At 37.6% G+C, this 121,147-nt stretch overlaps 5 protein-coding genes, 2 long non-coding RNA genes and 1 pseudogene across 15 annotated transcripts; 6 read left to right on the plus strand and 2 right to left on the minus strand.

Annotated features, from left to right (window-relative positions):
- Positions 1-6,189: 6,189 nt before the first annotated feature.
- Positions 6,190-21,652, plus strand: slc22a17 (solute carrier family 22 member 17). Its single transcript, XM_058766103.1, has 10 exons — positions 6,190-6,644; positions 8,397-9,007; positions 13,058-13,161; positions 13,235-13,389; positions 13,875-14,040; positions 15,452-15,567; positions 15,716-15,824; positions 16,593-16,816; positions 17,633-17,744; positions 19,571-21,652. Exons 2-10 carry the CDS (start codon positions 8,555-8,557, stop codon positions 19,845-19,847), a joined length of 1,716 nt encoding a protein of 571 aa, XP_058622086.1. The 5' UTR covers positions 6,190-6,644; positions 8,397-8,554; the 3' UTR covers positions 19,848-21,652.
- On the minus strand, positions 14,037-24,291 carry LOC131533697 (uncharacterized). The gene is made up of 4 exons (XR_009269196.1): positions 21,754-24,291; positions 21,219-21,338; positions 14,995-15,050; positions 14,037-14,118 (listed from the first exon to the last, which is right to left on the minus strand). It is a non-coding gene; the product is annotated as an uncharacterized LOC131533697 (long non-coding RNA).
- A 275-nt stretch (positions 24,292-24,566) lies between these two features.
- On the plus strand, positions 24,567-41,016 carry LOC131532810 (myosin-7-like). Its single transcript, XM_058764600.1, has 37 exons — positions 24,567-24,671; positions 24,765-24,908; positions 24,988-25,144; positions 25,344-25,371; positions 25,472-25,574; positions 25,674-25,766; positions 25,845-25,908; positions 25,994-26,092; positions 26,180-26,283; positions 26,403-26,541; positions 26,634-26,752; positions 26,845-26,994; positions 27,081-27,251; positions 30,535-30,844; positions 30,934-31,019; positions 31,151-31,356; positions 31,513-31,636; positions 33,821-33,957; positions 34,044-34,299; positions 34,404-34,646; positions 35,256-35,432; positions 35,523-35,668; positions 35,766-35,856; positions 35,938-36,327; positions 36,440-36,566; positions 36,646-36,764; positions 36,954-37,150; positions 37,227-37,410; positions 38,434-38,599; positions 38,709-38,833; positions 38,966-39,274; positions 39,374-39,577; positions 39,685-39,981; positions 40,118-40,222; positions 40,299-40,394; positions 40,479-40,613; positions 40,905-41,016. The coding sequence occupies exons 1-37, from the start codon at positions 24,567-24,569 to the stop codon at positions 40,923-40,925; spliced, it is 5,727 nt and encodes a 1,908-aa protein (XP_058620583.1). The 3' UTR covers positions 40,926-41,016.
- Positions 41,017-45,967: 4,951 nt separating this feature from the next.
- On the plus strand, positions 45,968-61,002 carry LOC131533694 (myosin-7). The gene is made up of 37 exons (XM_058766104.1): positions 45,968-46,468; positions 47,577-47,720; positions 47,800-47,956; positions 48,084-48,111; positions 48,214-48,316; positions 49,010-49,102; positions 51,035-51,098; positions 51,193-51,291; positions 51,371-51,474; positions 51,596-51,734; positions 52,039-52,157; positions 52,268-52,417; positions 52,517-52,687; positions 52,773-53,082; positions 53,188-53,267; positions 53,398-53,603; positions 53,759-53,882; positions 53,997-54,133; positions 54,211-54,466; positions 54,553-54,795; positions 54,877-55,053; positions 55,134-55,279; positions 55,461-55,551; positions 55,633-56,022; positions 56,135-56,261; positions 56,358-56,476; positions 56,564-56,760; positions 57,931-58,114; positions 58,210-58,375; positions 58,480-58,604; positions 58,739-59,047; positions 59,135-59,338; positions 59,446-59,742; positions 59,835-59,939; positions 60,030-60,125; positions 60,244-60,378; positions 60,899-61,002. The coding sequence occupies exons 1-37, from the start codon at positions 46,268-46,270 to the stop codon at positions 60,917-60,919; spliced, it is 5,817 nt and encodes a 1,938-aa protein (XP_058622087.1). The 5' UTR covers positions 45,968-46,267; the 3' UTR covers positions 60,920-61,002.
- LOC131533696 (uncharacterized) lies at positions 53,497-119,950 on the minus strand. Of its 3 annotated transcripts, XR_009269193.1 has the most exons (9): positions 119,751-119,950; positions 119,379-119,490; positions 110,208-110,348; positions 103,857-104,166; positions 103,385-103,446; positions 92,021-92,161; positions 81,981-82,126; positions 81,501-81,593; positions 74,175-74,306 (listed from the first exon to the last, which is right to left on the minus strand). It is a non-coding gene; the product is annotated as an uncharacterized LOC131533696 (long non-coding RNA). The 3 variants fall into 3 exon arrangements; XR_009269195.1 differs by lacking the exons at positions 74,175-74,306; positions 81,501-81,593 and adding an exon at positions 53,497-53,580; XR_009269194.1 differs by lacking the exon at positions 81,501-81,593 and having other exon boundaries at positions 74,170-74,306.
- LOC131533691 (myosin-7-like) lies at positions 64,570-81,625 on the plus strand. 6 transcript variants are annotated; one of them, XM_058766099.1, is made up of 37 exons: positions 64,570-65,163; positions 68,106-68,249; positions 68,329-68,485; positions 68,603-68,630; positions 68,727-68,829; positions 68,929-69,021; positions 69,099-69,162; positions 70,308-70,406; positions 70,508-70,611; positions 70,741-70,879; positions 70,974-71,092; positions 71,187-71,336; positions 73,267-73,437; positions 73,522-73,831; positions 73,921-74,006; positions 74,124-74,329; positions 74,519-74,642; positions 74,792-74,928; positions 75,015-75,270; positions 75,377-75,619; positions 75,701-75,877; positions 75,958-76,103; positions 76,434-76,524; positions 76,606-76,995; positions 77,112-77,238; positions 77,318-77,436; positions 77,523-77,719; positions 77,808-77,991; positions 78,087-78,252; positions 79,301-79,425; positions 79,565-79,873; positions 79,961-80,164; positions 80,272-80,568; positions 80,705-80,809; positions 80,886-80,981; positions 81,066-81,200; positions 81,524-81,625. In XM_058766099.1, exons 1-37 carry the CDS (start codon positions 64,963-64,965, stop codon positions 81,542-81,544), a joined length of 5,823 nt encoding a protein of 1,940 aa, XP_058622082.1. In that variant the 5' UTR covers positions 64,570-64,962; the 3' UTR covers positions 81,545-81,625. The 6 variants fall into 6 exon arrangements, with proteins under 6 accessions (XP_058622082.1, XP_058622081.1, XP_058622077.1 ...); XM_058766098.1 differs by lacking the exon at positions 81,524-81,625 and having other exon boundaries at positions 73,522-73,840; positions 73,945-74,006; positions 81,066-81,494; XM_058766094.1 differs by lacking the exon at positions 81,524-81,625 and having other exon boundaries at positions 81,066-81,494.
- On the plus strand, positions 86,688-97,597 carry LOC131533692 (myosin-7-like). 2 transcript variants are annotated; one of them, XM_058766102.1, is made up of 27 exons: positions 86,688-87,178; positions 87,284-87,427; positions 87,507-87,663; positions 87,755-87,782; positions 87,888-87,996; positions 88,160-88,252; positions 88,334-88,397; positions 88,489-88,587; positions 88,668-88,771; positions 90,078-90,216; positions 90,330-90,448; positions 90,902-91,051; positions 91,142-91,312; positions 91,418-91,727; positions 91,819-91,889; positions 91,979-92,184; positions 94,630-94,753; positions 94,836-94,972; positions 95,061-95,316; positions 95,394-95,636; positions 95,713-95,889; positions 96,003-96,148; positions 96,238-96,328; positions 96,409-96,798; positions 96,879-97,005; positions 97,075-97,193; positions 97,290-97,597. In XM_058766102.1, exons 1-27 carry the CDS (start codon positions 86,978-86,980, stop codon positions 97,488-97,490), a joined length of 4,176 nt encoding a protein of 1,391 aa, XP_058622085.1. In that variant the 5' UTR covers positions 86,688-86,977; the 3' UTR covers positions 97,491-97,597. The 2 variants fall into 2 exon arrangements, with proteins under 2 accessions (XP_058622085.1, XP_058622084.1); XM_058766101.1 differs by having other exon boundaries at positions 88,160-88,397.
- Positions 106,711-117,247, plus strand: LOC131533695 (myosin-7-like; annotated as a pseudogene).
- Positions 119,951-121,147: the final 1,197 nt, after the last annotated feature.

Here is a 121,147-nt window from a genome sequence, read left to right on the forward strand (position 1 = left end):
TCCTCAAAATTCCAAGTTTATATCTTGCAATTCTGACTCTTTTCTCAGAATTGTGAGGGGAAAACAGTCTGAATTGTGAGAGAAAGTTGCAATTACTTTTTTTTTTTTTTTTTCTTGGTGGCAGAAATAATGTTGTGTAGATGACTAGTTGGAGCCATATAAATCCTGTAATTTGAGATGATAAACTACTCAAGAAAAAGCACAACAAACTCTTTAGGCATTGTGGTTTGAGGTTTTCTGTTTTGATTTAAATAAACAGTTAAATTTTTTTAACTCGTGGTAATTTTTGTGCTTTTCAGTCATTTTTTGGAAGTCAATTTTAATAGACAAACTAAAGAATAAATGTCTGTATATCTATATTTAAAACGTATACTGCATGACTTCTCAGGAGAATGCATCTGATTATCTGAAGCAACAAACATGAATGAATTACACACACATACTGTATATCAAAAATATAATTAATTTGCCAAAAGAAATTGTAATGAATTATATAAAATTACAGCAACACACAAAACACATTGCCCCCAAAAATGTTTATGTATTTGTAATTTTATATAACTTAATTACAGTTTCTTTGAGCAAATTATATTTATATTTTATACACAGTATTTTGTTGCTTCAGATATTCATTTTTGTTGTTTTACTTTTAACATTTTGCTGAGAAGCCATACAGTATGATATAATAATTTTAGTCAAATATTACATTTTAGTTAAAATTAGTTTTTCTAACATTTGTTAAACAAATTTCTTGTCTAGCTGAACAGCTTCACTTAAAATCTACCTTCAGTTTATAGTTTACTCTATTTGACGGTGTGGTTTTATTGTGTTCAAAAATACATTTTAATTTTACTTTAAAGCACATCGTTCAGAAACAATGACTGCTTGGATCTGGTCTTTTAAACCAACATACAAAACCACTGCTAGATAAAACAGATTTGTGCAATTGAACTTTTGAACCTTTGACCCAAGATCTTACAGTTACTGAAATAAAAACCCTGTGACAACTAGCCCCGAGTGATAACTAGCCCTTAAATGATTTCAAAACTAAAACACAGTGTGATTTTTCTGTTTATACAAACTATCCAAGGAAATATCTATCAGAATGCGAATGAATGACTTTGTGCAGTTTTCAAATCATACTAAATCAAACAGTCGAGGTGATTTACCTCCACTGGAATAGTTAATGTGATTATTGGGGTTAACTCGGGTGATCTGCATTGATTGTGAATTGCACAACACCATAGCAGAATGTCATCTTTCCTCTCTTCAAACGGACGAGATGACTCGGGCGTTTGCGTGGAAGAGCTCAGGCCGAGCGGCAGTGGGACGGGTGAGATTTCAACACCATTGTGGGACAGTGATAGTGATAGCATCATTGCACAGGGCCGCTCGGTCTTCCTGTGGCTTCCACTGCAGGCAGCGGACATGGCTTTATCTCGCCTGCTGGCTTGGCACTGAGGTATCTAGTTAGAGCTGCAGATGACTGCGGCTGATAACGCTGAACCTGTGCTGCATGACCACTAGAGCAAACCCTGCCGTTCATTAATTCACACAACTGTTGATGTTTGTGTGTTGTAACTGGATTCCGTGTGGCGGTGGGGCAATCTGCGGTCCCAGACCTGAAATCTGGCCACAGGGTTAGGAAAGAGTGTGTTTCAACTGAGGCTCTGTTACTCAACACAGCGCAAGAGAACCGGCAGAGATCCACACTCACAACACCTGATCGCCCTGAACCATAGTCAGATGTAATATCAAAAAGAGTTGTGTTTGAGATTAAAATATAGCATTTAGTGATGTTAAACAAAAATTAATATTTAACTGTAAGCCTAAAATTTTATTTTAAATTAATGTATAACTTTAAGAAGCTTGGTTTTGTGCTCAGTGACCTATTTTTGAGGTTTGTGTTTGGATTATTGTACGGTTGGAAGATCCAAACATGGCCCATTATCAGATTTCTAACAGAGTCAGTCACTTATTGATTTTTTATCTGTTGGTATTTGATAGAATCCATGATGCCATGCGTCTAAACAAGATGTTCAGGACCTCCAGCAGAAATATAGGCCCACAACATTAGAAATACAGCAGTATATTTCATTGTACACATGGGGTACTTTTTATCCCCGTGTTCAGCAAACCCATCTCGAGTGTTTGCTGCTAAAAAGCTCATGTTTTAGTTTCATCTGACCATAGAAGCCGACCATTTGAAGTTCCAGTCGTGTCTGATAACTGAATATGCTGGAGTTTGTTTTTGGATGAGCGAGGATAATTCTTCTTGAAACATGTGATGATGAAGGTGCTGTTTGACATTATTATTTTTTTTTTTAAGGTTTTCTGACCCGGGCTTTGTTTTCCTCATATTTATATTTCTGTGAAACAGGAAGCCATGGCTGGATAATTTCATGTTCATAATCACCCTGGAGTGCTCAAAATTGTGAATATGAATAAACTTCAGAGATATTTTACTCATAAGAATTTCTAGGGGTGCCAATAATTGTGTCCAACATGTATTTGAGAAAAACATTTATTTCATAATTATATTTCCCCCAATTTTAAATTCTTATTATCCAATGAAAGGTTAGATTTTTGTGAATTTTTAAAATAAAAGATCAAAAGGATTAACAATGCAGATTAATTTTCACAGCCGCCTTTGATCATATTTACCAAGGGTGCCGATGTTTTTGGCCATGACTGTATAATATATACAGTTTACACACACACATCAAATTTCCAAATTCTTAATATATTGTAAAGTTTACCTTTACAACATAATAGTTTGGCATCAGATGGTAGAACCATGGTACCTCATAGAATAGCATGGTACATGTAAGTAAATAAATAAATAAATTGTAGGCTCATTTAAAAAAAAAAAAAACATATCACTTTTTATAATGTAGTATATAACATTTTTTATACATAGGGACATTCAAGACATACAGTTGCAAAGGTTACACTTACAAAATATAATGGCATCAGATGGTAGTGCCAGAATAGCATGACATTACCATGATATAAAACGGTGACATGCTATACTTCATCTAAGAGTATTTAACATCATTTTGCATAATTCATGTACATGCCGTTTTATGTGTTTGTATTAATTGAGACATTGAATATTTGTGCTGCATAAAATAAAATAATTTATGCATTCTTCTCTGTACAGTATTTTAATATATATATATTTATACAATACCCAGATGACCCATTATGATTCAGCATACTGTGTGAGATACTGTATCCCACAATGCAATGCCCTTGACTTGACTTTACACTGAGATGAACAAATTTTTACACAAAACTGGATTTGTACAGGAGTTCCTTGTTGTATACTTCACTTTTTTGACACACGTTGTAGGTCATCCATTTCATCATGCATACAGAAAATTCACATACTATGCAGATTTCATACTCAGGATGGCTTTGATTAAGAGAGAGCTCAAACTCATTTTATTGTTTTTTAGTTTATCGGCCACCTGGACCACCGGCCTCTTTTTTGAGAGAAATTAATGACTTCTTATCGTCCATTATTAAATTGAACAGAGTGATTATTGTTGGTGATTTTAATGTTCATGTGGATGATGTTGCTTGTAACGCAGCTTCTGAATTTTTAAATATTATGGACTCTTTTAATTTTATTCAACATGTCTCTGGTTCTACGCATAATAAGGTTCATACGCTTGATTTAGTTTTCTCTCACGGTCTAAAAATTGGCACTATTTGCATTGAAGATGTATTTGTTAGTGATCACAAATGCATTTTATTTGATCTTGCTTTTAATGAGGATCCTCTGCCTGTTAAGCAAGCATCTTGTTCTCGCATGATTAGCCAGCTTGCTGTTGAGAATTTCTCGGCCGCTTTTGATTCAAGCTCAGTTCTTATGTCAAATGACATTGACACTACTGTACAGTCGTTTAATGAACATTGCACCCTGCTACTGGACAGAGTGGCTCCTTTTAAAACTCGACAAACCCCTATTGTTAATATCGCTTTTTAGGCGCAGTTTTAGGCGTGTTTGTAGGAAGACTGAGCGTCTATGGAAAGCGACTCAGCTCCAAGTCCATCGCCTGCATCTTAAAGAGCTTTTGTCAGATCTAAATGAGATGATCAAGGATGCTAGAGCATCTTATTTTATGAAACTGATATGTGCCTGCAAAAGGAATCCTAAAACTTTGTTTGAAACTGTTAACAATATTGTTTCTCCTACTACATCTCTTGTCCCTGTGTTTTCTAATAATGACTGCAATCATTTTTTGTCTCATTTTGTTGACAAGGTTATGGCTGTTAGGGCAAATACTGCATCATCAGCAAATCCTTTTACAGTTACCCGACAAAGACTGTCAATTCTGGACTCCTTTAGTCCTATTTCCTTAAATGACATCATTAAGTTAGTGGGTATGATGAAGCCTTCTCAAAGCTCTGTGGATATTTTACCTACATCTCTGTTTACGAAATCTATTACGTCTATTGGCCCGTGTTTGGTTTCAATTATAAACCTATCTCTTAGGCTGGGCAAGTTTCCTAGGTGTTTTAAACATGCTGTTCAGCCTCTCTTGAAAAAGAGTAGCCTTGATGCAACATCATTTAATAATTACAGGCCTATTTCTAAATTGCCTTTCATCTCTAAAATTTTAGAAAAAGTAGTGGCAATGCAGTTAAATACGGTTTTGGAGGCTCATAATATCTGTGATAAATTTCAATCTGGCTTTCGTAAAAATCATTCTACTGAAACAACCCTCCTTAGGGTCTCAAATGACATTTTGATGGCTGCTGATGCTGGTGAATGCTCTGTGCTGGTTTTGTTAGACCTTAGCGCAGCGTTTGATACTGTTGATCACTGCATTTTGATTAATAGATTGCATTCTCTAGTGGGCATTTCTGGAAGAGCTCTGGATTGGTTATCCTCCTATCTTTTGATAGGAGTTTTCTGTGTCCGTAGGAACTCACATGTCAGACTCTGTTCCTCTGTCCTGTGGTGTGCCACAAGGCTCTGTGCTTGGCCCTCTGCTGTTTAGTTTGTATATGCTTCCTCTTGGCAAGATTATTAGTAGTTTTAAAATATCTTATCACTGTTATGCCGATGACATCCAATTATATATTTCTTTTAGTCCTGATAGACTAGATAAACTGTCTCTTCTGCAGAATTGTTTGGCATCCATTAATAAGTGGATGTCGGACAATTTTCTGCAATTAAATAATGATAAAACTGAGGTGATGATTTTTGCTCCTGACAACATTACTCCTAAGATTAGGCAGGTTGTTGGGGGTTTATCATCATCTGATAGCAGTGACATAAGAAATCTGGGTGTCATTTTTGACAGGTCCATGTGTTTGAACAGTCATGTAAAATCTGTAGTTCGTTCATGTTTTTTCCATCTTAGGAACATTGCGAAGATGAGATCTTTGGTTTCAAAAAAAGAGATGGAGATGCTTGTTCATGCATTTATCTCTACACGGTTGGACTATTGCAATGTTCTGTACACTTGTTTGAACAAATCTTCTATGGATCGATTACAAGTTGTACAGAACGCAGCTGCAAGGCTTCTGACTGGGACCACAAGGAGGTCGCACATTACCCCTGTGCTTAAGGCCCTTCATTGGCTTCCCATTGGTTTTAGAGTGCATTTTAAAATTTTGGTTATTACTTATAGAGCCCTGCATGGTCAGGCACCCTCTTATATCCATGATCTATTACATGCACACTCTCCTGGCCGGTCTTTGAGGTCTTCTGACCTAGACCTTTTGACTATTCCCAGAACACGTCTTAAGACAAGGGGTGACCGTGCTTTCTGTGTTGTGGCCCCAAGGCTTTGGAACTCTCTCCCCTTGTCATTGAGAACTATGTGTTCTGCTGAATCTTTTAAAAGACACCTAAAGACATATCTTTTTGGACAAGCCTTTAATTAGCAATATGGTCTGGAAGCAAATTTTTGTGATATTTGGTGGTATTTGTATAGCTGGTATTTTAACTTTTTTTTTTTTTAATTTAAATTTTTTTTATTGTAAAGCACTTTGTGACTCTCTGTCTGTGAAAGGTGCTATATAAATAAATTTTACTTACATCGACTCTACTCTCATAATGTACTATTTTTAATAGTAAGCAATATATAGTGTATAGTCTGTACTGTATACAATATATAGTGATACTACTGTATAGTGCATAGTATGCAGTACAGTAAATCATTTTTATGTGATAAAAGGCTCCCTCGTGTGGCCGTGTGGCTGTACTGCAGCTGCGTCTTTGTGTAAGGTTTCCGATGCTGTCCGAAAGGTCCCGACGGTTTCCGAAGCTCGCCGCCAGTCGTGCCAGTTTTTCCGCCCTGTCCGCGTCTCGGAGCCGGGGATCTGCTTCCGTCCATGGCCTTCATCTCTGGAGCAGCGGCGTCCAGGCTTTATTTACCATCATTTAAGGCGTTTGTTTGGTGTCCCGCGCGGTGAATAAAACGCGTCAGATCAGCTGCAGTGAAGCGACGAGCTTTTGTTTCTGCGGAGAGACGTTCACTGCGCTGGACCGAACGAGTCCAGAACACACCAGAACCACATCAGTCCAGCGCAAACCACCACCACCATCTTCATCGTCAGTGTGGATGTGCCGGAGTCCAGCTGGAGTCCAGCTGATGTGATCAGCGGCTCATCTGCAGCAGCAGGTAAAGATCCAGATTCAGGTTTTAGAAATAAATTCATTTTAATATCAGGACTTATGAATGATGTTCAGAAGACCCGCTCATTTACATAATCATATTCGTGTTTATATTCTTTGGTTTCTTTAATGCATATATGGTTTCCATAATTCTTTTCTTCTCTCTGTAATTCCACTTACGTAACACTCGCATTCTTCCATTCTATTCATTCCTTCATTTCACTCCTCCTTTTTACTCTTTCATCTTTTTCTCACTTTTGATCTTTATTCTTTAATTTCATTCTTTCGTGTGATGCTTTCATCTGAAGTTGTATGCTGAAGTTGAAATCTCTCGCTATATATACCAATTATATACTGTATATCTATTTGTCTGTCTATCAATCTTATCTATCATTATATACTATTTATCTCTATCATTTATATATACCTGTCATGTCTGTCTTATCTATATACTATCTATCTATCTATCTATCTATCTATCTATCTATCTATCTATCTATCTATCATTATATGCTATATATTTATCTCTATCCGTCATATATAGTCATATATGTCTATTTATCTGTATATTGTTTATCTATCGAAAGCTATCATATCTATCTATCGTTTGTTATACATCATATCTATGTCTGCCTATCTATCTATCTATCTATCTATCTATCTATCTATCTATCTATCTATCTATCGAAATCTATCATATCTATCTATTGTTTATATATATCTATGTCTGCCTGTCTATATATCTGTTATATAGCTATCATATCTATCGTTTGTTATACATCATATCTATGTCTGCCTATCTATCTATCTATCTATCTATCTATCTATCTATCTATCTATCTATCATTATATGCTATCTATTTATCTCTATCATTTGTTATATATATCTGTCATATATATGTCTATCTATCTGTATATTGTTTATCTATCTATCGAAAGCTATCATATCTATCTATTGTTTGTTAGATATCTCTGTCTGTCTATCTGCTATATATAGCTATCATATCTATTTATCATTTGTTACACAGCATATCTATCTATCTATCTATCTATCTATCTATCTATCTATCGAAAGCTATCATATCTATCTATTGTTTATATATCTGTCTGCCCGTCTATCTATATATTGTCTATCTATCTGTTATATAGCTATCATATCATTTGTTTGTTATACATCATATCTATGTCTGCCTGCCTATCTATCTATCTACGTATCTATCTATCGAAAGCTATCATATCTATCTATTGTTTATATATCTGTCTGCCCGTCTATCTATATATTGTCTATCTATCTATCTGTTATATAGCTATCATATCTTTTGTTTGTTATACATCATATCTATGCCTGCCTGCCTATCTATCTATCTATCTATCTATCATTATATGCTATCTATTTATCTCTATCATTTGTTATATATATCTGTCATATATGTCTATCTATCTGTATATTGTTTATCTATCTATCTATCTATCTATCTATCTATCGAAAGTTATCATATCTATCTATTGTTTGTTATATATCTCTGTCTATCTATCTGTTATATATAGCTATCATATCTATCTATCGTTTGTTATACATCATATCTGTCTGTCTGTCTATCTATATGTTATATATAGCTATCATATCTATCGTTTGTTATACATCATATCTATATCTATCTATCTGTTATATATAGCTATCATATCTATCTATCGTTTGTTATATATCATATCTATGTCTGCCTATCTATCTGACTTGATGTACGCTTGTCTTCTGCAGGTTATTTCTGCTCGTCTGTCTCAGGGTGAGCAGAGGAAGAGAGAGAGGGAGAGACACAGACAGTGGTCTATCTTTCTCTCTCTCTCTCTTCACCTGCGTCCTCAGCAGCAGCGTCTCTGTAAGGCTCTGGTCTGTGTGGCGCAGCTTCTGTCCAAACCATGACGTCACCCCCGTCCCCGCTGGCCTCCCCGTCCCCGTGTCCTCCTCCTCCTCCCTCGCTCCCGTCCTCCCCCACGCTCTCGTCTCCCGCCCCATCATCGCTCCCGCTGCCGCCCGCTCTGCCGCCCACCGGAGAGGTCATGATTCTGGCTCTGGGCCGTAAGAAGCAGCGGCTCCTCATCGCTCTCTCCATTCTGCCCAACCTCTTCCTGGCATTCCTGCTGTCCTCTGACCCGCTCCTGACCCTGGCCCCGCCCTTCTGCTGTCGTCTCCCGCGACTCTCGCCTGCTCCTCAGGTGACCAACGCCTCCGTGAGGACCGGGAAAGGAGACGGAGATCTGGCCCAGTGCAAGCACATGTTCGTCAATGGCACGCAGTCGTGTGTAAAGGACTGTGATGCTGGATACGACTACAACGTCACCGAAGGCCTGACCAATAATATCGTCACAGAGGTGGGCCGACACTTTTGAACTAATAAGTACACTATATCGCCAAAAGTATTGGGTCACCCCCTTCTAGTGCACAGGTTTGACTACTTGAGTAATTTCCATGAGTACAAATCTTAGTGTTAAATCATATGAGGCTATCTTCAGCCTGAACAATTAAAACTTCCATAACTGTACATTGTCCATCATAATTGATATTTATATGTGACCCTGGACCACAAAACCAGTCATAAGGGTCAATTTTTTGAAATTGAGATATGTACAAGTCATTGGTGTTTGGTGATGAGTTTTTGGCTCAAGGTCTGCTTTTAAAGTCGCACCAGAGCTGTTCAGCTGCTTTCTGCAGACCAGTCAGGTTCTTCCACACTGACTCAATCAATCATTTCTTTTTGAACCTTGCCTTATACACAGAGGCTAGAATAGAAAAGAGTTCTGTCCAAACTGTTGCTATAAAATTAGAAGCACACAATTCCCTAGAATATCATTATATGCTTTAACATTAAGATTTGTACTCATGGAAATTACTAAAGTAGTCAAACCTGTGCACTAGAAGGGGGTGACCCAATGCATTTGGCAATATACAGGTGCATCTCAATAAATTAGAATGTTGTGGAAAAGTTCATTTATTTCAGTAATTCAACTCAAATTGTGAAACTCGTGTATTAAATAAATTCAGTGCACACAGACTGAAGTAGTTTAAGTCTTTGGTTCTTTTAATTGTGATGATTTAGGTAAGCCTTACTTTATTTAACAAAAACCCACCAATTCACTATCTCAACAAATTAGAATATGGTGACATGCCAATCAGCTAATCAACTCAAAACACCTGCAAAGGTTTACTGAGCCTTCAAAATGGTCTCTCAGTTTGGTTCACTAGGCTACACAATCATGGGGAAGACTGCTGATCTGACAGTTGTCCAGAAGACAATCATTGACACCCTTCACAAGGAGGGTAAGCCACAAACATTCATTGCCAAAGAAGCTGGCTGTTCACAGAGTGCTGTATCCAAGCATGTTAACAGAAAGTTGAGTGGAAGGAAAAAGTGTGGAAGAAAAAGATGCACAACCAACCGAGAGAACCGCAGCCTTATGAGGATTGTCAAGCAAAATCCATTCAAGAATTTGGGTGAACTTCACAAGGAATGGACTGAGGCTGGGGTCAAGAGCCACCACACACAGACGTGTCGAGGAATTTGGCTACAGTTGTCGTATTCCTCTTGTTAAGCCACTCCTGAACCACAGACAACGTCAGAGGCGTCTTACCTGGGCTAAGGAGAAGAAGAGCTGGACTGTTGCCCAGTGGTCCAAAGTCCTGTTTTCAGATGAGAGCAAGTTTTGTATTTCATTTGGAAACCAAGGTCCTAGAGTCTGGAGGAAGGGTGAAGAAGCTCATAGCCCAAGTTGCTTGAAGTCCAGTGTTAAGTTTCCACAGTCTGTGATGATTTGGGGTGCAATGTCATCTGCTGGTGTTGGTCCATTGTGTTTTTTGAAAACCAAAGTCACTGCACCCGTTTACCAAGACATTTTGGAGCACTTCATGCTTCCTTCTGCTGACCAGCTTTTTAAAGATGCTGATTTCATGCACCTGCCCACACTGCCAAAGGTACCAAAAGCTGGTTCAATGACCATAGTGTTACTGTGCTTGACTGGCCAGCAAACTCGCCTGACCTGAACACAGAGAATCTATGAGGTATTGTCCAGAGGAAAATGAGAAACAAGAGACCAAAAAAATGCAGATGAGCTGAAGGCCACTGTCAAAGAAACCTGGGCTTCCATACCACCTCAGCAGTGCCACAAACTGATCACCTCCATGCCACGCCGAATTGAGGCAGTAATTAAAGCAAAAGGAGCCCCTACCAAGTATTGAATACATATACAGTAAATGAACATACTTAACAGAAAGCCAACAATTCACTAAAAATGTTTTTTTTATTGGTCTTATGAAGTATTCTAATTTGTTGAGATTGAATTGATGGGTTTTTGTTAAATGTGAGCCAAAATCATCACAATTAAAAGAACCAAAGACTTAAACTACTTCAGTCTGTGTGCATTGAATTTATTTAATACACGAGTTTCACAATTTGAGTTGAATTACTGAAATAAATGAACTTTTCCACGACATTCTAATTTATTGAGATGCACCTGTAGTGTATGTTAATAGACAGAATATTTTGCAGATATTTTTGATGTTTAAATGCTTCCTGTTCGGAGTGAAGATATTTAGCAGAATGTTCATGCTGTTCTCTTACTATTATAATTTTAATTTAATTACATCTAATTTAGCCTAATTGAATTTGTTCTTAGAATTTTAACTTAATTTTATTGGTGTTTAATTAAAATTTTGGATTATTTTATTTTTATGTTTCAGCTTTAGTAAATAAATGTAACACACAAATTTGAAAATGTTGTCTTCACAACATTAATTTAAATTTAATTTTAGTTGATAACGCTATGGATTTGACTTTTTTGTGTGAGCTAAATCTATAATAAGATGTCTTAAACCAGAAAAGATTGGGTTATTCAGGGAAAATGCAATAATCATATAATATTTGTCCTTTATTATATCAGAATGAGTCCATGGACATATATGAATTATTATGAATGTCACAGCATATTTCATTTGCTCCTGCTGTCACCGTATTTTAAGCAGCATCAAGTAATTTGCCAAAAAAGCTCAATGATATAACATAATAACAGCCAATCAGAAGCTTTTTGATGTTAAATATATAGTTACTTGTATGTGGAGTGTGATTTTGCACCAGTTTCAGTGCAATGCTGAATGTCTTATTGCTCATCATGGGGAGCCAAGCTCAGATTCGTTTGAAATAGATGCATGGCTTGTTGCTTTATCGTGTTCGTGTGAGCGTGACACGTGTCAGTTCATGTCTGTCAAGCTCCGTGTCCGGTCTGCATTCATCAGATTCCTCACTAAACACGTCTGAAGTTGTACTCTGAACTCACAAATTCTAAGAAATGTTTAACTAATGTGTTGTTGATTATTAATTACATACATTTGTATCTGAAGAAAGAAGCAAAACTGGGACGGATCTAAAGTTAGTCGATGCTCTCATTTGTTGATGCTGTTGTGGTTAGTGTGCGCTGACGTTCTCCACCCTGTGTACATTACAACCGGTTTGGTCACATTTCAGCTGACTAACTCTTTTGTGCTCCATGTGCTTGTCATGATGTAGCTGTTTGGTCACATGACATCTGACTCATTCATATTGAATTTTGGAATGATGTGATATTAAGTGTTATTTTAGTATTTAAAAAAAAAAATACTATAATTTTGAATGAATAAAAAAATAATTTTAATTTTAGATTAAGTCTTAGTATTTTTTGTGACTGTCATTTTTAGTAGTTTTTTAGTAATATTTCTACACATCTGTCTATGTATAGTTATTTGTTTTAGTATTTGTAGTACTTCAACTAAGCAACATTTGTAAATTTCTAAGTGTTTAAACTAATATTTATATTTAATTTAATTTTAGATTTATTTGAGTTTTAAAGTAACTTGTATATTTCTATAGCTTTAATATTTCAGTTTTAGATTTAGTAATTTTAGTGCTTAAACTGATTTCATTTAGTTGCCAAAGCAAAGTTTTTAATGTAGTATTTATATTTTAGTTTATACATTTATTTGAATTAACTTTTATTATGTAATCAGTTTTAGTAATTTTTTAACGTGCTTCAGACTTTTTTTGTACAAATCAAATATGAATATTTTTAATATTTTTTTTATTTTAGTTTTAGTCATTTTAACACTTCAGTAAGATTAATATTTATATTTTATTTCAGATTTATTTCAATACACAAGAAAACATTTTAATAGTTTTAATTAACGGTAACAATGGCGGATATTAAAGCTCTGACGGATACATTTTTTTAATCTGAAACCTTTGGAAGAAAACAGGAACTCATGAGTCTTCAGAGTTCACCGCGTTCTTTCTTTTGAACAGGAAGTCTTTTAAAATCACCAATTGTGTTTGCATGCCACTGCTACCAAACAACAACTGACTTCCTGTCTGTTGTGTCCTGACTTCCTGTTGTCCCCAGTGGGATCTGGTGTGTTCGCAGTACTGGCTGGTTCCAGTCGAGGAGGTGTGCTTCATCCTGGGGACGCTGACGGGCTGTCTGGGTTTGGGCTACACGGCTGACCGGTGAGAAACCGTCTCTCGTGTTTGTTGTTTGTTCGGTCGCTGCAGTGTTTATTGGTTTGTTGTGTGTGTTCAGACTGGGCAGGCGGAAGTCTCTGCTGGTGTCTCTGATGCTGGCGGTGGTGTTTGGGGTGCTGGTGTGTGTGTCGCCCTCACCGCCCGTCTTCATCACCATGCGCTTCTGTCTGGCCGCGGCGAGCGCCGGCGTCTTCCTCACGCTGTACGTCACACGTAAGTCAAACGCACACAAACACAAGTGATAAACATCAGAGCTGGTTTGTTACTAACAAAATCAAAGAAGAATTATGAAACTGACTTTGAAATCTATGCAAAATAGTGTATTTACTTTATATAAGCATATTTAAACAACGTTTCAGAAAATTGCTTGCATTTCTTAATGTAATCATGCAATCAATAATGTAAGTGCATCTATTAGTTACAGTTTTTTACCCTAAACATCTGGGTGTCTTGCATTAATTTTGATAACTTTTTACAAAATTTCTTATGTCGTTTTGTTTCTTAAGTTTATGCACTGGAATACAGCCCCAAAATACTGAGGAAGAACTTCATATATTGCAGTGTAGTTGATATTTTAAGCATCCGTGTATCTAGAACTATAGAAGTACACACATCACTGTCCTTAAGCAGAATAAGAAACGCTCAAATGCATTCTGTTAGTGACCTTTGAAGCTGTTTGTCTTCATGTTTGGCTGTAGGTCTGGAACTGTGTGACCCGTCTCTGCGGCTGCTGGCGACGATGATGTCCGGTTTGACCGTGTTTGCGGGCGAGCTCCTGCTGCTGGCTGTGGCCCTCGGCTGCGGCTCCTGGAGGGGCCTGTTAGGAACCGGAGCAGCTCCTCTGTCCTTGTTCCTGTGTTACGGGTTAGTCCGTGATGAATGGCAGCTATTGATCGTGTGGTTTTGGTTTGTGTACTTGATATGTCACTATTAGTGGTGCACCTGTTAGAAAGTTGAAAAAAAAAAAGTTGACCCTTTTAAACCAATGCTTATTTAAATAAAACAAAGAATATTTGATGGCTACATGCATGTTTCAGTGTAGGCATTTATTATTAATTACATTAATTATTTATGCTAACAAAATTATATATATATATATATATATACAGTATATATATACATATATATATATATATATATATATATATATATATATATAAAATTTTGTTAGCATAAATAACAAAATAACTAATAACCGTGATATATATATATATATATATATATATATATATATATATATATATATATATATCAGGTTTATTAGCGTTAACTAAAACTGAAACTAAAATTAAAACCATTAAAAATTGTTAAAAAATAAAAATAAAAAGCTGTAGCTGTAGCATCCAAGGCACAATTTCTCATTTGAAATGAACTAAAATTGAACTAAAATTTATAAAAATAATATATTAATAGAACAGAAAATATAATAAAATTTCAGTTACATATTAAAAATTAAAACAATTCATACAATTAAAATTAAAACAATTCTCAGTGATACTAAAATAATAATATATCAGTATAAAATATATAAAGTGTGTACATATGTATCGAAAATAATTTTTCAAATAATCAAAAACAAGTGTTTTTGCCATGGTACCAAAATTGGTACTGAAAAGCGTGAAAATTTATATTTATACATTTATGCATTTGGCTGATGTTTTTATGCAAAGTAAATTGCATTCTGAGTCTACTGTTTGAGGTACATGAATTCACAAAACAATATTCAGATCATCACAGAAATCCAAACAAAATGTTTGCAAGTGATAAAAACACTTGATGTTAGCGAGTTATAATGTATGAATGTAAGAAAGCACTGACCTGATAATGGAAGTGACCTATCTATGATCCCTGAAACCAGTTCTACGAGCTGCTTTCTGAAAAACACATTTGCAGGTGATTCATTTGATGCATAATGTTACGTAAACACAGTTTCCTGCAGGCCAGGCCCTCAGTGCTGTGGATAATATCTCGTGTTATTAAACACTGTAGCAGCTGGGAACAGGAGGCTTTTCAACACTTCATCAGCCTAAATGCAAAACGACTGCTCCTTCAGCATCATTCAGAAATATTGATCTGAAATCCCTGTGAAGCTTCAGAGCTTTGAGTGCAGACAGCAAGCATTAGTGCTCGTTAGTAATGATGAATCATCTTCGTTTCTGTGACTACCAGACGGTGTGGCTTCTCCCAGTTGTGCTGTTTGTTGAGCAGATTATCCTATTAATGCATGAAGCTGCTCTTTTAGCTGGCATTTAACGATGTGTTTGTTTGTCTTCAGGATCCCGGGAGTGTTTCCCGAATCGCCGCGCTGGCTTCTGCTCTCCGAGAGGACGGGAGACATGAATTCCTTCAGTGACCGGAGCGAGCGACAGAGAGATGACGACAGCTTCTCGGGTCAGTTTAAAAATATCTTGCTCTTGTTGACGCTGGAAAATGTTTGCAGATTCGTTCTGGAAGGCAAACACAGTTTCTGCTGGAGGTTTTCGTCTAATATTAGTTCGGTTCTCAAGGAACAAACTGTGCATTCTTGTGTCTGATGCAGAGTTGGACACGGAGACGTCTTCATCTCCTGGACGTCCTCATCTGTCTTTCCCAGAGCTGCTGCACAGCAGAAACATCTGGAAAAACCTGTGTGTGCTGGGATTCACTTCGTAAGTCAAGTGTTGGATGTTGCTCTTGCAAAATAACATCAAAATTTTTTATTTTTAATTGAATGTCATATTTGACAATGGAGAAACATGGAGGATCCAACCTGCAGAAATTAAAAATAAATAAAATAATAATACTACATGTCATAAGAAAATAAAGGAATAAATGACTTACTAAAACTAAAATTATTTTTTAAATATAATTTAGTCCTGAATTTTTATTTTCCCCCTTCACTGATTGTTTTCTTTATATATGCATTAATTTAGCAATGTATGCATATATTTATTCCCACAAGCATGTATTACTTTATTTAAATATTGCCAGATTTATTTATTTCAACATTTACATTTATTTTTGCATTTATTCTAGTGCTGTCAAATGATTAATTGCATCCAAATAAGTTTTTGTTTACATAATGTGTACTGTGTATATTATATATCTATATACACACACATGCATGTATATATTTTATAAAAAATGTTACGTTTATATATTAAATATATTTATACATGATATAATTTATGTGAATATAAATATATGCATGTAAATATTTTCAAAATATATGCTCTGTATGTGTGTCTTTATACTGTATATACATAATAAATATACACAGTACACATTATGTAAACAAAAACTTTTAGTTGGTATGCGATTCATTGACAGCACTAATTTATTCCTAGTTTTGTTTGATAATTAGGTGGCTGGTCTTGCATAGCACTGGTTTATTGTATCTTGAGGTGTATTCTCGATGACTCTTGTCTTGTGTTCAGGTTCATCTCTCATGGCATCAGTCACTGCTACAGCTCCTTCAGAGGTGACGTCAGAGGATTCACCCCCAGCTTCTACTGGACGTACCTGCTGTCTGTCTGTGCAGGGGGCGGGGCCTGGCTGTTGCTCTGGGCAACGGTGGACAGGTTTGGTCGTCGTGGAATTCTTCTTCTAGCCATGACCTTGACCGGACTGGCCTCCCTAATCCTGCTCGGACTCATGGACTGTAAGTGTTTTTTTGCTCAGGATTATTTGGTGATATTTTACCCTAAATTCAAAAAGAATCAAGGTGTTTTTAGTTTTTTAAATCATTTTTCATATATAAAAATGTTATAAATGTATAAAATACTAAGTTATAATTTTAAATTCTCTTTCATAATAAATAAAATAATTTTGGGAATTCTAAGATTGCAGCGCGATCACTTTTCACCTCAAATTCTCATTACAGTAATGGATCAAATAAACATAAATCCCATTCATCACAGTAATACATTTATAAAAATCATCCAGGACACAATGATTAAAAAAAAATAAAATAATAATAATAAACTGCATACATTTAAAACAAATACTATTATCCCATTCTATTTAAGTTATTTATTTATTTTTTTACATTTCCATCAGTATTTGCTTAGATGTTGTGAAAAATGTTCTTTATTGTTAATTATATATGCATTTAATTGTTGAAAATAATTTCACAATGCAAAGTCTAAAAAATAGACTCTCTTTTCTGCACTATATATATATATATATATATATATATATATATAAAATTGTAATATTATTATTTATTTATTTTTTTTGAAAGAGGAATATGATCTGGACATATTCTTGGCAGGTTTTGCAAATTTGTGCATTCTTTTAGCAAATGCTTAAAGTGAGGAATACAATAATAAGATAGCAATTATCATTTAGCATAGCATAAGGATGCAATAACATGAGAAGTGCCAGTTTCAAATACAAGTTTCAAACATTGTCCAGTTAATTCTTTCAGGCATTTTGCTTTATAAAGTCTAACACTGAGGTGAATGTGTCCCTGCAGATCTGAGCGAGTCAGCCATGACTGTGTTCTCTATAATGGGCCTGTTCTCGTCCCAAGCGGCCGCATCCCTCTCCATTCTGTTCACCGCTGAAGTCATGCCCACCATCATCAGGTAAACACTCGCTCCCGCGGGGCTGGTTACTAGCGCACCGTCATAACCTCACGGTTATTTTAGCTCCTGAAGCAGCAGAATGCATGTAATGTATGGACAATGAGAGAGTCAAGAAAACAGCCCGATCCCTACTGGACTCCAGAGAGCCGGTTAGGGATGTAATTTATGCATCTCTTCTGTGTTGTGCTGGCTTCCCGTCAAGAGTGTTTCTCCTGGGAGGAAACGGAGGGAAGAGTTTGCACCAGTTGTTCACTTATTAAGAGTTTTTCAGATACTGTAGCCAACAGAGCATGACGCCAAACAAACAGCAAGGTCATGGGTTTGATTCCTAGGGAATGTATGAAGTAATAAAATGTAAATCCTGAATGCACTGGATAAAAGCATTTGCCAAATACATAAATATAATGCCTGCAATGTTGTTGTCAATGTTATAATATTTAATTGGTAACACTTTAGGGACCAATTCTCACTATTATGTAGTTGCTTATTAGCATGCATATTGGCTGTTTATTAGTAAAGCCTTATTCTTTCATATTTTAGATAACTTAAGGACTCCATACCCAAATTTAACAACTACTTTACTATTAATAAGCAGCAAATTAGGAGTTTATTTTGGCAGACGTTGTAGTGAATAGTTAATAGTGAGAATTGGTCCCCAAACTAAAGTGTGACCGTGTAATTATAATGCTTATTTGTAATGTTGGGAGATGCCGCTCATGCTGCCTTCACTTGTTATTGGAAATGTCCTACTTATGAAGTTGTAATTATGAGTTTGTCAAGTTGAAGTGCTTTGTTGTTGGAACAAAATAGAAATCATGGAGGAAACCAGGTGCATTTTTGCCTGTTTCTTGGAGAAATCTTATTAAAGTAAAAATGCATTGAAGATACTCAATGGATTTTGCATCCCATCTGTTGACAACCATGTAAATATTGGAATTTCAGTCTAATAAATGTTGTTTTCAGTGTAAAATAAATACAATATTCGGTAACACTTTACTTAAAGCCTTTATGTATAATGCATTATAAAAGTAGTTTTAATGCATTAATTATGCCATGTAATGCTCATTATATGCACTGTACAATCTCATGAATAATTGTAACCACAGTTAATACATTATAACATTTATCAATTTATTGTTACACTATGCATTTTAAATTTGGTTATCATTTTTTACGACAAGATATAATGTATTACAATGAACATTATGAATACTTACAATGCATTATACCTTTTAATACACTTTTATGTGTAATACATAATAAAGGGTTAAGTAAAGTGTTACCCAATATTCTTCAAATGGTTGTTTATGAACATATATATGGGTAGTTGACAAATAAAAATTGGACTGTGTCCTATGGTGTGACAGCAAAAATGTAGAAAACAAAAACTTAACATACAAATAACATGAGAAAAATGTATCGTCATTCTTAGAGTTACAGATAGCATTAGAGAGGTTTATCTTCAATGTTTTTTTAAATTTTTCTGTCACACCATAGGACACATTGATACATCAACTACCCATATACTGTAAGGGAACAAGAAAGCAATGTAGACATGGGAAAAAAGGAATAAAACTTAATCAGCACTTATCAGGTATCAAGATTATCTGAGTTTTCCCAACTTGAGGCCATTTAATGTCCAATTTCCAACTTGGAAATTAATATTTACAATAACTCAAATATCACATGAAGGCAACTTCAAAAGTACCATCATGCTTCCACTCTTCTTCAACCAGTAGTTGGGTATTATTTCCATTTAGACAGTAGATTTCACAGAAACACACCATGAAAGCGGTGGTTTTAATGTTCCATTCTTGTGTCCGCAGAGGAAGTGGTGTGGGAGCGGTCATGGCTTTGGGTTGCGTGGGCCGCCTCAGTTCTCCTCTCATGAATCTGCGTAATCACTACGGCTACTTTCTGCACCATGTGGTCTACTCGTCTCTGGCCCTGCTGGCGGTTCTCTCCATCCTGCTTCTCCCGGAGAGCAAACGCAAACCCCTTCCACAGACGCTGGCGGATGGAGAACAGTACCGCCGCCCTCCGCTGGTCCGAAGACGTAGGGATAACGTTCCTCTTCTGGCTACACCCAACCCAGAGACCTAGCCTTCACTCTTCAACTGCAAATACTGAGGGACTGACCTCGGAGGCCTGTCCTAATAATCCTGTATTTGTAGTCATTCCTAACACGTGTCAGTGGAGTCGTGGCACATGGACTCCGTCATGAAGTGTGAGGGGTGAAGGGTACCGAAGCGCGTCCGCTGAGTACGCAACTCAGAGCACAGTGGCATAAACAAGGGCATACACTTTTAATTAAACATTGTCTGACCCATGTAGCATTTGGTGACTTGTTAGTAATATATTAGACCAATATGAGATAAGGGCTCAAAATGACAGAGGTCGTTTTGATATATATTTATCCCTTAAGAAAACAGGCTTAAGTTCTCACTCCAGATGGAAGAAGGATGGAAATGGTTCTCTTAGTACTTTATCTCATTGCTGCTAAGAATGGCGCGCCAAGAGGATCACTGCAGGACTGATCTAGGCATCGGCGAAGCGCTGAGGATTATTTATGTGCACTCTGATCGGACTGAGGCATGATACTAGAAACACTTATTATTGTATGTTACATGTCACTCTTTGTTAAAGGAATATTATAGGAATGCAACTTGAGTTGTATGTGCAGAAGCTGGGACGTCCAGATTTTATGTCGACTATTGCACAACCAGGTATTAACTTTTGTTGCATATGGATTAGTCAAAAACCTATAACAGAATTTGTGCTGTAAAAAAATACATCCTTCATATCTCTGCTTTTAAACCCTCTAGTGCATCATCCATTGTTAGTGCTTTACTGTGCACACTTACCCTGTTTTGTACAAACTTAGGGACAATTTTGTGAAGTAATTTGACCGCTTAAGTTGCAATAAACCTGTGATATTCCTTTAATGAGGCTGATTGAAATCGCACTGCTCATAGCGTCCCTTATTCCTCTGTTACTTACCTTGAAGATCGAGGCTGAAGAGTACGACAGCAGAGGGAAGGAACACACAGGTTCATTTGAATGTTGACACTGTCAGGATTTATTTTGTGTCTGATGTCTTTCTATTTTGTCTTTGCCTATTGCATTTTCAGTCTGATTATTGAAATAAGAAACATTGGAAACACGAGTTATGTAGCTTTCTCTTGTAAACGCCTGTGTTAGATTCTTTAAAATGCACTTAATAGTTCTGAATTGTTAGTAATAATTTTAATTATTATTACTACTACTACTACTACTTGAATAATAAAGGATAATAGTAATAAATCTGATGATTGCGCAACACTTACTAAACAATGCTGTAATTATTAATAAATCTTTGACCAAGTCTAATTACAAATAAAATCTGGTAAAATCACAGTGATTAGAGGTGAATATGTTCTTTGAAAGTCTAAAGCTGAATGCATTTAGACATTGGTGTTGAATGCTCTGTTGTACCTCTGGTCCATCAGTATCTTGCAGGTTTGTGTATTTTTAGCTCTTCAGTTTTTGTAGGCGAGCTCACGAGACGAGGGCAGTGATTCACTGTAAAAACTCTCTGGACAGCAGCTCCTGATTCTGTAATGGTCAAAAAGGTCAGTCTATGTTTGTCCTGCAGAGCTTCACTATAGCGCCCCCAAAATGTTTATACAAGTAATAATCAAAAGCATATCAAATTTTGTCAAATAACTTTTTCCCCCCATATACAACAAAAAAGCTATACACTGGGTTCCCATGGTCATTTCAAACCTGCAAATATATTAACAAAATCCTTGTTAGCTGGATTCTTGGCAATGTGATATGAATTGCTAGTGATTTTCTTGTTATGAGCAGAAATCGCCCTCTGTGAGATTTCTCTAAAATGTTATCTTGGAAAAAAGTCCTAAATCATTGGTTGAAATGCATGGGAACCCTAAATACGAATGTATTTTAGTATATATAGTCTCTTCGAGACAGCAGTGACTAATTTAGCATCGTAGCTGTATTGAATTACCATTATGACGTCCTCTCTCGTACTGTAAATCCTGTAGATCAATCGACCAATCGTCCTGATGAGATTCTTTCCTGGAGATTTCAACAGTCCCTGAGGGTTTGGTTGTAGATGTGATGAATGTATGCGCAATGAAAACGATCTCACTTGTTGAACACTTGCACCTTATCAACGTCTGACATTTGCTGCCTAGTTGTCTTCACTTGGCAGAGCATCTAATTATAGTTCCTCTTTGTCATCACACTGGTTGAAACCATACTTGTCTGTTGGCAAACATTGAGTTACAATAATAGTCTTTATACAAACACTTCTTCCCTAATTAGTGATTTCAAATGTTTCTATAATCATCAAAATGACAATAGTAAAAGGTCAACAAGAGAACTAGACCAGAATAAGAAAGCCAACTGTTTTATTAGTTTAACCTCGAAGATAATTTACACCATGACAGGGGCACATATGCAGCAGGACTGGGCAGGCAACCAAACGTTTGACCCGACAGAAAGACGATACCTCATATGTCTCGCTTGTCTTGTGATGGTGGACACATGCACAGGATACCACAGCAAGGCCATCACTGCTTTAGTTTCACCACAGCAGTAAAACCTGGTCCATCACTCTTCCTTTGTTTATATATGTCTTTCAGTGAAACGTTCCACAGCGTTACATAAATGGAAGTGCTACTGTCTGCGGCCCAACCTGTGATTCTCAATCAATGGGCGTCACTTTCCAGGAATTTCACTGGGTTATCTTTGTACCCCTGGACAAATGAGGAGATGATCCTGTGCCAATGAGGCAAAGAATTGTTTCATCTGTCGCTCATTGACCTTCAACTCATCTGAACCCATTGTAGGACAGATAGTTGTGACATTTCAAACTTCTGTTGTTCTTAGTAGTTGCATGTGCCTGGAAAAATTATTCCATAAATAGCCAAATTTGGAGGTGATTTTTACATTCCCCCGCTTTTTGTAGCATACATGTCAAAAGTTATATGAATGAAATCTGAATGTCTTTTTGACATGGCAAATAGTGCTTTGTTGATGTTGATACATTAAGAGAAAATAAACTCAAACACAATTGTTGAATCTCAACTGTTACTTTATTAGGATTACTTACCTGTCGGATTATTCCGTTAGACTTCTATTAGCCAGTTACAAAGCTACTTTAAGGTAAAAAAACAAAGGTATATATTTAAAATAAATAAATAAATATATATATATATATATATTTATGATGCAACACAAGCTAATAATTCTGTGAGATTCAGTTTGCCTGTGAGGGGAAAAAAATCATGCTTAAAAATGATTTTAGCATATTTTGAATACAAACAGGGCTTAATGGTGAAAGCATTGTCTTTGGTGATTTTAATTTTCTCCCTGTAATTATTTTCCATTATGGGATGTTGTTGGCAGTGGTGGAATGACTGGTGTGTATGAAAAACTATGCTTATCCCTCCCTACCTCAGCTGAACCAAACACAATAGCAGTTTGGCATAGCAGTGTGCCAACTCCCTTATTTAGATGGATAGTGGCTTTATAAAAGAGAGGAAGGACACACTGTCGAGAGGATCTTCAGCTTTGGCCATTCAACTTTCCCTCAAGCCTACAACTTGTGAAAAGGTAACATGCAAATATTTAAGTGTCACCAAGCAAGCTGAAATCTTTCTTTAATCAATATTTTTTAATTATTTTAAATCATAACGAGACTCTAATAACTTTGTAATTCATGGTGATGGATTTTGAACCATTATCTCTGATCTTATTGGTTGTAGGGGATCGTTTGCAGTAATATTTTCTGGTTTGGCAGCTGTCAGAGGTAATGCACCTCATATTAGTGTTTCATAGTCGTAATGCATGAGTTTGATAATGAAATTTGTACATTTGGTTTACAGCAATACAGCTTCATTATCAAGGGTGAAATAACTAATTGTGGCTTGAAGCATCATTTAAAAAGCTATAAATATGCATGCAACTTTCTTTTTTTTTTTTTGCCTGGCAACAGTAAGAAAAAAAAGACCTAAACAGTCTATTTGTATGTAAAATTTTAATTTTTACTATTTCATTAAATATTTTTACTTTTTAAGCTTTCGAAGTTTGTTGGGTTTAGTGAAATATGGGAGAGTCGGGAGACGCTGTTTTTTGGTTTTGTTTCTTTACAATGTTAATTTTATCTTACCTTTATGCATCTTAAAGGGATACGCCACCCCAAAATTAAAATTTTGTCATTAATCACTTACCCCCATGTCGTTCCAAACCCGTAAAAGCTTTGTTCGTCCTCGTAACACAATTTAAGATATTTGGGATGAAAACCGGGAGGTTTGTGACTGTCCCATTGACTGCCAAGAAAATTACACGGTCAAGGCACAGAAATGTATAAAAAAACACAGCCAAAATAGTCCATCTGCCATCAGTGGTTCAATCTGAATTTTATGAAGCAACGAGAATACTTTTTGTACGCAAAGAACGACATTTATTCAACAATTCGTCTCCTCTCTGTAGGTATTCTCCAAAATGGCGCTAGGCTGACACAGAGAGACAGAGAGGAGACGAATTGTTGAATAAATGTCGTTCTTTGCGTACAAAAAGTATTCTCGTCGCAGGGGGTAAGTGATTAATGACAGAATTTTAATTTTGGGGTGGAGGATCCCTTTAAGCATCCAAACAGGCTTCAGTATATAATATCTCAAAGTAAGCTGTGTGTGTGCACTTGTGAGCAGGCTGAAAGATGGGGGATGCCCAGATGGCGGAGTTTGGAGCTGCTGCTCCGTTCCTCAGGAAGTCAGACATAGGCGTCTGGAGGCCCAAACTCGCCCCTTTGACATGAAGAAAGAATGTTTCGTTCCTGATCCTGATGAGGAGTATGTGAAAGGAACCATTGTGAGTCGGGACGGTGATAAAGTCACCTGTGAAACTGAAAGAGGCAAAGTAAGTTAAAGTTGAACTCTTGTTTATTACTTCACTACATTAGATGAACTTATCGTTTTGGGAAGTAACTGTTGAAATGTTTGCTTTTCACAGACAGTCACTGTGAAGGAGGCTGATATTCACCCTCAGAACCCGCCAAAGTTCGATAAAATTGAGGACATGGCGATGTTCACCTTCCTGCACGAGCCCGCTGTGCTGTTTAACCTCAAAGAGCGTTACGCAGCCTGGATGATCTACGTGAGTGGAGTCTTAAAACACTCACACATTCACTTTATCACGTACGAGCAGATCTGAACCTGCTGTGAATCTCTTACAGACCTACTCTGGGCTCTTCTGTGTCACTGTGAACCCCTACAAGTGGCTGCCGGTGTACAACCAGGAAGTCGTCATTGCCTACAGAGGAAAGAAGAGAAGTGAAGCTCCTCCTCACATCTTCTCCATCTCTGACAACGCCTACCAGTACATGCTGTCAGGTGCTGTCAGGCTGGTTCTATATATTTCACTATTTTAACAATGTACAATTATATAGTTCAGTTGCTTTTTTATTAAATACATTCAGCATTTTTCCATTATTATCTGTTTTTTTACAACCCCATCAGAACAGGCCACCGTGCTACACTTTTTGGTTAAAACGTAACTGATGTTGTTTTATATTTTTATTGCCCTTTTCAGACAGAGAAAACCAGTCTATTCTTATCACGTAAGTCTGCTTCTGTTTATCACTTTCTATAATAGTTGTGTAATAAAATAGTTTCTATAATAAAAGTGTAGTTCTTAACGTGTGATTTTTCAACCTTAAGTGGAGAATCCGGTGCTGGAAAGACTGTGAACACCAAGAGAGTCATTCAGTACTTTGCCAGCATTGCTGCTAGTCCTACAAAGAAGGAGACCTGTGATAAGAAGGTAAACTGAGGAGATCTCAATTTAAAATAAAACTGACTGGACTGCCATTTGTTTAATTTCCATTAATTATACACACATTTCAAATGTTGTGTTTTCTAGGGTACTCTGGAGGATCAAATCATCCAGTGTAATCCTGCTCTTGAGGCCTTTGGTAATGCCAAGACCATCAGAAATGACAACTCTTCCAGATTTGTAAGTGAATTAAATAGTGGTGAAAACTGAAGAATGGCTTTTACAAAAAGAATACATCGTGATTTTCTTTTCCTACAGGGCAAGTTTATCCGCATCCACTTTGCTGCAAATGGCAAACTGGCTTCTGCTGATATAGAGACTTGTAAGAAAACTCATGCTTAGTTCCATATAAAAAATATTTAAAAGCATTGTATTAATGATTTTAAAGTAAATGTTCTTCTTGATAGATCTGCTGGAGAAGTCTCGTGTGACTTTCCAGCTCAAGGCTGAGAGAGACTACCACATCTTCTACCAGATCCTGTCTCAGAAGAAACCAGAACTATTAGGTGGGCAAAAAAATGAGTAGCAGCAAGACCTGTCTTATGACATATTACAACATGATGTCAACATGTGCCTTGTGTTCTTTCTCTCAGAGATGCTGCTGATCACAGCAAATCCTTACGATTACGCCTTCATTTCTCAAGGAGAGACCCAAGTGGCCTCTATTGATGATGCTGACGAGCTGATGGCTACAGATGTGCGTTATTCAAAACATCCATAAATGTGCTGTTATTGACCTCTCAAGCTTTAGAACTGAAGTCCATATAACATGCAGTGTAACGCAATGAATTATTAGACACTGTTCATTTATTGTAGGAAGCGTTTGATGTGTTGGGCTTCACCCAAGAGGAGAAGAACAGCATCTACAAGCTGGTTGGTGCCATCATGCACTACGGCAACATGAAGTTCAAGCAGAAGCAACGAGAGGAACAGGCAGAGGCTGATGGGACTGAGGGTGAGTATAAGGAGAAAATGCTGACATGATGCATACAGTTATCGGTTGATAGTGATTCATTTCCGTTAACTATCTTCTATTATTGACGACAGATGCTGATAAGTCAGCTTATCTGATGGGCCTGAACTCTGCTGATCTCATTAAGGCTCTGTGCCACCCGAGAGTTAAAGTAGGAAATGAGTGGGTCACCAAGGGACAGAATGTCCAGCAGGTGGAGACTACTTTGTAAATCACATCAGCTCATCATTAACATACTGTTAACCTAAACATATTTTTTGTAACATTTTAACGTCTATTGGGCAGGTGTACTATGCCACTGGAGCTCTTTCCAAATCCGTGTATGAGAAGATGTTCCTCTGGATGGTTGTGAGAATCAACCAATCTCTGGACACCAAACAGCCTCGCCAGTACTTCATTGGTGTGCTGGACATTGCTGGATTTGAGATCTTTGATGTAAGCTGACATCAACGGATTAATGTGAACACCTTCAGTTCTTTGTTACTTTGTCATTGTGATTATACAATATATCCCACCTGCAGTTCAACACCTTTGAGCAGCTGTGCATCAACTTCACTAATGAGAAGCTGCAGCAGTTCTTCAACCACCACATGTTTGTGTTGGAGCAAGAGGAATACAAGAAGGAGGGTATTGAGTGGGAGTTCATTGACTTTGGCATGGACTTGCAGGCTTGTATTGATCTCATTGAAAAGGTGAGTGTTAAAGCCTTTTCTCTGAACAACTCATCTCTATGCTTTATTTCAGTGGTTCCCAACCTGGGGGCACACTCTTGGTTACAAATAGGGATGAAACTGTTACAGTTTGAAAATAAACCAAGGTGAAATCCCCGACAGTTACTGTCGCTGTTTAATATTTAGACGTCCACAAAACTGAAAGTCTTGTCGCTTTCTGACTCAAGATTCCAATCAAGCCGCGAGTTCATCCGTCAAATCTTTATTATTCCATGGTCTGTCTGAATACTGGATTCTGATTGGCTGGCATGCATGCAGTAAAACTGTTTAATGCACAGGTAGTTCCAAGTCAGTTTAATCACCGTTCCGTATTAATGCGCTGCTTTAATCTATGCACACAAACCCACACACATTACTCGCATACACACACACACTTGAATTTGTGGTTTACGGGGACTCTCCACAGGCGTATGGTATTTATACTGTACAAACCGTATTTTCTGTTTCTATACACCAACCCTACACCCAAACCTACCCCTTACAGGAAACTACTGGCAATTTTTGAATTTCATAAAACACTGTTTAGTATGTTTTTTAAGCCTTTTGTTTTACAGGGACACAGGAAGTGTCCTCATAAACCATTTTTACATTGTTGTACCCATGTCATTATACACATTTGTGTCCTCGTAAACCATATATACCAGTACACACACACAGAGATAGAGAGAGAGGTCAGAGATCACGCTGCGCACACATAAACTTGTTGTCAACGCTTCCCCGCGATTTGTATTACCACACTATTTCATCTCTGTGTCTGATTTGAAGTGGGCAGAATGCAAGAGCTAACGTGTCGTAAATGACAAAAATAACCATCATTTTTACCCATTCGGTCAAATATTGCGTTGCAAAGAGCAATACTAGTTTTAACTTGTCTATAACTTGGCAAATGAGCGTTGATAATCAACGGTTTGCCGCTTCGAGTCGGGAGGTTCTTTGCCTCCACGTCGTGCATTTAAAATCCTTTAATGCACGGCAACCCGTTGATTATCCCTTACTTAACCAACAGCAGCTTTTAGATTTTAGAGAGCGGAGCATTTGAATCGCACGCAGGAAAACTGACGGGATCTAAAAATTCCAGATGACACGCAGCTCATTTCTCCGTCACTGTAAGTTACCGAAAACATGTAACACATGGTAGACGCGCGTTTGTGCAGCAGAGCAGCTCTCTATCACGCTGTATGTGGACTAGTTGACCAGTCCTGTTCCGTTCACACAGCGCGTGTTTTCTGAGAATGCGGTTGCGAGTCCTGAAAATTTACAGGTGTGAGTTCGGTTACAGAATGCGGTTGTCACACCTGTAAATAACCGAACTGTGTGTGAACGTAACCGTATTAAGGACTCAAATACAGGACTGACAACCGTATTCTGCTGCTGTGTGAACATGGCCTCTATCATTTCTATCAGCACCTCTGTCGCTCTCTCTCTCTCTCTCTCTGAAACGCATGAATGCGCTGGCCACTCATACATTTTTTTTGTCAAAACTTTATTTTAATATGTAATACATACTGTATTAGTAGGGTTGGGAATCGAAAATCAATTCCACTTCCAGATTTGGATGCTTAAGGTCAGGAATCGGATACTTGTAAAATTTAAATTTAAATTCAAACACCAATGTGATTCTATTCCTAAAATAAGTTATAATGATTGATCTGTTTCATTCCTCAACCCTTGACGTGTGCGATCACAATGTTGTGATCACTCTTGGTTCGTCGGTGTAGCTTATGATCACATCAGTTTGATTTGAACATTTAAATCTGCGTTCGTGCTGCCACTGACCTAAAGAGAGCAGCTGTCATGTATATGAATGAAACAGCTCAGTATCATTATTTCTGTTAGAAACATTCAAATAATCACACAAGTACGGGAATAAAAGTTTGGCAGCGGCTGCCATATATTCTATTTACACTGTTAAAATAGCAGGATTTCTGCTATTTAGACTACTTGTTGCAAATAGTGGCAATTATCTGCACTTCAGTATTGTATTACATTATAAAACAGTATGCAATAATAACGTATTGAGTGTAAATTATACGTTTAATTAAAATTATTAAATGGATGCCACCTTATTGGTACAATAAAGCCCTCCCTACACCTACCCAATACTTTATTTTCAACTTTTTGGTTATTTCCTTAATTGTTATTGAAAATAAATGCCTTTACGATGTGAAATGAGATTTGAAAAGGGAGAAAAAAAAGTTTGGCAAAAGGCGGGTTCGAACCCGGGTCGATCGCGTCAAAAAGACCACAGCAAACACTTTACCGTCAGCGCCACTAGAGCTGATGTTTCATAGCCATTTTTTATAATGTTGACTATCCTAATCACACGTTGGTGGGCAGAGTTAGTGTAAATAGCCTCTGCCAATAGGGTGGGCTATTTCCACTAAGTGTAAATAGACACTCTGTAAAAGTTTATAGCTCGGATATAAACTCTGATGTGTACGGTATAGCGATAAGAATAGAGAAAATCTCCCTTTGAAAGTAATTTGACACTTCAAATAAAGATTTATCGATTACATTGTTACGCCAATAGGTGGCGAAAAGGGGACTGTTAAAATTTATTTTTCTTTGAATCATTCTAGAGATTCTTTCAAAAAAACGCTAGTAAACGAAGTAAATCTAGAGAGAGATACTGAATCATTCATTCATAAATTACATGTGATTTTTAGTTGTCTGTTTTTTCTTCAGAATTGTGAGAGAGCCACAATCTCCATAAAAAAACAAAACAAAAAAAGCTCAATTTATCCAGAATTATGCAGCTCTACTTCGCACACAGCTATTAAACAGCTATTAAATGAGTCCAGTTTTTATGTAGCATGCTGATTTTTGATCATGGTTTTCAACTGCAACTAAATGCAAAAAGAGGCACAGAATAAATATGTTTGATATCATCACATTGGAATCGAAACTGGAAATCGATAAGCATACTCGGAATTGATCAAATTAAAACGATACCCAACCTTACATATCAGTAGATAACATGTCATGTTGTGGTCATCCAACCAAGATTTTTTGTTCATTTACAATCCATCGTTTAATGTCATCATTTTAATGTTTCTGCTGTTGTTGAATTATTACAAACTGACCATTTTTTTATTTTTTTTTTTATAAATGGGGGTCATTAAAAAATGTTAATATTAAGGGTTCCCCTGAAAAAAAGGTTGGGAACCACTGCTTTTTTTAATATCAATTTTTGCTTTAAGTTGCATAAGATTTTTTTTAATATATAACCCTGTCTTCTCTATAGCCCATGGGTATCATGTCCATCCTTGAAGAGGAGTGCATGTTCCCCAAAGCCAGTGATTCAACATTCAAAGCTAAGCTTTATGACAACCATTTGGGAAAATCAAACAACTTCCAGAAGCCCAGGATTGTCAAGGGTAAACCAGAGGCCCATTTTGCCCTGGTTCACTATGCTGGCACGGTGGACTACAACATCAATAACTGGCTGGTGAAGAACAAGGATCCTCTTAATGAGACTGTTGTTGGCCTCTATCAGAAATCCACCATGAAACTGTTGGCTCACCTGTTTGCAAATTACGCTGGAGCTGACTCAGGTGTGTTTTGTTGATTTTAAAGAGCCAATAAGGATTTCATTCAAGGTTCATTTTAAGAAAAACAAACAAACATTTGTTTCTTGCAACAGCCATGGCAGAAGGAGGTGGAGCAGGTGGCAAAAAAGAGAAGAAGAAAAAGGGCTCTTCTTTCCAGACGGTGTCTGCTCTTCACAGGGTAACAAATAGAGTGTTTTACACACTAAAATGATTAACTTGATATAGTATGATTTGGTTTCTTAATCTCTTTAAAGAGCATGACGACCTAAAATATATATGGGATGAGTGATGGATAATATATGTCAACAGGAGAACTTGAACAAGCTGATGACCAACTTGAGGTCAACTCACCCTCACTTTGTGCGCTGCATCATCCCCAATGAGACTAAGACTCCCGGGGCGATGGAGAATCCTCTGGTCATGCACCAGCTGCGCTGTAACGGTGTGCTGGAGGGCATCAGAATCTGCAGAAAGGGCTTCCCCAACAGGATCCTGTATGGAGATTTCAAACAGAGGTGCTTATGAACACAAAACATTTAGGTCACTTAGATCAAAAAGAGGCATAAATTAAGTAACAAGAACTGTCATTTTCAAATATTTAACATTCAGTGATTCCAATACAGTTTTTTTTTTAATTTACTGTATTTTTATTTATTTATATGCAATAACAGATATCGTATCCTGAACCCTGCTGCCATCCCAGAGGGTCAATTCATAGACAGCAGGAAAGGAGCTGAAAAGTTATTGGGATCCTTGGATATTGACCATAACCAGTACAAGTTTGGACATACTAAGGTATTTATGATTAGTAGTAATTGCTTTCTAGATTTTGTATAGTTCTTTGTGTAGTTTTTTTCAGTTTTGAAATATGTTCTCCTATCCAGGGGCGGATTTAGTGATTTGGCGGATTTAGGCGAAATATAGGAATGGTGCCTTTTCAGGGTCAGAAATGAACTTTTCCATTAAGGGGTAATATTTACTCCCTGGAATTGATTTCCAGGGGCTTTTTTTTTCCATTCACGAGGGCAATTTTAATAATCATCTTTTTATTATAATCCCATACTATGTTGTCTTTAATGTCAAATACTCAAATTTATCCAATTACTTTAATCAATATTTTAAACTGTTGTCAATAACAATAGCTGTTTCAAATTGTAGCCTATTTAAATTATACATGTAATAATAATAATAATAAAAAAAAAAGAGCTCATAGGGTTCTCATTATTGTTCTTTATATTGTAATAATGATCATTAATCGATTTAGAAAACAATATAAAAATGTTTTTGTTTTGTGTCTGCATTTTGGGCATGTCACATTCATTACACATTATGCAAAAACTCCCGTTATAATCACTGAATTTACTAAATTAATCTTTAAGCTATTTACATATCTCATATCTGCACTGTGTTGTTTATGATGAGGGTTGTTATGAGCTCGGGCGTATCCAGCGCTGACTCTTCTAAGCGCCTCTGATTGGCCAATGCATTCCTAAGTTCAACAGAAACACGTTTGATTGGTTATAAGGCTCAACGTTGCACAAAGCAGTGCATAAAACCAATCTGATGCAGTGTGAGCAGATATAAATGTAATTCCGCAAATTGACACTTTTTATTCATTTTCATCGCAGGAGCCATAATACATTGCGTAATAGTGCAGGGGCATTTTTTGCCCCTTTGTCTTGAATTTATAGGGCATTTTTGTTCATTTTGGTGGCATTTTTGCTACAAGCTCTGATTAAATTCCAACCCAGGGCCCTATATATTTGCACACATTTACCTGAATCAACCTTGAGGTTCCTTTCTCTGTTGTGATGCTTGCTACTGCACAACGGTACCCAATAGTTGTATCCAGTATTTCAAGATTTTTAATGTACATTTTTACCCCACCTAGTGCGGTTACAATATTAATGTTTACAGATTACAACAGTATTTTAGAGCGGGTTGGACACTAGGTGGTGCTTTGGGGGTAATTTTCACTGCATTGTTGCCTACACTCTTCAAAGGTTGTCTAATTCTAAACTTTAAAATACATTTAATTTTAGTTATTTAACCACAAATTTAAATTAATCTGAAAAAATAAAAATAATGACAAGAAAATTATACATTTACACACCTAAGAATTATATCAACCAAAAATGATGAACATATGTACAGCGCAATTCAGTGGTGTGTCAGAGTTGATTGTCTGTGTGGAAGTAATTCCACATGCGTCCTCTACTTGAGTTCTTGTCATAACTGAGAAAAATGATGGAATACACTACATGATTTTTAAAATCTGAACAGATTTTTTAAAACACTATCATACACTTACCGACTTTGTAAATACTGACAAAGGAAAACTGGTCATCATACACTACACGACTGGGGATCATTCACGACTTTCAAGCTGTTCCGATCACAACAAACTCGAGCAGAAACATGCGCCTTGTTGCTTGGAGATGCAACATGCAGAATGGCTCTGACTTTCGGAAACTAACGTCAACTTCTCCAGACTGTAAATCAGAGGAAAATTGGGGCAAAAATTGTGTAGTGTATTCCAGACTTAAGCGCCATTTAAAACAATAAACATATAATACGCACTGTTGCTTAATATTTAATTATAGCTAATTATAGCCTGATATTTTAATTTGCTACAAGGATACACAAGAAGCATGTTCAATGCGGACACGCAGACAGTTGTGGTAACGAACACCACAGCATCCGTTCGCGTTTCCGCGCTTCATGCACATCTCCTATATGAAAAGCATTTTAGGGGGCCCTTGGATTTTGGGGGCCCAAGGCGGTTGCCTACCTTTACCTAACAGGTAAGTCCGCCTCTGCTCCCATCCTGGTTTAACGTGCCGAGACAACTACTGTACAAGTAAGCTACTAAAATACTGACATCCCTGAAAAGTGTACCATGGCTCTAGGGCACTTTCTGCATTGCCTATTCTATAATAGTGATCGTAGGTCACTGAAATAACATCTTTATGTTTTAAGGTGTTCTTCAAGGCTGGTCTGCTGGGTACCCTTGAAGAGATGAGAGACGATCGTCTTGCTCTCATCATCACCAATCTTCAAGCTAGATCACGTGGCCTTCTCTCAAGAATTGAGTTCCAGAAGATTGTTGACCGCAGGTACAGCTTTAGGCTATTCATTTACAGAAGAAAGCCACTTGTACACTTAATGTGAAATATATGAAAATGTTTGTGTCACATTGCAGAGATGCCTTGCTTGTTATCCAGTGGAACGTACGTGCCTTCATGGGTGTCAAGAATTGGCCCTGGATGAAGCTCTACTTCAAGATCAAACCGCTTCTGAGATCTGCTGAAGCAGAGAAAGAAATGGCCAACATGAAGGAAGAATTCTTGAAGTTGAAGGAGGCTTACGCCAAATCTGAAGCCCGTAGAAAAGAGCTTGAAGAAAAGATGGTTACTCTTCTCCAAGAGAAGAATGACCTGCAACTCCAAGTCCAAGCTGTGAGTTTATGATTTCATGATTCAATGAATAAAATGCATAATTAAAATATATAGTTGCAAAGACATTAATATGAATACAAATAATTTTCTGTATCTGTAATCAGGAGCAAGATAATCTTTGCGATGCTGAGGAGAGATGTGAGGGCCTGATCAAGAACAAGATCCAGCTTGAAGCCAAAGCCAAAGAGCTGACTGAGAGACTGGAGGATGAAGAAGAAATGAACGCTGAGCTGACTGCAAAGAAACGAAAGCTGGAGGATGAATGTTCTGAGCTCAAGAAGGACATTGATGATCTTGAACTCACTCTGGCCAAAGTGGAGAAAGAGAAACACGCCACTGAGAACAAGGTCAGTTTTCAACACTAAACATGTTATGGTGCTTTTCCATTGCATGGTACGACTTGGCTCGGTTTGCGTTTCCACTGCAGTTTAGTACCACTTTAGAGTGGGCGGGATTATACACCTTGCCCCATCAAGCTCTCGCGGATCCGCTCCTCGGCTATCAACGAGAGGAACATCTGTACTTCCTCAACAGACCACGAAACAGCCATTTATTAGTTGTTAAAAAAAGGTACGCTCGTTCAAAACAGTTGCGTTCGTTCAAAAAAAAAAAAAAAAATGTTGCGTTTGATCGTTTGCTGGCTGTGCTTATTTAAATCTAGCAGGTCTGTTGTGTCTCATGTCACAAGTTCAATGGTGCAGGTATTAACGATTCTCTCCGGCCAATCAGTGATCAGCAGGGTTTACACGTCACATTTTGGTAACGGTACAGCTTGGAAGCTCAGCTGAGGTGGTACTGAAAAAAGTACCAGGTACTGTACCCAGTGGAAAACCCCCCAAAAGTGAGCCATACTGAACTGTACCGTGCCGTACCATGCGGTGGAAAAGCGCCATAAGAGATGCAAGAGATTGTTCGGTAGGAGCCCACCGATGACACACAATGACACGTTTCTACAGGTTAAAAACCTGACAGAAGAGATGGCAGCTTTGGATGAGATCATTGCTAAGCTGACAAAGGAGAAGAAAGCTCTGCAGGAGGCCCATCAGCAAACACTAGATGACCTCCAGAGTGAGGAAGACAAAGTTAACACTCTCACTAAAGCCAAAGCCAAGCTGGAGCAACAAGTGGATGATGTAAGTGGTTTGTTGACAATTCCATTGTATATGAAAAAGGTATGACAGTTACCATGAAACAAAATGCTGAACAAAATATTGTCATTCCAGCTTGAGGGTTCCCTGGAACAGGAAAAGAAGCTTCGTATGGATCTGGAGAGAGCAAAGAGGAAGCTCGAGGGAGACTTAAAGTTGACCCAAGAGAGTCTGATGGACCTGGAAAATGACAAACAGCAACTGGAAGAGAGGATTAAAAAGTGTGTTTTCTGTAACGGGTGAAATAATAATTTAAGAATACAGCTCACATCCTGAATCCTTTTTAACAGTGATAATCAAATATATTCTGCAACACAGGAAAGATTTTGAGATCAGCCAGCTCAGTAGCAGGATTGAAGATGAGCAGGCAATGGCAGCCCAACTCCAGAAGAAACTGAAAGAGTTACAGGTAAACTTGATGAATTCTTAAAAAGATGGATAGTTGGACAGTAAGGAATATTAACTTTAACTTTGGTTTTCCTCACATCAGGCCCGTATTGAAGAGCTTGAGGAAGAGCTGGAGGCTGAGAGAGCTGCTCATGCTAAAGTTGAGAAACAGAGAGCTGATCTGTCCAGAGAACTGGAGGAGATCAGTGAGAGGTTGGAGGAGGCTGGTGGAGCCACTAGTGCCCAGATTGAGATGAACAAGAAACGTGAAGCTGAGTTACAGAAGCTGCGCAGAGACCTTGAAGAGTCCACTCTGCAACACGAGGCCACCGCTGCTACACTGAGGAAGAAACATGCTGACAGTGTAGCTGATCTGGGAGAGCAGATCGACAACCTTCAGAGAGTGAAGCAGAAGCTGGAGAAAGAGAAGAGTGAACTCAGACTGGAACTGGATGATGTGGTCTCCAACATGGAGCAGCTTGTGAAGGCAAAGGTGATAAATTCTATTCCTATGTTAACTTCAGGTGTTCCTTAACTTTTTGCAGTAACTTTTTATTCATCTACTTTGTCACTTCAGTTTGATTCATTACATTCAATCTATCCAGGCAAACCTGGAGAAAATGTGCAGGACCCTTGAGGACCAGATGTCAGAATACAGAACAAAATATGAAGAAGGACAACGCAGCATCAATGACTTTACCATGCAAAAAGCTCGGTTGCAAACCGAAAATGGTATTACTTTTTTTTTTCCAACATATTCCCAAGATCAAAATACTACTTTCTGTAATGTTATGGTTATACTTCTATCTAGGGGAGCTTTCTAGACAGCTGGAAGAAAAGGATTCCTTGGTGTCTCAGCTAACAAGAGGCAAGCAGTCATACACCCAGCAGATTGAGGACCTCAAAAGACAACTAGAGGAGGAAGTCAAGGTATTGCAACTGCTACTACCCACAAGGTTAGCGTAGCAAAGTGTAGCAGTCATTCACCTTAATTACTGCACTACCTTGCCACCCAATAAGCTCTTCTAGGACCAGCGGAATCAAACCCACATCCCTCAAAGAGACTAGAGCCTTATGCTACAGCTATAACAGAAAACATTCATTTTAAATATCTTATAGGCTAAGAATGCCCTGGCTCATGCAGTTCAGTCTGCTCGTCACGACTCTGATCTGCTGAGGGAACAGTATGAGGAGGAGCAGGAAGCCAAGGCTGAGCTGCAGCGTAGTCTGTCCAAGGCAAACTCTGAGGTGGCTCAGTGGAGAACCAAATATGAAACTGATGCCATCCAGAGGACTGAGGAGCTGGAAGACGCCAAGTATGAACAGGAAATATTTGGGTTTTCCATGTAGCATGCCATGCAAACATCTGACTGATTCTGTTTATTCATAAAGGAAGAAGCTGGCTCAGCGTTTGCAAGATGCAGAAGAAGCTGTGGAAGCTGTTAATGCTAAATGCTCCTCACTGGAGAAGACTAAGCACAGACTGCAGAATGAGATTGAAGACCTCATGGTGGATGTGGAGAGATCCAATGCTGCTGCTGCTGCTCTGGACAAGAAGCAAAGAAACTTTGACAAGGTGAATAAAACATATGGTTAAAGAAATAAAATTTCATTGTTTTATGCTGGGCTCCAACAGCAGTTACTCATATCCAGTGATGGGAATAACGGCGTTATAAATAAACGGCGTTATTTTTTTCAGTAACGAGTAATCAAACGAATTACTGTTTCCCCCGTTACGGCTCGCCATCGCTTTGTCTCACATACACGCACGCAAAGAAAGATGCAGAGCAAGAGAGTCTTTCATAACATGCAGAATTGACGCGCTACATGTAAACAATATTCTTTGTTGTATTTTCCTGTCAAAATAACGGCGTTCCTTTGGAATTCTTCAGCTTTTAAGAACTGCTGGTTTCTCTGGTAGTGGGCGGAACTAATGCACAAACGACAATCTCATTTCTCTGGCGCTCACCTATTATCCTCCCTGTTTTTATTTCAGCAAATCAATTCCAGCGAACGCAGACAACGTGATTAATATTCATGAAGCCAGCAGCTCATTAATCCTTAGTGCGTTTTATGTTGTTATTAGTAGTAGAATTCGTAGTAGTTTTATCTTATCAATTTCCCCCCCTTTTTTTGTTTTATAGAAACACTAAATGACAAACAATATCTTAAGCACCACCACCAGTTCAGTCAACATGACAAATATGCATTCATACTTGGTTATTCTAATTACTAAAGTTCTATCATCATATAATATTAAATTATCATAATATCATATTATAATGCTTGACTGACTGATGCTAAGTGTCAGTAGATAAATAGTGCAGATGAATGTACAATAGTTTTATAATAATAATTTATACTATTTAGTGTCCATTTCATTAATTTAACATATTTAATATTGGGGGCATCCAAGTTATTTGACATTTTAATTTTTTTTTTAAAAAAGTAACGCAATAGTTACTTTCCCTGGTAATTAGTTACTTTTATAATGATGTAACTCAGTTACTGTTTGTGAGAAGTAACTAGTAACTATAACTAATTACTTTTTTAAAGTAACATGCCCAATACTTCTCATATCTCTGAAACGATCAAACAGGTCCTAGCTGAATGGAAGCAGAAATACGAGGAGTCTCAGAGTGAGCTGGAAAGCTCCCAGAAGGAGGCCAGATCTCTGAGCACTGAACTGTTCAAACTGAAGAACTCTTATGAGGAGTCTCTGGATCATCTGGAGACCATGAAGAGAGAAAACAAGAACCTCCAAGGTGCCCTTAGATTATTAGTCACCTGAGCATTCACATAAATATCACTAAAAATAAAATATTTATCTTGACTTTATGTAAAAACCAGTATAAATTTTTTCTGATTAAACAGAGGAGATTGCTGATCTCACTGAACAAATTGGTGAGAGTGGAAAGAACATTCATGAACTAGAGAAAATTCGTAAGCAGCTGGAGCAGGAAAAATCTGAAATTCAAGCAGCTCTGGAGGAAGCGGAGGTAAAATATGTTATGCATAGATGTAGCAGATGTATTTATCAGTTATACACTAGTACTTCCTGAAAAAAATCAATGTGCTAACAAATCAAACTTATTAGTACTTTTTAATGGCTAAGTTCTTTGATCTGTCAGGGTTCCCTGGAGCATGAAGAAGGAAAGATTCTTAGAGCTCAGCTGGAGTTCAGTCAGATCAAAGCAGAAATTGAACGTAAGCTGGCTGAGAAAGATGAAGAGATGGAGCAAGCCAAGAGGAACCAGCAGAGGATGATTGATACCCTTCAGAGCTCACTTGAATCAGAGACTCGCAGCAGGAATGAAGCTCTCAGACTGAAGAAGAAGATGGAGGGAGACCTCAATGAGATGGAGATTCAGCTCAGCCAGGCTAACAGACAGGCATCAGAAGCCCAGAAGCAACTCAAGGGTCTTCATGGACATATCAAAGTATGCTAGATTGTTTTAAACCAAAATGTTTGTGTTTAAAAAAGTAAAAAATTTGACAAACTTCTACAGTATTTTCATTTTGTAAAACTTGTTTTACAGGATCTCCAACTGCAGCTAGATGATGCTCTGCGTAGTAATGATGATCTCAAAGAGAACATCGCCATCGTGGATAGACGCAACAATCTGCTGCAGGCTGAACTGGACGAGCTGAGATCCCTGGTGGAACAGACTGAGAGAGGAAGGAAACTGGCTGAGCAGGAACTGCTGGACGTCAGTGAGAGAGTTCAGCTCCTGCATTCTCAGGTAGGACACATCTGACCACATATTCACACTGACAAAAACTTCAAACCCTCTCTTAGTACATAATATCATCTAAAGACTATATGAATGTCAATATTGTCTATGTTCAGAACACCAGTCTGCTGAATCAGAAGAAGAAGCTGGAGGGAGATAATACTCAGCTCCAGACTGAGGTTGAGGAGGCAGTGCAGGAGTGCAGGAATGCTGAGGAAAAAGCCAAGAAGGCCATCACTGATGCTGCCATGATGGCAGAAGAGCTGAAGAAGGAGCAGGACACCAGTGCTCATCTGGAGCGCATGAAGAAGAACATGGAGCAGACCATCAAAGACCTGCAGCACCGTCTGGATGAAGCTGAGCAGATCGCCATGAAGGGAGGCAAGAAGCAGGTCCAGAAACTGGAAGCCAGGGTTAGTTTATCAAACTTAGTTCTTAATAATGTTTTCTATTCACTTTCATGAAGATAACTATTATTTATGAGTATTTGGATTCAGTGATCAATAGCTAAAGAATTGATACATTTGTAATCATTTTCGGTTTGGTTAGGTGAGAGAGCTGGAAAACGAGGTGGAGCTGGAACAGAGAAAGGCGAGCGAGTCTGTGAAAGGAGTCCGTAAATATGAGAGACGCATCAAGGAGCTCACCTACCAGGTCACTTTCTCTATTCAATACGATATCCCTATCCTCAAACCACCCAGACCAAAAATAATCAAAAGTTTATTAACAGACTGAGGAAGACCGCAAGAATCTGGCTCGCCTTCAAGACCTCGTGGACAAACTCCAGCTGAAGGTCAAGTCCTACAAGAGAGCTGCTGAGGAGGCGGTAAGTTCATTTCTGGGTCATCCCTTTACAGAACATATACTGTTCTATATATTGTTTTTGCCAGCAACCTTTTGTTTTAATCAGGAGGAACAGGCCAATTCTAATCTGGGCAAGTTCCGTAAGCTGCAGCATGAGCTGGATGAGGCAGAGGAGAGGGCTGATATTGCTGAATCTCAGGTCAACAAGCTGAGAGCCAAGAGCAGAGACACTGGCTCTAAGGTAAGTTATCTTAGTTTTACACAGTATTTGGTGTACTTACTTATCTTAGAGTGTAAGAATGCTCAGTGGAGCAATGGACAATGGGTAACTCTTTCACCATTCAATAAAACAGACTGTTCTGTAAAAGTTTCTTTTTGTGTTTACCTTTTAGACCTAAAACATTTTGGTCTTTTATGTCTCCTTGAGTGTAGATTCAAAGTGAGTCTAAGATTTGATTTATTGCAAAAACTAAAACAAATGACAAATATACCTTCCAAACATTTTTCTTTCTCTTCTCTTTTCCTCTCACAGAAAGGGCACGATGAAGAGTGAACTCTCACTTGCTTCTTTCTGAAAGGCTTGTTTGGTTTGACTCTGTGCTGCTTGACTTCATTACCTGTAGTTTTTCAGAATAAAGTGTGCAAATGAAACTTTTCTTGTTGTCTGTCATTTTTGAAAACAATGATTTAAAAGCACTTTCCTATTCATGTGAACATACAGGAATGTACAGGCTTCCAAGAGTAAACCACATACATGTGTATATATTTACATTTATTGATTAGTCATTCATTTGCTAAATTATTCACATTAATTTTGATTTATATTAGTTTATATTTACAAATTTACCCACTGACCAGATGCATTTTCAATGGGAATATGCAATCTGATGCAACATGATTACCAGAGATTATTGTTGGTCAACTCTATTTAAGTGATTATCAATGAGAATACAGACAGATCAATTCACATGCTCCACCTCCTAGCATGTTAAACACTGCAGTAGTGTAGAAATGCTAGCAACCAACAGTACAGTAACTTGGGGAGCTTCAGTGTTTAAATCAGTTTAAATGTGCAGAGAGATCCACAGAATCACAGTAAATCTCAGTAATTGCTCATTGCTAAAATCTAAGTAACATTATATAAATATAATTTTATATACACTTTTTTGATATTCTTTTTCCCGAAATTCAAATGAAAGAATGTACCAATTAAGAAACTGAATGTCTGCAGTGCATGAAATTTGCACTACTTTACCAATTCAATGCATCTGATGAATTTACACAAGGTGTTAAAACTTGCAAACTTTTATAAGTAAAATGGGTAACACTTTACAATAAGGTGCCATTTGTTAACATTAATGCATTAACTAACATGAACAAACAATGAACAATGCATTTATTACACTATTTATTCATCTTTGTTAATGTTAGTTAATGAAAATACAGTTGATCATTGTTTATTCATGTTAGTTCAGTGCATTAACTAATGTTAACAAACACAACTTGTGATTTTAATAATGCATTAGTAAATGCTGAAATTAACATTAACTAAGATTAATATATGCTGTAGAAATATTGTTCATTCTTAGTTCCTGTTTACTAATGTTGTTAACCAATGAACCAATGTAAAGTGTTACCGTAAAATGTCATGCATTTCATTTTCATTAGAAAAGTTACTTGCAAAATTTGACCAATGCTATTTTACCCAACTGACATAGTGTATATTGCCTTACAGAATACAGTTTAACTTTTGCTATATTTTCTTTTAGAAGGAAAATCACCCACCACATTATTTATTGAAGCATGAATGAAACCAAGATTTTTTTTGGTAGATGGTTGCATAAATATCTTCCCGTTTGCACTCTCTACAACACGAAGGGTGCTTCTCTGACAGACCTGTGTCCTTTAAATGTCCTCCACACTGAAAGAGCAGGAAAAAACCATGGTTAGATAAGACTCAAAACATCTACAGTAAATATTCATGATAAATGAACTTAAAACCTTGATAATGATAATACAACAGAATTTCTTTATTTCATCTCTCACCTGCATCAATGTCCGCTTTTCTTTCGAGTGCACAAGACTTGAGACCTGCAAAACAAATTAAACAATATATTTAACAATTCCAAATTAAAAACGTTTTAATTAAACGAGCAATAAACAATGGATCCTTTATGAAGAGCCGCTGCTGGCCAGGCTGAATGCTGAATGCCTAAACAGAACAGTGCATGCGATTAAACTTCAGTGTTGAAGGTGAGGAACGGTGCTGGAGGTGGAGTCTGAATATAGGGAGGAGCTCCTCAAAGGTTCACAGAGGAACCAACCATCCCACAACCATAAACCACAGCAGAATGTGCTTGAGATATATTGCCATAAGTCAGGAGATAATAACTGATGGCTTGACCTCTCGTAAGACTGTGAGAAGACCCTTCTGAATTGAAAGAAATCTAGCAGCATCTTAAACTTTAACCTTTCATCCTTTTGGTTAACAAATGGTCTTAACAGCCAGCTGACCCCTTCATGCATCCAGTAACAGGTGCACAATGAGAATAACAGATGAACATCGTATTTTATTTGAATTGATCTTTGTTCATTTGCTTAATGAACTCATTTTTCGGTTGTACGTGCACTGACCTGTACATGCACATTGTACTTACCTAAGAAAGTACTGGAAAATATAAGGTAACTATGTAGGTTGTCAATGTTAGGCTTAGGTGGGGTAGGTTCAGGGTAAGTACCTAGTTATTTATAAGTTATTGTAATTTAATACAAGTACATAATATGTAAATGAGGAACAGGACTGTAAAATAAAGTGCTACCAAGTTTTCATATTATGCCAAGATAACAATGACAATTTCTTCCGTTTCAGTCTTTCAGCTTTAACTTATTACAATGCTGCATGTCGGTTAATAATAAACGCTTGTCTTGTGACCGGCATCGTTTTGCCTCAGTTGGCCATGTAACTTAAGTAGTATGTATATGGCTTGCAAGGGTGCCAACATGTACCTCATGTTTATTTATGCGTTTGGAGACCTTTGCAAACGGGGCATCTGCTTTATGTGTTCTCGATGACCCTCATCAGTTGCTCCAATTTCGTCAGAGGCTCAGTAGGAATTTCACAGGGTTATCTTTGTACTCAAGGACAATGGGAAGGAAACAATGTGGAACAAACAAGACAGTGGTAAGAGGATGACTGACAGTCTGCCACAGACCTCCATATGTTTCAGTGCAGACAATGCAAGTTGATGTAGTGCTGTGCATGTAGCTGTTGCATACATATCATTAAAGAGCCGATGACAGAGTTCAGTAGTTTTAGGGGGGGGAAATTTACATAAAAAGTAACACCGTTAAAAAATGAAAGTGACGTTGACACCGTGGGCAGCGAGCTCACGTGTAGTGCCGTTGCGCTTCGGGTGTCCCGAGTTCGAGTCCCGGCTTGCGGACTTTACTGTCCTATCTAAATAAAAGGCAGAAAACGCCAAAAAGAAAATAAAGTAACAGCATTAGAATACTAGTACCTCAAATTGAGTATCTTGTTCATCCAAGAATGATAATTATTCAAGCATTAACTCACCCTCATACATTGTAAACTTGAATGATTTTCTTTTTAAACATATTTTTTTTTTTTAAATCTCAGTGTTTTTGTCCACACAGTGAAAGTCAATGGGATCCAATGTTGTTCTTCTAAATATGTTCTTTCGTTTTACACAGAAGGACGAGATGCATACAGGTTGAAACGACATGAGGGTAAGTGATAACAGAGTTTTTATTTTTGGTTGAACTATCCAGCAATTAAAGTGTTCAGTGTTGGACACTGTATAGTGAAATTTAACTGAAATGCACTTTATGCAGAGTCTATCATAGTGGACAACATAATACAACTGAACGCCTAAAAGGCTTTGAGTGACCTATGTTCTCTGATGTAACTCTGATATCAAAAAAGCTCAGAATTGTCTGCCAAATTAGACAAGGTTCCTGTCAAAGGATATGATGAATAGTAAGTTCACATTGAGGAGATGATGTGCATACATTAATTTAATTAGGCAGCGACATCGAGCTGCTGTTGAAGTACATAAATGGATGCCGGTAGCAGAGATCACGCAAGCTGTTCTTCTCAATCATTTAGAAGCACCCAGCAAGAATTTCACAGGTTATCTTTGTCGTCAAGTGTGAAGGCAAAGGAACAATGGCGTGTCAGCGATGAGGCCTGAGTGAAGCGATCACACCAGCTGGAAACTGACCTTGCCCTTACAGATTCAGCTGCTCGAGGTCGAGCGGATAAAAAGCATCTATGATGGACAGTGTAGAATGACACTTACGTTTGTCCTTGAGCAAGGTGCAAATCAGTTGATACAATGAGATGCATTCTTTTTTGAGCAAACACCTGCTAACTGATGTAAAAGCCATTCTCTTTTTTCAGTTTAGCAGATATTTTAATTCAAAGAAGTCACATTAGCAGTTTGTTCGTAGGCGCAATGGTAAAAGACAACAAAAATTATTTTCTTACTTAGTATTTTTGTCTGGTTTTCCAGTGCAAGTATTTAATTGAGAAGCAAAATGTTTTCTGAAAAATGTATCAAAATTTTGTTGGTTTTTCCTTAAAACAAGAAAAAAATGTCTGCAAATGGGGTAAGAAAAATCATCTTACTTTAACGGGAAAACAAGATTTATTTTCTCTTGCCCCATTGGCAGATATTTTTTGTCCTCATTTTAAGCAAAAACTCACTTAATTTTGATGCATTCAGAAATCTCATTTTATTATGCGTCTCAAGTAAACGTATCTTGATTTCAGAATCTTTAGATATTTGTACTGGAAAACAAGACAAAAATAATAAGTAAGCAAATTATATTTTTTGCAGTGAGTGGAATTTTTTTTTTTTTTTTTTTACACCATTTGTGCTGAACTTGCCTTAAAAAACTTGCTGAACAGATAAAACATTGCATTTTAGACTAATTTAAAGGATAAATGAGTCAAATGATAATGACAAAGTACATTGTTCCTTACTGGCATGAATGACACCCTAGACTAAATAAATGTGCCCCTGCCTCCAGCAGACACTCAGCCCATCCATATCCTAACCAAACTGAGACACTAACATGCTTCAGAAAATACCTGCAACCATATTTGGAGGACCTCTAACATTATAAAAAGGGGTGGAGAGTCAATGGCCTCAGACAGGTTTTCTATTGTATCATCAAACGGTAAGCCATCAGAGATTACTTTATGAAAGCCTGATCTTATTAACGATTCCTTTGGTGTTTATTACCTTTAAGGCAGAGAGATGTTTTTTCAGGTTGCACTTTTGTTTATTAGTTATTTATATATATATATATATATATATATATTTATTTTAATTTTTTGTGTGTGTGTGTGTGTATGTGTCCCCAGGACGGTAATCCATCAGTGTCTGGAGAGGTGAAGTACAAAGGTAAGTGACAACAATGCAACATCACTAACTGCTCATATGAGATATTACCTTTTAGAAGTCCTACTACCACACATTATCATATACAGTGGTCCCACATTATTAGGACACTTATAAATGTCTGAGAGTATTGCATGTCTGCATCTGGCATATAACTAATGCTGCAGGATATTTTATCTTCACCCATTTTTGCTCAGTGTGCTTGAATCAGATCTCTCTTCACACAGGTGTACACAATCACATTAACTATCAACATGTTCCTTAAACTACAAACAAACAAACAAACAAACTGTCTTTTACACTAGATCTGATTTTAGCATTTCAAACAGAACAACTTTATTTTTACTTGTTTTATGTTTCTTTAAAATTTGTTAATTTGTTACCTTATTTTTTGTGTTTTAAGTGTCCAAATATATTATAATATATCATAAAGTAAGCTGTGTGTGTGCACTTGTGAGCAGGCTGAAAGATGGGGGATGCCCAGATGGCAGAGTTTGGAGCTGCTGCTCCGTTCCTCAGGAAGTCAGACATAGAGCGTCTGGAGGCCCAAACTCGCCCCTTTGACATGAAGAAAGAATGTTTCGTTCCTGATCCTGATGAGGAGTATATTAAAGCATCTATTATCAGTCGAGATGGTGATAAAGTCACCTGTGAGACTTCAAAGGGAGCGGTAAGTTCAAGATTTCAAATAAAGACACAAAGCATCATTTCTCAAAGACATTTCTCTTCTTTATATATATATATATATATATATATACATACACACTATATTACACAAAAGTATTGGGTCACCCCCTTCTAATGAATATGTTTGACTACTTTAGTAATTTCCATGAGTACGAATCATAATGTTTAAGCATATAATGATATTCTAGGGAATTGTGTGCTTCTAATTTTAAAGCAACAGTTTGGACAGGACCCTTTTCTATTCTAACATGTCAATGTCTCTGTGTATAAGGCAAGGTTCAAAAAGAAATGATTGATTGAGTCAGTGTGGAAGAACTCGACTGGTCTGCAGAAAGCAGCTGAACACCTCTGGTGTGACTTTAAATGCAGACCTTGAGCCAAAAACTCATCACCAAACACCAATGACTTGTACATATGGGTTCAGTCATTTTAGACAAAACTGTTGCAACAGAGATGGAAATACAATTTTTTAAATACATGAATTATGTTTCTATCTTTGTTGCCACAGTTTTGGAAGTGACTTCCAAAAAGAAGGGGGTGTGCCAATACTTTTGTCCATATACATGGCAAATTTGGTGTTTGGTGATGAGTTTTTGGCTCAAGGTCTGCATTTAAAGTCGCACCAGAGGTGTTCAGCTGCTTTCTGCAGAGCAGTCGAGTTCTTCCACACTGACTCAATCAATCTTCTTTCTTTTTGAACCTTGTCTTATACACATAGACATTGACATGTTAGAATAGAAAAGGGTCCTGTCCAAACTGTTGCTTTAAAATTAGAAGCACACAATTCCCTAGAATATCATTATATGCTTAAACATTAAGATTCGTACTAATGGAAATTACTAAAGTAGTCAAACCTATTCATTAGAAGGGGGTGACCCAATACTTTTGGCAATATAGTGTATATATATATATATATATATATATATATATATATACACACACACACATACATATATATACTGTACATAATTTAACTATTCAAAATGCTAACCTGAGCCTCTCTATAAAATGAACAAATTAGCAGATTAATTTTATTTACATGGACAAAATAATATGCATAGACACTGTTTTTACTGTCAATGTTCCCACAGACAGTAACTGTGAAGGAGGTTGATGTTCACCCTCAGAACCCGCCAAAGTTCGATAAAATTGAGGACATGGCGATGTTCACCTTCCTGCACGAGCCCGCTGTGCTGTTTAACCTCAAAGAGCGTTACGCAGCCTGGATGATCTACGTGAGTGGAGTCTTCAAACACTCACACATTCACTTTATCACGTACGAGCAGATCTGAACCTGCTGTGAATCTCTTACAGACCTACTCTGGGCTCTTCTGTGTCACTGTGAACCCCTACAAGTGGCTGCCGGTGTACAACCAGGAAGTCGTCATTGCCTACAGAGGAAAGAAGAGGAGTGAAGCTCCTCCTCACATCTTCTCCATCTCTGACAACGCCTACCAGTACATGCTGTCAGGTGCGTCTACGTGACAGTTCTTTCAATATATTATATACAACCAAAAACAGCACAAGCTGTATGTGAAAATCATTTAATGTTCATGCATACAACATTAATCATTATTATTTACATTTTTGCTTTACAGACAGAGAAAACCAGTCCATTCTTATCACGTAAGACTTTGTGTTTTAGTTAGATGATCTTTTTTGAGTTTGTTTGCTACATTTTTATGAATGAATTCTTAATAGATTTCTAAGAATGGTTTGTGTTGACAGTGGAGAATCCGGTGCTGGAAAGACTGTGAACACCAAGAGAGTCATTCAGTACTTCGCCAGCATCGCTGCTAGTCCTTCAAAGAAGGAGACCACTGAAAAGAAGGTAAATTGCAACCCACCCAGGAAGATAAAATTCGAATTCCACTTTTTGAATTTCTGCTCTTTCTGACCTGATTTGGATGACCTGTGTAAATTCCGTAACTCTCATGAGCACGTCGTCGACTTGTCATGCAACGCTACAAACTGGATCAACCAGTGTTTCCTAATACATTGATTTATTTGTGGCAGCCTCACACAATATTCACATTGACTGCCAAAATACTCAGACACAAGCAGCGGGCTGCAATTGACAAAAAATGTAATTAGCCAAAACCACCGCATATAGTCGCTCTTTATTTTATCAGGATTTAAGGAGTAAAGTGAGAGTGATTCCTGGTTAACATGTATTAATAATGGGTCGTGTTTCACTATTTATACGTTTTATATATGCAAACAGAAAATATGTAAATGTTAACAGTTTTATTGGGCATTCAGTTGTATTAAAGTATGTGACAGTTTAAAGAGTAGAACAGATCACTGCCAAAACTTGTCTGAACGCAAACCCGACGCAACGACGTCATAAATATGCAAATTAATGTGACGTCACCTGCCACCACAAGTCTCACAAAATCTTGGGAAACACTGAAAATATTTAGTCATTTGTCCGAAAACAAAATAAACACAAATTTTACTACAACATAATCAGCTAAAATACAACATTCCCTGTTCTTTTCTTTCATATCTGCCTGTTTTTTAGGGTACTCTGGAGGATCAAATCATCCAGTGTAATCCTGCTCTGGAGGCTTTTGGAAATGCCAAGACCATCAGAAATGACAACTCATCTCGCTTTGTGAGTTTTATCTGCCTCCAGTTTAAAAAAAAATACGGCTCAACGTGCTACAACTTAAAAAACACATTCGAATAGAAAAAGTGACGTGACGTGTGGCCAAGTATGTTGTCCCATACTCTGAATTTGTGCTCTGTGTTTAACCCATCCAAATGCAAACACACACACACAGCAGTGAGTAGTGAACACACACACACGTTTGTTTTTGTGAAAAGTGGGGACATCTCATAGGCGTAATGGTTTTTATACTGTACAAACTGTATGTGATATCGCCCTACACCTAAACCTACCCCTTACAGGAAACTTTCTGCATTTTTACTTTCTCAAAAAAACTCACTCTGTATGATTTATAAGTGTTTTTAAAAATGGGTACATGGGGTAATGTCCTCATAAGTCACCTTCTCCTTGTAATACCTGTCATACCCATGTCAATATACAAATGTATGTCCTCATTTGTCACAAACACAAACAAACAAACCTTTACATCAGTTTGACAACACGTGTGCTGCAAATACACACAACACAACCAAATACAGAAAAGTGTTGCAAGTAGCACAGACCACAATGGAAATGTTTCAAGGGGTGTGAAACATTATGTAAGTTGGCTAACTTACTCCTTAACTCCTCTTTATGAAAATTAACCATGGTTTTATTATAGTAAAAGTATAGTAACCATGTTTTTTTTGGCAATTTACCATTTGTATAACCACAGTTGTAAAAATACCATGGTTAAACTATGGTTAGTGTAGCACAACCATGGTCAATTTGTGGTTACCATGGTTTAACAATAATAACCATGTTTTTTGTTTTTTTTTAAAGTCCCCCTGTAGTCAAATATTTGATCCCTTAAAACTCATCTTTGATCATCAAAATTACCTTTAAATTTTTTTTTTCTTGTGAAAATAATTTTCTCATGCCTTAAAATAGCTTGAATGTAACTCTACAGCCTTGCCTCATTTACTATACATGGATCTATGAATATGCAAATTAGCCCCGCCTCCACTCAGTCACACCAGCCAGCGCCTCCTGATCCACTGAACTGTTGTAAATGTGAAACAATGGCATACACGGATAATGACTGATAAAACTGTTTTTACTAGCGGACAACTACAGTGAATACTGTAACATTCGTTAAAGTTACTTGACGATGTTGTGTCCTAAAATGCCATTAAGACTGAATGCAGCTGTTTGTGATTCCAATTCGCGCCCGTAAGCAATTCGTGTGAAGTGCAGACGCCGATGCGGGAGAGGTGGGTCTGACTCCAGGCTACTTTTCCAGTACTGCTGCGGGTTATAATGCAAGTTAGCGGTTCTAAATTCACATTAAACCACGGATTCATGGGTTTTTTGCTCTAATTTATTTTTGGTTTTGTGCTGGTATTGGTATATTTTGCATGCTAGTGATAGGAATCTATCCCTTGATGTGACTGGTTTTTGAATTTTGTGACGTAGCTAACCGAGTTTCTGGGTCAAACTTAGGGAAACTAGTTTTAAGGAGAAAATACTCAGCAATGGTGTTGATTAATTGATTGGCACATGATTTGTCTAAAAGCATATTAAAAACACCACAGACAAATAAACAACATGATTTTCACTACAGGGGGACTTTAAATAGTAAAACCATATGATCAGGATGATAAAATAATCTAAAATCTCACCTTTCAGAGAAGACATTAATAAGCATGTCCCAGCCAGGATTGTCATTTGCTGTGGTTCACTTAAACATTTCCGATGTAGGCTGTGCGTATTTACAGCACGTGTCTGTATTTGGTCGTGTTGTGAGTATTTGCAGCACATGTGTTGTTAAACTGATGAAGCTGTTTTCTTAATTTACTGGTGCTTTTTCTATTTGCAGCACGTTGAGACCTCTGAACCACTGTAAAATATGCTGATTTGATTGAAATGAAATGACATTGAGCTGTTGTTCTTAAACAGGGCAAATTCATTCGCATTCACTTTGCTGCCAGTGGAAAGCTTGCTTCTGCTGATATTGAGACTTGTAAGAAAAACATTTTCCTTTGTAACTTTTTAATTTTAAAGATAATGGTAAGATGCCGATGGTAAGAGCTTAACTTCTACATTTCTACAAACAGATCTGTTAGAGAAATCTCGTGTGACTTTCCAGCTCAAGGCTGAGAGAGACTATCACATCTTCTACCAGATCCTGTCTCAGAAGAAACCAGAACTTCTGGGTGAGCAAAATCACAACTTTGGTAACAAAACTGCAAGTGGTGAGATGTAAAGTTGTAACATATTTTTTTATCCTCTCAGAGATGCTGCTGATCACAGCAAACCCTTATGATTACGCCTTCATTTCTCAAGGAGAGACGCAAGTGGCCTCTATTGATGATTCAGATGAGTTGATGGCTACAGATGTGCGTTATTCAAAACATGCATACATCTCTTGATACTGACTTCTCAAGCCTTGGAACTGAAGTCTGCAAAACATGCAATGAAATGCAGTTAATTATTAGAGACACTTTTCATTTACTGTAGGAAGCGTTTGATGTGTTGGGCTTCACCCAAGAGGAGAAGAACAGCATCTACAAGCTGATTGGTGCCATCATGCACTACGGCAACATGAAGTTCAAGCAGAAGCAACGAGAGGAACAGGCAGAGGCTGATGGGACTGAGGGTCAGTATTAGGAGAAAACGCTGACATGATACTTATATAATAAATACACAATTGTACTTGTTCTAAATCAGACACAGAGATGTGCATGTGTGAATTAACTGTGTCTCTGCAGCATCTCTCTACTAAGAGTTAAGCTGTGATATGCTGAACAAGAATAGTGACATTACCACCTCATTTTTTAAATATAATGTAGCATTTCAGTACCAAAGCTATTTCATTGATAAAATTTTATAGGCAAGCATTGACAATGGGTTTCTATACTCTTGAATTGCCATCAACCATTCTATTCTATTATTGATGACAGATGCTGATAAGTCAGCTTATCTGATGGGCCTGAACTCTGCTGATCTCATTAAGGCTCTGTGCCACCCGAGAGTTAAAGTAGGAAATGAGTGGGTCACCAAGGGACAGAATGTCCAGCAGGTGGAGACTACTTTATCCCCTCATCATGAACATAACCATAAAAAAAAAAACTAAAAAAACTAACAAAAAACACATTTTCCTATATCAATTTAATGTACTATCTTGGATAGGTGTACTATGCTATTGGAGCTCTTTCCAAATCCGTGTATGAGAAGATGTTCCTCTGGATGGTTGTGAGAATCAACCAATCCCTGGACACCAAACAGCCTCGCCAGTACTTCATTGGTGTGCTGGACATTGCTGGATTTGAGATCTTTGATGTAAGATGACATCAATGGATTTTTGTTATTCTAAAACAAATAAAACAAGCAGTGCATCCTGTTTCACCATTGTGATTATACAATATATTCCACCTGCAGTTCAACACCTTTGAGCAGCTGTGCATCAACTTCACTAATGAGAAGCTGCAGCAGTTCTTCAACCACCACATGTTTGTGTTGGAGCAAGAGGAATACAAGAAGGAGGGTATTGAATGGGAGTTCATTGACTTTGGCATGGATTTGCAAGCTTGTATTGATCTCATTGAAAAGGTGAGTTTTTAAATTTGAGAAATCTCAGGTGTTGGACCAATAAAGTGGTTCAGTAAATTTCATTATTTCATTCTGTTCATTTTAGCCCATGGGTATCATGTCCATCCTTGAAGAGGAGTGCATGTTCCCCAAAGCCAGTGATGCAACATTCAAAGCTAAGCTTTATGACAACCATTTGGGAAAATCAAACAACTTCCAGAAGCCCAGGATTGTCAAGGGTAAACCAGAGGCCCATTTCTCCCTGGTTCACTATGCTGGCACGGTGGACTACAACATCAATAACTGGCTGGTGAAGAACAAGGATCCTCTTAATGAGACTGTTGTTGGCCTCTATCAGAAATCCACCATGAAACTGCTGTCTAACCTGTTTGCTAATTACGCTGGTGCTGACTCAGGTGTGCTGCAGAAAAATTAGAAAAGAATCTGAGAAACAAACGTTTTTATTTGTGAGATATTTCACACATAATACACTGGAACATGATATATATTTTTTGTAACAGCCGCAGAGGGAGGAGGAGGCAAAGGAAAGGAGAAGAAGAAAAAGGGCTCTTCTTTCCAGACGGTGTCTGCTCTTCACAGGGTAACATATAGAGTGTTTTCACACTAAAATGAATAACACATTGTGTATATTTGGCTTCTTAATCTTTTTTTAAACAGAATGTCACCCTAATATATTTATGGGATGAGTGATGGATAATATAAATCAACAGGAGAACCTGAACAAGCTGATGACCAACTTGAGGTCAACTCACCCTCACTTTGTGCGCTGCATCATCCCCAATGAGACTAAGACTCCCGGGGCGATGGAGAATCCTCTGGTCATGCACCAGCTGCGCTGTAACGGTGTGCTGGAGGGCATCAGAATCTGCAGAAAGGGATTCCCCAACAGGATCCTGTATGGAGATTTCAAGCAGAGGTATATTTGATTTTGATGGCATATTCTGTTAAATATAAAAAAAAAAATAAAATAAATAATAATAAAAAAAGAAAAGATAATTGAATTAAAAAAAAAAAAATTTTTTTTTTTTTTTTACTTCTGTTCATACTAAATTCATACTGTTACTGTGACAGATACCGCATCCTAAACCCTGCTGCTATCCCTGAGGGACAGTTTATTGACAGCAGAAAAGGAGCAGAAAAACTACTGGGCTCTCTAGACATTGATCACAATCAGTACAAGTTTGGCCATACAAAGGTTTGAATGAACATGTTTAAAAATGTGCTGGAAAAACACTGATTTTAACACTATTTCTCTCTCTTTTTCATTTTATTGGTTGTCTAAAACTAGAATTTTCATATTTCCTTGAAGGTGTTCTTCAAGGCTGGTCTTCTGGGTACTCTTGAAGAGATGCGAGATGACCGTCTTGCTCTCATCATTACTGGTATTCAAGCGAGAGCTCGTGGTATTCTCTCAAGAATTGAGTTTCAGAAGATTGTTGAGCGCAGGTTAGAAATCAGGCTTTAACAAAAATTTGAGTTCTATTTGAGGCTTTAAGATATTAATGTGTAACATTACATTGCAGAGATGCCTTGCTTGTTATCCAGTGGAACGTACGTGCCTTCATGGGTGTCAAGAATTGGCCCTGGATGAAGCTCTACTTCAAGATCAAACCGCTTCTGAGATCTGCTGAAGCAGAGAAAGAAATGGCCAACATGAAGGAAGAATTCCTGAAGTTGAAGGAGGCTTACGCCAAATCTGAAGCCCGTAGAAAAGAGCTTGAAGAAAAAATGGTTTCTCTTCTCCAAGAGAAGAACGACCTACAACTACAAGTGCAAACTGTAAGTTTGTGATTTTAAGAATTTATGAACGAAATGTTGAAACTCTAAATTGGATTTAATTATACAAAGACATTATCTGTAAACAGGAGCAAGATAATCTTTGCGATGCTGAGGAGAGATGTGAGGGTCTGATCAAGAACAAGATCCAGCTTGAGGCTAAATCCAAAGAGCTGACTGAGAGACTGGAGGATGAAGAAGAAATGAACGCTGAGCTGACTGCAAAGAAACGAAAGCTGGAGGATGAATGTTCTGAGCTCAAGAAGGACATTGATGATCTTGAGCTCACTCTGGCCAAAGTGGAGAAAGAGAAACACGCCACTGAGAACAAGGTCAGTTTTCAACACTGAACATGTTAGAGGTGCAAGAATGGTGCGTTAAGAGTTCCTTGATACATTGATACAATTCAACAGGTTAAAAACCTGACAGAAGAGATGGCAGCTTTGGATGAGATCATTGCTAAGCTGACCAAGGAGAAGAAAGCTCTGCAGGAGGCCCATCAGCAAACACTAGATGACCTCCAGAGTGAGGAAGACAAAGTCAACACTCTCACTAAAGCCAAAGCCAAGCTGGAGCAACAAGTGGATGATGTAAGTGGTTTGTTGACACTTCTGATAAAAATTAACTATGAAAAAATGCTAAATTAAACGCTCTGTTATTGCTCTTCCAGCTTGAGGGTTCCCTGGAACAGGAAAAGAAGCTTCGTATGGATCTGGAGAGAGCAAAGAGGAAGCTTGAGGGAGACTTAAAGTTGACCCAAGAGAGTGTGATGGACCTGGAAAATGACAAACAACAACTGGAAGAGAGGATTAAAAAGTGTGTTTTACTTTATCAGTACTATTGTTGTTACTTGTATGTTTTTGTATAGTGATTGCTTCTTGAGAAAATTCTATATTATTGTAAATGATGAATTGAAATGATATTGTTAATGTTGCCATGAATATAGCCACTGTTGCTGATATGACGTTAAAACAAATAAATATATTCTGAAACACAGGAAAGATTTTGAGATCAGCCAGCTCAGTAGCAGGATTGAAGATGAGCAGGCAATGGCAGCCCAACTCCAGAAGAAACTGAAAGAGTTGCAGGTAAAATTTATGAATTCTTAAAAAGATGAATAGTTGGACAGTTAGGAATACTAGGTGTAATGTTGGTTTTCCTCACATCAGGCCCGTATTGAAGAGCTTGAGGAAGAGCTGGAGGCTGAGAGAGCTGCTCGTGCTAAAGTTGAGAAACAGAGAGCTGATCTGTCCAGAGAACTGGAGGAGATCAGTGAGAGGTTGGAGGAGGCTGGTGGAGCCACTGCTGCCCAGATTGAGATGAACAAGAAACGTGAAGCTGAGTTCCAGAAGCTGCGCAGAGACCTTGAAGAGTCCACTCTGCAACACGAGGCCACCGCTGCTACACTGAGGAAAAAACATGCTGACAGTGTAGCTGATCTGGGAGAGCAGATCGACAACCTTCAGAGAGTGAAGCAGAAGCTGGAGAAAGAGAAGAGTGAACTCAGACTGGAACTGGATGATGTGGTGTCCAACATGGAGCAGCTTGCCAAGGCCAAGGTGATAAATTCTATTCCTATGTTAACTTCAGGTGTTCCTTAACTTTTTGCAGTAACTTTTTATTCATCCACTTTGTCACTTCAGTTTGATTCATTACATTCAATCTATCCAGGCAAACCTGGAGAAAATGTGCAGGACCCTTGAGGACCAGATGTCAGAATACAGAACAAAATATGAAGAAGGACAACGCAGCATCAATGACTTTACCATGCAAAAAGCTAAGCTACAAACTGAGAACGGTACGTCTTCTAAGATATTATTTTATCATGTATTGTTAGATAAATGCCCAACATCACACATGCTTTCTGTAATGTAATGGTTATACTTCTGTGTAGGGGAGCTTTCTAGACAGCTTGAAGAGAAGGATTCCTTGGTCTCTCAGCTAACAAGAGGCAAGCAGTCGTACACCCAGCAGATTGAGGACCTCAAGAGACAACTAGAGGAGGAAGTCAAGGTATATTTTACTTTATTTTTAATATTTATTACTAACTGTCCATTGCATTTTTATATATAGTTGACAGGATATTTTCAATCCGCATAGGCTAAGAATGCCCTGGCTCATGCAGTTCAGTCTGCTCGTCATGATGCTGATCTGCTGAGGGAACAGTTTGAGGAGGAGCAGGAGGCCAAGGCTGAGCTGCAGCGTAGTCTGTCCAAGGCAAACTCTGAGGTGGCTCAGTGGAGAACCAAGTATGAAACTGATGCCATCCAGAGGACTGAGGAGCTGGAGGATGCTAAGTAAGAAACAGAAAACACCTACAAACCTATAAATAATTATGTAAACATAAAAACTCACTGTAAAGTAGTGTTAATTTCGTTAACGAAGACTATGACGAAAAATGTTCGTTGACAGAGCTTTTTTCCCATGACTAAGACAAGACAAAGACGAGACAATAATAAGGTTAATAAACGATAACTATGACTATATCAACATGCAATTTCGTTGGCGAAATAAGACGACTAAAAAAAATTAAACCTTTACCAAAAACGTCTTTTTATTTTCATCAAAAAAAGGAAACAAAATGTTACTGCAGACTGCTCTACACGCCTCTACTACGCGAGCTTTCATGTGTGCGGTTGCCAGATATCAAGAGTTCAAATCCCTGAATCAGAGCTTCGCTGTTTCATGAATACACTTTCTGCTCATTGGTTTGCTTATTTTAAGCAATCTGGCAACCATGCGCACGCGCTCGCTCCTCACTGCGGAAGCGCCTCCGCCGCCGATTTACCAGTTTTCATAACTTAGGCAGAGAGATTGCATAACTCTTTGGTATTAATTGATATAATAAAAAGCCTATAATAAATCAGTATACTAGATGAGGTAAAATACATGTCCACATTCTATTGATTTGTGCTTACTGGTGAAACTGCAATACCTGAAATGCAGAGGTAAATTTCTCAAATGACAACAATCATTATGATTATAATATTGAGCAAAAATAATTTTTTATCAGTTTAACCATTATACAGAATGATGAAAATGTGACTAAAATTTCATTGACTAAAACCTGACTAAAATGCTCATACATTTCCTTGACTTAAACAAAAACAGGACAAGATTGTCTAAATATGATAACTAAAATGTACATTTGAGTAAGACTAAGACTAAATTATAAATGGTTTCCAAAATTAATACTGCTGTACGGTTAATTAATAATAATCTTATTGCTAAAATGTCAAGTTTTAATTGACTAAAACTACTTTAAAATACTTTAGATTTTCTTGGACTAAAACTAGACTAAAATGTTGAGACTTTTAATTGACTAAAACTAGGATAAAAATAGAATAAGGTTGACTAAATATGATAAAAACTAACAAGGACATTCTACCACGGGACTAAGACTAAAATTGAAATAGCTGACAAAATTAACACTACTGTAAAGTAATGATTCTCTGTAATAATTTTAGGAAGAAGCTGGCTCAGCGTTTGCAAGATGCAGAAGAAGCTGTGGAAGCTGTTAATGCTAAATGCTCCTCACTGGAGAAGACCAAACACAGACTGCAGAATGAGATTGAAGACCTCATGGTGGATGTGGAGAGATCCAATGCTGCTGCTGCAGCTCTGGACAAGAAGCAAAGAAACTTTGACAAGGTGAATAAAACATACTTACTGTATAGATAAATAATCTTTCTGTGTTCATCAAGCTCCAGTGGTAGCTAATCAAAGTCTCTGAAACTATCAAACAGGTCCTAGCTGAATGGAAGCAGAAATACGAGGAGTCTCAGAGTGAGCTGGAAAGCTCCCAGAAGGAGGCCAGATCTCTGAGCACTGAACTGTTCAAACTGAAGAACTCTTATGAGGAGTCTCTGGATCATCTGGAGACCATGAAGAGAGAGAACAAAAACCTCCAAGGTGAAATTGATTTATTAATCATCTAAGCTTTCACATGTCACATAAATGGAATATTTGTCTAGACTTTTTGTGTATTAACCATTATTACCTTGCCTATTAAACAGAGGAGATTGCTGATCTCACTGAACAAATTGGTGAGAGTGGAAAGAGCATTCATGAACTAGAGAAAATTCGTAAGCAGCTGGAGCAGGAAAAGTCTGAAATTCAAGCAGCTCTGGAAGAGGCTGAGGTACATTGATTGTGTAATGTGCAATTTCTGTTGCTATTAAGATACTTGTTATTTAAGATGTTGTACATGTAATAGTTGGCCATAAATGGTAAAAGAGAAGTCGTCTTGATTGAACATTTCTCATCAACTGGTAGGGTTCTCTTGAACATGAAGAAGGTAAGATCCTGAGGGCCCAACTGGAGTTTAATCAGATCAAAGCAGAAATTGAACGTAAGCTGGCTGAGAAAGATGAAGAGATGGAGCAGTCCAAGAGGAACCAGCAGAGAGTGGTTGATACCCTTCAGAGCTCACTTGAATCAGAGACTCGCAGCAGGAATGAAGCTCTGAGACTGAAGAAGAAGATGGAGGGAGACCTCAATGAGATGGAGATTCAGCTCAGCCAGGCTAACAGACAGGCATCAGAAGCCCAGAAGCAACTCAAGGGTCTTCATGGACATCTCAAAGTATGCTTTACCAACAATTTGTAAAACAAAATTGAAATCTTATGACATTCTGTATGTCTTTTTATTTGTAAAATTTGTCCTTCACAGGATGCCCAACTGCAGCTAGATGACGCTCTGCGCAGTAATGATGATCTCAAAGAGAACATCGCCATCGTGGATAGACGCAACAATCTGCTGCAGGCTGAACTGGACGAGCTGAGATCCCTGGTGGAACAGACTGAGAGAGGAAGGAAACTGGCTGAGCAGGAACTGCTGGACGTCAGTGAGAGAGTTCAGCTCCTGCATTCTCAGGTAGGACACATCTGACCACATATTCACACTGACAAAAACTTCAAACCCTCTCTTAGTACATAATATCATCTAAAGACTATATGAATGTCAATATTATCTATGTTCAGAACACCAGTCTGCTGAACCAGAAGAAGAAGCTGGAGGGAGATAATACTCAGCTCCAGACTGAGGTTGAGGAGGCAGTGCAGGAGTGCAGGAATGCTGAGGAAAAAGCCAAGAAGGCCATCACTGATGCTGCCATGATGGCAGAAGAGCTGAAGAAGGAGCAGGACACCAGTGCTCATCTGGAGCGCATGAAGAAGAACATGGAGCAGACCATCAAAGACCTGCAGCACCGTCTGGATGAAGCTGAGCAGATCGCCATGAAGGGAGGCAAGAAGCAGGTCCAGAAACTGGAAGCCAGGGTAAGCTGCTGATGTTTTTGGAAAGTGTATTTTTTTCCTGTAATTAAAATGCTTATTTTGTTCTATTAGTAACCATCTCACACATCTCTTAGGTGAGAGAGCTTGAAAACGAGGTGGAGCTGGAACAGAGAAAGGCGAGCGAGTCTGTGAAAGGAGTCCGTAAATATGAGAGACGCATCAAGGAGCTCACCTACCAGGTGACATTCTCTCACATATAAATAAATGTCTTTGTATTTATACCATTCATATCATTTTCACACAATGCTGTCACTGTGTACTCTTTGCAGACTGAGGAGGATCGTAAGAATTTGAGTCGTCTGCAGGATCTGGTGGACAAACTGCAGCTGAAAGTCAAGTCCTACAAGAGAGCAGCTGAGGAGGCGGTATGCCCCGAAAATATTTTCTAATAATTCTGCTAAATTTACAAAATATTGGATTATCTGCTTTCGGGACTTCAAACCATGCAAAATCTTTTATCGACCATGATATATTGTTGTATAGGAGGAACAGGCCAATTCTAATCTGGGCAAGTTCCGTAAGCTGCAGCATGAGCTGGATGAGGCAGAGGAGAGGGCTGATATTGCTGAATCTCAGGTCAACAAGCTGAGAGCCAAGAGCAGAGACACTGGCTCTAAGGTAACTCAATATACCACCATCATCAGTGACCTCGATTACAATTGGTCTTACTTTGATATTGAAATTATTGTGATCAATCAGAAAAACAGTTTGCCTGATCAAAGAGTTAAAATCAATTTGAAACAATTTACTACTCAAAACCAACACTATTGTTTAATGCATACCCAGTGTATCAGGTGGTGCACGTCCAAGTTTTTTGGGGGGAGAAAGGTAACTCTTAACACTTGCCTCACCAAAGTTACAGATATACTATGGCATAAACAGAATTAGCTTTTTAGAGCTGATGCTTAACTAAACAGTCTAATGAACAATAAATTATTTTATTATCTGTGTTTTGTCCTGTCGCTATCATTCTGTTGCACCGCGGAAGCTTCTGTCACAAAAACAAATTCCTCGTATGTGTAAACATACCTGGCAATAAAGCGCATTCTGATTCTGAAATAACTTGTTTTCAGTTGAGAAAAGAAAGCAACAAATACCTTCTACTACCCAATATCCTTTTCATGTCTTTTCCTCACAGAAAGGCCACGATGAAGAGTGAAGCTCTCACATGGATCTTTCTGAAACGCTTGTTCAGTGTGATTTCATTATCTGTAGTTCTGTAGAATAAAATGAATGTGCAAGCAAGTCCCTGCTTCATGGTGTTTTTTTAAAATAATTTTAACGTCGTTGCATTCACCTTCGATACATTGGGTGAAATCATGACACTTTAGGTGAGCCTTTTACTCAAGACTTAAGACTTTTAGAGTTATTATCTATTGAAGAAAATGCTTCTACATCTATTCAAGAAAATCAAGCACACAAAATAATAAGCCAAGTATATTAAACAGCTTATGCGAGGGGTAGGCAACGTCAGTCCTGGAGAGCTGATGTCCTGCAGAGTTTAGCTCCAACCCTGAAAAAACCTCACCTGCCTGTAGCCCTAGTAATTCTGAAGACCTTGATTAGCTTGTCAGGTGTGTTTGATTAGGGTTGGAGCTAAACTCTACAGGACAGCGGCCCTCCAGGACCGACGTTGCCTATCCCTGACTTATGCAAAAGTAGAAGCTTTACATGATCATAAAATAGAAAATGGGCTATTTGCTATTTTTGAAAACAAAATGTTAACATTTTTTCCTGTGAATTTTTGTGGTTTCTGAAAAAAAAATAAAAAAAAAGATTTTATAAAGTATGACACAAGGTACAAGAGGATGTTCTTCCATTTAGATATATTGTTAATTTATGGTTCTGTTCTATTCATATTTGTGACCCTGGACCACAAGACCAGTCTTAAGTCGCTGGGGTATATTTGTAGCAATAGCCAAAAATACATTGTATGGGTCAAAATGATCATTTTTTCTTTTATGCCAAAAATCATTAGGATATTAAGTGAAGATCATGTTCCATGAAGATATTTTGTAAATTTCTTACAATAAATATCAAAACTTCATTTTTGATTAGTAATACGCATTGCTAAGAATTTCATTAAGAAAACTTTAAAGGTGATTTTCTCAATATTTAGATTTTTTTTGCACCCTCAGATTCCAGATATTCAAATAGTTGTATCTCAGCCAAATATTGTCAGATCCTAACAAACCATACATCAATGGACAGCTTATTTGACTTATTTATGATTTATAAATCTCAATTTAAAAAAATTGACACTTAAGACTGGTTTTGTGGTCCAGGGTCACATTTATTGATTGAATGTAAAGCACCGAATAAAAGATAAATTGAAGATTACAAAAAATTGAAAGGAAAACATACCTTTCAATTGGAAGAGCACAACATTCCTCATTTGGAGTGTCTCAGGTTAGATTCCTTGCTCAGTATGTGTGTCTGGTAACATTTTAATGTGTTTAACAGGCTCTGATGGACAGTTAATGACCCTAGTCTAAAGCCTTTTTTAATTTATTGACGAAAATGCATAAAGTTTTAACAAGACGTGTTAACATGAATAAAATTGCTTGGTGATTTGCAGCTGATTTCTTACCTTAAACAAACGAGCTCTGAGGTTCCTTGCATCTCAGAAAGGAAAACCCCATGACTTACTTTTAATTATCAAATTAATCCTTACTTTTATAGGTAATATAGGGCCAAATAACTGTGAGTGAGTGAGTTAGTGTGTGTGTGTGTGTGTGTGTGTGCGCACACTGGGAATGGTAATTCAAGGTGATGATCAGGTCAATGATAAGCAGATGATTAAAGGTTGAGTCAACCCTGAACAGCTGAGAATGGAGAAGTGAAGGGGAGGAAACCAACTATTCTGTCCCTTGAAATGATACCATATAGGATATATGTTATTTTAAGGCTTCAACAGCTGAATCGCTTATGGACAGGTTTTACTGCAGTGGTGGAAACAAAATGAACCTGTTATCTTTACATAATGAGGCAAAATTTAATTGGATTTGAGGACAAATGGTTTGTGAATATGTGAACAATTCAAAGTATATTTTATTACCAAAAAAGGAGAAATAATATTTCAATCGGTGCAAAAGAAATCTAATAATAAGATCCACCTTGTGATCGGCAGCACATTGTTCTCCCTCTGTTGGACATGTAACTTCAGTAAAGTCAAATGTAGCCAACAAGTGTGCCAACATCTATAACTAGATTCTCTTATTTATGTGCATGGAGCCCTTTACAAATACAGCACCTGCTTCACCCCAGATCTCAACATGTGGGGCGAGCTGTCCTCAATCGGCCAGACGCACTCAGGAAGAATTTCACACTGTTATCTTTATACTCAAGGGCAAATGGAAAGAAAAATAAGTGTCACAGAATCAGAGGCAAAGGTATATCTTGTTGTTGTTTGATTGGTGCCAACAGGTTTAGTTAATTGTCCAAAGGTCAAATTCACTTTATGAACATAAACCAAATGACTTTATATACTTTCTTAATGATTTCTCCTGAGTATTTGTGCTTTGAATATTGAAACACAACACAATTTTAGATAATATCCAAAAATAGAACTCTTTTCAGCTTCTGCATTTCCTAAGCGTCATAATTACACTCAAGTGTGAACGTTTGTAAATCCTTAAAGAATCTCACAGGGAGATCTTAGGAAGTGCCTTCAGTGGGGTTTCATAATTAACACCCTTCAGACTATTAGACACTATTATAGCAGGTGTGAGGTGGCGAGTTCTTAACACTCATCGCACATTTCTTGTTCCTCCTTGTTAGTCTGAGTGTCCTGACCCCGACTTATCAGCTTGTAGGTTACAATAGCGCTTGCCTGTCTGTCTGCTATTTGATCCTGCTTATCCGTATCAAGTGTTCAGTTGTATAAGATAATATTACAGGTCTCAAACTTGAATACATATTTGTACCTGAAATGAAATTTATTGAGTTGAGTGTATATAAAAAAGCATTGAATGCTTTTAGTTATGAACAGAATCTCTACACAAAGGTCACTTGCTTATCTGTCAATGGATGTAGTCGGGTAGATCATGCAAGCTGTGCCTCTCAATCACGGAGAGGCACTCAACAGGAATGTCACAGGGATTTCTGTATGCTCAAGTGTACAGGGAAGAACACAAATGCTCCATCTCTGGTACAGCACAAATATTGAAATATTCACACCAGCTAGACACTGACCTTAACCAGGCCCATTCAATAACTGTTAAACAGGTGAGGCCTCTAGTGGAAAACAAAGGAATAGTCGGTGCCTATAGAATTAATCTAATCTCTCTAAAGAAGACATTTGGAGAGAGATATCTTTTGGATTTCCCTATAAATATTTTTTTATTTTACAGAATCATTTGCATCGTTATACTTAAACTCCAAAGATGCAGTGTTTACTGCTTAAAACAGTACATAAAACAGTGTTTTATGTTTTGTTTTAGTAGATTTATTCCACTAATTTTCTTAATCTTAATAAACTCTTTAGTGTGCTTCTATTTAACAGGTACACAGAGGGTGAGTAAAATAATTTCTGGTTTATATGATGATTCATATGAATGCTTCTAACATCCACTTTTTGAAACTCAATAACCGTTATTAACCCTGAGCCTGACATGAATGACACACAATACCACATTAAATCGCCCCCTCCTCCACTTTTCCTCATCATACCCAACCCATCCTTCCTGACCAAACTGAGCGAGCAGGCCGCTTTGTGTGATGCCAACAACCATATTTAGAGTAACAATTGCTTTATAAAAGGAGACATGCAACGTTTTCATGTGTCATCATTATCTTTCTTTTTGTGCGGTAAGTTGAGGGGAGCTGTGATTCCTACAAGAAATAAACTTTAAAGTTGTAGTCAATGGTCATAGTATTACTGACTTTACAACAGAAAGGAGGAATTGCATTTTCTGGTACTATTGTTTCTTGTAGTCATTTGGGTTTGAGTATTTGGTGGTCAGTAGTAGAATAGAGACGATGTTGACATTTTCTTTCTTTTGTGTGGAACTAGATCTTTGGATCATCTGTCTCTGAAGAACAGAACAGTGTAAGTAAGTCATTTTTAGCCCTACTGAACAAGATAATGTTTATGTACTTAATTTGAAATCATTTACATAATTTGAAAACTGGTCATGTCACTTTATAAAATTATGATCATGTCAAATAAAGTTTAGTTGTAATCCAACAGATCAGTGAAAGATGGGGGATGCCCAGATGGCAGAGTTTGGAGCTGCTGCTCCGTTCCTCAGGAAGTCAGACATAGAGCGTCTGGAGGCCCAAACTCGCCCCTTTGACATGAAGAAAGAATGTTTCGTTCCTAATGCTGAAGAGGAGTTTGTTAAAGCATCTATTATCAGTCGAGATGGTGATAAAGTCACCTGCGAGACTTCAAAGGGAGCGGTAAGTTTTAATAAGCTTCAGCAGTCATATTGTGAATAATCAAATGGATTTTAATTAATATTGTACATTTTATATATATATATATATATATATATGTACACACACACTGCCGCTCAAAAGTTTGGGATCAGTAAGATTTTAATGTTTTTTAAAGAAGTTTCTTTGCTCATCAAGGCTGCATCTATTTGATCAAAAATACAGAAAAAAAACAGTTATTTTGTGAAATATTATTGCAATTTAAAATAACAGTTTTCTTTTTTAATATACTTTAGAATATAATTTATTTTTGTGATCAAACCTGAATTTTCAGCATCATTACTCCAGTCTTCAGTTTCGCATGATCCTTCAGAAATCATTCTAATATGCTGATTTATAATCAATGTTGGAAACTGTTGTGCTGCTTCATATTCTTTTGGGGACCTCTGTAATTTTTTTTAGGATTCTCTGATTAATAAAAAGTTTAAAAGAACAGCATTTATTTAAAAAAAGAAATTTGTGTTACAATATACAATGCTCTTCAAAAGTTTGGGGTCAAGACATTTTTTCCTTCTTTCTTTTTTTTTAAACAAATTAATACTTTTATTCAGGAGAGATGTGTTAAATGATAAAAGTCATAGTGAAGACTTGTTTAGATTGTTAGAAATATTTCTATTTCTTGTGTTCCTCTGGCTCAGTGGTAGAGTATTGCATTAGCAGTGCAAAAGGTCATGGATTCAAATCCCAGGGAACACATATACTGATAAAAATAAACATATAACCTAAATTCACTGTAAATGACTTTGGATAAAAGCATCTGCTAAATGTCAAGTTTTGAACAAATGCTGCTCTTTTTAACTTTGTATTCAAAGAAAAAAGTATCACATATTCCAAAAAAACAATATTAAGCAGTTATTCATTACAGCGAGGTGGTCTTTCTGCTGGACCTTAGGCCTGTCGCACCTCCTACCTATGGTGGACTATGCATGGCAGGGGCGTCCTCTTCCCTGAGGCAGGCCTAAACCTGACCGAAAACACTGATTATAAATCAGCATATTAGAATGATTTCTGAAGGATCATGTGACACTGAAGACTGGATTAATGATGATGAAAATTCAGCGCTGCATCACAGAAATAAATTCTATTTTAAAGTATATTAAAATAGGAAACAATATTAGAATATTACTGTTTTTTTCCCCCTGTATATTTGATCGAATAAATACAGCCTTGATTAGCAGAAGAGACTCCCTTAAAAAACATTAAAAATTTTACTGATCCCAAACTTTTGAGCGGCAGTGTATATATACAGTATGAGGTTAGAGAACACCTGACAAGAGATCAGAGACCATTCCTTCATCTAGAATCACTCCAGACCCTTTAGATTCACAGCTTCTTCTCTTCAGGTCACTCATTTTCTACAGGGTTCAGGTCAGAGGACTGGAATGGCCAGCAGAAGCTTGGTTTTGTGCTCAGTGACCCGTTTTTGTGTTGTTTTTGAAGTTTGTGTTTGGATTATTGTACGGTTGGAAGATCCAAACATGGCCCATTATAAGATTTCTAACGGAGTCAGTCACTTGTTGATTTTTTTAATCTGTTGGTATTTGATAGAATCCATGATGCCATGCGTCTAAACAAGATGTCCAGGACCTCCAGTATAGGCCCACAACATTAGAAATACAGCAGTATATTTCATTGTACACATGGGGTACTTTTTATCCCTGCGTTCACCAAACCCATCTTGAGTGGTTGTTGCTAAAAAGCTAATTTTTTAGTTTCATCTGACCATAGAAGCCAGTCCCATTTGAAGTTCCAGTCGTGTCTGATAACTGAATATGCTGGAGTTTGTTTTTGGATGAGCGAGGAGAATTTTTCTTGAAACCCTCCCAAACAACATGTGGTGATGTAGCTGCTGTTTGACAATTTTTTTTAAGGTTTTCTGACCCCGAGACTCAACTATTTTCTGCAATTCTCCAGCTGTGGTCCTTGAAGAGTCTTTAGCCGCTCAAACTCTCCTTCTCACCGTGCATTAGGACGATATAGACATGTCGTCTTCCAGGCAGATTCATAACATTTTCTGTTCATTGGAAATTCTTAATTATTGCACTGATGGTGGAAATGGGGATTTTCACTGCTCTAGCTCTTTTTTTAAAGCCACTTCACTAATTTGTGAAGCTCAATTATCAATTATCTTTTGCTGCACATCAGAAATATATTCTTTGGTTTTTCTCATTGTGATGGATAATTAAGGGAATTTGGACTTTGTTTTTCCTCCTATTTATATTTCTGTGAAAGAGGAAGTCATGGCTGGATAATTTCATGTTCACAATCAACCTGAAATGCTCAAAATTGTAAATATGAATGGGAATATATGTCAGAGATATTTTACTCATAAGAAATTCTAGGGGTACCAATAATTGTGTCCAACGTGTATTTGAGAAAAACATTTATTTCATAATGTTATTTTCTTCCATTTTCAATTGTTTTAGTTCAATGAAAGGTTAGATTTTTATGATTTAAAAAAAAAAAAAGATCAAAAGGATTAATAATGCAGGTTTATTTTCAGAGCCTTCTTTGTTCATATTTACCAAGGGTACCAAAAATTCTGACCATGTCTGTATATAAGGGTTGATTTAGTTCGGAATAAGTAGTTGGATAACTACAGTTGGGAAAATAATAATAATAATAAATACAATAACTTATAACAATAGATAATTTATAAAATACTGTGAAAAATACAAAAATAATGTCACATCTCCTAAATCATCTTTGTCTTGAGTTTGTATTTTATTAAAATTGCCCCACTATCTAATGGATTCTAATTATGTAACTATTATTCTTGTAAGTTACTATGGTTAAATCTATCTGCTAAATAAAACATAAATGAAAGCAATCTTGATGGTACCCCCCAAAAAAGTACAGACACTGTGACACTAGTTTGACTGTCAAAAAAACTGATGTTCCCACAGACAGTAACTGTGAAGGAGATTGATGTTCACCCTCAGAACCCGCCAAAGTTCGATAAAATTGAGGACATGGCGATGTTCACCTTCCTGCACGAGCCCGCTGTGCTGTTTAACCTCAAAGAGCGTTACGCAGCCTGGATGATCTACGTGAGTGGAGTCTTAAAACACTCACACATTCACTTTATCACGTACGAGCAGATCTGAACCTGCTGTGAATCTCTTACAGACCTACTCTGGGCTCTTCTGTGTCACTGTGAACCCCTACAAGTGGCTGCCGGTGTACAACCAGGAAGTCGTCACTGCCTACAGAGGAAAGAAGAGGAGTGAAGCTCCTCCTCACATCTTCTCCATCTCTGACAACGCCTATCAGTACATGCTGTCAGGTGTGTCTACTTTCAACATTTTATATACAACCAAAAACACAAGCTTTGTCAGTAAAAATCAATTAAAGTTCATGCATATTACATTAATAATTATAATTTAAATGTTTGCTTTTACAGACAGAGAAAACCAGTCCATTCTTATCACGTAAGACTTTGTGTTTTAGATGATTTTTAGAGTTTATTTGTTACATTTTTATGAATACATTCTTAATAGATTTCTAAGACTGGTTTGTGTTGACAGTGGAGAATCCGGTGCTGGAAAGACTGTGAACACAAAGAGAGTCATTCAGTACTTTGCCAGCATCGCTGCTAGTCCTACAAAGAAGGAGACCACTGAAAAGAAGGTAAATTGTGGGGATCTGAATTCAAAATTAAATTATTGTACTGCCATTTTGTATGATTGCCATTCATCATACACACATTTCAAATATTGTGTTTTCTAGGGTACTCTGGAGGATCAAATTATCCAGTGTAATCCTGCTCTTGAGGCCTTTGGCAATGCCAAGACCATCAGAAATGACAACTCATCTCGCTTTGTGAGTGGACAACATTTTAAGTTACAAATCATTTTCATTTTTCCACTGTATTAAAAGACAATTTTAATTTCGAACAGGGCAAGTTTATCCGGATCCACTTTGCTGCCAGTGGCAAGCTAGCCTCTGCTGATATTGAGACTTGTAAGAAAGATCTTTGATTATTTATTGGTTTACCTTTTATGACTCTTACTCTGTGATATGTGTGTGTACCCACTTTAGGAACAAAGCATATTTTAGGGACAAATTTGTGCCCAGAAATTAACTATATAGGGCATCTGGGAATGTCTTCATTTGACTGTCTAAATATATAAATAAAGTTGTTGTTTTATTAATTCTACAAATGCAGAAAGTTTTCTGTTAGAGTTAGTTGAAAGATGATTATTAATAATAACAATAATTATATTATTTATTTATTTTATTTATCCTTTATTTTACCAGGATAGTCCCATAGAAATGCAAAATCTCTTCTTCCAGGGAGTCCTGGCCAAAATGGCAGCACAAAAAGTTTCACAGTAAAACAAGTTACAAACACATAAAGCTAACAACATTTAGCCCTGCACTCATGTGATAACAAATCAAAAATTACTTAAAGCAAGTACATGCATTTATTAGGTCTGTCAAGCGATTAAGATTTTTAAGGTTACCAACAATCTTCAAAATGTCTTCTTTTATGTTCCGCAAAAGAAAGAAAGTCATACAGGTTTGAAATGACTTGACGGTGAGGAAATAATGACAGAATTTAAATTTTTAGATGAACTATCCCTTTATTTATTTATTTTTATTAATATGGGAATATGAAATTATTTTTAAATGAAATCATACTCTAAGTAAAACACTAAAACTGCCAGTAGGTAGAGGTAAATGTCTCAATGAGTCTTTGAGTCATTCATTCATTCGATTATATATTTTATAGGTAATATTGTCATTGGTAAAACTGAGCAAAAACAGACAATATTCCGTCTAAAATAAAACACAATATAAGCTTAATTATTGAACTGTTGTATAAAATCAGTATTGCATTTGCACTTGTGCTATTTGGGAAAAACAGCACTCGTGTTATTGCACTTGTTGCTCATGTTATATTGCTTAACTATATCATATGAAATAAATATGAGACAAAAACTTTTTGGGACAATTTTGCCCCAATATTTTTAGGGGTATTCTAACTGCACTGTATTGGCTACATCAGTTGTTGCTCTACTTAATGTTCATCACAAACAACTGACATGTAAGATGACCAATGTCAGTACAATGCTTATTTTGTGAAATCTAAATTCTATGAACAGATCTTCTGGAGAAGTCTCGTGTGACTTTCCAGCTCAAGGCTGAGAGAGACTACCACATCTTCTACCAGATCCTGTCTCAGAAGAAACCAGAACTATTAGGTGGGCAAAAATGTGTTAAAACCAAACAGCTATAATTTTGTTAATTAAAGTTTTACAAAAAATTTATTAAAACATGATGTCCATCGTGTCTTTTCTCTCAGAGATGCTGCTGATCACAGCAAACCCTTATGATTATGCCTTCATCTCTCAAGGAGAGACACAAGTGACTTCTATTGATGATTCTGATGAGCTGATGGCCACAGATGTGCGTTATTTCAAAAATAGCAATGAATTCCATTTAATAAATCTTGACATTATCTTTTTAAGATCAATTTTACTGAAAATACAAACTAGAATATGAGGCATCAATCATGTTATGATAAATCTGCAATAGGAAGCATTTGATGTGTTGGGCTTCACCCAAGAGGAGAAGAACAGCATCTACAAGCTGATTGGTGCCATCATGCACTACGGCAACATGAAGTTCAAGCAGAAGCAACGAGAGGAACAGGCAGAGGCTGATGGGACTGAGGGTCAGTATAAGGAGAAAATGCTGACATATGATGCATTGGTTGGATATTGGTAGATAAAAGATTCCTTAACGTCAACCATTTTTATTATTGACAGATGCTGATAAGTCAGCTTATCTGATGGGCCTGAACTCTGCTGATCTCATCAAGGCTCTGTGCCACCCGAGAGTCAAAGTAGGAAATGAATGGGTCACCAAGGGACAGAGTGTCCAACAGGTGGAGACTACTTCTTGGTTAACACCGCTTCATCATTAACATAACCATAAAAAAATTATTTTTCTATATCATTTTAATGTATTGTCTTGGATAGGTGTACTATGCTATGGGAGCTCTTTCCAAATCAGTGTACGAGAAAATGTTCCTCTGGATGGTTGTGAGAATCAACCAATCCCTGGACACTAAACAGCCTCGCCAGTACTTCATTGGTGTGCTGGACATTGCTGGATTTGAGATCTTTGATGTGAGTATTTGATTTTGTTTCCTATTAGTCTCTCTTCTGAATCTAGACCAATGGCGTAGTTTTGGTTTGAACACTGGGGGGAGGGGATATATAATGTATCTTATATTATTTGTTTGTTTGTTTTTTGGTTTATTTTATTTATAGAGCACAATTAAAATAACGCAAGGTTGACAAATGTGCTGTATAATCAACTAAGGGTAAAATAACAAACTTACAACAGCAAATAAAAATGAGACCAACATCTCAGAAAGGAAAAAGACTGATAAATAAGTAAGCAAATAAAACAAACATCACAGGAAAAAGAGGGGAGCCACTTTGTTAGATCAATCTATTGAGCCAAAAGCTAACTCTAATAAATATAGTCTCAAATTTCTTTTAAAAGAGCCCAAATGAAGGTGAAAGTCTAAGATATAAAGGCAAAGTATTCCAATGCTTTGGGGTCACCACTGAAAATGCCCGGCCACCACGCAACACGGAAAAATTATCGGCATGGATTTTTGCCAATAGTTCCAGCAATCCACTATTGGTGCCGATTAATCAGAAAAAAATAACGTGCATCAGGTTCTTAGGCCTGGTTTCATAGACAGGGCTTAGACTAAACCAGGATTAGACCATAGTTCAATTAGGACATTTAAGTAATTTTTATAAACGTGCCTTAAAGGGTTCACCCAAAAATGAAAATTAGCCTGTGATTTACTCACTCTCGAGGCATCCTAGGTGTATATGACTTTCTTCTTTTAGAGAAATCCAATCGGAGTTTCATAAAAAAATTGCCCAGGCACTTCTAAGCTCTATCATTGCAGTGGGCAGGTATTTCTGTTCAACAGTCCAAAAGACGTCAAATAAAGTGCATCCATCCATAATAAAATGTGCCTCACATGGCTCCGGGGGGTGAATAAAGGCCTCCTGTAGCGAATCCATGCGTTTTTTTAAAGAAAAATATCCATATTTCAAACGTTATAAACACTTTTCTCTCACTTCCACTATCTGTCATATGAGGAAGCCGTCACGGGCAGATGACGATATGACGGATGATGATGATAGAGCTTAGAAGAGCCAGGACAATTTTTAATATAACTTCGATTGGATTTGTCTGAATGAAGAAAGTCATGAACACCAAGGATACCTTGAGGATGAGCAAATCACAGGCTAATTTTAATTTTTGGGTGAACTAACCCTTTAAAAAACATTACTGGTGTCCATCTTGAGACAAAACAAAGGCACTGATATATTTTAAGATCATTCAGTGCAAGTTTCTTTCAGTTGAAACAGCTCAGGCTTAAGCTTTGTCTGTGAAACCGGGGGTTAATGATTTAATTTATGCCATCTCTTGGAATATTTGAAAGCCAGGTTTTTCCATCACTCATCAGGAGAACCTCTCTTACATTTGGCTCTCGATTCTGACTTAAACTTGCTCTTATGAAAAGTAGCATTTGTTATAAAAAGGTTATTAATCCTTACCAGGCCAATAATGACTTAAAAAATAAAAATAAAAAATACTTTTTTCTATGTAGCATTTGTTATGAAAAACAACAGCCTGCACATTTAGAAACAATAGCTACAACGTGCCACAGTTGTAATATAATTAATAGCCTGACTCTAGGTTTCCATTAACCGTGGTGTAAATATTGGAGGGTTGTACTTGCTAGTTTTGGTTATTGGGGGGTAATGTATATACTTGCCTAAATAAAACGTGCCAAGAATGTTTTTGATCCATTATTCTAGAACTGTTCATTTTAAATTGTGTATGTTTGATGAACATTTTTCATTTTTTAGGTCGACATTGGCAATTGGATAGTATTGAAATACATTATATACAGATAAATTCGCATAAACTGACTTCTCAACATTACATAAAAAAAATAACAATGTGTCACTCTGTGGCTATATGTTTTCTACCCATGTTGAAAACACTGCTAATCTGTTCTAGTTCAACACCTTTGAGCAGCTGTGCATCAACTTCACTAATGAGAAGTTGCAGCAGTTCTTCAACCACCACATGTTTGTGTTGGAGCAAGAGGAATACAAGAAGGAGGGTATTGAGTGGGAGTTCATTGACTTTGGCATGGACTTGCAGGCTTGTATTGATCTCATTGAAAAGGTGAGTTTTAAAATTTTGGAGATCTCAGGTGTTGGATCAACACTGCTCAGCTAATTTGAAACTCCTCGCTCTATTGTTTGCTAGCCCATGGGTATCATGTCCATCCTTGAAGAGGAGTGCATGTTCCCCAAAGCCAGTGATGCAACATTCAAAGCTAAGCTTTATGACAACCATTTGGGAAAATCAAACAACTTCCAGAAGCCCAGGATTGTCAAGGGTAAACCAGAGGCCCATTTCTCCCTGGTTCACTATGCTGGCACGGTGGACTACAACATCAATAACTGGCTGGTGAAGAACAAGGATCCTCTTAATGAGACTGTTGTTGGCCTCTATCAGAAATCCACCATGAAACTGTTGTCTCACCTGTTTGCAAATTACGCTGGTGCTGACTCAGGTGTGTTTTGTTGATTTTAAAGAGCCAATAAGGATTTCATTCAAGGTTCATTTAAGGAAAAAAACAACAACATTTGTTTCTTGCAACAGCCATGGCAGAAGGAGGTGGAGGAGGTGGCAAAAAAGAGAAGAAGAAAAAGGGCTCTTCTTTCCAGACGGTGTCTGCCCTTCACAGGGTAACATACACAGCGCCTTTTATACAGTCATAATGAAACTAATCTTTTAGTATGACTTGGTTTCTTAATATCTTAAAACAACCTAAATATATGTTGATGGATAATATCTATCCACAGGAGAACCTGAACAAGCTGATGACCAACTTGAGGCAAACTCACCCTCACTTTGTGCGCTGCATCATCCCCAATGAGACTAAGACTCCCGGGGCGATGGAGAATCCTCTGGTCATGCACCAGCTGCGCTGTAACGGTGTGCTGGAGGGCATCAGAATCTGCAGAAAGGGCTTCCCCAACAGGATCCTGTATGGAGATTTCAAGCAGAGGTACATTCATTTATGAATACAAGACATCTAAGTTGCATCTGGGTCAAAAATTTACTGACTTACAATACAGTTGCAAATTATGCAACCAGGGTGGACACATTTCTACACAATCAACAGATAATATTTTGAATTTCTCATTCAATATTTACCAAAAATACAAATTATTATCCAACTATTATACAATAACAGATATCGTATCCTGAACCCTGCTGCCATCCCAGAGGGTCAATTCATAGACAGCAGGAAAGGAGCAGAGAAGTTGTTAGGATCTTTGGATATTGACCATAACCAGTACAAGTTTGGACATACTAAGGTACCCTATTAAAATGTCTTATTCAGTTTATGTGAAAACGTAAATTACAAAAACATAGGAGAATGAAGCAATTTGACATTGCCATACATACAATAATTACTTTGCATAATGTAAGACTAAAAAATTTGACACCCTTTTTATTCCCAAAGGTGTTCTTCAAGGCTGGTCTGTTAGGTGCTCTTGAAGAGATGCGAGATGACCGCCTTGCTCTCATCATCACAAATATTCAGGCTAGAGCTCGTGGTCTTCTCTCAAGAATTGAGTTCCAGAAGATTGTCGACCGCAGGTACAGCTTTAGGCTATTCATTTACAGAAGAAACCCACTTGTACACTTAATGTGAAATATATGAAAATGTTTGTGTCACATTGCAGAGATGCCTTGCTTGTTATCCAGTGGAACGTACGTGCCTTCATGGGTGTCAAGAATTGGCCCTGGATGAAGCTCTACTTCAAGATCAAACCGCTTCTGAGATCTGCTGAAGCAGAGAAAGAAATGGCCAACATGAAGGACGAATTCTTGAAGTTGAAGGAGGCTTACGCCAAATCTGAAGCCCGTAGAAAAGAGCTTGAAGAAAAAATGGTTTCTCTTCTCCAAGAGAAGAATGACCTGCAACTCCAAGTTCAAACTGTGAGTTTTCAAGCTTTTGATGAGTTTGTGATTGTGTTAATATTAATGACTAATGGTTTTTAAAGATATGCAGATAAAATTACATTTTATTTCTCTAAATTAACAGGAGCAAGATAATCTTTGCGATGCTGAGGAGAGATGCGAGGGTCTGATCAAGAACAAGATCCAGCTTGAGGCTAAATCCAAAGAGCTGACTGAGAGACTGGAGGATGAAGAAGAAATGAACGCTGAGCTGACTGCAAAGAAACGAAAGCTGGAGGATGAATGTTCTGAGCTCAAGAAGGACATTGATGATCTTGAGCTCACTCTGGCCAAAGTGGAGAAAGAGAAACACGCCACTGAGAACAAGGTCAGTTTTCAACACTGAACATGTTAGAGGTGCAAGAATGGTGCGTTAAGAGTTCCTTGATGCATTGATACAATTCTACAGGTTAAAAACCTGACAGAAGAGATGGCAGCTTTGGATGAGATCATTGCTAAGCTGACCAAGGAGAAGAAAGCTCTGCAGGAGGCCCATCAGCAAACGCTGGATGACCTCCAGAGTGAGGAAGACAAAGTCAACACTCTCACTAAAGCCAAAGCCAAGCTGGAGCAACAAGTGGATGATGTAAGTGGTTTGTTGACACTTCTGATAAAAATTAACTATGAAAAAATGCTAAATTAAACGCTCTGTTATTGCTCTTCCAGCTTGAGGGTTCCCTGGAACAGGAAAAGAAGCTTCGTATGGATCTGGAGAGAGCAAAGAGGAAGCTCGAGGGAGACTTAAAGTTGACCCAAGAGAGTCTGATGGACCTGGAAAATGACAAACAGCAACTGGAAGAGAGGATTAAAAAGTGCGTTTTAAACAGAGTGTGAAATAATTATACAAGAAAGCAAATCACTATCTGAGTTCTTGTTAACCCTCTGGGGTCTGAGGGTGTTTAGGGGCCCCAGAGAAGTTTTGACATGCCCTGACATTTGTGCTTTTTTCAGTTGTTTATAAATATTTTAACGGCTAAAGTCTAAAAACACTGTATTCAGCACAAACTGGGCTAAAATAATATGTGAGCAGCATGTACGTACATGATTGTGTTTTTGAGAAAACAACGTTTATGCGTGGTTTGAAAAAAACTACAATTTTAAAGTAACTGAAATAAGTTCATCAAATATATTCTGCAACACAGGAAAGATTTTGAGATCAGCCAGCTCAGTAGCAGGATTGAAGATGAGCAGGCAATGGCAGCCCAACTCCAGAAGAAACTGAAAGAGTTACAGGTAAACTTGATGAATTCTTAAAAAGATGGATAGTTGGACAGTAAGGAATACTAACTATAACTTTGGTTTTCCTCACATCAGGCCCGTATTGAAGAGCTTGAGGAAGAGCTGGAGGCTGAGAGAGCTGCTCGTGCTAAAGTTGAGAAACAGAGAGCTGATCTGTCCAGAGAACTGGAGGAGATCAGTGAGAGGTTGGAGGAGGCTGGTGGAGCCACTAGTGCCCAGATTGAGATGAACAAGAAACGTGAAGCTGAGTTACAGAAGCTGCGCAGAGACCTTGAAGAGTCCACTCTGCAACACGAGGCCACCGCTGCTACTCTGAGGAAGAAACATGCTGACAGTGTAGCTGATCTGGGAGAGCAGATCGACAACCTTCAGAGAGTGAAGCAGAAGCTGGAGAAAGAGAAGAGTGAACTCAGACTGGAACTGGATGATGTGGTCTCCAACATGGAGCAGCTTGCCAAGGCCAAGGTGATAAATTCTAGTCCCATGTTAGAATTTTTTATTGCTTTTCCTTACTTAAGGTGTGCTCAAGAATTATACTTTAAGTTTTTCAACTTGATTTATTACATTTAAATTCTATCCAGGCAAACCTGGAAAAAATGTGCAGGACCCTTGAGGACCAGATGTCAGAATACAGAACAAAATATGAAGAAGGACAACGCAGCATCAATGATTTTACCATGCAAAAAGCTCGGTTGCAAACCGAAAATGGTATTACTTTTTTTTTTCCAACATATTCCCAAGATCAAAATACTACTTTCTGTAATGTTATGGTTATACTTCTATCTAGGGGAGCTTTCTAGACAGCTGGAAGAAAAGGATTCCTTGGTGTCTCAGCTAACAAGAGGCAAGCAGTCGTACACCCAGCAGATTGAGGACCTTAAGAGGCAACTAGAGGAGGAAATTAAGGTATTTTTCAGTTTTTAAAAGGTTTTATTACCAGCTGTCCATTACAATTCTATGTATTATTGACTGGATATTTTCAATCCGCATAGGCTAAGAATGCCCTGGCTCATGCAGTTCAGTCTGCTCGTCATGATGCTGATCTGCTGAGGGAACAGTATGAGGAGGAGCAAGAAGCCAAGGGTGAGCTGCAGCGGAGTCTGTCCAAGGCAAACTCTGAGGTGGCTCAGTGGAGAACCAAATATGAAACTGATGCCATCCAGAGGACTGAGGAGCTGGAAGACGCCAAGTATGAACTGGAATCCCATACAAACCTACAAAAATTATGTAAACATAAAAACTCTCTGTAAAGCAGTGATTCTCTGTAACATTTTTAGGAAGAAGCTGGCTCAGCGTTTGCAAGATGCAGAAGAAGCTGTGGAAGCTGTTAATGCTAAATGCTCCTCACTGGAGAAGACCAAACACAGACTGCAGAATGAGATTGAAGACCTCATGGTGGATGTGGAGAGATCCAATGCTGCTGCTGCTGCTCTGGACAAGAAGCAAAGAAACTTTGACAAGGTGAATAAAACATACTTACTGTATAGATAAATAATCTTTCTGTGTTCATCAAGCTCCAGTGGTAGCTAATCAAAGTCTCTGAAACTATCAAACAGGTCCTAGCTGAATGGAAGCAGAAATACGAGGAGTCTCAGAGTGAGCTGGAAAGCTCCCAGAAGGAGGCCAGATCTCTGAGTACTGAACTGTTCAAACTGAAGAACTCTTATGAGGAGTCTCTGGATCATCTGGAGACCATGAAGAGAGAAAACAAGAACCTCCAAGGCAAGGCTTGAAATTACGACCATTTTGGTTGCATATGCTCCCATAATTTAATCTGTGCGACCTCTAAATACATTTAGGAGCATTTGTGCGAGTGCATATAATTGTTGTAGTGCGACCTGTTTTAATTTCTCTAAAAACGTTCACAGTTATGTACTTCTGTGTGCTGATACGGTGACCAGTCTGCCGTTCTATCAAACGTTACATAACTTCATCCTTACATTCTTAAATTGAATGCAGATTTTAAATTGGTTATTAGCTGTCAATCACTCAGTCACTGCTTTCCGCTGTCAGGTGACAGGGAGCTAACTACTGCGGGAAATGCACTGTGCTCTATGAACTGCATTCACTTTAAATATGTTAAAGATTTAAGCTTATTGGAAAAGATTCATTTCTATCACTGCTGTGAAGTGACCACCACACAGAATATGAAGAATATCAAAGTCAGCTGTCCACGGTAGTCTTTAAGATCAGCACAATAACACACTCAGCAAAATATCGTCTAATTATCGTTATCGATAAAAACCTAGAAAATATTGAGATATAACTTTTTGTCAATATCGCACACCCTTAGCTGCCAGCCGTTCCATGCAATTGGCAGAGCTGAATGTAAAATTTAACACCACATACACCATCCTAACCCTCGCCAAAGAGGAGATCTCTCTCTCTCCAAACTCAGATTAATTTAGGCGGTTTACAAAATAAATCTGTCAGTGTTCTTTTCATTTTCTCTCTTCTTCAGCCCTTTGCACTTGCCACGGTAGTTAGCTCCCTGTCACCTGACAGCAGAAAGCAGTGAATGGGTGACTGACAGCACTCTAAAATCTGCATTAAAGGTGCTCATTCATTTTTGGTGGGTGCTCCTAAATTTGTGCTGGTGCTCCTAACTTTTTAAAGTTGGGAGCATCAGTGCTACCAAGTAAAAAAGTACATTTCAAGCCCTGCAAGGTGAAATTGATTTATTATTCATCTAAGCTTTCACATGTCACTTAAATGGAATATTTATCTAGGCTTTTCTGTATTAACCATTATTACATTGCAAACTAAACAGAGGAGATTGCTGATCTCACTGAACAAATTGGTGAGAGTGGAAAGAACATTCATGAACTAGAGAAAATGCGTAAGCAGCTGGAGCAGGAAAAATCTGAAATTCAAGCAGCTCTGGAAGAGGCTGAGGTATATTGGTTGTATTATCTGAATATGTAATTGTTGAGATTTTTTGTTTTATGTGTGTATTTATTTAAAAGAACAAAATAAAGGTCATGCTAATAGAAATGAACATGCTTTTTAATAAACAATGTAATTGATCTGTCAGGGTTCCCTGGAGCATGAAGAAGGAAAGATTCTTAGAGCTCAGCTGGAGTTCAGTCAGATCAAAGCAGAAATTGAACGTAAGCTGGCTGAGAAAGATGAAGAGATGGAGCAGTCCAAGAGGAATCAGCAGAGGATGATTGATACCCTTCAGAGCTCACTTGAATCAGAGACTCGCAGCAGGAATGAAGCTCTCAGACTGAAGAAGAAGATGGAGGGAGACCTCAATGAGATGGAGATTCAGCTCAGCCAGGCTAACAGACAGGCATCAGAAGCCCAGAAGCAACTCAAGGGTCTTCACGGACATCTCAAAGTATGCTTTACCAACAATTTGTAAAACAAAATTGAAATCTTATGACATTCTGTATGTCTTTTTATTTGTAAAATTTGTCCTTCACAGGATGCCCAACTGCAGCTAGATGACGCTCTGCGCAGTAATGATGATCTCAAAGAGAACATTGCCATCGTGGATAGACGCAACAATCTGCTGCAGGCTGAACTGGACGAGCTGAGATCCCTGGTGGAACAGACTGAGAGAGGAAGGAAACTGGCTGAGCAGGAACTGCTGGACGTCAGTGAGAGAGTTCAGCTCCTGCATTCTCAGGTATGACACATCTGTCCACATCTTAACACTAACAAAAACTTCAAACCCTCTCTTAGTACATAATATCATCTAAAGACTATATGAATGTCTATATTGTCTATGTTCAGAACACCAGTCTGCTGAATCAGAAGAAGAAGCTGGAGGGAGATAATACTCAGCTCCAGACTGAGGTTGAGGAGGCAGTGCAGGAGTGCAGGAATGCTGAGGAAAAAGCCAAGAAGGCCATCACTGATGCTGCCATGATGGCAGAAGAGCTGAAGAAGGAGCAGGACACCAGTGCTCATCTGGAGCGCATGAAGAAGAACATGGAGCAGACCATCAAAGACCTGCAGCACCGTCTGGATGAAGCTGAGCAGATCGCCATGAAGGGAGGCAAGAAGCAGGTCCAGAAACTGGAAGCCAGGGTTAGTTTATCAAACTTAGTTCTTAATAATGTTTTCTATTTACTTTCATGAAGATAACTATTATTTATGAGTATTTGGATTCAGTGATCAATAGCTAAAGAATTGATACATTTGTAATCATTTTCGGTTTGGTTAGGTGAGAGAGCTGGAAAACGAGGTGGAGCTGGAACAGAGAAAGGCGAGCGAGTCTGTGAAAGGAGTCCGTAAATATGAGAGACGCATCAAGGAGCTCACCTACCAGGTCACTTTCTCTATTCAATACGATATCCCTATCCTCAAACCACCCAGACCAAAAATAATCAAAAGTCTATTAACAGACTGAGGAAGACCGCAAGAATCTGGCTCGCCTTCAAGACCTCGTGGACAAACTCCAGCTGAAGGTCAAGTCCTACAAGAGAGCTGCTGAGGAGGCGGTAAGTTCATTTCTGGGTCATCCCTTTACAGAACATATACTGTTCTATATATTGTTTTTGCCAGCAACCTTTTGTTTTAATCAGGAGGAACAGGCCAATTCTAACCTGGGCAAGTTCCGTAAGCTGCAGCATGAGCTGGATGAGGCAGAGGAGAGGGCTGATATTGCTGAATCTCAGGTCAACAAGTTGAGAGCCAAGAGCAGAGACACTGGCTCTAAGGTGAGTGTTTGTTATCAGAATACAAATGTTAATTGACTTGGCAGATGTGATGCATACTATCATTAACTGAAATAAACTCTAAAGCAAACTAAAATTAAAATGGAAAGGAACTAATAAAGGACTGTGTAAACTTACCCACAAATGTTTCAATAACTTTCAATTAGAAAATAATAGGCTGTTGTCAAAAATGCAATTTGATAAGCAAAGCTCCTCAACGCCAAGTTTATTGAGAGATCTGTTAGTGCCCTATTTTCATGGGCAAAATGTATTATAATTTCTAATAAGATAAATGAATCTTACATTTTTTTCTCTCCCTTGAACAGAAAGGACATGATGAGGAATGAAGTTCTCCCATCTCCCATCAAAACCTGGTGTCTCTTTGAATTCATTACTCTGTAGATAAATAGAATAAAGAAATGTGCAAATTGAACTTCTGTCACATTGTGTTATTTTAAAACTAAATTGCATTGTCACTAGAGGTATAAACTCTGTTTATACCTCTAGTGAGTCCAAATACTTGCTAAAACCCTTTTAATCAGGCATCAGCTAACTACTAAAAACTGTCATTGTGCCAAGATTTATTTGGTGCTCTGGTTATTGTGGTTATATGTATTAATGTATGCAATTAAATCCACATCATCTGCAATAATGCAGGTCAATCTCCCAAAATTCTAAGTAACAGCAAAGGTGATTAAAAATGGTCATACCATTACAGTACAATACATATTAAAAATTCTAATCAATATAAAAGCTGTAGATAAATCTATATAGTTGACTTACCTTTTCCAATGGTCCCAAATGAATGTTTCAGAAAAGTGAACAGTCCAGTACAGAACTACTCATTGGGCAGGACGGATGTGACAAATGCCCGTTGTTGCTCAAGGTGATGCAGTGGCTCCGACAGACGTGTTGAATAAAGGAGGAGTCTGGGAAGGGAGGGGGTTACTCAACACTTGAGAGGATAAAGAAAGTGTGGCAATTTTAACACTTGTCACTTGTGCTATATTAAGAGTTCCATAAAGCTTAGCACATACTATATATACGAGAGGAGCCTCTGACACACATACTGTAAAACATCTTTAGGAAATAAACAAGGTTTTTAAGGATATAAAGATTTGAACATAGAAGCCTGAGAATGACAATTTTCAATAAATTAGAGTCAATTTGTGCATTAACATAGCTAATAACAGAGCTAGCCTTAGCTTTTAAAAGGTCAAGGTAGTTAAACAATATGTCAAGTACGGCATTGAGGAGGCATTGTTCTCCCTCAATAGGTCATGTAACTTAAGTAGTAGGAGTTCATGCCAATAATGGACTTCTACTGATGTCCTACATACTATGTCTCAAAGCATGACACAACACTAGCTGATCTCTTCCATCATAGAGGGAATTTAACAGGTTATCTTTGTCCTCAAGGCTAAAGTAAAGGAAACAATGCCCTGTAAACAAAACAAATTGAAGGGTATGGCCCCTCGGTCAGGTCTCTGGGGGACAGTGACAGGCATCAACCACGCTATGTGAGTCAGTAGCTCTGAAGCATATGGGGGCTATCCATCAAGTTTTCAACATGGGCACATGTTGTAGCACATGCACAGTGCATTATATATATATATAAAATCTTGGATTATTACTGTTAAAATAATTTGAAATCATTTCACAAGTTTTGGATACATGTACAAGTTAATGTTGATATTATATAAATATAAAATCTTGTATTTTTACTGTTAAAATAATTTGAAATCATTGGAAACATTTCACAAGTTTTGGATACATGTACAAGTTAATGTTGATATTTCAAATATCAAATGCACACTGAAGTTATGAGCCTGGTTCATTGGATACTCCAGTCTATCATGATAATGCGCTGATGATCATGACCATTGCAGTTTACAGCTACAGCCACCAGAGGGTGTCATTTGGTGATCAACTCTTTTAAATTTTAAGCAATGGTTACAAAAAGTGAGATCAGTAGTTGATGCAGATTTTATATTCTTGTAAATACATTTTGGTCTCAAGTGGTGCTATCAGCATAACAACTGAACAAATTTCAAAATGGTTTTGAAGCAGCAAACTTGAAGTAAAACTCAAATCCTGATGATGTTGTTATCCAGAATGATTTGAGATTGTTCCAAAGAGCGATTTACACAGAAATTGCATGAACAAAGGAGACACATGATCAATGTCACATTTACTGTAGTGACCAAAGAGTAGTCTGAAACATTTACTCATTTAGCTTTGTTTTTGATAATTTCCCAAATTGTTGCAGAATTCTGAACAAGTGTTATTTTACTATAAGTGAGAAACTATTATAGTTTTTTAATGAATATTTAAATTGTTTTTTTATATTTAGCTAAATTTAGCAATTAATAGTTTTTTTTTTAATGTCTACATAGTTTTTATTAATTTATGCAACATACAATTTATATTTTATTATTATTATTTCAGTTTTAGCTTTAGGTCATTTAGTACATCATTAAACTAAATGAAAATGAGAAATGTTGCCTTGAAATCTAGTTGGAATAAAATAAGATTGCATTTTGTAACATTTTATGTCAGTTAGTGTTTATTTTATTCATGGTTTTACTTTTAGTTAACTATAACAACCATGAACCCCCCTGTATATCTCACTGAAACTATAATAAGAATCATATCTGCTGGCTCATTCAAAAAAGAAATGTCTTTTCCTTGCCACTGTTGGGTTTATTGAATGTGCTGCAGTAAGAATTACACCAGAATTACGCAGAAGAAAGGACGTCGAGACACAATGGATTCCTATTTAACTCAACAGATGCAAGACCATTCTATACTGCTGACAAAAGGAAGCTCAGATTACAAAATTCAATAGCCATAAAGTGCCACTGTTTCTTCCACTCTTATTCCTGAGTGCTGATTAACCAGGGTGAGCAGACAGCTGAGAATGAGGTGCTGTAAAGGATGAGGAGCCTAGAATAGATTGCCCAAGTGTTAAGACTAAGTAAGGTGCTTGTTGAGAGGGTGCAGAATAACTGAGAGACAAGAGGTCAAGGCAGGTCCGAAACCTCACAAAAGGTTGAGTGATGGCTCACGCGGCTCCCCTACAAATCAATGCTGTCTGTACATTATCGCTATTTAGTAACAGGTCTGGGGCTAAGACAGTTAGTTTGACCTGCACATCATGCTCTTTCTACTAAAATGGAATAATTATAACGAACAAGCACCTCCATGTTACAGTACCCGCAGGACTGCTGTAATGTATTCGGAATATATACACTTCTGTAAACATACAAATTGCATTTTGTATCTTACAGAATCATTTTAATGTATTTGTTTTGGAAATATTTCTAAAGCTGGAAGACTGAAGAATTAAAAAACGACTGGATGAACATGAATGAAGCTGTTGTTCATTTGAATGCCTGCACATGAACTTTGTGTAACTTGTAAAACACAAGTGATGGATTTATCATTGGGTAGTCAAGAAAGGTCATAGCTACAAACAAGAACAAGCAAGAGAGTCACAGCTGTCTCTGCATTAGGCGAGAACAAAAGGTCGCAAATATCCATTGTTGCCGCTACAGCTGTCTACTGACAATTTTACTGTTCCGTGACAGCCATCTTGCTCGTGAGGCATTGTTACCTTGTCTTTATCCTTGAGCACAAAGATAAACTTGTGAAATTCCCAGTGCATGCCCTTCTCTCTTTGAAGACGGAAAACGACACCCAGTTCTAGAAAAGCATCCTAGCGCAGCTGAAGCATATCATGTGTATGTGACAATAAATATTTGCACTATCCATAATGTGAGACAAAACAATGTCTGCATTTAATTAGGCTTTGTATGATTATAATTTGATTTAAAAAAGATGGTGTGAAGCAGGTTTAACTCTGACGCATTATACAAGAGTGTCCACAACTGTTATGTTCTGTCCACCCCCCACCCAAAGGCAATTTGTTTGTAAATAGATAGATAGATAGATATTTGATATGTAGCAAAAAAAATGACAAAATATCCAAATGTAAGTGTGTGTGTGTGTATATATATATATATACACACACACACATACACTTAAATTTTGATATTAAATTTTTTGCTATATATCAAATATTTTTTTATTTAATTTATGTTTTTATGTTTTTATTTTGTTTTTTGTTAGATTTCAAATATATATAAATATATATATATATATATTTGAATTTTGAAGTAACATATGGGACAAAAACAGCAACATTGTGATTAAGATCCTTTCTGATCTTATACACACACACACACACACACACACACACAATATCTGATATCTAACAACAAAAACAATAACAAATTTTTAAAAAAGTATAAATTAAATAACACACACACACACAAAAAAAAAAAAAGTAACACATATGGGACAAAAATAGCACCATTGTGATTTAGATCCTTTCTGATCTTCACTTCACACTATTGCCACACACCACATGCTAAACTACTGTGACTCACACAAAGATTTTTTTTCAGGCACCCAGAAAGAGCCACACACACAAGTGACCCAGACCAAATACAGAGAGTCAACGTCAGTCATTGTGCCTCTATATAAAGAGATTCGTTACAGCACAGTGTTCACATCATTGTACCACCTAAAGGTAAGACGGTTTGTATTAGTAAAATTTTGATTGATTCACAGTAGCACAGATAATTTTGACTAAATTGTTCATGAGGACTGAACAATAGAATAGGATGAGTTTTTAATAATGATGTTTATTTTTCATTGCAAGGATTGAATTGCAAGGAAAATCTTGGATTTTGTCTGGTAAGGAAGGCTTTTATAATCGTCATCACTTTTTCTATGCACTATTTTCATTTTGAATCTTGCTTACTAATAGAGCAAGAGCTGATTAGAAATATTAGGTATATATGGTGGACATGCTCATGGTAATTATCTTAATTTGTATGCACTAATACAGTATATATTAGGGATGTGCATTTCCATAACTGAGGCTGATTCAATACGTATCTGGATGAATAGCCAACGATACATCACATTAAAGATACATATGAAGCAGCTACCAATGTGATGCGATTCATCCCTATTATGATGCAGTGTGATCTGATTTCGATTCGATTCAACACAATTCAATTCAATGCAATACGATGTAATGGGGAAAAAAGATGCTATGCAATTCAATATGGTATAGATAGTTTGCTTTCATTTCTTTGGTTCACTGTAATTATTTGGTGGAAGCATCTTCCTAGCTCTACCTCGGCCATGTTAATCTATATGTGACTTTCAGGACAAGCCTCCCCAGACAGCAAGCAGTGTCGGCCCAGATCCAGCCCACAACTGGCCCGCATGGATTTCACACGGGCCAGATGTGGGCTGGATCTGGGCCAGAACTATGCTGCTGTCTCGGTCGGTCTCCGTAGTGTTGAGATACGTCGTATTCACATAGCAGCAGTGGTGATAAGAGAACGTGCTTGAGACAATTCAAGGAGGATAAATCCTTGTATCTATAAAATATTGGTCACAAATTATTGCTCAATCTCTAAGTAAAAGTATACCACATCTACAAATAATTTTTTACCTACGCAAATATGTTAGAAATGATGCATGATAATACAAATGCCAACTTGTGCCCAATGCACACTTTTTTAAATCTATGCATCACATCATTAACTTTTATGTAAATACACTGATGCAAATCGGTGAATCTGATCATCATAAGTATATATTTGCATAAGATTATATTTTATGTTGTTGTTTTTTTTAATTGTAAACAAGTTTTATAAGTTCAGAGAATCTTGTCATCTTTGGCTCAGCCTGACTGAAAGATGGGGGATGCTGTGATGGCGGAGTTTGGAGCTGCTGCTTCATTCTTACGGAAGTCAGACAAGGAGCGTCTGGAGGCCCAAACTCGGACCTTCGACATGAAGAAGGAATGCTTTGTGTGTGATCCTGAGGTTGAGTATGTCAAAGCCTCCATCACCAGTAGAGACGGTGACAAAGTCACTGTTAACACTGAATTTGGGAAGGTATGGTCTAATCTCTGGATAGTTTATTTACAGTAATGGTGTCAATGCAGAGTACCTAGTTCTTTAGATTTGAAGTGTGAAACATCTTTTGTATAATATCCACAGACAGTCACTGTGAAGGACGTTGATGTTCACCCTCAGAACCCGCCAAAGTTCGATAAAATTGAGGACATGGCGATGTTCACCTTCCTGCACGAGCCCGCTGTGCTGTTTAACCTCAAAGAGCGTTACGCAGCCTGGATGATCTACGTGAGTGGAGTCTTCAAACACTCACACATTCACTTTATCACGTACGAGCAGATCTGAACCTGCTGTGAATCTCTTACAGACCTACTCTGGGCTCTTCTGTGTCACTGTGAACCCCTACAAGTTTTTGCCGGTGTACAACCAGGAAGTCGTCAATGCCTACAGAGGAAAGAAGAGGAGTGAAGCTCCTCCTCACATCTTCTCCATCTCTGACAACGCCTATCAGTACATGCTGTCAGGTGATGATCTAACTTGTAATATTCTTTGGAGATTTATAATGCAATGTGTATATAATTTACAAAGAAACTTTCTTGTGTTTTTTTCTCACAGACAGAGAAAACCAGTCTGTCCTGATCACGTACGTAATGCATATCATGATGTAGTATAACATTCCTCCTTTCACCAATATTTTCTTTCTATGCTGCTTATTATGAGAATTTTAATGAGCTGTTTTTATTCAAAGCGGAGAATCCGGTGCTGGAAAGACTGTGAACACTAAAAAAGTAATCCAGTACTTTGCAAGCATTGCAGCAGTGACAACCGGCAAGAAGGATGCATCAGCCGAGAAAAAGGTGTTTAATTCACAAAGAATGGCTAATGCTGGATGAATGAATATACCTTAGGATAGCATACATTTTTTTTTAAATTTATATAAATTAATGATGTCTACATAAATATATCAATTATGAATTTAACAAATGTTTCACACAATTAATATACAAATGTGATGCTCAGGGTACTCTGGAGGATCAAATCATCCAGTGTAATCCTGCTCTGGAGGCTTTTGGTAATGCCAAGACCATCAGAAATGACAACTCTTCCAGATTTGTAAGTGTGGTTCACATTGGTGTTGTCATTTTATATTGGTTTCATGATATTCTATATGAGCATGTTATGCTATGTTTACAGGGTAAATTTATCCGTATTCATTTTGGCGTCAGTGGAAAGTTATCTTCTGCTGACATTGAGACTTGTAAGTACTTTACTGCCCAACATCATTTCAACAATCACACATTGATGAAATGTATCTGTTATGTTATTCATCTATGCATCAATTCATTTAGATCTGCTGGAGAAGTCTCGTGTGACTTTCCAGCTCAAGGCTGAGAGAGACTACCACATCTTCTACCAGATCCTGTCTCAGAAGAAACCAGAACTGCTGGGTAAAATCACCCGTCATATCTTTTGCCATTACTGTCTCAAATTACTGTCTTTTTAAATCTCTGCTCCCATTTCTCCTTAGAGATGCTGCTCATCACCAACAACCCCTTTGACTACTGCTTCATATCCCAAGGAGAGACTCAAGTGGCTTCTATTGATGACGGTGACGAGCTGGTGGCCACTGATGTGGGTGTTTGTTAACACCAAGACAGTTCACAATACAAGATACCATGTTATAAAATATTAGTCCACCCAAAATGTTTAATTCTCTCATTAGGACTTTTTACTTTTTGTCCTGGCTTTTCCATACAGTAAAAACATATAATGATCAGGGGCTATCAAGCTCCAAAAAGTAAAGGTCCACACAACTTGTTCTTCCAAAGCTATGATAGTTTTGAGTAAGGAAAAGAGTAGCGCGAATATGTTGGAAAAACATCTCCTTTTGTGTTCCACAGAAGTAAGTCGGTCATAGGTTTAGAACGACTTTAAGATGACTAAATGATTCTTAGTTTTGGCCATCTATTCCTTTAAAGAGTTTAAAGGAAGACTTTTAATGTACTTGCCAAAAAGAAGAATATTAAAGTGGAAGTGAAGCAGTCAGTCAAGTTTATATTATTTAGTAAAGTGATTTCCACTTTAATTAAAAATTATTGATGTAACCGTTTTTAAGAAAAAAGGATGTTTTGTTTTAGCTTTTGGAGCAAGGGCATCGCCATCTTGCAGTACCACAGCGTGTGACGTCACGGGGTTGGTTCGTTCCGTTGGCCAGTAAAGTAATATATAAGTATATCTTTACATTATGTACTCATGTTTGTTGAAATGGAGGAAGACAAACCTGAAAGGACTGTTGAGCCCATAATCAGTGCAATTGCTCTTGCATTTCAACAGATACGGCGAGGGGACTGAGCAGTACTGCTGTCAGAAGTCGCGAACCTGCTCTGGTTTGGGGTGAAGAGCAGATCGGAAAAACGTGTTTACGTGGATACTCGCCAAAACAGCCATTCTGACATAATATTCTGTGCATTTTCTCAAGCAGACTAGAAAGAGGACTCAATTTGGTACTCAATTTTGCGCATGTGTGCAGAGAAACAATCTGTCACAGCACGCGAGTACCACATTGATATCACTTTCGTGCTAACATGCTTTCGAATGGCTTAAACGTTTTAATGTTTAAACTGACGAGGCTTAAAAACGTGAGAATGATAAAGCAGCACTAGCCCGATCATTCAGAGAGGTGATTAGTTAAACTGCATTCTCTTAACAGCAGGTACATTCGCCAACCCCGTGATGTCACACGCTGTGGTTCTGCAAGATGGCGGCATCCTTCCTCCAAAAGCTAAAACAAAACATCCTTTTTTCTTTAAAACTGTCACATTAATAATGTTTGTTATGAATTTTTAATTAAAGTGTAAATCAATTTACTAAATAATGTAAACTTGACTGCTTCACTTCCACTTTAAGCATTTTAAGACGCTTTGTATATTTGTTGTAGGATGCGTTTGATGTGTTGGGCTTCACCCAAGAGGAGAAGAACAGCATCTACAAAATGGTTGGTGCCGTCATGCACTACGGCAACATGAGGTTCAAGCAGAAGCAACGAGAGGAACAGGCAGAGGCTGATGGGACTGAGGGTCAGTATAAATTGCAACTTTATCTAAATTGCAATCTCAACTTTATGAATGGAAAAAGTCCAAGATATGTTGTATATAGAGTCATAGCTCTGTATTCTTTTTTTAACATGTAGATGCTGACAAAGTTGCATATCTAATGGGCCTAAACTCAGCTGACTTGATCAAGGGTTTGTGCCACCCGAGAGTCAAAGTAGGAAATGAGTGGGTCACCAAGGGACAAAGTGTCCAGCAGGTAACACATGAAAAGAATATTCTGCAACACTTTACAATAAGGTTCATTAGTTAACATTAGTAAACATGAACTAAGAATGAACAATACTTCTACAGCATTTATTAATCTTAGTTAAATTCAACATTTACTTTTGCATTATTAAAATCAAAATTTGTGCCTGTTAACATTAGTTAATGCACTGTGAATTAACATTAACTAACAATGAACGACTGTATTTTCATTAACTAACATTAACAAAGATGAATAAATACTGTGATAAATGTATTGTTTATTGTTTGTTCGTGTTAGGTAATAAATTAAAGGAAACTTATTGTAAAGTGTTTCCAAATATTCTAATGGACATTACAGTCCTCCCAAGATATACAAACAAAACTGTATCTCTCACATCACTGACAAATCACTCTGTAGAGTTTGCAGTGTCAAATTCAGCAAGTTTAATATTTCCTTTGTCAGGTGTACTACTCTATTGGTGCTCTGGCAAAGTCAGTGTACGAGAAGATGTTCCTCTGGATGGTTGTGAGAATCAACCAATCCCTGGACACCAAACAGCCTCGCCAGTACTTCATTGGTGTGCTGGACATTGCTGGATTTGAGATCTTTGATGTAAGCTGACATCAACTGATTATTGTTATTCAAGAACTTCAGTTCTTTGTTACTTTGTCAGTGTGATTATACAATATATTCTACCTGCAGTACAACACCTTTGAGCAGCTGTGCATCAACTTCACTAATGAGAAGTTGCAGCAGTTCTTCAACCACCACATGTTTGTGTTGGAGCAAGAGGAATACAAGAAGGAGGGTATTGAGTGGGTGTTCATTGACTTTGGCATGGACTTAGCGGCTTGTATTGAGCTAATTGAGAAGGTGGGTGAATATTAATAAATATACTGTGTATGTGTGTGTGTGGGGGAGATGCTATTTTTTAGTCATACTGATATATTGACTGTCACAACCTACTACTCATTTTAGCCCATGGGTATCATGTCCATCCTTGAAGAGGAGTGCATGTTCCCCAAAGCCAGTGATGCAACATTCAAAGCTAAGCTTTATGACAACCACTTGGGCAAAAATCCTAACTTCCAGAAGCCCAGGATTGTCAAGGGTAAACCAGAAGCCCATTTTGCCCTGGTTCACTATGCTGGCACAGTTGACTACAACATTTCAAACTGGCTGGTGAAGAACAAGGACCCTCTTAATGAGACTGTTGTAGGGTTGTTCCAGAAGTCAACTCTTAAGATGTTGGGTATTCTGTTTGCTAATTATGCTAGTGCTGACTCAGGCAAGTACACACTGAAGTGTGACATGAACATATAATATGCACTAATTTTACTGTATAATAGTAACAACAAAAATGTATTTCACATCTGCAGATGCTGCTAAGGGTGGCAAAGGTACCAAAAAGAAGGGTTCTTCATTCCAGACAGTGTCAGCCCTCCATAGGGTATGTAAGATCCTTTAATAATATAACACTGCTTTGTTTCACATGGTTTTATAGCATATAAATTCAAATTCTTTATGGTCTACCAACAGGAGAACCTGAACAAGCTGATGACCAACTTGAGGTCAACTCACCCTCACTTTGTGCGCTGCATCATCCCCAATGAGACTAAGAATCCCGGGGCGATGGAGAATCCTCTGGTCATGCACCAGCTGCGCTGTAACGGTGTGCTGGAGGGCATCAGAATCTGCAGAAAGGGATTTCCCAACAGGATCCTGTATGGAGATTTCAAACAACGGTAAGTATGAAACTAAATGGCTTTTATGTTCTACAAAATAATGTCGTGTCTGTTAAGTTGTTGCAAATTTCATCACCAACTCTGTTTGCAGCATTTGCAAGAAATAAACAAATACATATGTTTAAAAAAACAATTGTAAAAAAAATAAAATAAGTATAATGCACTAAAAGCATAAAATGATTGTTAATGTGTAGAGGTCAACCGATTCATCGGTTTTGCCGATTAATCGGCAACGATAGTTGATTGCCGCAACTATCTGTTATTGGCAAAAATCCATGCCAATAGTTTTCCAGTTTGCAACCATTGCTGGAGTGGCTGAGAAGGGTCCGCTGGCATTATACAGTAGGAGAGCGGCCTCTAGAGTCAGAAATCACTGTCAGTTTATTTTGACACTGTGCGCTGCACAGAGCGGGAAACTCCAGACTCACATTTAAATACAGCCGACAGAAAAGCCTGCCGCAGAACAGAGCGTCATTCACATAGTTTTCTATTAAATTACATTAAATTTGTCCCAAATCATTGTGAATGTACATAATGACTTCACCCTAGGCTATAAATTATGTATTGTGCATTTTTCAGCAAAACGTTTGTCTTTCTGTGGCTCTAATAAAATCTGTATGCTTCATATAGAGAGCTGTAATAGATCGCGATTTCTCTTTCCGCTTGCTCTGTTATTTTAAACACCGAACTTCAAACTCATTTATGTCACACTGTTCATTCTTGAAGCAAACTTATGTCCGTTTGGGGATTAAATACATTTTTTTAGACTGCCACTTGAATTGAACGCAAAGCGTCTGGTGTGTGTGTGTGTGTGATACCTCTGAGTTCTCCTAGATGCAGTGCTGCGCTTTTTCCCCGGTGTGTGACTAACATTTTTTTTAATTAGATAATCATCAAGTGTTTAAAAAATAGAAGCATAAGTGTGTGAGTACACATACAATATCCATATGTATGTAATTTTAATGCTATGGCCTTGTGTAGATATTTAAAGATGGCTATCTTTAAGCATGACTGTTGAAATTAAATGTTAACACTTAACAATAAGAGTCCATTCGTAGCATTAATGAAAACTGTAGAAGTATCGTTCCTTGTTAGAGTGTGTTCATTTTAACATTCATTATTAGCAACTAATAGGCTACATTTAAAAAAAATCAAATAAATTTCTTCTTTTAACATTAGCAAACTATGAAATAACTTTAAAGAGGTGGTTTATTGTTTTTTTTTTTTTCTAGGCTTGATTGTGTTTATGGGGTGCAGTCTAACATGTGTTCATGCTTAGTTTTTTTAAAAACGCATTATTTTTCATATAATTTACCTTTATTCCACACCGCTCTGTCCCTTATCTGACAAACGCCTCGATTATTTCCTGTTTTTATGAAGCACCTCCCTCAGAAATACGTGATGGGCTCTGATTGGTTAGCTGGCTCAGTGTGTTGTGATTCGCTAAACCACCGAGCGTGCATCTAAATGTCCCGCCCTCAGCTCGGTGGCATGTGCTCTGGTTGTATTGTAAACAATGGCGTTGTCTATATTGCTTATCAATTTGAGCCCAATTGAGACGTAGAGGATATTAGTGAAGAGGATCGCGCAGAACCTGTGCAAGCACGGCTCTTAATGGTATGTTTGTTTGTTTGTTGTCTCATACTTTTAGATACGCTGTTATTATGCTACTGCTTATGTTAGCTTTTAATATACAGGTTTATTCTGATTAAAGCTTTAATACAGTACGGCAACCCCACATGCGTCCATGTATAACGCTTCTCATTGCTATGTGAAAATGTATATTTGGAACAGTTTGTTGGAGCTGATCTGACGATCTGAATGAGAGAGAGTGAGAGAGAAAGAGATGCAGAGCAGGGCGACGCGAGGAACAGTATTAAGAACCGCTGTTTTAGAACATTAATTTTGAAACTTGTGAATCCATTAGAATCGTTAAAGACAGAATTGCGATTCATATATGAATAGATTTTTACGTGCACCCCTAGTTTTCTCTTCCTCTTCTCTAAAGCAGCACAACATGGCCTCGCCCCCTTCCTTACATGTTCCTGAGGGCGGGGTTTATCTGGGTCCGTGACGTATCAGACCCGGGAAATAGTTCGTTGTAGTCCCTTACCAGCCGTTTTTGTAGGCATTAAACTTCCAGAATTTTCAAACAGCAACATTACACACTAACTAACGTTAAAAAAGTGAAATTGCAATCAACCACCCTTTTAATGATCAATATAGTAAATAATATTAATATTTTTATTCATTTACAATGTATGGTTCAGTACTGTTACTTTTTTTTTTTAAATAGTAAAGCACTAGCTTTCTTTCAGTATCCATTTCGAAAACTATCGATTGATTAATCGCTATCAGTGTATAGACAGTGTGGTCCAACCTAGCTATCGGTATCGGTAAAATCCACTATCGGTCGACCTCTATTAATGTGTTTCTTTTTTGTAGGTACCGGATCCTAAATCCTGCTGCTATCCCTGAGGGACAGTTCATTGATAATAAGAAGGGTGCAGAAAAACTTCTGGGTTCTCTGGACATTGATCACAGCCAGTACAAGTTAGGACATACTAAGGTATTTTTAGATTAACAATAACTTTTTACAAAGGCACTGTTCCATTTTCATTCTTTTTGACAACAAATTATTTGCTATTCAGGTGTTTTTTAAGGCTGGTCTTCTGGGTACACTTGAGGAGATGCGAGATGACCGTCTTGCACTTATTATTACTGGAATTCAGTCCGTGTCTCGTGGTTTTCTATCAAGAGTTGAGTTCCAGAAAATTGTGGATAGAAGGTTAATTTTCAGCACTTCAGACTTTATTTCTTTTCTCCAACTTACAATTTATAATGCAAGACTGAACATTCTTATTTAATATCTACAGAGATTCTTTGTTGGTGATCCAGTGGAACATACGTGCCTTCATGGGTGTCAAGAATTGGCCCTGGATGAAGCTTTACTTCAAGATTAAGCCTCTGCTGAAATCTGCTGAGACTGAGAAAGAAATGGCCAACATGAAGGAAGAATTCACCAAGCTGAAGGAGGCTTATGCCAAATCTGAAGCCCGCAGAAAGGAGCTTGAGGAAAAGATGGTTTCTCTTCTCCAAGAGAAGAATGACCTTCAACTTGCAATGCAGTCTGTAAGTTTTTACTTTTCAGAAGTCAAACACACACACACAAATCTAAATTAATAATAAATTCTTTTTCACGCTGATAGGAGCAAGATAATCTAACAGATGCTGAGGAGAGATGTGAGGGCCTGATCAAGAGCAAGATCCAGCTTGAGGCTAAAGCCAAAGAGCTGACTGAGAGACTGGAGGATGAAGAAGAAATGAATGCTGAGCTGACTGCAAAGAAACGAAAGCTGGAGGATGAATGTTCTGAGCTCAAGAAGGACATTGATGATCTTGAGCTCACTCTGGCCAAAGTGGAGAAAGAGAAACACGCTACTGAGAACAAGGTCAGTTTTCAACACATGTTAGAGACGTAAAAATGGTTTGTTAGGAGTCCACTGATACAATGACACATTTCTACAGGTTAAAAACCTGACAGAAGAGATGGCAGCTTTGGATGAGATCATCGCTAAGCTGACCAAGGAGAAGAAAGCTCTGCAGGAGGCCCATCAGCAAACACTAGATGACCTCCAGAGTGAGGAAGACAAAGTCAACACTCTCACTAAAGCCAAAGCCAAGCTGGAGCAACAAGTGGATGATGTAAGAGCCAGAACGCATGAAACTAGAATTCAAATGAAGAAATTTTGTAAGGAATTGCATAATAATTTATTATTTATACTGTAAGTGTTATAATTATTTTGGCCTAAATTTAGCTTGAAGGTTCTTTGGAACAAGAAAAGAAAATTCGCATGGATCTTGAGAGAGCTAAAAGAAAGCTTGAGGGTGACTTGAAGTTGACTCAAGAGAATGTGATGGATTTGGAAAATGATAAGCAGCAGCTGGAGGAGCGGCTAAAGAAGTAAGATATATTATATATTATAAAATAATTAAAATTCAGTTTTAATATTAAAAAAAGTTTAATCCATTTTGTGTCATCCTATTTGGCAGAAAAGACTTTGAAATAAGCCAGCTCAATAGCAAGATTGAAGATGAGCAGACAATGGCATCCCAACTCCAGAAGAAACTGAAGGAGTTGCAGGTAAAATTCATCATTCTTAAAAGGTTACATAGTTGGAAAGTTAGGAATGCTAGGTGTAACTTTGGTTTTCCTCACATCAGGCCCGAATTGAAGAGCTTGAGGAAGAGCTGGAGGCTGAGAGAGCTGCTCGTGCTAAAGTTGAGAAACAGAGAGCTGATCTGTCCAGAGAACTGGAGGAGATCAGTGAGAGGTTGGAGGAGGCTGGTGGAGCCACTGCTGCTCAGATTGAGATGAACAAGAAACGTGAAGCTGAGTTACAGAAGCTGCGCAGAGACCTTGAAGAGTCCACTCTGCAACACGAGGCCACCTCTGCTACACTGAGGAAGAAACATGCCGACAGTGTAGCTGATCTGGGAGAGCAGATCGACAACCTTCAGAGAGTGAAGCAGAAGCTGGAGAAAGAGAAGAGTGAACTCAGACTGGAACTGGATGATGTGGTGTCCAACATGGAGCAGCTTGTGAAGGCAAAGGTAAGTAAAAGAAATGATGCTAAGAGTCTAAATAATCCAGTGAAAGAAAGTAATCAACGATCTTATAATTCATCCTCAAGGCAAACCTGGAGAAAATGTGCAGATCTCTGGAAGACCAGATGAGTGAGTACAGAACCAAGGCTGAGGAAGGCCAGCGTACAATCAATGACTTCACCATGCAAAAAGCCAAGCTGCAAACTGAAAATGGTAAGAAAACAAAATATTATGTTATGTTACCAAAGATACCATAATGATACATTTTTTATTGCATTTCAGGTGAACTGTCCAGACAGCTAGAGGAGAAAGACTCCCTGGTGTCTCAGTTAACCAGAGGCAAGCAGTCCAACACTCAGCAGATTGAAGACCTCAAGAGACAACTAGAGGAGGAAATCAAGGTTTTCAAAATCTCCTTCTCTGTCCAAAATTTTGCTAAAGATTTAAGTAATTAAGAAATAAAAATCCACTGGCACCAAATATGTGTTTGTCTCCAGGCTAAGAATGCCCTGGCTCATGCAGTTCAGTCTGCTCGTCATGATGCTGATCTGCTGAGGGAACAGTATGAGGAGGAGCAGGAGGCCAAGGCTGAGCTGCAGCGTAGTCTGTCCAAGGCAAACTCTGAGGTGGCTCAGTGGAGAACCAAGTATGAAACTGATGCCATCCAGAGGACTGAGGAGCTGGAGGATGCCAAGTAAGAAACAAAGAACATTTAAATCTTAAGATTTTTGGTCTTTAGTAAGAATACATAAAATATCTTCTGACTTTTCCACTAGGGTCTGCAGCCTTTAAACATGTTCAAATTCTGTGTTTTAGCATGTCTAATTATTTGAATGCATACAAACTATTTTTATTTATTCTTACAGTAGCCTTATGAAATGTTTTATTTTTTTCTCACCTTATGTTTTATTGTTACCAAATTCTGTGTTTTAGCATGTCTAATTATTTGAATGCATACAAACTATTTTTATTTATTCTTACAGTAGCCTTATGAAATGTTTTTTTTTCCCCTCAGAAATTCTGTGTGTATTTACATTTTACTGGTTATCAGATGAAGGCATAAAACATTGATTTAATTTATATTTTAATTAATGAAAATTAAACATTTTAATTTTTGACAAAAAAAGGGGATTTACTATTCAAATTAAAATATTTTGTGATTATTTCTTTAAAAAAAAGTTTTATTATTTTTCAAAAGTAGTAGTACAAATGACACATACGTAACATTTGTCCAAGTGTGGTGACCCATACTCGGAAATTTGTGCTCTGCATTTAACCCATCCAAAGTTCACACACACAGCAGTGAACACACACACGGAGCAGTGGGCAGCCATTTATGCTGTAGCGCCCAGGGAGCAGTTGGGGGTTCAGTGCCTTGCTCAAGGGCACCTAAGTTGTGGTATTGAGGGTGGAGAGAGCGTTGTACATTCACTCCCCCCACCTACAATTCCTGCCGGACCTGAGACTCGAACTTGAAACCTTTGGATTACGAGTCCGACTCTCTAACCATTAAGCCACAATTTCTTATAATCAGGGTCGTCTTATATTCGGGTCAATACAGTAAATACATAAATGTATTCCATTTATTAAATGCATAAAATGCAGTCTTACAATATTTAAATATATAATGCATACTTAATTTTTAATTTTTTTTGCTTTGCATAGACTGAGGAAGACCGAAAGAATCTATCACGCCTGCAGGACCTGGTGGACAAACTACAGCTGAAGGTCAAGTCCTACAAGAGAGTCGCTGAGGAGGCTGTGAGTACTTTCCCCCCACTGGTGGCATATGATATGATCATACGCAATTAATGTATATGACTAATTTTAACAAATACTGTTGTGTGTATTCTGTAGGAAGAACAAGCCAATTCTAATCTGGGCAAGTTCCGTAAACTGCAGCATGAGCTGGATGAGGCAGAGGAGAGGGCTGATATTGCTGAATCTCAGGTCAACAAGCTGAGAGCCAAGAGCCGTGACACAGGTTCTAAGGTAAGAGTAGGCACTTAAAACGGGATTTTGGTCACAAAACTGGAACTGAATCAAGTTAAAATTCTCATCTTCCAACATTCCTTTTCTTTTTCTTTCTAACAGAGGGGGGCTGACGAGGAGTGAAAATATTAGCTGGATCTCTGCAAACACAGATTGCTGTGATGATCTCTTCTATAGTTTAGTAGAATAAACCAGACATGCAAAAGAATACTTCATCCTCTTTTGTCTTTTTTAACCCTGTAGACATTACAATATCCCAAAATGATCCTGTACACAACAGTAACTCAGCTGCCTGAATTTATGTGCCACAGATTAGGGTAGTTTACTTTCAAATCTAAATTAAACTAAACAGGAAAAATTTTTTAATCGTCCATTTTTTAAATTGTCCTTTACCCCAGTTTTAAAAAACTATTGCAAGCCACATAATGCAGATTAAGTTATAAACCACTGAACATTACATTGTGTATATTCTGACAGCTCAACCTCAGCAAACAAAAGGATATTAATGCTTTACCATTTTACATACACATGGATCTATTATATTGCCTCTATCAATACAATTAAATAAGATTCATATAAATGCAGGACGTGCTTGCAATACAAAATTTCAGGCATTGTTCAGATTATTACAAGCTAGACAGCAAGAGATTAAGGAAAGAGAAAGCTTTTTATTTATTTATTTTTTTAAGATGAGGTCAAATGGTGACGAAAGAGCTGAGTTTTCAGGTGTCGCTTGAAAATTGTCAGGGAATCAGCATTCCGGATAAGGGTAGGAAGATCATTCCACCAGCCAGGAGTGGTGAACGAAAAGGTTCTGGAAAGTGATTTTGTGCCTCTCTGTGATGGTACCATGAGGCGTCGCTCACTCATAGATCTCAGACTTCTGGGGCCTCATTTATAAAGCGTGCGTACGCTCAGATTTGATCTTAGAGTGTGCGTACGCTTAAATCCACGCCAGCACTCATATTTATAAAAACTGTCTTTGACGTGGAAAAGTGCTTAGCGTCACGTCAGGGTCTGAGCACACGTATGCACTTTTTATTGTCGGAGTATTACAGGTTTTTGAAAATGTAAGCTGTTCTTGCAGCTCGCTGTTCTAAATTATGATGATTGGTGATATTTTATATGTTAATGACATTAATTAGGAGTCGTTTACAAGGCAGAAAGCTGAAACCATTCAGTTGCGCGCAAGTTCAAGATAATTTGCGATTCATATATTTTACATCTGAAAGAGAGGCATACACGCGTTTTCTGTTCGTACGTTCATTCTATGAGTCAAACGTACGCATATTCGCAAGATGATCGTAAGATCAAATTTAGGATGGTTTCTGCGCAACATTTTATAAATGAGGCCCCTGGAGGGGATGTAGATTCTTAATAGTGAGTGGAAGTAGGAGGGTGCTGAGCCCGTGGCTGTTCTATATGCGCGCATCAGTGTCTTGGAACTTGATGCGAGCTGCAACCGGGAGCCAGTGCAGGAAGATAAAGAGAGGTGCAACATGGGCTCTTTTGCGCTCGTTGAAGACCAGTTGTGCCGCTGCATTCTGAATCATTTGTAAAGGTTTGATTGTGTTTGATGGAAGTCCAGCCAGAAAAGCATTGCAGTAGTCCTGTCTAGAAATGAACATTGGTCTCTATCTAGGCTATTATAGGGACTTTAAACAACAGCCACTGATGGAAGGGCAACGGCATTCCGACGTCACATGTGACCCTGGACTACAAAACCAGTCTTAAGTCGCTGGGGTATATTTGTAGCAATAGTCAAAAATACATTGTACGGGTCAAAATTATTGATCTTTCTTTTATGCCAAAAATCATTAGGACATTAAGTAAAGATCATGTTCCATGAAGATATTTTGTAAATGTCCTACCGTAAACATATCAAAACTTAATTTTTATTTAGTAATGTGCATTGCTAATAATTTCATTTGGACAACTTCAAAGGCGATTTGATCAATACTTAGATTCTTTTGCACCCTCAGATTCCAAATGTTCAAATAGTTGCATCTCAGCCAAATATTGTCCGATCCTAACAAACCATACATCAACGGAAAGCTTAATCTATTTTAACCCTTTAAAACCTAAGGGTAAAATAGGTCATTTTCACACATTTTGTTTATTTGACTGTAAAATTCTAACAGAATGTGCTATTTTCAAGTGCAAGGTGTCTTTTTTTTCAGAAAACAAATGGCTTTCCAAAAAGTATAGTTTTTGACCATTAATCTTGTGTTTTGAGTTTGTGAACAGAATTTAAATAGACAAAAATAAAAAAAACGGAATATTTTTTTTTATTATTATTTAGAAAAAAAAGAGAAAAATCATGATCGAAATAATCCAACACTTCTTACTTCAAAATTCAACTATAATACATATATACAAGTATTTTTGGGACACTGGGTTGCACAGTTTTCATTCAGGAGGCTTTTTTGTTCATACACGCACACATGTACACATGCATGTACATGCGTGCATCCATTCATTTACATGCGCGGACTCATTATAGCGACGCACACACCACATGTGAAAAAGTCTCACTCAGCCTGCTCCCAAAGTCTCATCAAAAATCATCCTAATCGACTCTTATGCTGTTTACTCCTCCTTGACCATGTTTTTGTTCATTTTGTTTATTATTTTATGCAATAACAAACTCCGCTCCCTATCTCTCCATTCAAATTCTCCTTCCGCTCTCCCGGAAATCTGCCGTCATTTGTTGACGGAGCGCAAGAAATTACCGTAATAAGCCATATATTGCCGAAAAGCGCATGTTGTCTGCTATCAGGAGCAATTTGAATTATTTTGATAGTCCAAACGGTAGAAGAGTTATGGTAACATGAATACAGCTTGGTCTGATGTGTCGGCGCCGACACAGCCGGTTTTAAAGGGTTAATGTATAAATCTCAATTTTGAAAAATTGACCCTTATGACTGGTTTTGTAGTCCAGGGTCACGTATTGCTTGTGCCCAACATTAACTGCTACTTCGTGAGGTTCTTCTGTAACCAACTACTACTTGAGAACAGCTGGTTTGCAGAATATAGAATATATTTCTGTTAATATATATCAGTTAACTGGTAATATATTGTAAACCTGAAGTAACCTCCACAATGCTGTGACAATGAGAGCTGTAATAATCAGTCAGCACCACATGAGGGCACCACCACCCTTGAATCTCTTATCAAGCATGCATCCTTAGCAGGTGTCCATGTAGGGCAGGGTGGGGAAGTTGTCACATTTCTGAACATCAATTTATGTATGCATTTGTTTTAGGCTTCAAAAAATCTATTGGAAATTTCCACTGTTATCGCCAAAATAACGTTTAATGCTTTACCTTTTTGTGACACGTTTTCATGACAAACATTTTCAGTTAGTTAAAATGAATGCATTAAATATCATTAACTAATGATGAACAACAATTTATCAATCTAGGTGAATGTTAATTTATACTAGATTTACATAATTTTTTATTGTTAATTTATGTAACTTCATGATATACCAATTGTAATTTATACAAACTGAAATGTTAAAAATGTACATGTAGCAATTAACATTAACCTACATTCATGAATGCTCCAGAAGTATTGTTCATTGTTAGTTCATGTTACCTAATGCATTAAGTAATGCATAAGTAAAATGCATTTAATTACATCTTGTAAAAAAGAGGAAAAACAATTGTGTGATAGCACAAGAAAGAGATGCGATAACTCTATCAATGATCTGATGTTTATGAAAAAATATTCCTGAGAACAGTTCAACTATACATCATACAACTGACTTTGATCTTAATGCATGTCTGTGTTTACTGTGTTCACTTATTTACCCAACATCTATCTTGATACTAGAAATTTAGTTTGGGGGACATGCTTCACAAATAGTTTTGTTCTATGCAGTTTGCATAATAAACCATACTTTAGAGCTACTGAAACATAACATTGTGGCAACTTGCCCCACTCTGCCCTACTTATCAAAACACACTCTTAGTTACTAACCAAATGAAAGTAATCATAAATCTCACAGATAAATGTCATATTTCACCCCAAAATCAAAAGAAAAGACAAAACGTATTTTGCAAAGCAAACTTAATTAATGGATTAATCATTTGGAAGACACATTGGTAAATTAAATCCAGTACAGATATTATAATGATTTAAATTTTCAATTGTACTTTACAAACGTACTGTACATTTTAGATTATTTTTCCCATCTAACAGCAATGAGATTGAGATTTAGAACTGCAAATAAATATTTTACAGGTCTTAAAGATAGGCTTTGATTTCTTTATGCAATTTTTTCTTTTTCTTATTTTGTTTTGAGTTTGGTGTGAAGTGCAACCCAGACATTTCCATAAGGTTTCATGAGATTAACCCCTGAACAACCATAACCAATGACAAATGAAATTGGGTTTTTATATTTTTAATAACAATGTTTGTCCACTTACGCATTTTACTTTTTTATTGGTTCTCAGACATTATGGTTGTGTGAGTTTTAGTTTCTTAAAGGGTTTAAATCACTATTTTTAAATATGATATTTGTCCCTTATTAAAACATTGTTCGCTGTCAAATTATAACACTGAGCAATTAAAAATCAAAAAGAAAAAGCATTACCTTCATCTGCACTTCAAAAGTGTGTTCAGTCTTCTCCAGCAGGGAGCACAATGTTTGTGTGGCTGAGTCGAGGTAGAAACACAAGGAGCAAGAGAGTGAGGGAAAAATAATCATTTGCACAGCAGAGGTCAAAAGTCATGCTAATTTGAATAATGGTAGCATGTGTTCTTGCGGAAAACAAACAAATTAAGATAGATAGATAGATAGATAGGGTTACACTTTACTTACACTTTAAGGTGTCCTTGTTACAGTGTAATTATATATTTAAATACTGAGTAATATTAATTAACTACATGCACTTGCTATGTGGTTAGGGTTAGGATTTGGTTTAAGGTTACTTGCATGTAATTCTGCCTAATTTATTGTTATTATAATAGTAAGTACATGTAACATATGTAACAAGGACACCTTAAAATAAAGTGTTACCACAGATAGATAGATAGATAGGTGTACACCATGCAATTATTAATACCTGCATTCTCTGCTTCCATCCTACAGCTGGCTCTTGAGCAAGGGATAACGAAGAAATGACAAGCAATTCAATCAAAGGATCCAAAGCATCATGGAACATCCAGCTGGACACTTGTTGAAGTAAATCAAACAAACAGACCTCCCCAGTCTCCATTAATAGCCTGCTCAATGGTCATGATGCACAATGGGTCAAGTCATTGACCTTATGGTGAGCCGAGGGCCTAAACAGCTGAGAATGAGCCGCCTCCGTCTCAGGGAAGAGTGTGGATCGGAATGTTCCACCTCGTCACAGCAAGAGATGTAGCTGGCAGCTGAAGGAAAAGAGATAGGATGTTAAGGTTCTCCGAATCTCCTGTTAATTCAAAGTGAAGGCCTTAATGAGGCACTCACGCCAACCACTGAAACCATGTAAGCAACATGCTGCAATTTCACATTCAACTCAAAACCTTGAGAAAACGTCTGCTTGACCCAAAAATCTGAGATGCAAACCAGAAATGATCTCTGAACCTCCAAGGACATAGTGATGGATGGGTCCAACTGGCTAATAGGAAAAACATACAGGCAGAACAAACTTATACATACCTAAATACAGGTATACAGATAATTATTGATTACTAGAACGTATAATAAGACGCTGTCCACAACCTACATGGATTTATGCCAACATAAGGTTGTTTGCCACATTTTGACATGCATAGCATAGCACACAGTTTATGCAGGTTAAGGACATTTTCTTTGCAAAGACCACAAATTAAAATAAAAAACGAAATTGTAATATGGCTTAGTGCAATTATGAAATCGTAAAGGCTGTGATTTAATTAAATATATATGCTGCTTGTTTCAGCTGATTATGTGCCGGTGATTGTTTGTTTTAGCTTTGTCATTTTTCAGTTCTAATGTAAAATACAATTATTATAATTATATTATTTTTTATTTCAATGTTTTTTACAACAGTAATATTTCTTGTTTCATTTTTATTAAGTAAAATTAACAATATTAATATTGTTTAAATTGCATTTTAAATAATAGTCACAATTTTTTATCAGAAAAAATGCCATTAATCATGCAGCCCTATTTTCTTTCCTATTATTTAATGTCTAGTATGTTTTGAAATCTCTGTCACCATGTTCTTCATCTATGATATGCTATAATTTTTGAAAATATTAAAAATGAAAGACCATTAAACTCTTCCATCCGTAGTGGGTCTGCAGGTCACAATCAGAAACTTTAAGGATATTAAAATGGCAAACTAGTGTACACAATGCTGTGACCTTCAAAGCAGATATTCTAGGACCCTGACAACTGTCTAAAATAACAGTAAATATAATTCCTAAGTTATAAAGTTTTAACAACAATACTTTGATACTGGTGTTCTTATAAAAGATCACTTGTTGATCCTAATCCTAATGTTACAGGGTTCCTAATAAAAGATGCACCACTGCATCTTTTGTTGCACAATTGCAACAATTCACACCACAGCATTTGCAGCACAAAGAGCAGCTGCTGGAGCCTCTCACACTGCATAGGCCCCCATCTACAGCTGTCTGAGATCCTCAGCAGAGACTGTAAAGAAGCTGAGAAAAATGCAGTATGGTTATCTTTGTCCTCAAGGATAGAGGAAAAACAATGGGACGTCAACGAAAAGTGCAAGAGGTTGAGGTCTAGCGGTACAAGCCATGACAAGTGAGCCATATGCCTTTGCTGACCCAGCTGTTGGCTGTCCATCGCCTCCATCTATAGAAAGACTTCAATTATTTGTCACGTTTCTTTTAGGCCTTCTCTTTACTTAGCTAATATGACTGTCTCAAGCAATGACACTGGAACATCTACAATGTGTGCAAAAGTTAAACCTGATACCTGAAACCTCACAAAAAGTGGGCAGATGTTACTTTGACAAAAGGGTGATTATGATTAGCCTTGAGCTGACAGTGGTACTTTAGATAAGTGGAATTGGTTAATGTCTTATATAAGAGAATAACTTCCCTAAGTGGTCACCTCTTGAACAAACTTTGCCAGTGCATTAAGCTTTAATATTAATTGGATGCATCACATTAGCTATTTGCAAAGCTTGTCTTTCTGAGACAAGGCTGAGCAAGACAATAAAATTTGTTGTAGCATACCATGACAGGTTCACATTTCTCAAATGTCAAGAGGTGTCCTGCTCTATGAGGAGGGGATCCAAAATAGACTACTGTTGTTCTTTTTGACCTGAGACAACGTCGTAAAAGGAGTTCCTGATTAGGATGGTGTTGATGAATCTTTAAAGCAACATGGGTGTTCCTTTGTCCTTCCTCCTTTAAGCCTATTGTTACATCACACCATATATGTAAACTGCCGGTGAACATCCTATGCCATTCAATCATTTGAAGGTTTATTTAGCAGGACCAGGGTGGGGCATCCACAATGTACCACCATTTTGGGATCAGTGACTCCCTTTAAAAAGGTAGCATCAACTCTGGAGGGAAACAACACACAGGACAACCCAAGGTAAGAGCCTCCAAGCAGAAAGACCAAGGAAGATCTCCCGGACAATCCTGACAATCACTGCTTCCAGAACTGACACATAAAGATATAAGCATTACAATTTTGGGTTAATGATCAGAATCACATCATTGTTCTGAAACAATAATGAGTCTTTTGTTCCGTCCTTACAGTAACACCAGCTCTGCAGTTATAGTGTACAGAGTTTGACAAACACAAGGTGAGACGTTTTGCATCCCCTAAAAAAATGTATCTACAGTACTGAAATGCATTTCTGCATCTGTGATGCCAGTTACATGTTGTTAGTGCTTCTGTGCAGTTTTTGTCAAAGAAGGACGTTGTATTTATAAGGCTGTTTGCTTCTAGGTTTCAGAATGTCTGACGCCGTCATGGCAGAGTTTGGCTCTGCTGCTTCCTTCCTGCGTAAGTCAGACAAGGAGCGTCTGGAGGCCCAAACTCGGCCCTTCGACATGAAGAAGGAATGCTTTGTGCCTGATCCTGAGGTTGAGTATGTCAAAGCCTCCATCACCAGTAGAGACGGTGACAAAGTCACTGTTGACACTGAATCTGGAAAGGTAAGGTCTGATCTCTGGATTGTTTACACAGCAATGTTATCAATGTAGAATAGATTTGCAGTGTGAATGTTAAAACATTTTGGTGTGGCTTCCACAGACAGTCACTGTGAAGGAGGTTGATGTTCACCCTCAGAACCCGCCAAAGTTCGATAAAATTGAGGACATGGCGATGTTCACCTTCCTGCACGAGCCCGCTGTGCTGTTTAACCTCAAAGAGCGTTACGCAGCCTGGATGATCTACGTGAGTGATGAATGAGAGTCTAAATGAATGTACCACAATTACTTGTGTGTATAATTGTACTGAACTTATTCATTTGTCACATTACAGACCTATTCAGGGCTGTTCTGTGTCACCGTCAACCCCTACAAGTGGCTGCCAGTATATGATTCCTCTGTGGTCAAAGCCTACAGAGGAAAGAAGAGGACTGAAGCTCCTCCTCACATCTTCTCCATATCTGACAATGCATACCAGTACATGCTTTCAGGTTAGAATTGTATTTCACATTTATTCAACTAAACAACTTGATATTATAAAATATACATAAAACAAAGAATAAAAAAATGTTTCTTTGTGAATTTCACACAACAGACCGAGAGAACCAGTCTGTCCTGATCACGTAAGTCATTTCAGCCTCACTTTTTTGTGAGATTAAATGTACTTAATGTGTTTAAATGATAAAAATGTAAATCGTTTTAATCCGCAGTGGAGAATCCGGTGCTGGAAAGACTGTGAACACCAAAAGAGTCATCCAGTACTTTGCCAGCATTGCTGCTGTAACTGGGAAAAAAGATGCAGCTTCTGAGAAGAAGGTGAATATAGCCACAAAACTACCTGTGCTAAAAAATAAAAATATGAATATTACTTGATATGGATAAAAATGATATGGTTTGTTTCTAGGGTACTCTGGAGGATCAGATCATCCAAGCTAACCCTGCCCTGGAGGCCTTTGGCAATGCCAAGACCATCAGAAATGACAACTCCTCCCGATTCGTAAGTCCTACCTTATATTGGAGAATGCATCGTGTCCAAATGGTGTATAATGCATATAATTAATAAAAAATGATGTGATTATTAATTATTTATTTTTCTAACTGAACAGGGTAAATTTATCCGAATTCACTTTGGTGTAAGTGGAAAATTGGCTTCTGCAGATATTGAAACTTGTGAGTATGCTTTATATTATCATGGCTATGATCGGAAAACTATAACACATTCAAATATTTTTAATGCAGCAATCATTTTGTGAATTTTCCTAATTTAGATCTGCTGGAGAAGTCTCGTGTCACTTATCAGCTCAAGGCTGAGAGAGACTACCACATCTTCTACCAGATCCTGTCTCAGAAGAAACCAGAACTGCTGGGTAAAATCACCCGTCACATCTATTACATTACTGTTTCTAATTAGAAGAGTATTTTCTGATCTCTGTTCCCATTTCTCCTTAGAGATGCTTCTCATCACCAACAACCCCTATGACTACGCCTACATCTCCCAAGGAGAGACACAAGTGGCATCCATTGATGATGCTGAAGAGCTGATTGCCACTGACGTTAGTAACATATCTCTATATCAAACAAAATATACATAAATTAGAACCGTTGTGAAGTGCCACGAAAAGGATAATAAAAGTAGACTTATATTATTGCTTTGTCTTGCTGCTTTCAAATGGCAGGACGCATTTGATGTGCTGGGCTTTACTATAGATGAAAAGGCAGGCATCTACAAGCTGACTGGTGCTGTCATGCACTACGGCAACATGAAGTTCAAGCAGAAGCAACGAGAGGAACAGGCAGAGGCTGACGGGACTGAAGGTAAGTGATGTTGTACAATCATTACCACACTGCCACTGGTGACTTTTTAATAAATGGTTCTAAATTGAAACAAACCTTTTTTTCTTCACAAGATGCTGACAAAGTCGCATATCTGATGGGCCTGAACTCTGCTGATCTCATCAAGGGTTTGTGCCACCCGAGAGTTAAAGTAGGAAATGAGTGGGTCACCAAGGGACAGAATGTCCAACAGGTGAAGAAACTTCATATAATGTAAAATGCAGAGCTTGGGAATCATGTTACAAAAAAAAAAAAAAAGCAATGTTTTAATTCTTTTTTTTTTTTTTAAATGTTCTTCCACTTCTTTCAGGTGAACTACTCTATTGGTGCTCTGGCAAAGTCAGTGTACGAGAAGATGTTCCTCTGGATGGTTGTGAGAATCAACCAATCCCTGGACACCAAACAGCCTCGCCAGTACTTCATTGGTGTGCTGGACATTGCTGGATTTGAGATCTTTGATGTAAGATGACATCAATGGATTTTTGTTATTCTAATACAAATAAAACAAGCAGTGCATCCTGTTTCACCATTGTGATTATACAATATATTCCACCTGCAGTTCAACACCTTTGAGCAGCTGTGCATCAACTTCACTAATGAGAAGTTGCAGCAGTTCTTCAACCACCACATGTTTGTGTTGGAGCAAGAGGAATACAAGAAGGAGGGTATTGAGTGGGAGTTCATTGACTTTGGCATGGACTTAGCGGCTTGTATTGAGCTAATTGAGAAGGTGGGTTTATGTGCAGAAATATTCAATATAATTATAATTTAAAAAATGTGTTTTGTGTGTTCTCACTTTTTGATATTATTTACACTGTATTTTTTCCATTATACTTTGTTCTCTGCAGCCCATGGGTATCATGTCCATCCTTGAAGAGGAGTGCATGTTCCCTAAAGCTAGTGATGCAACATTCAAAGCTAAGCTTTATGATAACCATTTGGGGAAGAATCCTACTTTCCAGAAGCCCAGGATTGTCAAGGGTAAACCAGAGGCCCATTTCTCCCTGGTTCACTATGCTGGTACTGTGGACTACAACATTTCAAACTGGCTGGTGAAGAACAAGGATCCTCTTAATGAGACTGTTGTTGGACTCTTCCAAAAGTCTACTGTGAAGCTGCTGTCAGTCCTGTTTGCTGGATATGCTGGGGCTGACTCAGGTGTGTACTGATCTTCAGTAAAGCGTATTCAGTATACTTTTTTTTCTGGGTTTGAACTGTAATGTGACATATGCTAAAACACTTTTATTTTACATTTTCTGTTGGTTTCAGCCCAAGATGCTAAAGGTAAAGGAGGTGGCAAAAAGAAGGGTTCGTCTTTCCAGACTGTGTCAGCCCTTCATAGGGTAAGGATTATTAAAACAAATGATCAAAACAAAAAGTTCAAAATTGCATACCTTACAATGTTATGGTTTGTTTTTCAATCACAGGAGAACTTGAACAAGCTGATGACCAACTTGAGGTCAACTCACCCTCATTTTGTGCGTTGCCTGATTCCAAATGAGACTAAGACTCCCGGGGCGATGGAGAATCCTCTGGTCATGCACCAGCTGCGCTGTAATGGTGTGCTGGAGGGCATCAGAATCTGTAGAAAGGGATTCCCAAACAGGATCCTGTATGGAGATTTCAAGCAGAGGTGAAAAACCTGAAAGAGACACTAAAATAAAGACTGAAATAAGCATTTTAAGGCACAGGGGGTAAAACTTTGTCACTTTTGTTCCTCTTGTTAGATACCGTATTCTGAACCCATCTGCTATCCCTGAGGGTCAGTTCATTGACAACAAGAAAGCTGCTGAGAAAATGCTGGGCTCACTGGACCTTGACCACAGCCAGTACAAGTTAGGACATACTAAGGTATAAAACATTCTAACAAAATTTATCTTCAATTAGCCAACTCAAATGATCATAATGCAGAAAGTGTAAAGAAAAAACAGTAAATAAATATTGACATATTTTGTAAAGGTGTTCTTCAAGGCTGGTCTGCTGGGTACCCTTGAAGAGATGCGAGATGACCGTCTTGCTCTCATCATTACTGGGATTCAAGCAAGAGCTCGCGGTATTATCTCAAGAATTGAGTTCCAGAAGATTGTTGAGCGCAGGTTAGTATAATTGTAATTAGGGGTGTAACAGTTCACAAAATTCACGGTTCGGTTCAATACAATACAGTGGTGTCACGGTTCGGTACGTTTTCGATATACAGCAAAAATGCATTTTTTTTATTTATTAAAACTATTTTTTTTTTTTTACTTTGAGCTACTTATTGGGGTGTCTTCTTAGAAGCATATAAAACAAAAACAGGTCCGGTTTGAAGTATTCCAGTTGATGTTGCCTATTGTCATGTAGCAGATTAATCTTTTCTCATTAATTTTAAATTGATTTTTACCTTTTATGGGCATTTTTTTACCTTTTATAAACTTTTTTTTTTCTAAAAGTGTGCATCACCTAAATTTTTTTTTTACATTTAATCAGTCAAAAAGACATTTTGGCTGTTACCAAAAATGAAAAGATACTTTAAATGTCACTGTCACTGTTAACAAGTGAGTCGTTCGTTGCGATTGAACCCAATCATTTTAACGGGTGATTCATTCAGGAACGAAACATGTTGCTCAGAGACGCAAAACAGTGCTGTGCCTGTGTTTGGGCTTATTTTTGTTGGCAAAATTGAGCAAAAACAGGCAATATGCTGTCTAAAACGGAAGTCTATCAATTAACTTCTTGCTTATTGAACTGTTGTAAAAATAATTTGTAATCATGCTGATTTTTTGGAGAGAAAAAACGGCACTCTTCTGTGATACTGATTAACTATATGAAATTATGTAAATATACAGGCCTACATTTTCTGCCCCTATATCTTGAATTTTGTGATCATTCTAAATCCATTTTAATAGACTGAATCATGCAGTGAAAGAACGCACTCTCTATGCGCACACGCACTAGTCTAACCTAATAGGATAATATGCTGTAATAGGATTAGTCTAACGAATTGTTCGGTTTGTAATGCGTACCGAACCGAAAGCCTCGTACCGAACGGTTCAATACAAATATGTGTATCGTTACACCCCTAATTGTAATGTCTTCTTATTATATTGAAGAAGATATCCATCACTTTTGTCTACGTTAACATACACTGAACTACTTTGCAGAGATTCTTTGTTGGTGATCCAGTGGAACATACGTGCCTTCATGGGTGTCAAGAATTGGCCCTGGATGAAGCTCTACTTCAAGATTAAGCCTCTGCTGAAATCTGCTGAGACTGAGAAAGAAATGGCCAACATGAAGGAAGAATTCACCAAGCTGAAGGAGGCTTATGCCAAATCTGAAGCCCGCAGAAAGGAGCTTGAGGAAAAGATGGTTTCTCTTCTCCAAGAGAAGAATGACCTTCAGCTTTCAGTGCAGTCTGTAAGTTCACGTGGAAAAATGTCTTTTCACTTTTCACAAATCCCCCCCCCAAAAAAGAGAAAAAAATCTAAATTGTCGATTAATTCTCTTTTTTTCTCTCACTTTGATAGGAGCAAGATAATCTTATAGATGCTGAGGAGAGATGCGAGGGTCTGATCAAGAGCAAGATCCAGCTTGAGGCTAAAACCAAAGAGCTGACTGAGAGACTGGAGGATGAAGAAGAAATGAATGCAGAGTTGGTTGCAAAGAAACGAAAGCTGGAGGATGAATGTTCTGAGCTCAAGAAGGACATCGATGATCTTGAGCTCACTCTGGCCAAAGTGGAGAAAGAGAAACACGCCACTGAGAACAAGGTTAGCGGTTATATCTTTTATAGTTTTTTTCAGCATTACACATTTTTGAGTGTTTACTGATGCTCTTTTGCTTAGGTCAAAAATCTCACTGAGGAAATGTCAGCACTTGATGAAATCATTGCTAAGCTGACAAAGGAGAAGAAAGCTCTGCAGGAGGCCCATCAGCAAACGCTGGATGACCTCCAGAGTGAGGAAGACAAAGTCAACACTCTCACTAAAGCCAAAGCCAAGCTGGAGCAACAAGTGGATGATGTGAGTACAACAAAATCTCACTCTAAACACCTTAAGTGTGATATGTGATATGTTTCACAAGACAAGGTATATTAATTACATTTTATATAATAAGCTTGAGGGATCCTTGGAACAAGAAAAGAAGCTGCGCATGGATCTAGAGAGGGCAAAGAGAAAGCTGGAAGGTGATTTAAAATTAACCCAGGAGAGCATTATGGACTTGGAAAATGATAAACAGCAAATGGAGGAGAAGCTGAAGAAGTAAGAACATGTCAAACAATTAAAAAAAAAAATTTTCGTTTGAAAAAATATAATTAAATCACTAACTTTTTGATCACCTTATCACCTTAAAGGAAGGACTTTGAAATTGGACAGCTCAACAGCAAAATTGAGGACGAACAAGCCCTTGGTGCCCAACTCCAGAAGAAACTGAAGGAGTTGCAGGTATATTTAAACCAAACAATAATGAATCATGTAAATTGAATATGATTCATTCCTAAACGTTCAATATTCTCCATTTCTAGGCTCGTATTGAAGAGCTTGAGGAAGAGCTGGAGGCTGAGAGAGCTGCTCGTGCTAAAGTTGAGAAACAGAGAGCTGATCTGTCCAGAGAACTGGAGGAGATCAGTGAGAGGTTGGAGGAGGCTGGTGGAGCCACTGCTGCCCAGATTGAGATGAACAAGAAACGTGAAGCTGAGTTCCAGAAGCTGCGCAGAGACCTTGAAGAGTCCACTCTGCAACACGAGGCCACCGCTGCTACACTGAGGAAGAAACATGCCGACAGTGTAGCTGATCTGGGAGAGCAGATCGACAACCTTCAGAGAGTGAAGCAGAAGCTGGAGAAAGAGAAGAGTGAACTGAAGTTAGAGCTTGATGATGTGGTGTCCAACATGGAGCAGATTGTCAAGTCAAAGGTTAGTGGCAACTAATAAGACAGATTACATGAGACTGTGTAAAATTAATATCACTCACTTTCTCAATATATTTTATTAGAGCAACCTGGAGAAAATGTGCAGAACTCTGGAAGACCAGATGAGTGAGTACAGAACCAAGGCTGAGGAAGGCCAGCGCACAATCAATGACTTCACCATGCAAAAAGCCAAGCTGCAAACTGAGAATGGTAAGGTTACAAAATATAGAAATTTTAATGACAATTTTCAGTTTAAAAAATTTAAATTACTCATAATGACAAAAAAACAAAACAACAAACAAAAAAAACAAAAAAATGTTTTTGCCATTTCAGGTGAACTGTCCAGACAGCTAGAGGAGAAAGACTCCCTGGTGTCTCAGTTAACCAGAGGCAAGCAGTCCTACACTCAGCAGATTGAAGACCTCAAGAGACAACTAGAGGAGGAAATCAAGGTTTGTTTTGCAATTCATTAAGTTTTTCCAGAAGATGAATCCTTTTTGTTACAGAGTAGGACACTAGAAACCACATCCAAGCAACTGACTATTTTTTTCTTTCAGGCTAAGAATGCCCTGGCTCATGCAGTTCAATCTGCTCGTCACGACTCTGATCTGCTGAGGGAACAGTTTGAGGAGGAGCAGGAAGCCAAGGCTGAGCTGCAGCGTAGTCTGTCCAAGGCAAACTCTGAGGTGGCTCAGTGGAGAACCAAGTATGAAACTGATGCCATCCAGAGGACTGAGGAGCTGGAGGATGCTAAGTAAGTAATGGGAAATAAACTATTTAGTTTTATGTTTATTTTTTTTCATCATTATTTCTTATCGATACTTAAAATCTCCTCGCTGACACAATTAGGAAAAAATTGGCTCAGCGTCTTCAAGAAGCAGAAGAAGCTGTGGAAGCTGTTAATGCTAAATGCTCCTCACTGGAGAAGACCAAACACAGGCTGCAGAATGAAATCGAAGATCTCATGGTTGATGTGGAGAGATCCAATTCTGCTGCTGCTGCTCTGGACAAGAAGCAAAGAAACTTTGACAAGGTAATACAACAAATCAATGTGAACATTTACTACTTTTGTCTTACTTTGATAATTTTATTAGTAATTAAATAAACACCTAAATAAATGCCTAACAGGTCCTGGCTGAGTGGAAGCAGAAATACGAGGAGTCTCAGACTGAACTAGAAAGTGCCCAGAAAGAGTCTAGATCTCTGAGCACTGAACTGTTCAAACTGAAGAACTCTTATGAAGAGGTCCTGGATCATCTTGAGACCATGAAGAGAGAGAACAAGAACCTCCAAGGTAACTATATTTTGGTTACCTGCAGAATTAACAGATATCTTCAGCATAATTTTGCTTAACATTTACTTTTCTGTCTAACAGAGGAAATCGCTGACCTCACTGAGCAACTTGGAGAGTCAGGAAAAAGCATCCATGAGTTGGAGAAAATTAGAAAGCAGCTGGAGCAGGAAAAAGCAGAGATCCAGACAGCCTTGGAGGAGGCTGAGGTAAACTTAAATGATAATTTCTTTTTTTTTTTTTCACAATGCTGATTTTGGACAAAGGACTTAAAAACTGTTTCACATTGAAAGGGCTCACTTGAACACGAGGAAGGAAAGATCTTGAGAGCTCAACTGGAGTTCAATCAAGTAAAGGCTGATATTGAACGCAAGCTGACTGAGAAAGATGAAGAGATGGAGCAGTCCAAGAGGAACCAGCAGAGAGTGGTTGATACCCTTCAGAGCTCACTTGAATCAGAGACTCGCAGCAGGAATGAAGCTCTCAGACTGAAGAAGAAGATGGAGGGAGACCTCAATGAGATGGAGATTCAGCTCAGCCAGGCTAACAGACAGGCATCAGAAGCCCAGAAGCAACTCAAGGGTCTTCATGGACATCTTAAGGTATGACGAATCTTCAACTCAGATTTTAAGACTCTTCAGTGAAATCCAACATCATTCTTCAGCCTATTCATTTGTAAAACTTGTCCTTCACAGGATGCCCAAATGCAGCTGGATGATGCTCTTCGTGGTAATGATGATCTCAAAGAGAACATCGCCATCGTGGATAGACGCAACAATCTGCTGCAGGCTGAACTGGACGAGCTGAGATCCCTGGTGGAACAGACTGAGAGAGGAAGGAAACTGGCTGAGCAGGAACTGCTGGACGTCAGTGAGAGAGTTCAGCTCCTGCATTCTCAGGTAGGACACATCTGACCACATATTCACACTGACAAAAACTTCAAACCCTCTCTTAGTACATAATATCATCTAGAGACTATATGAATGTCAATATTGTCTATGTTCAGAACACCAGTCTGCTGAACCAGAAGAAGAAGCTGGAGGGAGATAATACTCAGCTCCAGACTGAGGTTGAGGAGGCAGTGCAGGAGTGCAGGAATGCTGAGGAAAAAGCCAAGAAGGCCATCACTGATGCTGCCATGATGGCAGAAGAGCTGAAGAAGGAGCAGGACACCAGTGCTCATCTGGAGCGCATGAAGAAGAACATGGAGCAGACCATCAAAGACCTGCAGCACCGTCTGGATGAAGCTGAGCAGATCGCCATGAAGGGAGGCAAGAAGCAGGTCCAGAAACTGGAAGTCAGGGTTAGTTTATCAAACTTAGTTCTTAATGATGCAATATCTATTCGTACATTTTGTAAAGATGATTAGTGCTATTCATTAATATTTGGGTTTAAAATCATTTTCGGTTTGGTTAGGTGAGAGAGCTGGAAAACGAGGTGGAGCTGGAACAGAGAAAGGCGAGCGAGTCTGTGAAAGGAGTCCGTAAATATGAGAGACGCATCAAGGAGCTCACCTACCAGGTCACTGTCTTTGTCATACAAATAAATGCTTTTTTTATTCATACCATATAGATGACAATGAAGTCACTTTGTACCCACTGTTTACAGACTGAGGAGGACCGTAAGAATCTGGCACGTCTTCAGGATCTGGTGGACAAACTCCAGCTGAAGGTCAAGTCCTACAAGAGAGCCGCTGAGGAGGCTGTAAGTAAACAATGCCGCTCGGATAGTGAAGTATTACTGTCTCTGTATTATTTTTAACAATATGTTCTTATTAATGTGTTTTTCAGGAGGAACAGGCCAATTCTAATCTGGGCAAGTTCCGTAAGCTGCAGCATGAGCTGGATGAGGCAGAGGAGAGGGCTGATATTGCTGAATCTCAGGTCAACAAGATGAGAGCCAAGAGCCGTGATTCAGGATCCAAGGTCATTTTTTCTGTCCAATTAAAAATAATTATCTGATATAGTACACTACTATGATACTTACATTCTCTTTGCTCTCTTATTACAGAAAGGACATGATGAAGAGTAATCCTCCACTATAAAGCTTTTGTTTGCTGTGAAACCATATTCAAGTGCTGGTTCTGATCAAGCAATAAATATTTCAATTCTGAATACTTGTGTCTGTGGCTTTGTTTTCCATTTCTGTTTTATCATTCAATTTCACCATTTATTTGAAGTGCAAAAGCAGGCATTAAAGGTGTGATGAAAAACAACAACAACAAAACCCAAACAAACAATGTAAATCTATTAAGTCTGTGAGTACACTATATGGACAAAAGTATTGGGACGCCCACTTCTAATGAACATGTTTGACTACTTAAGTAATTTCCATGAGTACAAATCTTAATGTTAAAGCATATAATGATATTCTAGGGAATTGTGTGCTTCTAATTTTATAGTAACAGTTTGGAAAGAACCCTTTTCTATTCTAGCCTCTGTATATAAGGCAAGGTTCAAAAAGAAATGATTGATTGAGTCAGTGTGGAAGAACCTGACTGATTCGCAGAAAGCAGCTGAACACCTCTGGTGTGACTTTGCAGACCTTGAGCCAAAAACTCATCACCAAATACCAATGACTTGTATATGGGTACAGTCATTTTAGACACTTCCAAAACTGTTGCAACAGATATAGAAATACAATTTTTAAATACATGAATTATGTTTCCATCTCTGTTGCCACAGTTTTGGAAGTGACTTTTTCTGTTCTAAAGAAGGGGGTGTGCCAATACTTTTGTCCATATACAAGTCAAATTTGGTGTTTGGTGACAAGTTTTTGGCTCAAGGTCTGCATTTAAAGTCGCACCAGAGGTGTTCAGCTGCTTTCTGCAGAGCAGTCAAGTTCTTCCACACTGACTCAATCAATCATTTCTTTTTGAACCTTACCTTACATACAGAGGCTAGAATAGAAAAGGGTCCTGTCCAAACTGTTGCTATAAAATTAGATGCACACAATTCCCTAGAATATCATTATATGCTTTAATGTAGTCAAACCTGTTCATTAGAAGGGGGTGTCCCACTTCTTTTGTCCATATAGTGTAAATATGTCAAATGGTACTAAGGGTAAGCTCTACAAACATTGTGCGCTTCATATATTTGAAGTATAGCATATTTTAACTACACAAACACTTTTTCCATATCCGATTACAAAACATTACCTGGCTGATGTATGGTTCACAAAATTAGGACAAAGTCATTAAATACTTACCCTATTCCACTCTGCAGCTTGATTCAAGATATCCATGTCACCACTGATGTTGTCACTATTTATTCTGAGCATGTTTGAGTCACTTAAATATTATATTTAGTAAATATTTTGTATTTCTGGTATTGGTCGTGTCCCAATATGCCACTGTATCATAAAGTGTCCCTTAAAATTTGACAACATAAGTTACAATATAAATATTTGACAACATAAGCTACAATATAACAATTTGACATCATAGGCTACAATAATAATATCAGTGTTGGGCAGTGGCTAATTTTTTTTTTTTTGGTTTTAAGTAGCAGAGAGTGTCTTAGTCTATCATTTGTTGTTGAGTCTTATAAAAAATACCTTGTAAATTACAATTCACATATGATTTATACAATTATAATATGATTTATATTATTAATCCATTACAAACAAGCACTTTTAGTTTAACAATTATTATGAATCATTTATTTTAAATGAATATTAATATATACAGATAATATGTAATATAATTAAGTGGTAGAATCAATAGGCAGCACTTTTAAAATGGCTACATGTCACCTTACATGTTCAAGTCTCTATTATCAACTATATAAACTAACTTCACAAGTTTTACTTGTGACTGCACTGATAGAGCAAGATAATTTAGTTTTGATAATTCAAGATAAAGAGAATCTCGCTGGCTCTCTAGTGAGAAGTGAATCACACTTGTTCTGTGTTGTGTTTGGCTGTTCGCCACTGATGTCACACATTCATGTGCAAGCACTCCATTAACTCAGGATCAAAGCCTGAGTTGACAAAGAAAGCTGACGATCAGCATCATGGTACCAATAAAGCCAGAATGGAGTGGTTTGGTTTTGTCAACTCAAAACTAATCCTATAACTCCCAGGCCCCTTGAACTATTATGTCTGTCTATCTGCTTGACTGACAGTTTTATTGATCACTGAGAGAGCATTGACTTGGTATGATGTTGGTTCAATATAAAAATTAATTTTTTAAAAATAGCAAACTACTTTTGCCATATTGCTTTAGCTTAGCTTTACATTCCAGGGCTGTAGCTTCAGTGTAGTGAAGCTTCATTTAATGAAGAGTAACTGTTAGCTTAGCTCACTACATTTTCCAAGTAGCTTGCCCAACACTGAATAATGTATGTTTAATTACAAGTTGCGATATGAACACACCCGAAAAGAAAGAAAAAAGACAAACTTGGCGTCCTTTATTTAAAAATAATCGTCCAATATTTCTTTAGTACACCCCGTAACTTACCTTTGTAAATCGTGGCCTGATGGATCCCTTGCTTTAATGTTATTGTGGATCTGAAGAAACTGCCTTTCTTTACCCATTTTGACTTTTCAGCATTTCCTCTAGTGAAAATAACCTATCAATACATATATTTGGTTTAATACAGATACTGTAACGTTATACACAATACATTTAATCTTCATCAGATTATGCGTCATTCACTAAATTAGATATCTTTCGTAAAATTCACGTCTTTGTGGCTTTCAAATCACTTTTTTCACAGTTCGTCACCTCATTAAAAGCACTATTAGCAACAATAACATGTAATTAAGCACTTTAATAAGTGATTTTAAAACAAAAAAAGCTTACGGTGTAAAATGTCGTTACGTAACTTACCTGACAATTTTGTCTGCTGTATTTTTCTGAATAAAATAACCTTAAACTTTAAAACTTTACAAAAAATAGAATCTATATAATTGGTTGAACTGTATATCAGCAAAAACTTTGTACCTTGAATAATTATATCGTCGAAATTAATCTTTAGAAAATCTGAGGAGAAGATTCTTGAACGTTGAGAAAGTTCCCGCCGAAGAAAGTCTCGCGCGGACGGCGGGACAGGTTACGTACGTCACGTGATCTCGTGATGGAAAATTACTAGCTAATATTTGAATAAATACATTTATTAGATAAATATTTTATAAAAATAGATCCCTAAAGCCTAAAGGGACATTTTTCTGGAATGTTTGCTTCACAAATATTATGTGGAAAAAAGCTTGGTCGCTCCGTTATCGATTTTGTATTTCTAACTTAGGGAATTACATTTGAAAATCCTTCATAGCATTTATGTTAGTAATTATACTCTGTCAAAATGTATGGATATCGATGGAAACTGCTCATTTTGTTCAGATCAGCCAGAAAAAAATGTTACATCTTTTTTATCAATGTTACTATTCAAAAAAGTTTTGGGGAGACTTATCCATGTCCAAGAGAAAACTGGTTATAGTTGTGATTTGACTTCAAAAGATGTTTTATTTTATTTTGAATCAAAAAGTATATCTGTTAACTTTATGCTGAATCTTATGATTTTATTTGGCAAGTTTCATATCCATAAAAGTAAAATAAATCATTCTAAACCTTGTTTTAAGGCTTTATGGTTGATGTACATTCATATATGGATTCTCTTCAGTTTATTGATAGTAAAAAATGTAAAGATATAATTGTATTTTCTAAAGAGCTGAATTTAATTGAAAAGTGATCTCATATATGCTGTTTTTGGATTATTGACATTAAATTGCTCTTTTCTTTGTATTCTTGTCAAAATGTATATTTATATCTAATGTAAGCTGTATGCATGTTTTTTTTATTTGGATGTCTTGATATAATCGTATATTTTTCTTTGTTGTAGTTATAATTAAAAAAAATTAAAAAAAAAAAAAGCTAATATTTGCATAGCAAAAAGACATGTAGTGAAATAAATGTTAAATTTTAAGAAAAAAAAAAAAAAAAAGCTGGAGATGTAGGACTTAATATCTACACTACAAAAATATGAAAGGGTATATCACAAAATATGAAATTAACTAGTGAATAAATCCTTACCTTTTCATAGTTTTTCCCCTTCTTTTTTTATGACAGAACATCAAGTTTTCTTCCCAAAAATATTACCTCGACTAATAAACAAAATAAATATCCTGTCTTTAAAAACAGATTTTCCCCAAGTCACACCTGTGCAGTTTTTAAGGTTGTTCTGAGAATATTAGAAAAGTAAAGTTAATGCTCAGAAATCTAAAATGATG

This window comes from Onychostoma macrolepis, chromosome 24 (genome assembly GCF_012432095.1).
Source record: "Onychostoma macrolepis isolate SWU-2019 chromosome 24, ASM1243209v1, whole genome shotgun sequence".
Taxonomy (NCBI): domain Eukaryota; kingdom Metazoa; phylum Chordata; class Actinopteri; order Cypriniformes; family Cyprinidae; genus Onychostoma; species Onychostoma macrolepis.

Coding starts and splice junctions, on each gene's coding strand:
- slc22a17 (XM_058766103.1), top strand. CDS start 8,555: ATGACGTCACCCCCGTCCCCGCTGGCCTCCCCGTCCCCGTGTCCTCCT. Junction 13,162..13,234: donor TTGGGCTACACGGCTGACCG/GTGAGAAACCGT, acceptor GTGTGTGTTCAG/ACTGGGCAGGCGGAAGTCTC. Junction 15,825..16,592: donor TGTGTGCTGGGATTCACTTC/GTAAGTCAAGTG, acceptor TCTTGTGTTCAG/GTTCATCTCTCATGGCATCA.
- LOC131532810 (XM_058764600.1), top strand. CDS start 24,567: ATGAAGAAAGAATGTTTCGTTCCTGATCCTGATGAGGAGTATGTGAAA. Junction 31,357..31,512: donor TATGGAGATTTCAAACAGAG/GTGCTTATGAAC, acceptor ATGCAATAACAG/ATATCGTATCCTGAACCCTG. Junction 39,275..39,373: donor GTCTTCATGGACATATCAAA/GTATGCTAGATT, acceptor CTTGTTTTACAG/GATCTCCAACTGCAGCTAGA.
- LOC131533694 (XM_058766104.1), top strand. CDS start 46,268: ATGGGGGATGCCCAGATGGCAGAGTTTGGAGCTGCTGCTCCGTTCCTC. Junction 52,418..52,516: donor CTGGATTTGAGATCTTTGAT/GTAAGATGACAT, acceptor TTCCACCTGCAG/TTCAACACCTTTGAGCAGCT. Junction 56,262..56,357: donor TAAGCTACAAACTGAGAACG/GTACGTCTTCTA, acceptor ACTTCTGTGTAG/GGGAGCTTTCTAGACAGCTT.
- LOC131533691 (XM_058766094.1), top strand. CDS start 64,963: ATGGGGGATGCCCAGATGGCAGAGTTTGGAGCTGCTGCTCCGTTCCTC. Junction 76,525..76,605: donor AGAAACTGAAAGAGTTACAG/GTAAACTTGATG, acceptor TCCTCACATCAG/GCCCGTATTGAAGAGCTTGA. Junction 77,437..77,522: donor AACTAGAGGAGGAAATTAAG/GTATTTTTCAGT, acceptor CAATCCGCATAG/GCTAAGAATGCCCTGGCTCA.
- LOC131533692 (XM_058766101.1), top strand. CDS start 86,978: ATGGGGGATGCTGTGATGGCGGAGTTTGGAGCTGCTGCTTCATTCTTA. Junction 87,428..87,506: donor ACGCAGCCTGGATGATCTAC/GTGAGTGGAGTC, acceptor AATCTCTTACAG/ACCTACTCTGGGCTCTTCTG. Junction 97,194..97,289: donor AACTAGAGGAGGAAATCAAG/GTTTTCAAAATC, acceptor GTTTGTCTCCAG/GCTAAGAATGCCCTGGCTCA.